Here is a 144,179-nt window from a genome sequence, read left to right as displayed (position 1 = left end):
GTCCTTACCATGCACATGAAATTTTTAGACATTGCATTAAAGTGATAACCACCCCCCTTCCCAATCAAAACACACACAAAGAAACCCATAGACAACATGATAAAGAAAAAGTTGTTAGGATTTTAAGCTGCATTATTGGAAAGCACTTACCAATAGGATGATCATTATAAGAAAAAAACACAACATAATTTTGAATTTTGGGTAGCTTTTGACTATGGGGGGGTGGACTAATATTCAGCATCAGAATGGTATTAATGAAGAGCTCAAAGTGTTCCGAGGTCGACAAATTTTCATGAAGTCAAAATGAAAAGAGGAGAACTTTTCATGAATCAAATGGTGATGTTCTCTGATTATTAATTTGTTACAAGCTACCGAAATCATTGAATCTGATTGGCTTAGAGCAACATGCTCCATGAAATGTTTCCCAGATGATGGCCAATACTGAAGGAAGGATGCTTTTTGGCAGCAACAGAGTAAGGAAATATAAATCATCATTCAGATTTTTGCTTAAGGAGAGCTCACAGATTACTTGAACTGAGCAGCTCTCATGAAACAAATTTTGCAGACATCAAATACAATTGAACTTTTGCAATTGAAAAATTTGCGGGAGAGATTCCCTATTCATTAGGTCCACTTTGAAATGATTGACTGTCGTGAGCTCGTTGCCATTGGTTTAGTCTTGACACTTTGACCTATTACACCATGTCTAGAGTAAAGACTAGACGCCATAGCAGTCACATTATATGGTGAATCTAGTCTCACTAATTCAGACTCTGCATTATGCGCTATGCAGATTGTGTGAAAACAAAACGTCTGTGTGAGCAGACTAGCTGTTGGTAGTCATGAGGTAGGTCTTTTCATCAAAAGAAACATAGAATAATGTGGGCAGGCATTAGCATACTAAATGCAAGATAGTACATTCGCACTATTTTCACTGTACTGACTGTAGTGCAAGATTACAATGAAAAAGTGCATAGAACTTGTATTAAAATTAGAATGTGAATTTGAATGATTTCCTTTAAAGAGAATATTTATCTCAATGTTTAAACAAAGATATTCAAATGATCTTTTAGGACAAGTTGCTTTTTGTCTGTTAAATGCAGTTTGTGGTGCATGGTGTCTTGATTCATATGCAAAACATATGCCACAATAATGAAGATTTTTAACCTCTATCATTTTCCTCTGAACACTCTAAATTCCAAGGATTTGAAAGAATTCCAAATCGCCTTTGAATAGTGACTCGCAGGATACTTAATATAAAGTCAAACTTTGAGGATTTAAACACAAAACTAATATATTTGATTTCACAAATTTTGAGATTTAACAGTTAAAATAATTATGAAAGAAATCCAATATTTGGCTGATCTCTCTTCACATCTGATCTGATTTTTTCTTCAAATCATTGAAATTGAGGGTGCAAAGCTGTTCAACACAGCCTTGAAAAATAAGTAAACTAACTACATGTTAAAAGAACACAATGATTATACTGCAAACATCTAGCAACCAGCTCCTTATACTTCCTCATGAATGACGAAAGTAAAACAAAAAGTTTCTCAAAAAGCCGCAAACTGAATAGCAAAATAAGAAGAGACATGATTCTAATGTGGTCTGAGGATCATGAAGAATGTTCACTGAATTTCTAACAATTTTATGCTGCTATCTATTCCAATATAGACGAAAGATCAAACAAGCTTGACATTCAAAATTGGATTGTGATGAATTATTGTTCCAAAATCAGACATTCTGTCTGGGTGGGTTTATCTTTTCCATTAATAAAGAGAAGAAAAAAAGGAACATGAATGTTCAGTATTGAGTACATATATAAGGTACAATTGTAAATAAATTTAATAACCATAAAATGTAGAAATATAATTACAGAAAGATAAAAATAAGATAATAAGAAAATCCAACGGAATAGAAAGTAGTCAACAGTTAGGTCACATTATAGGCCTATTTATTCAATGTAATTTTGCCTAATACCAATCATGAAAAAGTCGACATGTATGCCCGTAAGTCTACACACCTGTATTTTCAAACTCCTTTCTAAATAACATGTATGGATTTCCATGTTTGAATAAGCAGTCTTTAAGATTGATAACTTTATGTCAATTGAAAAAAGAAACTGACCTTTTTGGCAGCTCGTTATATTTTCCATGAATTTTTAACATGACTATAAACTTGGAGCACAAATTGCTTCATGGTTGGTAGTGTCAGTATCAGCATACACGTAGGCCTATATTCCTGACTCTTGTAGCCAAAAAAAATGTAAATGATAAAATGCCCCTTGAATTGATTTCTATTTAAAAACAGCACCCACAATTTTTTTCTCAGAAGGTACCTAGGCACTCAAAATGCAGATGCCAGTGACCAATATACTCACTATTGAAACCTTGATAATAATAGGATTCTTTTATATCGTGGGCCTCATTCCCCCAAATATCATCAAATCATACATTGTAGTTTGGTGAACACGATAAAAGAAATTATGTGAATTCGTGAAAAACCTCTTGAGTCTTTGAGAATTCTTCATTTCTTTTTCTAACAATTTAATCCAGCAAACCCTCATCCAAAACTCTACCCCTCTATTTATGTCACTTTAATGTTACTCATGTTGTATAATGAGCAGTCATTATGTGCCTTATCTGACAGCGATGTGTCATCTTGAAGTTGCTTCGGGCATTCCAACTCCTCATTGTATACTTTCCATTGTGTATCTCATGAATGCAATGTTCATTAAGAGTCACAAAGATCTGTTTTAATGTTCTAGGGTAAATAAAGGCTTGCTAGGATAACCCTCCTGGATATTCGCGGATAAAGAGGCCAAAAGCTTCATAATAATGCAGCAGCCACACTCAGTGAGCAAAATCCAGTCCGATGATAGCTATTGCATTATTACCAATGATATACCATCACTCAATTTGACATTGGTTTTGGAAAGTGTGACTGCACCTTATGTATTCTAACTACAGATGCATTAATCGCTTCATTTGAATGAAATCTGATGAAGAGCGACCAGATTGCGGGACGTAATAAGCCCATAAAAGTCTGAAATGTATCAATGAACTTGAGAAAAGAGGATTATCCTCCGAATGTGCTTCAATCAGGCATGAAATGGACATCTGCCAATAGTTATCAACTCTGGAGGGTATGGAGACCAAGTTGACGGTCTTTGAAGTCAATCTCTGAGGTGTTTCACACCTACCTTATACCAAAATTACTTGGAATCATAAAAGTACTTATTCAAGCTAAAAAAAAACAGACAGTTCCTTTTCCCATATTCACGCCATCCTATTAAAAATAGGTTTCATACAGTAATAGTTCTGAGCCACAAACAAGACTATTGTATTCCTAGTCTTGTTACCTCACATTGGTGAGTTATTTTAATTGATATCAACTACCAGTAGGGCTCTCTTTTAATAATGCCGTAAAATCAAGGGTACACAAATTAGAAAAGTGGATTGTCATAAATCTACATTCATTACTTCTATCCAAACGAAGGGAAATGGTATGAATAAAACGAGATACGGGAGTAAACATTAAAAAACACCTAACCCAAATAATAGCATATAGCTTTGCTACAGACGTCAGATTGAAACCGAAGACATTAAAAGATGGGAGTTGCTGCTACCCTGTTTGGCGTTTAACAATTAAAGGGATATAGTCTTATTGATCTGGTGCTGCACAGCGGCTGCCAGGCATCATATCATGTCTATTTCGACCAATAAAATATGATCTTCATTTTCATGTTAAGTATGAGTGGTTGGGATAAATGTACAAACATAATCCTTCGTTACATGATTATCATCATCCGATAGTAAAGAGATATATGATATAAAATTAAGAGAAATTTTAAGTGAAACAATATCATGAGATGCTAGAGAGGCTAAGGGGGGGGGGGGGATGGGGAGAATGCCAGGCAGGAAGAAAGAGGTTTATGTTCTTTTGGTCTAATGCCAATTCGTCCAAATACCAAATACTATCCTTTGGTCTACCATCAATTTCGTCCACTATCCATATGGTGTAATTGCCATTTCGTCTAATAACCAGATTATCCGTCGACTAGCCATTTAGTCCATATACCATTTGGTCTAATTGGATTAAGTGTTAATTGGGCAAAATTATCAAAAATGAAATGTGTATAAAGACCAAATGGTTATGAGACGAAATGGTCATAGACGAACTGGTTATTAGACAAATTGATGATTGGACCAAATGGTTATTGGACCAAATGGTTGTCAGATGAAATGTTGATGGACGGAATGGCATTGGACTAAATGAAGGTAGACCATGTGGTGAGTGGACGAGTTGGCAGTGGACAAATCGGCAATTTTTCAATTATTTAAAAAAGAGAGGGCAACGGCTGAGACAATGAGGGAGAATGGACCTTTCATTTGATAACTTATGTAAATAGGAAACTATTGTTTGCCAATCGTGAGAAATAGCCCACAATGGGTTATTGGAAATCTTTCCATATTATGATTTTCTTTCCTTCAAGACATTGCCATTCTCCTTTATTTTTCCCAGTCTCAAGTGGTATGTGCTCTACGGGCTGGAGCCACGGTTACCATGGCAACAGCATGTGTTGTCAGAATGAGGTAGAAGGGAATTCAGATGAAATCAAGAATGACAAGTGAAAAAGAATGAAGAAAAATGGAGAGAAAATAAAGGGGAAAGCAATGGCAAAGCTGAACATAGAAAAAAATATCTTTAATATTTTTTTAATTTATTATTTTTAGCTCAATGCCAATAGCACAGACAGATCGGCTGACATGGCACCCGTTGCAGAAAACTTTTGCCATAAAAAGACTCAGGCAAATAGACAAAAACTTTGGAAACAAAATCATGCCATTGAAAATCACACATTAAAAAAATTGCCAGTTTTATATGGCAAAAGTTTTAATATGCAATGGAACCCAGGAGCTAGTAACATCATATTTCGATGGAAACACCACAAGTGTATTTATTTTTTTATTTTTCATGCATCATTATGACTTGACTGCAACTATATAATGCATGCTTTGTGTATAATCTTTATACAATGCTGATTGAAAATTCTATTCTCAAATTGAGATATCTTGTCAAATTTGGTCATTAGCATTTCAATGATACATTGAAATTCTAAACGGAGAACTACAGGACATCCTCCATTGTTTTCTACAGATTTAAAATTGAGATGAGGGTTCCCACAAGGCTCACCTCTTTCTTGCTCACGAACCCGAAAGTTCAAGCCCATTTATCCTGTATCCCCTCTAATGTAATAGTGCATTCCGGTAAAAACTGCAGCTGTCTCGCCGAAAATTCATGAGCCACAACGATAATCTATTTTGGTCAGACAAGCAGCATCATCGATAGGTAGCACCATCTCTGAATCATGCGGGAATACTACATCACTGAAGATTTAAATGGCGCCAATTTGCAGATCGGGCCAATTTGCAGATCGGGCAGTTTTGAGAGAAAAGAGAAATAATTGTCCAATGCAACAACTCAACAAGGACATGAAGAATGGATGCTCTTTCAGGGAGCTTTTCTCAAAGCAAATAGTTAGCCATTACCACTCACTATTTTGTTCTGAGCCAATCAGAAACCAGGGTTTCAGTAGCTTAAAACACTTGTTGTGAAAACCACTGACTATCTGTTCATGAAATGCTTGCCGGGGCAGCAATGGCGCCAACTTTGCAGTTCTGCTATGGTGATGTATCTACTTTGAGATGAAATGGACATTTGCCCGTTGACATGGACAATTTGAGGGTGGGGGGGGGGGGCTAACATGTTTTTGACAGGGACGAATGTGATGAGGAAGGAAGGAATGGCAGACTCAAGGCAGACGAATCAGAAAAAAAAGAGAGATCAAAATAGATTAACCAGAGAATGACTCTATAAACATGGCAGGACAAACAGTATAAGATCTCAATTACTCAACTTGACCTACAGAATATCCATGTGTACAATAAAATTCTGTAGAAATTTGCTTTACTACCAATACAACTTCACCAGGTAGCCTACCGTATATACTTCTGGGGCTCATCTTACAAAAAGTTGTGATTGATCCGATCAATCGCAACTATGGACAGCCAGCAACGTCAACATATAAAATGCATGTTCAAAAATTCTCTAGATATGAATGTATATATCCATAAATTCATTGATTTCTTGACAATTTGGTGTGATCTCCTTTGTTTACAAAGGACATTTTGCAAATATCATGTAGAAAAAAATTATAACACTGATGGATTTCCATGGAGTTACGATTGATTGGATCAATCGCAACTCTTTGTAAGACGAGGCCCAAAAATGCAAATTTGCTCTACACTTATTTCCCTCTTTCACTTTCTGCTCTTTTGGTAATTTATTTTTAAGTACCTTTACCCATATACACATGTACATGTATGCTTTCTTATAAAAAATTCATATAGGAGCTGGCAGCTATGTACTGGCTCTCTAACACAGCAGTTAAGGCTCTGTCTAATTACATTATAAATCTTTGTATTAGTTTACAGGTTGCTGTCTTTTTTACCCCGAGTGAAAAGTGAAATTGGAACTTTGATCTTAATGCCTTTAAAAAATTATTTTTTTGCATGAAATATCAACACTGCCAGTTATAACATGTTGAAAAATGTAAGAACAGTTACAAACTTACAAATACATGTATGCATCTATCCATACTTGGACTTTACAAAACTGAGCTGTCTTCACAACTTGTTTGTCTTTCAGTTTTATAATGCATGGTAGATCACATCTCGAACTCAATGATATACATGTACCTCTGAATGCACCCTAACAAGTTCAAACCAATTATACCAATTTAGTATATGATTGGATTCAAGTCTCCCAGGGAAACAAGGAGAAATTGGAAGACAAATCTCAGACATGATCAAGAGGGATCTCACTGTAGCAGATAATATAATGGGATTAGGTTGAATGAAAATTAGTTTTGTGTTCATTTTCTGTTGGGATGGTGTGATGTGCAAACCCTTCACTCGCGTTAAGGGTCTGAATGGGCAGCCTATTAATGCCTTGTGTAGTGAGTTAAGGCCTTCTCGCTCAGGCAAGTTTTGTATGTGCTAGTCTTTACTTGGAGACTCACTTGTTAATCAAAGTTTCAATCAGGGTCTGTGCCTGCAGACTATAGTAATGATGGTGGCGGTGATGGTGGAGGTGGTGATGATGATGATGGTGATGGTAATGGTGATGATGATGGTGGTGGTGGTGATGATGATGGTGGTGGTGGTGATGATGATGGTGGTGGTGGTGGAGGTGCTGATGGTGGTGGTGATGATGGTGGTGGTGGTGGTGCTGATGGTGGTGGTGGTGGAGGTGGTGATGGTGGTGGTGGTGGTGGTGGTGGTGGAGGTGGTGATGGTGGTGGTGGTGGTGGTGATGGTGGTTATGGTGGTGGTGGTGATGGTGGTGGTAGCGGTGGTGATAGTAGTGGTGTTGTTTGGGAAGAAGAGGAAGGAGGGAGGTGACTTGAGAGGTAAGAAGTGCAGTATATGAGAGAGAGAGACAGGAGCATCGAGCGTGTTGGTGGGGGCACTGTTGTTGGAGGGGTATTGCTTGTGAGAGGAGAGGTGGGGTTCAACATGCACCACAGATAAGCCACTTCCATAATTTGTTTTCAAGTTTTGTGGAGTTTGGTATCAATTGTCATTGATATTTCTAACCTTCATGCTGCAATTCCATAAAGTACATCCTTGTGAAAAAAATACAGGTCAAATTGCTATTACTTCTTTTAAAGAGTTGAACCAAGGAACCTATGTACCATGAAAAAGTATAACAATTAGGGGAGAAAATCATAAAATATATACAAAATATTTAAAACATCCTGAAATCTATATCATTTCAATGAAACTCCAACAATGATGATTGTAGAAACCTGATCGTATCATCTCGTATTACACTGATGTTTATTGTCTGTTGCACACCTTACGGGTTGCACTTAAACTTTTCTGCTGGTAAAAAGATTGTTGACATGACACGTATTGCAGTCATGATACTCATATAGCGTTCTGCAGACATTGAACAAACAAAAAAAATCCAAATTTAAAGTGGAAAATGCCAAACTAGCAATGATGATAACTACGAACATAATATAGGCCAGCTGAAAAAATTTGTAGGATGAGCTATTATAATGAAGAAAACTAATGAAAAGTATTATTTTTTTGTATGAAATTGGTTAAAAGGGGGAAATATCTCAATACTTCAAGGTTATTGCTATTATCCAAAAAATGAGCTGATTTGCTTTTTCTTTTTTCATTTAACTTTGTTTTTATGAGCATTGTTCGAATGAATTGTACCAACTGCATTGCACTGAGCAAAACACAGCATACATGTAGCCAGGTACCCATGAAAGAGCAGATGGACAGATAGTGGTGAATGTACCGTAGATCATGCAAAAGAATGTCAAAGCAGGGATTTGAATCCTGTGCCTGCTTGTTCAATACGGTGTGAAAGGTATCCACTGGACCAAAATGATTTCCTCAGATTAAACTGCTGCCCTGCTTTTGAAAATTTAAAGCAGAACTCAAAATTCCCCCAAAATGTGCCACAAAAATATTATATTTATTCCTGTTATAATGCATGGAATATATGTTGGAAACTCAAAGATAAAATTGATGTGTGCTTGTAACTTCCTGATATCCAGTCACTAACTTTGTAAAATAATGCTCAAAAAGTAATTTTGTCATAAAAAAATAAAAACATCACCCAAAAGAGGGCGCTAGATATCTAAGGTTTGAATAGTGTTAATTCCTCAGAGAATCATCAGTTGAAAAAAAGCTTTTCAAAAGCTACTCCGCTTTTGTTAGATTGGCATATTAGATGATACTTGCTTTGTTTCTCTCTCATTCTCTCCTTTATCAAACGCTTTTCAAGCATGGAATATGCTGAAAAACTTCACAATAAATTCTTTGTAACTTTGTTTGAATTTTCTGATATTTAAATATTTGTAAGTGATTTGCATGAAAATGAAAAAATATCCTCAAGAGAGGGAGCTAGATAGGCCCAACTACAAAGATGTGCAAAATTGGCCAAATTCACTGTTTTGGGCTGTTGACTAGCAGTTTTTAAAAAAGAGCTACAAAACAACTACAAAAAGGCTATAAAAAATTGAGAGAAAACAGCTACTAAAACTCTAAAAGGAGAGAAATGGCAAGTTGCTCACTGTATGAGAATCTAATATTCTAGTTTTCTTAAAGTATCAGCAGATGCAAAAAGCTTTGCATTGACTATCAATAGATTGTCATGTTTAAATGCCCTGTATCATTGAAGCTTTAACTGGGCAGTATGTTGTGACTTGGGTAAATCTTGACTTATGTGATTTATTCAAACTAAAGGTCATGATGGCAATTCTCTTGGATAAAGAGTATTATCATGAAATAGCTTCATGGTATATATTGACCAGTTGAGGTGTACCTTTAATGACATGGTGACTAAGATTGGCATCCGTTTGTCTTTCCTGGAGTGCTAGACTCACCTGGGACAATTCACCTCAAATAGGAAAACCATCTTAAAGATCACAATACCATGTTATCAAGATGACATACTATTAACTGGTCAATATAACCAGTAAATAGTGAAGTTATACCATGAAGCTATTTAATGACATTAATATTTATCATAGAGAATGGCCATCATGATCTTTAGTTTGAATTAATCATGTAAATCAAGATTTACCCAAGTCACAACAGACTGTTGATGTATAATGAAATAATACTGGATCTAAAAAATATAGTTTGGGTAGACTGGATTTAATATAGGTCTCTCACATTGAAGGTACAGTCAAAAATTTAATGGCATATTCATTATCTATATTCTCACTTGTTGAAGATATGAATTTAAAATTCAAAGTTATAGTTGTTGGGATGTTGCCTTATTAGGAAATTACAGTAAATCAGAGCCAAGATATGAAATTTTCTTTTACCAGGATACAGACTGAATGAGAGGGATCCTATAGGTGTTGGATATGTACATTAATCTATTTAGAGATTGAATATAATGAGCAGAAAACATACTCTTAATTGTATAAATTTGATGAAAAGTTTACAGAGTATAGATGTGTACTGACTGATTATTTCTTTTAAAGTATAATAAAAGACAGTCTGAAATTGAGGTTAATTTCCTTATAAGACGATTTCAGAGTTTCTCCTGCTTTCCTTTTGTAAAAAAGGGGGAAATCAAACCATAACAACGGTTTCCTGTCTTGTACACATGTGATTGAAAGTGATAATGAAAACAATTTTCTTATTTCTTTTTCTGGTTACGACTCCTGCTTTATTCCAATAAAAAACAGATCAGTACCGGAAGTGACACTTAAAACTTGATACCTATGTATGAAGAACTTAAATAAGCTTTATGATCATAAAAGGCTAGGAATTTATTTTAAGGTCGATGATGTAACCTGTACAATTATGTATGCTGCATGTTCACGTTAAACATCATCATCATAAGGTGGTTTCAGATCGCCTCGAAGTTCGTCAGTTCCAGGTATTTTGCTAATGTGAAAGCAAACTATGCGTAATTTCCCCGAAAGAAAATACCCGCTAAATAGTAGGTACTTGGCGAAATTACGAGAACTTTCGCGGGGATTTTTCCAAGGTCGCAGGTATTTTGGAAATGTGAAAGCAATTAACGGGAACTTTTAGCCCAGCGTGTCGTTGGGCGCAGCGGCGTGGGTGGCTGCTGGGCTAGTGATTTTGAATCTCGCGCCTTGCCTGCTTATCAGACCATACTGCGCATGCTTGTAACTTTGGGAACTTATCCCGAAAGGGTATGTTTCGGGGCGGTGTGAATGCAGGAATAATTTATGGGTATTTTTTAGTCTAAAAAAGTTCTCGTAATTTAACGGGATTCTTGTGATCGAGGCGGTTTGAAACCACCTATTATGATTCATTTACTTGAGACTGAGAGGGTGTTATTTTTTATTCAAATACAAATCATCCATTAGATATTGATCAACAAAATATATGAATATTAATATTCTGAACAGGTCCCTATCAATCAAAATGAAAAATATGTTTGAGGTTGTGTGTATGAGCAAAGAAAATTGAAGCATAAATGCCCGGGGGGGGAGCACTCAGTATATAATGCATAGTGGGTATGTGCCGCGGAGGGGACCCCCATTTTCACACTCAAATTTCCGTTCCAAGGCATAGCATTTTTGCCTTGTTGAGAAAAAGAACAAAGAAAGCCACTCCAAGGCATAGCATTTTCTTCTTATGGAGAAAAAAAGAGAGAAATCCGCTCCAAAGCTTCGCATATTTGCGTTACGCCGCTCCGATCGCATTGAATGAGCTGCAATTTTGGTGAAAAGCGGCCGCAGAGCTCACCCAGAGGAGGCCGCGCTAGCTGCATCATGCACGCATGACCGTTCCATAGGGATGCATACGCACTCACGCTGGCGATTCGTTCCAAGGACCCCCGTTTTCACAAACATTTGTCGTTCTGAAGCCCGTTCCAAGGAACCTTCTTTTTACAATAAGCCCGCTCCAAGGCCCCCGTTTTTTGTCTCGCCCGCTGCACACCCCCACCACTTTTTTGGTCGAGTGCCCCCCCCCCCCCCCGCATATATGATGTTTGACATGAAAATCAAAATATTGGTTAAAATGAACCTAAATTTGGGTTGAATTTACATTTTTTTTTCTTACATAGATGCATATTCACCATCACATTTCACATTTTATCATTATCAAAGTGCATGACTATTGGGGAAAATGATATTTCATCACAACTGATTGAGACAGAATTTGCATGAATAAAGCTGTCAATGATTGTCAAAATGTGACAGTTTGGCACATTACTCAGCTCAATAGCTCCTACTGAGATGCCAACATCCATAAGAAATTGTTGAACAAGAGCAGCTGATTTTCATGCAGGCTGATCAGCGAAAGCTCCTTGAGATTAGATGGGAGTTGTGTTGGTCTAGCCCCCCCCCCCCCCCTCTAATAGCTATTACGGTTTATTTTCTGGCTTTATATTTGGGTTCTATGGTACAATTCATATGTACTGGCTTAAGTTCAACATGAGATAATCATTCATACGGCAACATTGTTTTCAACTGATCAAGAGTGAACTTGGAAGTCAACTTCTTCGTTATATTAACAGGTAACGGTATATAACCTGGGTTGATAGTGACAAAAGCAACTTTTCTAGTGGAATTTCTTTAGGGCTTCATGATTATAACATAATCAATGTTGACAATGAGACCTTGCGGTTAAGATTTTTAAGATTTTTTATAAGTAAGTGTTGAAAGTCCCATTATCTTGAACTTGACATCACCAAACTTGTCTGGAGGCTTTGTGGTCTGGTGGTTAAATGACTCTCTTCTTTCAAACAGAGGTACATACATGGGTTGGAATCCCAACCAAGGTGTGTTTTCCTTCAGCAAGAAATTTACTCACATTGCGCTGCACTCGACCCAGGTGTAGTGAATGGGTACCAGGCAGGACTAATTCCTTTAATGCATCAAGCATTTTGGCAGCTGGCGCTAAAGCTGGGTAATATATAGTGCACCATTGATTAGGCAAGTAGATAATTGGCACCTCGTAAATGTGATCGACTTAATTATTATCAACATAATAAGTACTATTTTCATGAGGTGACCATGACATCTATCATGACATTTGAGAACCAAAATGCCATTAATTATGAATTATAACATCATTTTGATTGTGAACAGTTACATGTATAATGACACTGTGCCAATCAAGTGAATCATAGTCCCGGGGGGGGCACTCGACCAAAAAAGTGATGGGGGTATGCCGCGGGCGAGACAAAAAACGGGGGCCTTGGAGCAGGCTTATTGTAAAAAGGAGGGTCCTCGGAACGGGCTTCGGAACGACAAATGTTTGTGAAAACGGGGGTCCTTGGAACGGATCGCCTGCGTGTGAGTGCGTATGCATCCCTATGGAACGGTCATGCGTGCATGATTGCGGATAGCGCGGCCTCCGCCGGTGGAGCTCTGCGGCCGCTTTTCACCAAAATGCAGCTCATTCAATACGAACGGAGCGGCGTAACGAAAATATGCGATGCTTTGGAGCGGATTTCTCTCTTCTTTTTTCTCGATAAGAAGAAAATGCTATGCCTTGGAGCGGCTTTCTTTGTTCTTTTTCTCAACAAGGCAAAAATGATATGCCTTGGAACGGAAATTTGAGTGTAAAAATGGGGGTCCCCTCCGCGGCACATACCCACTATGCATTATATACTGAGTGCCCCCCCCCCCCGGATCATAGTGTGCAGAGCCTTTTAAACAGAAAGTCACATAAGCCCTTCTGCAATCCAAATGTGACATTTATACAATATATAGGCCACATTCAGGCACAGGTGGTCTGTTCAAAATTTTATGTCACTTTTAAATCATGTCTGCAATAATATTGATTATTATTCCACTTCCAACATTTTGACCTAATACTATTTGAATCAAAGCATTGAGAGTTCATTTCTAGATCATATCTCCTGAACAATACTGTATACAATCATCCACAAAGATGCTTTCACACCAATTCAATAAAAAATGTGCATATGTATGTATGTATCAAATATTTTGCAACACCATATCTATGAAAAGCCAACCAGGACAATAATCGTCTGTGAACAGACATACGTGCATGCTTTCCACATGTAATTTGCACGAGTCTGCATTTTTTCACAATCGATGTACAGTATTTTCAAATTTGGCTTTCCATATTGAGATGGCTTCAGCTGGAGTTAGACACTTTCAAAAAGTTCTAGTAATTTGTGGGTATAATATTGAATGGTTGGGTGTGAATAATCCTATCTATGATCAAATGACCTGGCCACATCCAAAGTGCATTGCAATAAATCCTCCAAAGTATGCAAACATACTTCTAGAAAATATGAGACAAAGATAGGATCATCCTATCATAGTTTACTACTAAAATCAGTGGACTTTAGCCTTAGGCATCCCCTAGAGAGTCTACCCATAAACAAAAATTCACACAACTCTGTGGGAACATATACTGCACCAAGTTCAACAGATGTTATCAAGTTACATTTCATGCATATCTATCTATTATTTTAAACAGAAAGAAACACGGCTGACTGCATGATATGGTTTATATTTGTTTTTCCTCTACAGCTACAAGGAATTATGTAGCAAAAATTTGCTTATCTGAAAATTAATGTTTCCTCCACAAAATCTTACTATCATTTCCTGGTTAAACTTTAATAATGTTCATGTCCAGACTCAGGATTACATTAACAAAACTAACAACGATCCATGAATATCAATTGATTTCATTGCATGAAATGGCATTGACTAAACTTCGATGAGAAATTGGGTGTTGCTTAATTTGTTTCACAGTTATTTTTCCTGTTGGAATACCCAGAGAACATTTGCTGATCATTTTAAGAGGTGGGGCAGGATGTGTAAATGATATCTGAATCGATTCCAAAAACACTTTGCACATTTCCCGCCAAATTTCACTGAGCTGCACAATGTGCATTACTCAATGTTATACTGGAAATTTAATTGGGGAATACCCGTGATAGATTGCCACTATAATATTAGTACAAGTGACCCCATTCACACCTACAGGTACATTAAAGGTATTGTTTAACTTTGTGAGCAGCCGATTTAAAAAATTCTCAAACCAAGATGAAACATGTGTACAAGTGCATGTATTAGAACTAATAAACCCTGAAAACAACCATTATTGAGAATGAAAAGCTAAAACTACAAGGCAAACCCCGATTTTGTAAATAGGCATCTTATAGACGCCTAAATAGTACACATAAGTGTATGGGATGAAATTAAGATGGTGTTTCCGGTCACTTTATATTTCAACTTTTGAAGCACTAAATAATTTTTTTCGAGCACAATTTTTTCTGGGCTTCATTTTTGTAACATATCACAGACAGTCAGACACAGGTGACAAGTGTGACCTTCTAGCTCAGATTTTTTAAAAGTCAAACCAATTTTAACCAATCACTTTAAACATGAACAGTACACAGACTGAAGCACTGAGCTGATGCAATGATCACTGCTGAAGCATAGATGGGATAGTGCAAAGAAAAGAATCTATGAACTGTCTAGTGATAGTATAGTCTGTATTACAGGGGTGGATTCTTTGAATATAAATGGGAATTGACAAGTCAGCAATAAATGGTTTATCAATTCATCGTGCATTTCTGCATCTTTCTAACTGTATATCATATCCTCATCTTTTTCACTGTATTATTGTATACCCATATCCCATCTGTAAAACCATAGCTACATGAAGGAGCATGCACTGTCATGAAGATGACATTACCCTGGTGGTGTTATTGTAAGTAACCAGGGAATTGTATCCATGTTATGTTCAAAACAACATCTTCAGTTGTCATTCCATACTACTCTTTGATGCTTACTCAGAACTCCAGGGCTCTGTAACACAAAGATTGTAATCAATCGCTAAATGCCAATGATCAGCCAATCAAGATCATTGTTGTATATGCAATTTGCTTAAAACGCTGACCAGGATCCAATCAGTGTGACTCTTTCATACCTGTAATTCATTGTAAACCTTTATGTCACAGAGGCTATGTAATCATAATACATTTTTCACTTGGACTGATGCCATTCCAAACCAGCTAGTCTTTTACAGTGTCATATATTTTGCATTCTCTTCTTTTCGTTTAATCTTGCATTTCATATCCACTCTCTTCATTTCATTTCTTACAAAATTGTATACATTTGACTGTATTGTCAGAGATGAAGAACGGTCAATCATGTTGACAAAAAAAAACACCAAGGAGCTTCAAGAAGCCCCTTGACAAAAACCTTCCACGGAAGGTGTCAGCTCTGAATCCCCTTTCTCTCCATGCCATCTGCGTTCAAACGAGATGTGTGCCTAGCTCTGGCAGCATAACAGTCCGGCTATTTTGCATTTGTCACAAGTAACATCTGAACAAAACTGACAGCCAGAACCGTACAATGCTTCTATTTGTCAGGCCCTCTTATGAAAACAAATTTGTTTTTCCATAATTTCAGCCTTTTCTTCCTCTTCCTCCGCAATTGTATTCAGAGCAAAGCCCAAGTGGTCATTGTGCATTTGGAACTGAAGCACAAAAGAGAGCGTTTCAGACAAATTTGCCATTTTTTTGTCAGTTCAAAATGTTTGACTGAGACTAAATGGAAACAGAATTGGTCACCTGGATATATTCTACACTAAAGGGATATTAAATTATGATGGACATCCAAGGAGCAAAAAGATGCATTCAAAAGTGTGGAAATCTCCCTAATCGTAATATACTATCTATAAAATTAATCACTTTCATTTACTTGCAAATATAGTGACTATATGTGATCGGAAAGCTAAATGACCACATAATGAGTAAGCCTGCATAACTGCTCTCTTTCAGTCAATATTTAGAGAAGAGAATGGTCTTCCTAGACTGTTTATTAAAGGAATGGTAACAAAAAACACTTAATACTAGAATATATTTCAATGCCTTTTAAAGGGCCGAAAACCAAGTTCAAAATTAGAAAAGCAGAGAAGTACATATAACTTCACAAAGAGTTGATGCCCATCCGATTTTAAACACATCCTTTTTCCAGAAGATTTACCACACCTGCACTGGATGAATGCACATGACCTGAGGGTAAAAACATTTTCTATTGATTGCTGAAATTAAAAAAAAAAAAAACTTTGGAAATATATGCTCCCCTGATTGTTATCCCATAGCAAGTGGCCAGTGAGGTCAAATCGCTTCAAGCTAGCCTCCCTCGTCCCACCTCCTTCTACTCCCTTTTACAGATATCCCCCTGCCCAATAATGCCCCCCCCCCTGTACGAAATCACACGGTAGTCTATAACAGGGGCGCCAAGTTTGATTGGAATGATCAAGTTTTATACAATCTACCTCCAATAACAATTCAATTATTCAATAATATTCAATAATTAAAATCAATTTGTACTGATCTTTCATGTTGTTCATATTTTGCAGGGCCTCCTAGTATAACACTATTGTAACTACTGATGGGCTACCCTGTTAAATGAAAAGATAAATAAAAATATAAGAAAATAAAATGTTTGTTATGCTTTTTGTTGTTGTTATTCAGCATATCTAAACTTCTAAAGCATCAGTAAAATGTGATTCCCCTTAATATACCTGTAAGTTACGACCCTATATTCTGCTTATTAGAGGTTCTACTTCTACCCAAATAATTCACAGCCAGCCTCCCCTTATATACCTTGCCTACAGTTCTATACACATCACCTACATACATAAAGGCGTTACTTTTTTCTTCCTATTTTGATCCCATAATCACCATGTACAGTAATTTACTCATGAAATGAAATTTACCTTTCCTCCAAACAATTTCATTAAAAGTGTTCATGATTCATACACTCTAGATGTCAAGGATTTAAAATAAATCCAGAGTGGCTGTAAATAGTGACCCGCAGAATTTTTAATTTATTTCAAATCTTAAGAATTAACTTTTAAATCTCACAAGATTGGAATTCAAATCTTTTAGATTTATATTCAAATCCACAAGGTTTAAATCTTAATCTGATATTCAGCTGGTCACTATTCTGGTCATTGTTTTAAATCCTTGACATTTTCAGCGTATCGATTTTAAATAGACCATTCCTCCGTAAGGTTTCATAAAATGATATAAAATAAAGGCCCTTCAGTCTTGCGCAGTAAAGAACCCTGTATAGATTTAATGTATATAGATTTGTTAAATGGCAAACGCGCACAATCAAACATTCGGAAATAAAATTGAGCCCATTCTCCCTATATCAAAAAGAAATTATTTAGACAACAAACTCCAAATCAATTCAAGTTAGCCTGATTTGCTCCTGTCCTTTCTTCCCCTCCCGCCTGCCAGGTATGAATCGACTTTTCAAAATGGGAACTAATTTTGATACTTCCTGGGTGTACAGTCGACATTGTCAAGTTGAATTGGTTCATTTGAAGCTTACAAGAGGTGGTCTCCTGCTTGGGTTTTGTTCCACATGCCTGTAAGTCATTCCAATTTTAATCTGTTGACCTTCCATTTAGGCTCTACTTACAACTACTTAACAGGCTTTCCAGAGGTTTTTACAGGACAAAAGGGCCACGGCAGATTTTCGGTGGTGATATCATTACATAGCGACTACATTCAAAATGAGGAAATCATTTGTCAGTTCTTGTGATTTTGTTATTCCTAGTATAAAGTGCTTGTGAATTTGATTTCGATTTTGAGCCGGAATGGAGCTGGAGCAGGGCTAACATATTTTTCAGTCTAAGCCCCTTGGTAATCCTGATAACAGCAGAAAAAATTGGCCCCATCAGATGAACGTTCAGAAACACCATCAAAATTCAAATTAATGATGGAATGAAGTTAAAGGTCAAGTCCACCTCAGAAAAATGTTGATTTGAATCAATAGAGAAAAATCAGACAAGCACAATGCTGAAAATTTCATCAAAATCGGATGTAAAATAAGAAAGTTACGACATTTCAAAGTTTCGCTTATTTTTAACAAAATAGTTATATGAACGAGCCAGTTACATCCAAATGAGTCGATGATGTCACTCACTCACTATTTCTTTTGTTTTTTATTGTTTGAATTATAAAATATTTCAATTTTTACGAATTTGATGATTAGGACCTCCTTGCCTGAAGCACAAAATGTTAAAATAATGGAATTCCACGTGTTCAGGGAGGAATGAAACTTCATTTCACATGACAATGACGAGAAAGGAACAATATTTCTTTTTTTTATATAATAAAATACAAAAGAAATAATGAGTGAGTGATGTCATCAACTCTCTCATTTGGATGTAACTGGCTCGTTCATATAACAACTTTGTTTAAAATAAGCGAAACTTTAAAATGCCATAACTTTCTTATTTTACATCCGATTTTGATGAGATTTTCAGTGTTATGCTTGTTGATTTTTCCTCTTTTTATTAAAATCAAGTTTTTGTTGGGGTGGACTTGTTCTTTAAAATATAGTTACATGTATGGTTACATCTAACTCACCCAAACCCCTCCACCCTCAGTCAAATAAGAATAGCATTAACTAATTCTTTAATTCTATTTTTCCTACTTATTAATATTTATCAAATGACTGACTATGCCATTAATTCACTCCTTTCGTTCATCCTTTCAGTCATTCAGACCTGTCATTACATTTGCAAAAGTATTCAAGGCCCTATAAAATATGCATTATTTTCTTTTTGAATATGCAATTTACATTTTAAATTAGAAAATGCATTGTTTTTTGGTCATCCATCAAAGTATGCAACAACAACAACAGCATCAAAATAAAGGGCGACAAACAAGTTAAATATCTATTAATTGTATCAAGTTTCTGTCAACAAATCAGGAATATTCTCTGGGTCTACTTTGTAATTTTATCTACACCATGACCTGGGAGATAATAAGTACTATTCAATCCCAATTTCACACCAACAGTGCAAGTCAGGAACAGCTTGATTTCACATTGATCACTTCTAATCAGAAAAACAAACAAGTCTTCCTGGCAAGATGTTCAGAAAAGGGGTCTTTGACAAAAAAAGGGTGATGGGGGAGGGAATAGATGGTTGAGCGTGACGGCTAACAAGCCAGGATCACACACGTTCACGTTCACACCTCTCATTCAATTCGTTTTTCCACCTCGCTTGTTCTATCATCGCCTGACAACATGCATTCCGCGCCGCGTGGATCTGAGGCTTTACAGCTCAAAGCCTTTTTGATTCCCGAAGCAACATAACACCTTCTCAAGTGGCTCTGCTAGTCCGTGACTGCCGTTCCCTGTTAATTCTATATCGAAGGTGTGATGTTTTCAGTTTTCATATATCGCCGCCATGGTACCTGGAAATTCATTATTGTAGGCAAAGCACTGGTACCCACAGATGAAATTTCAGAGTGCTACTTTCAAATTCAACTACATGTAGAGATTTTGTTTTTTAAAACAGCTTTGGTATAACATAAGTATTTTATCAAAACAAATATAGGTAATTACTATCATAATTTGAAGTACAGACGGAATTCCTCATTTACATGTATGCACTTTTTCTTTCTTTCTTCCTTTCTCTCTCAGCCCTTCATGTTTGTCTTACCAAGTACATTCTCCTATGTGCATATTCAACCAATGTTCCACCTCTCTCTCCCTCTCTCTCCTCCTCCTCTTCGTTTCATCCTCTCTAATTCTTTTACTATCATGCCTTCATTTCTTTCTGCAATAGCTATTCTAAACTGGTACAGGAAAAGGATGTGACTGAGGTCCCGTTCTGTACATGTCTCTCTAGTTGTTTTCTCTCGTGAAAGCAATTAAGCCTATAATTGTTTCAGACAATTCAGTTTGTAATCAAACAATATCATTTCAGACTGTTGATTAACTTTATCATTAAGTTTTAAACAAGTGGAATGCCTCTGGGGGTCTCACCTGCATCATGCGATTGATATAGCAGCAGTGCTGACTTTGAAAACTACTATAACTCGCACAAGATGTTTAGTGACTTGGTTACTTTTATGTCCACGTTTCATGAACTAGACCAATTTACTTACAGAGATACATGATGGTAATTCAACAAATACCCCCAACATGGCCAAAGTTCATTGACCTTACATGACCTTTGACCTTGACCATGTGACCTGAAATGCGCGCAGTATGTTTAGTGATACTTGATTAATCTTATGTCCAATTTTTATGAACTAGACCAATATAATTTCAAAATAATGGTAATTCAACAAATACCCCCAATTTGGCCTTAAAAGTTCATTGATCCGAAATGACCTTGGACCTATAATCATGTGACCTGAAACTTGCACAGGATGTTCAGAGATACTTGATTACTATTACTTGATTACTATTATGTCCAACTTTCATGAATCAGATCCATAAACTTTCAAAGTTATGATGGTAATTCAACAATTCAACCCCCAATTTGGCCAAGGGTGACTTCAGAAGTTCAGTTTATAAACAGCAAAAACTCTAGTGTTTATTGGTGTAAATGTAGAGGACCACACCAGTCATTTTAATCCAGTGTAAAACTTTTTTGTGTTTATAGTGTGTTATTACAACCCATTTGGTGTTAACAACAACAACACCTTTGACTGTTTCTTTAACACTCTTTGGTGTTATGCTCAATCTCTATAGTGTAATTTTAACAGCTCAGAGTGGGGTACTCTACATGTGGGAACACCAACTGGTGTCAGATTTAACACACCAGTATAGAAGGTGTAGATGGTCTTTGTGATAATCCACTCTGGTTGTATGATAATTTGATTTCATTGTACACGTCACAAGGAAGATCATGTAAGGACTTCTGAATTCTTGGCTTTCTCTGGTAGGAACCTTTTCTTCGGTTCAGCTGGAGGCCAACCTGATTTATTTTCTACTCCAGAGAATACGCAAGGCATTCCTCACTTTAATATGAAAATGGATTTCCTTTGGTACAGCTAGTGCCTACATTTAGGCCTTACTGCATGAAATTGTAAATATAAGTTAAACCCATAATGGTCTGTCAATTTTGGATTCTGCATCAATATCTCCCAATATTTTGTGTAATAATATTTGCTATTGTCCCACCTATGTCAATAAAATTGAGTTATTTTAGTACTGATATTTTTAAGCATCTTCTATGTTCATGGAAATGTAAACCCTGCTTGTGTCTGAGTACATCAAATTATTAGGTTTTTTTGCATTTATAGCTTGAAATGGCCATAATACAATTCAAACCTGTAACTTATCAATGTCTCTATTCAATGCATCAACCCATTAGCTTTTATTTTTGTTCCCATTAGCATCAAACTATTTCCTTCACACTCAATATTATTAAAATGTATAAATATTTCATTCCCAACCTTTTCTATGATAAGGCTTCAACAAAAGACACAGATTTTACATTACACGCTCCAAAATGAAAATCTAAAATATTTTGTGCATCTATCTCTAACTTCTTAACATAAAGGTCATGTACAGGGTATCGCAAAGATTACAGAAATGTCTTGATTAAACTTCATTCAATTTGATACAATCTTACAGAGTTCATAGAGGCATCTATTGTGCTTGTGTTATTGTAATCATGTCTTGTTTTCTGGGGCAAGGGATTGGGCTTGGGTGCAATCTGGGCCAATCTCGGCCAAACAATGGTCGGCATCCTCTGCCGTTCTGAGATCATACCACCGTTAACCCACTGACAACTGCATTATCAAATTCCAATAATGTATGGATGGCCTTGCATCCTGATTCATATTTACTTTTAAGTTCTATATGTAGGTTAATAAAGTCCATAATTTTCGTTTTACTAAAGTGCATTCTTTTAACTAATACATCAAGCACAACAACCTCTTCATCAAATTTAAAGGGATTGATTAGCTTTGTGGAGGTTTGCAAAAATTGAGTATAGATAGCGCTTGGACATGTATGGGTGTCATTGCATTTGGATTGGTTGCTGAGTACGATGTGATTTCATATCAAGCTTGCATCGGTTTGTGATCATTTGCTGAAATACTTTTCAGGCCCTACTCAGCGAGCAATTGTTTTTTACCAAAATGATTGGTTGCTGAGTACAAAGAAATGTTTTCATTGTCTTGGTCTAGTGGTTCCAACTCTCCCCTTTCAAACAGAGGGTCGCCGGTTCGAATCCTAGCCATGACGTGATTTCCTTCGGCAAGAAATTTATCCACACTGTGCTGCACTGGACCCAGGTGAGGTGAATGGGTACTCGGTAGCAAGAAATTCCTCAAATGCTTGAGGGGCCGATCAAGGTAGCCGTGCTAAAGCCAGGGTATACGTAATAGTAACATTATCATGTTAATCAGGGCCCGCTGGTAGAACAGTTTTCAGAACTGAAGTGGCTTCCCTGAGTAAAATATGACGTAATTAATATCATTATTATTATCATGATTTCATCGGTCGCCGGGTACGGTCTCTGCAACTGTATCTTGATAATGTGAAAGCAGTATTATGATCATTACCAATATAATTTTCATAATTTTTTTAATAATGTGACCAAATTTCTATCACGAGTATACTCAAGAATAACAGGAAGCCATAACATATAAAGCTCTACATAAAGCATGAAAAAGCATGAAATGAGAAGCTGTCAGGCAAGCAAAAGCATGAAGGCTTGCATGTCTGTATACATTACATGGCTACACTTTTCTTATAAAAAAAAAGCTTATATAAATCCATCAGTCAAAAGCAATGCATGGGCTGTACAAAACCACAAAATTGATGAGGGATAAAAACATCAGCAAGGAGCTATATAGCAGCTCACTTACAGCATGAACCTACATCAAGCTGGAGGGGTTTCCATGGCGACTTGGATCATTTTCCATCATCATTCATGAAAGGAATGGAATACTGAGGGGGAGGGATAGCATGTTTTTTTATTGATGGCCATTTCCAAACTGTATTATGTCCAACTGACCAGAAGATTCCATGTTGAGGAAGCCAGATTCCATAACATTGTCAGAGCACAAAACCCTGCAAATATTGATTTACAAATATAAATCAGTACACAAAAAAAATAATAAAGTCACATAAAAATAGTAGAAATCATACATTTCTGTATAATGACTTTGCTAAAAAGAAAGCTTAAACTATCACAAAGTAATGGATATAAATAATTCATCTACTTTCAACAGAATAATTTAGTTTCACTGGGGGTAAAAGTAGAAGGTCGACACTGAAAATTGATGACAAAGTAAATTAAATCAAATTTATTGCAAACAGTGAGTATAGAATGTTTCACACCACAATAAATCTAATGGTGTCATTTGCAGAGTTTTGTAATTTTCTTATGATCAAAACCAAAGAAACCCATTAAAAATGAAAGAGAAAATGTGAGTCCACATCACCACTTAAAATGTGTCTATTTTTCTCTTGTTCTGTTCTGAAAGTAGAAATATGAGGACGAGGAGTCAGGTTGTAGATATTTAAGACTCCAATTTTTCCAAAAAAAACTTTCACTTCTGAAAGCAATAAAATCATATCATAAGCAACAGAGACAGATCTGATTTTGAAAGACCTTTTAAAAACATTATTGAAATCAGTTTCCATGATTGTACTAATTATAATTTTCACTGTAAGATAAAGATATTGGGGGCTTAACTCAAAAATGCAGAAAAAGCTCTTATTTTTATACCATTTTCAATACTAGAGAAGAACAAGGAGTGCATTTTCAACACTTTTTTTCTCGCCAAAAGTTACAGAATCCATTTCTAAAATCTTAAATCTACCCTGTATTTCATATACTGCAGAGTCTATCTTTCAAACTACCGGTAATCAGAGAATTTATCTGCTATTATCTACACACCATACAACCACGATATCTGGCATCATCACACACTGTAGAAATTTGAAAACTGAAGTACCACAACTATGTATTTAAAGGACAAGTCCACCCAAACAAAAACTTAATTTGAATAAAAAGAGAAAATTTCTACAAGCATAACACTGAAAATTTCATCAAAATCGGATGTAAAATAAGTTATGACATTTTAAATTTTCACTTCAATTCACAAAACTGTTATATGCACATCTCGGTCGGTATGCAAATGAGGAACGGATGACATCACTCACTCACTATTTCTTTTGTATTTTATTATATGAAATATTTTTATTTTCTTGTCATTGTCATGTGAAATGAAGTTTCATTCCTCCCTGAACACGTGGAATTCCATTATTTTGACATTTTGTGCTTCAGGCAAGGAGGTCCCAATCATCAAATTCGTAAAAATTGAAATATTGTGTAATTCAAACTATAAAAAACAAAAGAAATAGCGAGAGAGAGATATCATCGACTCTCTCATTTGGATGTAACTGGCTCATTCACATAACTATTTTGTTGAAAATAAGCGAAACTTTGAAATGTCATAACTTTCTTATTTTACATCCGATTTTGATGAAATTTTCAGCATTGTGCTTGTCTGATTTTTCTCTACTGATTCAAATCAACATTTTTCTGAGGTGGACTTGACCTTTAAATGTAACTAGAGATTAAAATACATATTTGTCCCAAAAGTATCCATGGATCTCAATATGGACCAAGATTTGATTAATTGTAGATATATTAATAAAATTCAAACATTCATTGTGATTTCATTCAACATTTACAGAGCAATATGGGGGCAATAGAATGTACAAAAAACTTTAAACAGTAAAAGGGGAATAATGTTTTCCTGTTTCTGCCCTATGCTCAATAAATGTTGGTATTGGCCTAATAGAATAATATGAGACAGAATTTAAGGTATAGTTCTCAATACTCAGGGGCTATATTTTTATACAATTTTGGAAATAAACCGCCCATTTTTGTATTCTTGTGTATAATTTTGAGCCGCCACGTGGGGTGACTCATAACGCTCTGTACTGTATGCCATGTGTGCATAATAAAGTGACAAACTGGGCAGGAACTTGATATTTGACTAGAAAATCAGCTATTTGATGAGAAAATTTGCAAGAGAGACAACGAGGCGACCGCATCTCTGACACCAAATAATCAGGTGGGATGGTAGACAGAGAGGATTCCATAAGCCAATCTAATGCTATCGTTGTCACCTCAACAATCTATGCCAATGTTGGAATTGGCTTATTTGTGTTGGGCCTTATCACGGTAAGATGTGAACTCTAGAGGAAGAGAATTGCTATATAATACAAGTCTGCAGAACAGCAAGGCTGACTTTTAAAGGAGACAAACTGAGTACTGGGGTCCATTGCAGAAAGAGTTGCGTTTAAACACAAGTCAAACAATCAATCGCAAGTCCCAAATGCGCGCTGTTGATTGTTTGAAAATCAAGTTGTGCATGATTTTTAGAGTTGCGATTGATTCCAACTCTTTCTACAACGGTTCCCTGATTTCACAAATAGATTGTGGTGGGAGCAACCTGGGCCCTGTCTCACAAAAAGAGTTCCGATTGATCCAATCAATTCTAACTCTATGGAAATTCATCAGTGTATTATTTTTTCTACAGGATATCTGCACAATGTCCTTTGTAAACAATGAGACACGCAGTGAATTTTCAAGAAAACAATGAATGCATCATACTGTACATGTAGTTAGAAAATATTTTGAACGAACTGCATAATAATAGATGTTGATGTGGATGGCCATCCCTAGTTGTGATTGATCGGAATAATACCAACTCTTTGTAAGACAAGGCCCAGATGGACACGTGTTTTAAATTTTTACCTCTTTTTGTCTTGATTGTAAGGAGCGGTTTATTTTTCTATTGGGGCAGGTTAGTTTGGGAAAGATACAGTATGTTGTTTTTTTTAACCTTTAACGGTAATTTTTTCAACTAATGGCGATTCAACTATTAATCTACATGTATTTTAATATCACATAATTGATGATTTGAAGAATTTTAATAAAACAATTCCAGATTTTCTGCACATTGAAAGTGACTCGCCAAACACAATAGATTTAGATTGAAATCTTGAAAAATAAATATGAAACTTAACTGTTCACATTAAGATTAAGAAATATATCTTGAAAATTCATATCAAATTTCAGATTTTGAATGGTCACACTGCCGTCCATATGGTTTCATCGCAAATCCATGTAATTTAGTGTTTATTTTACTACAGGATCCGGACCAGTGACGAGTTCTGTATTATATTCTATCCATATAAAAAAAATCAGAACTAAGTGTGTTAAAGTCACTGAGATCAGACCTCATCAACATGTATTCATAAATCGAGTATCTCTTTAAGCTCTAATTTGGTCAGTTTGGAAGCAGCATGTCTCCCATTAGGGCCATTAGTGAACTCAGTGTACTTAATGCGTTGGAAAGAATGCTCACTAATTTACAAAGTATGGATATAGTTATTTTTAGTGTAAAGGCACTTGCACTGTGGAAGAATAGAGCATTTCTTTCTATGGGAGATTAAAATACATAAAGTAAATTGTCTGCATCTCTTTCTCTTCCAAAACTAATATTTTATTTTATGATGTTTGTATTCATTGTTATTGCTGGTGCTAATGTCATTATTGCTGGTAGCATTGTTGATGTACATATTAAAGGGGAATGAAACCTTTGGAATAAGTAGGCTTGTGTCGAAACAGAAAACTCATGTCACATGTGAACAACTTTCCCTTTGATGGACTACAAAATGCCCTCCTATAAAGAAAATAAAGATCTACTGATAGATGTGATAAAAGAGGCCATTTAAGTGAAATATATACTGAAGTATTAATGGGGAGAGTTGTTCACAAGTGACATCACACATCTTTGTTGCATTGCCAATTTGAGGATCTCCATAGCATTAGTGATCGCAATATTCAAATGCTCATAACTTTCTCATTATTTGTCCACTTTTTCTCAAACTTTCGTTCATCTGTTTCTTTGACTTTTCTGTTTGCACACAAGCTTTCTTGTTTTAAGGGTACCATTCTCCTTTAACAATGTCTACAGACAATTCATATTAACAACACCATCCAAAAGAAACCATTGATTGTGATAAATTGGGAATTTGATGATGAAGTAATCCAGGATATTGCAGGAAATCATAAGACTATCATTTATATTCAATTACATATCACATGTTCAAATTATCTCAATTTGAAAGAGAAAGTTGCCACATGGGTGGAGAAGGATATATGTAATGTTTTGAGGTTGTCATTTGATTTTAGCTTCATAAATTGTTTGCCAATATTATATTTTTTTATTGGTTTGATTGCTTTCTGAAACAACATTCATTTTGAAAAAAAAAATGTAATGACTGAAAGAAAATACAGAAGGGTGGAGCAGGATGAATGATTCAAAGGAATGATATCATTTGTTTCACAATTTGTTTTTGTTTCGATTGTATTCAGTTTCAACTAAATGTGTCTGGTCTGACTCATAAACACTTAAAGCTTTACAACTGATAAAAAGGTTGACATCTATCGACTGAATAATTCAATTTGTAAAAAAATTAAACTGTACAATCATAAAGGAATGTGACACATAAACCCTTGAAACTTTCTCAAATTTTATCAATATGAAAGAAAAATTCAGGTAACATTTTGAAATGAATTTTTGATACAGCTTCACAGATTTGGTTAACTTTGTGAAGGTTTCAGGAAAAAAATAATTTCATAACTTACTATTTAAATTTTAAAATAGAAATATTTTCAACTTTACCTGGATGCACTATTTTTCTTGATGTATTTGTGACAAGCTGCATGTTTAATACCCCTTTCATAAACACAATTATGTAGCTAATAGCAGCATAATTTGGTCGTAAAATTAGAGGAGGACCAGAGTTATCCGCATCATTTTGATGCTGCTATTATCCGCATTATAGCAGCATCGGGACAAGATTTTGAGTTTATGAACGCATTTCCAAATAATGCAGATAATTGCCATGGTGCGGTCGGTGCCAGGTAAAAATGGCAGAGGTAATAATGGCAGAGGTAAAAATGGCAGAGGTAAAAATGGCAGAGGTAATAATGGCAGAGGTAAAAATGGCAGAGGTAAAAATGGCAAAGGTAAAAATGGCAGAGGTAAAAATGGCAGAGGTAAAAATGGCAGAGGTAAAAATGGCAGAGGTAAAAATGGCAGAGGTAAAATGGCACAGGTAAAAATGGCAGAGGTAAAAATGGCAGAGGTAAAATTGGCAGAGGTAAAAATGGCAGAGGTAATAATGGCAGAGGTAAAAATGGCAGAGGTAAAAATGGCAAAGGTAAAAATGGCAGAGGTAAAAATGGCAGAGGTAAAAATGGCAGAGGTAAAATTGGCAGAGGTAAAAATGGCAGAGGTAAAATGGCAGAGGTAAAAATGGCAGAGGTAAAAATGGCAGAGGTAAAATTGGCAGAGGTAAAAATGGCAGAGGTAAAGATGATTAAAATAGGCTACATTATGATTATCATCCATGACCGGACTCTTGTCGACGAAATGGGCTATAAAAACTTATTAAACTGATTAAGATCTATACTCTGTCATTTATATGACTAAACTCAAGCATTTTCTTGCCAAAATGATTTCAATTAGTGACTGCATGATGAAAGGATCTTAAGCTCGTAAGCAGAACAAGGCTTTACATACAAACCCAACGATTTTTAAAATGTAAACACCAATGTGTGCAGCCACTAACCCACTGAAACGAACAAGTTCGGGTCTACGTCGAACTACTTTCATAATTTAAACTGGATAAAAAAAATAACTGAACATTCTGTAGTAAAGGTATTTTTGTTAATTTCCATATCATGATGGATCATGATGAATAGATCCACCAGTGATGTCACTGGCGGATCCATGGGGCACAGCTGGCCCGTGCGCCCACCTTGAGAGGTACAATTAAAATCTTAGCAAATATGCTAACTCAAGTGAGCCCCCTTTTTAAAGCGAGACCCTTTTCTGCTTGCTATTTATTTTGTTTACGAGTTAGTAGGCGGAAAACTTTTTTGCATGTCATTTTTCAGGAAAATGTGCCCTCCCCCTTGGAAAATCCTGGATCTGCCCCTGATTAATGTGATACGTTAAATGTAATTGATACAATTATTGTTCAGTCTTTATAGAGCAATACCTCAATGCAGCTAGTCCAAGTGGATGCCAGGTTCCCAAACGGTTTGACGTCATATATGGGAAGCTGCCCATGACATTTTATGCACTAAAAAGGGGTTCATAATTGCTTTAAAAATATTTCAGGAGCGTCAGTGAAATGATTTGTCTCTTGATATATACTGAAGATGAAAAAAAAAAACATTTGGATTTTTCTAGAAAATTACATTTCATTAATATTTTCTATACACCAAATATGGGAAAGCTGCTCGCAAATGACGTTACCATTGAAATATAAAAGTATAGCTTTTTAAATCTTTGATTTCTTAAAACCCTCACCATTATCATTTTATTTTTTTCTGCTATTCTACAATGACTTTTAACCGAGGTTGAACTTCCCCTGTAATGAATTCAGTACAATTGCGATCAACAGTGTGCTTCAAATTTGAATACTAATACAGCGATTTGACATGAGAGGGCCGTCCATGAGAGTCCAGAAAAAAATAAGATATTCTAGCCAAAAGATTATCAATTTGGTGCAGATGATCTATCTATGATTTTAAGAATGTCACCCTTTCCATTATTTTTATTTTCTTAGAACATTTCCTAGTTAATCTATGTAGGGCTTACATGCGGGGGCTTTTTGATTTTTTTTCATGGGGGTTGAAGACTCTTTTTACCTATATTATTATGACCTCTGCAATTTTTACCTCTGCCATTTTTACCTCTGCCATTTTTACCTCTGCCATTTTTACCTTTGCCATTTTTACCTTTGCCATTTTTACCTCTGCCATTTTTACCTCTGCCATTTTTACCTCTGCCATTATTACCTCTGCCATTTTTACCTTTGCCATTTTTACCTCTGCCATTTTTACCTCTGCCATTTTTACCTCTGCCATTATTACCTTTGCCATTTTTACCTCTGCCATTTTTACCTCTGCCATTTTTACCTCTGCCATTATTACCTCTGCCATTTTTACCTTTGCCATTTTTACCTCTGCCATTTTTACCTCTGCCATTATTACCATTATTTTCCAACACAACTGCATCGGAGGGGGCGTGTCCAGTTGTCATGACGATTATCCGCCTTTTTCAGGACGGGCGCTCGTAAAAATTATGCGGCTTATTTTCGGAGTTTGTGAACGATATTTTTATTGAATTATCCGCATTACTCTTAGGCGGCTAATTGGAGGATAGCTTTATGAAAAGGGTTTAAGATCACATTGTAAAGGTATTACCATGGAGCTCCGTAGTAGCTCCATGGTAATACCAAGAAGTTACCTAACATTCAGCTTTATGTTTTCACTATTATGAGTTTAAACTTTGTTTCACAGACACTGTTTTTTTGGTGAAAACATAGGTCTATGCAAAAGGGCAACCTTCCAGTCACTTCACAATGGCTTGGACTGAACTGTGAATAGGATAAAAATATACTTCAAATTGAACAAAAAAGGTCAAGTGATTTGCAGTACTTCCTGGTAAAATAAGATAAAGAGGGTGTTTTGCCAACAACAAAAAGTTGATTTGATGCTAAATGGTCCATTACATTACCAGTTGGGACTTTTGTCACATGGTTCCAATGTCAAAGCACATGTGAACTTTGTACTTGGGATTTAATAAGCTAGCTTCCTATGTACCGTAGTAAATTCAATGTTTGTACCATAATAGCTCTATGTTTGTACCCAACCATACATGTAAAGAATGTAGATCCACATCTGTCATCGATTTACCCTGACTTTCATACAATCATTACCATTACCACGCATTTTACAAGTAAATATATTAGTAAGAAGTTGAAGTAAATTAATAATATCAAGTAGTTGGATACTATAACTGTACATCGAGGAGTCGCTCTGGTTTTGCAAGAACTACAAGTGCATGGCAGCATTTTCGCAATCAACAAAAATTAATCTTCATTGAAATGGGATTCAAAACACTAAACTACACGTAGCAATTCAGTTACAATGATTGAGCATTACATCTAGCCAGATCATTCACAGTGTCTTTCCTATATTCCAGGATTCCAGGAAAGCAATGCCACAAACTCTACATACAAACTGCTTTCAGTGGGGAACAATAAATACATTTTATGATAAAGCAATCTTTGATTTTGCTATCAGGTGGATGCATTAATACAGATCAATGATAAATGATGCCTCTCCATTTACAAGTAAACTGCTTTGTTGGGACCAACCAGAGGGTATTGTTCACTAAAGTGAAACGAGATTATACCAGGATCTATCTGTAAATCAAGGCTGTATAGCAATGTCTAAAGTAGCTTACCAGTACATGAGGTGAATGGAGCCAACTCATCTTGTCCCCCTTCAGACTTTACAATTGTATTGTATAGCAATTGGCACATTAAAGGGGTACTCAGTCAGGGCTGAAAATATTTTTGTCTTTAATAAATAAAAAAGAGTAAAATTTACTTTATAGCAACATGCTAAAAATTTCCATCAAAATCTAATCGCAAATTTATTGAATTTTAAAGTTTATCATTTGTGAAAAAAGTTATATACATGTACACCTCATCATGAATATTCATTAGGTGGGCTGATGATGTCACATCCCCACTTTTCTTTCTTAAGTTATAACATTACATGAACTACTATTCTTTCATTTTTCTTCATACATGGAAATGTCTGAATGTTATATCTCCCTTAAGGTAATGAAATAAGTTGCAGCAATCTAATTCACTATCAGTTGTAATTTTAATTTTTTTGTTCTTGAAGGAAAAAATTGGAATAAACTTTAATAATTTCATATAATATAATAAAAAGAACAAGTGAGGATTTGACATAATCATAATAATAATATAGGGTATTTATATTGCGCTCATAAGCACCTTGTTAGGTGCTCAAGGCGCTCCTATATTACCCGGCTAAGCTAGGCGTTCATAGCGCACACAGCTTTTTAAGGAATTATTTCCTACCGCTACCCATTTACCTCACCTGGGTTGAGTGCAGCACATTGTGAATCAGTTTCTTGCTGAAGGAAATTACGCCATGGCTGGGATTCCAACCCACGACCCTCTGTTTCAAAGTCCGAAGACTAATCCACTGGGCCACAACGCTCCACATCATCACTTTGCTCATTGAATATTCATGAAGAAATGGCTAGAACTGTTTTACCATTTGTTATCCGATTTTGATCAAATTTCAAGCATTTTGCTCTGTGAATTTTTCTATATTTTAATATTCTATATGAATACCTCAAAGGACAAGTCCACCCCAACAAAAACTTGATTTGAATAAAAAGAGAAAAATTCAACAAGCATAACACTGAAAATTTCATCAAAATCGGATGTAAAATAAAAAAAGAGAGTTATGGCATTTTAAATTTTCGCTTCATTTCACAAAACATTTTGTATGAAAGGTACAAAACAACATGCAATTTCACCACAATCAAAATGTTATGGTTGCAAAATTAATGAATCATAATAATGAAGGGGTGTTGTATAAAAATGATTTTGCACTGGTCTAAAAAGGACAGAAGTGTTTGTCTGTGTACTGATGTGACTCCCATCATCGTGTTCTGCACTGGCGCTTTTATGGCAGAAAGCAATCTGCTCGAGTTTTCAAAAATCCTTTCACTGCCATGTACAGTAGTTGTAATGTACGCCTATTATATTTGGTTGTGTACTATGTTTTATTCCACTATTTTTTCATTTCAATTTTAGATTTCATGTTTCAAGGCTGCCATATCTTCAACCTACAATCACAGTTTGATATGATAAAAAAAATGAATTTTGTTTACTATTTGTAGTTTTTTTTTAAGTACTTAAGTGCACCATGTGTAGTATACACATGCATGCATATAGGCCTATTAGTAATTCATTTTTACACATTTTTTTGGTAATTCTGGAAAAATCTTATCATGAAAGCTAAGGCATGAGGGAGGGGGTGTGGTGGGGGAGTATTAAAAAGCCCCAAAATAGTTGTTAGAAAAAAAATCAGCAAAGTCCATACTTTTGGTAAACCTGAGTCAACCTGACTGAACCTGCATATAATGTGGGCTGGAGTCTATAGACAAGACAAGTTAAACAAAATCATTCAGTCTCCAGTATACTTTATGCAGACGGGATGATTTTAAACTACATAACAAACATACATGTAACTGAAAGTCAGAAACATAATGAATATTGATCTGAAGAACATAATCCCATTAAAGCGCTCACCAATGCAGCTGCACGCATAGATTGTAATAAATGAAACCTTCATGCTCCACTCTGTACAGTACAAATGTTGCAAACAGGTAGAAGCACTTCATTTCATAACAACTTCACTCAATGGGCTACCAACTAGAAACCAACTTGAGAATTTGAAGACAAGGGATTTTACACCCAAGTTTTCAAAATTTCAAAAATTTTCAAGACTTTCCTATGAGAAAAAGAAATTCTGTGATTTATATGCCGATAAAACCTGCTTTAAAGTGCGAACACATGAAAATTCCTTTTTTGTAGTCCTCACTCACAAATTTTTAAATACATCATAAAAGATTTCCCATGAATTTCCATTTTAAGGAATCTTCAAACCATCACTTTCTTTAGCTAAATGGGAAATGTGATTTCCTGGTTTTCTCTACAATACAATCCCTGACTTTATTTGGCCTACTCTGTAAACTGGAATAAAAGAATCAAGGCTACTGCAATGAAATGAAATTGTAAAGTTCGGATACCTACTGTATACATTACACAGTAACAGGTAACTTATTCAATCAATATCAGCATTCAAAAAGTGGTCATCTCACTCCTCATAACTATCAACCGTCCATTTTTATAATTAAAATTGGCACTGGCAATCTAAAGATTGCTTGAGGCTGACGGAGAGTCAAATTAATTTTAGCGCGGACAGAAAACTGACCTTTACCATGAGTCTGTATCATGGCATCATCCCACCTGATTATGTGAATAATTCAACCATTACACGGCCACTCAATCAAGCTTATTATTCTCGGCCAGAGTGGTTTTACATTCTTGATCAATTTGAATGGATAAAGGTTGTATCCAACTTTTTGAAATTTCTTACCGGGATTCCTTGCTTATCACTGGGAGTGGGAACTTAGGATAGGCTAAATTTAGTTCCCCATATTCTGCAGTCAGAACATGTACTTACTGTTGTGCATTGTTTACTTTATTTGGGATATATAATGTCTGCCCTTCATCTAATGCACATTATTCAGATTTAGTGAATTACCAATAATATTTTATATATAACTTTCATGAAAATGCAGATAATGCTGTGATCAGGTTTTAGCGGCCTTTGCGTTTTGACAGATTTCATTTCCAGGACCATTGTCTTTTTCATTACAACTGCATTTCAGTCCTCTTTGCATTAACTCATATATACAGGTGTAGTTTAATTGTATAAAGGCCTATATGATGAATTTTCAAAATAGAATATGAAAGTCATTATTTCTTTGAATCAGTTGATTCTGAACATCATCTTGTATTGTCTTGCATTGCATGAAATGAAAATGAAAATATGCTAAATCACAAATCAAAACTGAAAAGACTATAAACCCTTTAAAAAAATTAAGTGTTTTCTGTCCAGTCTGCATTGAGTACAGGATTAGTTAAATACATTGTACAGCTAACCAAATATACAAACATGTAGCTTCCCTGTTTTTATTAGAAAGGGATGTTTCATTATTTTCGTTAGCTACAAAAATAAATCAATATAAATGCCAGAACCCATATTTTGATGATACATTCAAGGCAAAAAGCCAGAAATATTTCCTCCAACCTCCCTGATTAAAAAAACAAACTGGGGTGATATCATTGCCCCTTTCAGACTACGTAAATCTGTTTTATATCTGGCCTGTGTTTCCATCTTTCTTCTGGTCTAAATATCATTTACATAACATGTATCTTGGAATAGAAGAAGAAATGAATCTGATATGAAGATACATGTAGGCGTACACAGTAAAAAAAAATTATACAAATCTGTTTACTATATGAACAGTAATTGTTTAAACAGTTAAAACAACTGTTCGAATCTTAAGCAACAAAGTTTAATTTTCAATATCTAATTGTCAATAAATTAAACATGATTGTTTAAATGGTTTAACAAATACTGTAAGGTTCATATAGTAAACAGCGTTGTATAAAATCTTAAACAGCGTTTTTACTGTGTAGGCCTTTAATACACAAAAATAACTTTCACAGCATTTGGCAGCTATTGTGTGAAAGTAGGCTTAAATACATACCAGTAGGCCTACAACAATCCTCCTTTTACAACAGGGTGAGCACATTGTACAGCAGGGGAATATCAATGGATTCACCTCCTTATAGCATGCTAAATTTGATAAGAATAGTCTCATGCTACAAAGCATAGCAAAAGATATATAATCTCGTACAGGCCTACATACAGTACATGAAGGCTTGTGAGCAGTTCATAATGTAGCAACATGCAGTTGAGTTCGTCTGAACAGGTTGTTGTAGTTGCTATAGCAACATCCTCACAGTGGTGAAGGGGCCTCCACGTGAATCACAAGATCGCACTAAAAATGCCCCCCTCCCAATTAGCACCACTTCCAACAGAGGGTTGACTGCATTATTAGTCAGTAAAATGAAATATGGACAGGTCTGCTGGGAGATTAAAAGGCTGGTTACACGGGGATAGACATTCTAGGCGGTGCTGCACCATACCGAACTTGCTCAATCTTGAGATTTTAGCCCGATCGGCCCTCTTCGCGATTAATCTCGAGATTCAAGAAACCCCGTCTCCACCATCGCAAGAAGAGTGATTCCTGCTTGAGCGAGGCATCGATGCATTATGGTCTGACGCCGTGAATAAATAATCCCTTGTGCGTCTGCAACTACGAATTAGCGCAATAATTCGTAAAATAGCGTGCTATTTTGCACATAATCCCAAGTTGACTTGGGATTGAATCTCGAGATTAATCCGACGAACTAGCGCGATAATTGTGTCTCCATTGCAAATAATCTTGAGATTGTTCAGGTCGGGATAATTTGCCAGATCAGAAATAGCGCGCTAATTTGAAAACTGGGGATGGTGCAGACCTGACCACTGTGACTATCTACAAAATAGAATCACATCCAATGTCTAGAGAGTGTTTGATCCACATTTTGTTGTCAACAAGTTGTCAGCTCTGATGACATTCCTTGATTTTGATTGGCTGAGAAATGCAGGTGTGTGGCTGGCACTATGGTAATTATCAGATAAAAACATACTTTGTCGATCAGAGTCCTTTCATGTAATGCGTCCCTGACAAATAAATTTTTTTTAAATGGACCATTTAATTTCACTGATCCATTTATTTTCATTCAAGAAGTTTTATCAGTTCATTTTACTTTGAGAAAACTTGCAAATATTGAACCCATGGATTGAAATGTAATAATCACTGTTTGTTTTTTTATCAGAGTCATCCAAGCAAGGTACTTGTAGCAAAGTGAACATCCTCTTTTGTTTTATAATGGAACATGATTTTTGATGAGAGGTGCCTTGTCCATTTTGGAGACTATTTTATGAATATTGTCAGCATTGACAAGTTTTTGTTGCGCGATGGTCACCATGGATACTATCTGCACCTGTGTTTCACAGCCAATCAAAACCAAGGAAACTTGTCAGGTCTTGAAAGTCACAAGCATTGATGAAACACCCCCCCCCCCACTCCCCCCCCCCATTGATTGCCCTGTTTCTCTTCTTAATTACCCCTCCTGACTTTTTAGTGAGGATTGATTTATGGACTTCAAAAGTCCAAAGAATATTCTTTGATTTTGAACTTTCAAACTCCAGCACTGCTCAGGAGTGAGACACTGTACCTTCCACTTATATCAAGGAAAATAACATGAGGGGCTTTGGATAAATTTGCCACCAATTGCCCCTAAAAGCCCTCCAAAACTACACAGAAACCCCAGAATTTTCCACAAGGTCCAATTAAACTGTAAAATACTATAGCAAAATTGAACTTGCAAGCTAGAAAGATCAAATGACTTCCAAAGTCCATAAAAAGAAGTCACTTTGGCGTTGAATATATCTCCCAGTATATTGAACTGCCGCCTTAAACCCGTACTGTATCAAGGAAAAGTAAATTCTGGCTACAGATAAATTTGCACCCCAATGGACCTTTAAATCCCTACAAAGAATAGCCACTGAATTATTATCCATGTAGGGTATCATTCAAACTCTAAATAAATGTAGGAAGTTCGAATTGGTGAACTAAAGAGATGACCAAAGTTATTTTTTTCTGGTACCTATGCAATGAGATTATTCCTTCATAAAACCAGATCATGTGTCTGAGGTGAACCCTATTTTGATCATGATAGTGTCTTTGTTGCAGGAAGTCTGCGACTCCGACAAGACAACAAGCATCCTTCAACCTATTACACACTGCACTCTCACAAGATGACATCATACATTGTCACCATGGCAACAGAATCAAACAGTTCAGGAGTCACGGCCGTTCGTCCCTTGTTCCTTGGAAAGTCTGAGAGCGCTGCTCAGCCTGAAATATGAATTCAATTTGGAATAATTCCATCTATCAACTGGTAGAGTAGATGTACTGTATGCATTGTTGCAAAGTTCTAGGATTATGCCTTTTTCATATTTCTCCTGGTTCTAAGGAGCTTTCAGCTAGAAGCTAAAACAAAACTACCCCCCCCCCTTACGAAATATCTATACCTTCATTCAACCAGGGAAGTGTGATTCAACCATCTTCTGCACAGCAAACACAGGATTTTATATTTGCAAGCCTACATGCACTACAGATACACAGACACATATCTTGGGTGATAAAATATAAGAATCTGAAACAAAATATGCTGGTAGTGGTATAAATGGACAGGCCCTGTTGTGTTGACGATACACCTACATTGGTACCAGTCATCAGCCAGCATGCCTTTATTACTCCCCTTCCCCTTTCACACTTGCTCATTCTCCTCCCCTCCTCCCAATTACATGTACATGTAAGTCCCAAACCTTCCTTGGTTTCCCCACCCCCCCCCCAAAAAAAAAAAGTTGCCCTCTCGTCTGCCCATACTGCCTTAAAATGTATTGTCTGAAAAAAGGATAACATAACCTGAAGAACATTACATAATAAACAATGAAATTCATCACTGCTCCCCCCCCCTGAAAAAAAATTGTACGAAGAAACAAAATCTATGGTAACACCTTTGGCCAGATTTCCCAATTATATGCAGCAGACACTCTACACATACGTCATTGTATGGTAGAGATATGGATGATAGTTTAGGGGTGCACTCTGTGTGGAGCACCATGATTCTAATACTGTCAAACCATTTTAACCAACTACAAAGAAATCAGCTTAAATCTGTTTTTGTTTTATCTCAAAAAACACTTTCATTATCAAATTAAAATGACTTGGAAAATTGTTCAACTATCTAATCTTGACTGACACGTTGTTATCAGGCCAGTGTCTATTTTTCATAAATTCAAAAGGAAAACCACTAATTAGTTTACAGCTTTAACCTTGGCTTTTAGTATCCCCCGCAAAACCCAAATCTAAGTGAATTAAGCCATGGCATGCCACATTCATTCAACGTTTTATGAAACAATATTAATTTGCACAGTATTCATTAGTTTCAATATTGATCCGATTATTTATCATCTATTTTTTATTACTACTGGTTTTACCACCACTCTAAGTCTCAACAAGATAACTCCTTGGTCTCAAAGAGATCATATGCAGTTGAAAAATTATGAATGAAAAAGTGGACATCATTAAAAACTTTGCATGTATTCCTGCCTTTCTCACAGTTTTCTTTATATATCACTCTATATCTCTTTCTCTCTTCTATCTGTCCATTTCCCTTCCATAGATCTCTTTCATTTATTTTTGCACATGTTTTTCTCTCAAGATTTCCATCAGTGACAAATGGTTCCCTCACCTTCTTTGCTCTCTCTCTCTCTCTCTCTAGTTTATCATGATCAAGAATTCTAGAATCATGTTACTCTCCTGTTAGATCAGATTAACCCGTCACTCACGAAATTACAATTTCAAATATCACCAGAGTTCTCATGTAATATATGAAATCAAATACTTCTTGGGGGGCCTTGGTTAAAGTAGGAGGGCAAACTTCAACTATATTGATGATATGCTGGTATGGAGGAACGTATAGTTTTCCTTCCATCATTTAAAACTCCTGAGGATAAAAAAAATAACAGAAAATAAGCCTACAGTGGAGTAGTCCTACACAGTGTACATACAGGAATAATGAACCTATTCCTAGTATAAGGGCTAGTATCATGTAATTACGCAATTTGCCATGTTTTGATATCTAGACAAATAATGTGAAGCATATTTTTTACAGAACTATGCTGTATTCGAATTTAAAAAGTGAAGTCACTTCCTGACATTGCGCAGCTTTTATAGGTTTGACAATGTGATTTGTAACTTCTTTTCTTCAGGAGTGAACTTTGAAAAAAAAATCAGGGGATTTTCATATAGATCTATTTTTTTAAGAATGATGAATAAACATCATTCCTGAGTATGTAAGGTAATCATTTCAACATTAGTCACTGGAGTGACTGGTCTTCAAATACTGCTCTTCTTTTTGTAATCTGACGTTTTGTACTATTAAATGATGTCACTGACATTTTTTTATGTACAAATGTCAAAAATGAACTTGATAAACTTTAGCTTGAGAGCTTCAGCCCGAAGAACATGGTGTTGAGGACTTGTGGGCTCATTGAAGAATGAACTATATAAACTTTTTTTCTGCTTTTACAATGCACTTCTTGATACAACAAACAGTATGTAACGCTTTAAGTTTTGTTTGAAGAAACCTTCAAAGTAATCTCCATTTTACATAAGTCCTGACACTATGCATACACCCTTCCTATGGGAAATGGCATAAGCTGTTGTTTCCCCTTAGCCCCAACACGATTACATAACATGTGAATCCATATTGTATGTAAGCTCAACAATACTTGCTCAAAGATGAAAACAGAGATGTGCACTGTTAAAAATAACCTCACAAAAGTTGTATATTGTACTTTATTGTACATTCTCAGGAATCCTGAAATCAGGAGTTGACTATTAAAAAAGTAAAATAGTAATTCATGCACTGAGCAACGTAGGCCTATTACTGTACCCAAATAGATGTTGGCTCAGAAGGCCTGTGTCTTTAGAAGCCAATAAAAACAGATTGATAAACTGACAACATTCAGGTAAATACTTCACAGATATGGACCTAATGTAGTTTCTCAAAAGCAAAAGAAGGAAACTTTTGATTTTCGGATTACATAGAGATTTAAAAGTCTATTTTGCAGTAGGTTGAACAGTTTGCTATTTCTACATTATTTGAGGTCTCCATGATCCCTGATAACATGGGTCAAATAAATACAAAGGTATGGGCAGAAAATAGGTTTATCCCTTGCTAATTATGTTTGCACGAGATTCAATTCTGTTTTGTCTGTACACTCAACAAGGTTTTCACTCCTGTCCCTCCTAGGCATACCACATAAACACAAGCGATTCCATTACTTAAAGGTCAAGTCCACCCCAGAAAAATGTTGATTTGAAAAAATAGAGAAAAATCAAACTGGCATAACGCTGAAAATTTCATCAAAATCGGATGTAAAATAAGAGAGTTATGACATTTTAAAGTTTTGATTATTTTTTCACAAAGCAGTGATATGCACAACTCAGTGACATGCAAATGAAACATATCATGATGTCCCTCACTCACTATTTCTTTTGTTTTGTATTGTTTAAATTATACAATATTTCATTTTTACAGATTTGACATCGAGGACCAAGTTGACTGAACCATGCTAATTCCACATATTCAGGGAGGAATTAATCATTGTTTGCCTTGACAATGAGGAGAAAATAAGAATATTTCATATCATTTTCATATAATGAAATACAAAAGAAATAGTGAGTGGACGATGTCATCAGTCTCATTTGCATATGCCTACTGACCAGGATGTATAAAATATAACTACTGTTGTGTGACATTATTAAGCGAAACTTTATAATGTCATTTTTATTTTACATCCGATTTTGATGAAATTTTCAATTTCAGTGTTATGTTTGTTGGATTTTTCTCTTTTCATTCAAATCAACTTTTTGTTGGGGTGGACTTGTCCTTTAAGTCTGCCATGTTGAACTTTCCTGTTTTCAATATCCCACTCTCCGCTCTTGACGGAGTGTCTTAATATTTCTCTCATACAACCATCCTTCCCTCCCCTTCCCATCTCTCTCCCTATCCCCCTCTCTCTACATCTCCCAATTCAATCCAACATTATCCGCATACAAAACAGTGAAAGCACCCATAAACTCAATGTACTCTTATTCAAATATTATGTCAGTTGCAGAAGTTCATTCACTTGCGAATACAGTATACAAGCACCTGCTCAAACACACATTCTGCACAGCTTGTAAAATAACAGAGTCCATACAAATTGGAATCGTACAAATGTGCGAGTATACAAATTTCATAAAAACGAGTCTATAGTACATTATAATGGAAAGTGCATTTCATAATCTCAAGTCCTTTATAAACCTTAACATTTACACTTTTTAAAAGCCTCAGCAGCATGAGGTGTAAAGGTGATGAAATGTTCATTTTATAACAATTTGGCTTGAAACATAATGAATGATGGAAAACCAGAACATTAAAACCTAATTAAATATAAATACAAATTGGATAATAGATTTAATACAATACTTCATGTGGTTTAGTAGTAAATTAAAGCTATACACATGTACTGTAATCTAGAAGATAAAAAGGGTATTAGGTAAAATAGGTAGCCTGCACTTTTTGAAAAAGGACTACACTACTGTTGGCACAGAATGTGTCCTTTTAATATTCAAATCGGTCTTCTTTACTGCATGGAATAGCATTTCAACTTTTATATCCATATCTCAATGGAGAAAGGAGTGGCAGCCTAGTAGCCTGCATTTTGCACAAAATAGGCTTTTGATAATCTTTCAAGCAGAGTGTGTGGTGTAGAATAATTCTGAGTACACTGTAATTCAGATATTTCAAAAAGGACAAAAAAGTAAGACTCCTAAAAACATATCTTGGTATGTTCAAGTGACTTCATTAATATTTTCAAATTGATGAAATTAAGTGCATCTATTCAAAAACAAAGGGAATAAGAATATAAAATTCATATAGGTTTGTTTATGGTCAGTTAATAGGCAAATTATACCAAAGCCTTATTGCAAGCAATGGTTTGCTCATAATAATTCTTTGGGTGTTACAGTTACACTAAACTTTTATGAATGCATGATCAATCAAAATCAACACACATCATGTTAATTAGGAACTGAAAAACAGTGAAAATTGTGTCTTCTGGATAATACGCAGTGTTTAATATACACTTTGTGAGAAGAAACAATGCAGTTTAGCTTGGATAAATTTACACAATATTTAATACATTCTATAATCTATATCCTTTTTAAAAAGTTCATATCTGCTGACATGTATTCATGGATTTACAATGTATATTTGATCTTACTTGTAAACGTGATTCATTGTGCAAAACGTTTGTTTTTGTTATGCAAAAGTGAACATGAAATTTTTTGTACCTACATTTATGTAAAGGAATAGAATTTTCAGTATTAGTTTTAATTTCAAGTCTCCCCAAATATTACCGGTACTTGAGTTTTTAACCCCCGACATATATGTATTATAAAAAAAATCCTACCTGGTAATACTGTGAGGTTTGTCGCTGATTGGAAGACACCTAGCAACGTTACCTGACACCAATAAATGCCGTTGTCTGCCAGGGTAGTCCCATTAATAGTCAAAGCATAATCACTAGTCATATCAAACCTAGGATCACTGGGAGGCATTTTTCTGTTTGACAAAGAAAGGGAAGAAAATGATCTTCATTGCTGACCCTATCAAAATACCCTTATTTCCTCAAATGTAGGGCGCATTTGAATGAAGCCTTCAAAAATCGAGTGCATGCCAAGTATGAACAAATATTCAAGATATTATATACATGTATTTGTAATGATAATGTAGTAAGTGATTAAGTAATAACAACAATAACAACAATTACAATAATAATAATAATAACAGTAATAATAAGTTTTTAATACTAATAATCATGGTAATAATAATAATAATGATAACAACAATGATGATGATGATGATACCAAAATAATGGTAATTAACAAATAATATTTATAATAGAAATGATGATGATGGTGATGATGATGATATATGATAATACCAAAATAATGATAACTAACAAATAAAGTAGCCTCCTCCATTTCCAACCTGATATGTAATAAAAAAATTTTGTACAGGGATACTTTAAATATATTTTGTTATATGCCAAAATGTACAAAACAAACTGTAGGCCTAATTGTTGAAAATGGAAATAAACAAAATGAAAAAAGGAATCTAATTTTTCACCTACAATTTCTTTTTCATTTTTTCTTTTATTTTTTTTTTTGGGGGGGGGGGTTGCGAGGGATATGTATGTACAACCTATGTTATGAAGGGACAGCAAAAAATAAAATACTTGTTCATTTTCAGGATTACCACAGCAATGAATGGGAATTAAGGACTACTTTTTTTCTAGGACTCTTAAGCATTTGGGGACAAAACTGCTCAAGACCCCATGTATTTTTCCCCCATGATAACGGGCACAGAAATGGAATTGTCTAAGATTGAAACTTTAACAATAACATTCAGATACTTTTCAAGACCTACCTTCCTTTGAATAATCTGATAAGATCATCTGCACTATTCGCATCTTCCCCTCTTTTCCATTCCAATCCAACAAGTTCTGCTGAACGGTCAAATTGGCAACTTATCGTAGCTGTTTCACCTTCTGTAACAGACACTGTGGGTGGGGTCTGGACTTGTCCCTGGCATGTTATCAATTTAATCACTGCAGTGCAAGCCAAGATATAGATTGCAATATTTATTATTAGAAAATATTTCAGAAACTAGGTCTAGTATTTTGCATCAATTACATCAATTAATTATTGATGCAAAAATTAAATGCATCATGATTATCCCCCCCCCCCCCTTCTGCCTTTTGATGTATTCAATGTCTGTCAATGCCTTTCTCTCCCCCCCCCCACGTCATGTCCAACCCCCCCCCCCCCAAAAAAAAAAAAAAAAAAAAAAAAAAAAATCAGACATCGGCAAGTCGATGATTGGGACCGGCCTGTGCAGGGCCGGGCAATGGCCTCCCGATCGTGGCCTGTTGTGCACGTGCATGCTGCTGTGAATAACTCTTCATTAACTAACACAATATACCACATATCGGACCGAGCTGGAGATACTGGCATAAATTGGGAGTTTTTGAGCATCAAAATATTCGATGGATCTCAACGTTTCGCACACAAAATAGTCCAATTACTACCTTACTTTAATTATTACCTGAAAATAATAATGAGACGATAAACGCAACGTGTACCGTTGCAATAAGCTCCATTATATCCAATTACAGATGTCCAAGCAGAGAGAAATTTTGTTTACGTCTGCACAATAATGGTCAAACACGATCAATTGTTTAATTCCAACTTTTTGGAAAGTCGCCGCGCCGAAAAAAAGCTCGCAGCTGTACTCGAGCGGGCGCTATTGCAAAAACGCACATCGAGTTTGATTGAAGCTCTTTTGGGGCTCTTTTAATTGTGAGTGGGTATTTCATCTATGAGTACCCAAAATGAAAATCCCCGTCGAGTTGTCTCATTTTATTTAAAATAATAATCAACTCAAATAATTACGTGCGTACTTAATAATGGGAAATGTCCATGATCCATATCAATATTAATCTAATTACGAACCCATTGTTCTTTATTTATGGAGGAAGATGAAGATGAAATATATTTTCGAATTCTAGTACAGTAAAACCTGTCTACAGTGACCACCTTAGGGAAACATGAAATATGGCCTTTATAGACAGGTAGCTGGTATATAAAGGTTCTTCTTATACACATAAATTGCCTACATATTGGAAAATGCTATGAGGTGAAAAATCAACACATGATTACTTGTTTATCCCAGTATGTCTTCCTTAAAAATAATTGCCTTAAACTGTTATAATTCCTCCTAGAAAATGACTTAAAGCAAACATGCAAAAACTATCACTGCAAGTCTTAGAAGAGTCATGATTTTTCAAAACTAACATTATATATTAATATATTTTCTTTGTAATTGAATATTTATTAATAATTAAATTAAAGATGATTAGTTTTCATTCCTCACTCAGTGCATTTATTCCTGTCTTTCTCTTTATCATTGCTTATGACTGAGCATTTGCGGCGATCCCGAAGGACGGGTGATGTGCCCCCCCCCCCTTCGATTTCCATTTCATTTTCTGTAGTAGGCTACTATGTAAATAGTAGTTCCCAGTAAATTTGAAGTAAAACAAGAGAAATTACTTTCCATATTCATTTTTGTAAATTTTCTTTTTAATTAGGCTTTAAAATTAAGTTATTTTTGTGGAAAACAGGATTTCTTCAGCCGGAGAGATTGTGCCAAATGCCTGAATAATCAACTTGATATTACGTTCATACCCTATTCATACAGGCCTAAATATGGTGTAATATCCGTCTTGCCCTTTTTTTAATCCTCACTGAGACATTCTAGAGGTACACCATAACCTGTCTTATATCACATCGGGATGAACTAATCATGAAAGTGTATGGGAAACGTTGACTTTACCATTTGGGGACTGATTTGTTGTGTCTACATTATCACCACTGGCCATGAAGGAACGTGTGCGGGCGTATGATTAGGTCAGTTAGTAGTGGTTGAGTAATTTCCACAAAATAAAGATTAATGCACAGAGAATGGAGCAAATTGGTTCAAGGACTTTCCCTCATTATCATCATCATTATTATTATTAGTAGTAGTAGTAGTAGTAGTAGTAGTAGTAGTAGTAGTAGTAGTAGAAGTAGTAGTAGTAGTAGTAGTAGTAGTAGTAGTAGTAGTAGTAGTAGTAGTAGTAGTAGTAGTAGTAGTAGTAGTAGTAGTAGTAGTAGTAGTAGTAGTAGTAGCATCAGCAGCAGCAGCAGCAGCAGCAGTAGTAGTAGTAGTAGTAGTAGTAGTAGTAGTAGTAGTAGTAGTAGTAGTAGTAGTAGTAGTAGTAGTAGTAGCAGTAGCAGTAGCAGAAGTATAGTAGTGGTATTATTATAGTAGTAGTAGTGGCAGTATAGTAGTAGTAGAAGTAAGAGTAATTGTAATATTTGTAATCATTATTACTATTATCATCATCATGATAATGGTTGACGCTTATACAATACTGATTGCGGAGTTCAACTTATGTTCTTTATACTGAACAAGAAATCTGATTGAAATCATAATTTGAAAATGGAAATGCACATGGTTATTACTAATAATCTTGAAAAAGAACATAATAGAGGAGGTAAAACTAAATAACACATATATTGAATGCCATGATAACGTGATTGCCAATCGACCGATGCAATTGACTTTGGTTTGTCTATGAAGACAAAGTACGTTGTAAGACGCAAGCTTGAGCGCAAGAGCAGACGACACAAAACGCCCTCTAAAAACGACATCGCTCTTCGATCGTCGTCTGCTTCTTTGTGCCTCACACGCATTTCATGATCAGTGACGAATGACACTCTCGGACGGCACTGACGTAAATTCTTGGGAAACAACGACTTGACTTTCTAATCAGGTACTTGTGTGGGTGAGAGAATGATCTCAAGTCTGCCTGAAAGTGTTTCTCCACCCGCGCCTTTTCGGTAAGAAAAACACTCATTCACAACCACGTCTGTAGCCGACGTCTTCAAGCTCCGTTCAAAAGGATTAAAAGGAGTCATACTTTCAACGTAGAAATCATTCAAAATCGTTTATTGACGTTTGCTGTCTTTTCACGCAACTGGAAATTAGTTTCAGATCTTCTCTCCATTCATTGAGAATATGACAATGTCTTGCTGACTATCAAAGCGTAATGTGGATTATCTATTTATTTATTCATCTCGAGTACAATTTGACAACATTTTAGACACTGGAAATTTTGATTTTCACGGTCCTGATAAAGAGAGTGGATTCCAAATGTTGTTATTGTTATGGTAGAAGTAAGTGAGCTGGAATTTAATCAACATCAGACTGACTATTTCACGAGGTTAATGTCATATTCTCTTTAAATCTTGGATTCGTTTCTGTCAATATTGTTTAGCAGTGACTTCATTTCACAATAATGGCGGCCGTTGCATGCAATAGCCTCGCGGGGCAACTAGCCCTTAGCTATTCTCAACCTCTTCTGAAATCGCCCTACTATCCGGATATCTACACTGTCAAGGAGGAGATAGATACTAACTCTAACCATGTAGCAAAGAAAAACGATGTGTTTAAGCAAAAAAGTGCATCACTTCACCGCGGCACCGTTCGCTTTGTTCAGCTAGCCTCCTCGGATTTATCGACAACCAGCGACCTGTCGAACTCGAAGGACTCGGGGATCGGGTCGAGCGACGACAACAACAGTCAGGGTGAGACACCGATCACCAGGGACGACCACCGACCCGAGAACGATGCGGAGGATGATGAGGAGCGTGTCAAGTTCATGGAGACGGCGCGGGAATTTACGAATGCCAATGTCGAGGAGATGACGTGGAAGGAGAGAGGGAATAGAATGGACAACTGCTTAGGTTGGCTACGAGAAGAAATTGTAAGTTTATTCATGTATTGGTTCATCAATTCACTTTTAGGCATATGAAGGAAACATAATATTTCAACAAAAGGATACTTTTCTCGGGGATCAAATATAATCTTCAGCTTGAAAGTCACATTATTAGAAAATTGTGTTCTTTCTAGTTTTTTGTGCGCTAGCTATTGCCATCAATGTTAGGCCTATATATTCTTTTGTTAATGTATTACTAAATACTTATCTTTCATCCTTGAATTTTAAATTTCTCCAATATTTCATTTGACTGATGTCAGTTGTTCTATTCCCCATGAACATATATATGAATCACTCGGAACGACATTCCATTTTCAAACCCGAGGCACCGTGAGTGTCAACACCCCCCCCCCCCCCTCCCCTCCTGTGTCTTATAACGTGGACCTTTTATTTACCGTTAACAACATACGAATTCCCTGAAGACTGATACTCACTGCCCATTTGTTTCATTTTAATTACATGACCAAAATCGAAACGCTTTCTGTAAACAAATAATACAGCAAAAGCAATCTCCATATATCATGCCTATCAGTTTCGGTGTATGACCTGAAGTCAAATATTTTCCGTAATCCAATTCTTAAAGAGAAGACAAATTGATCTGCTAATTCATCTAGGCTGCCTACTTACACGACTTAACTTCCTATTTTGTACTTTGTAAGGTTCAAAATGCTCATGTTCTAGAGCTATCAACTATGGTAATGCCTGAATAAAAGTTGAGCAGGCGATAATTGCACACTTTTAATTGTGCGGTTCAAGGCTGAACCCTTAAAAGTTCAAGTTGGGGCCCCGGGGGGTTCTTGTATTGTACCAGCCTTAAAGTGTAAACTTTGAAATTTTTTTCTTGACAAAACGTGCGAGTGAAACCCAGCTCTATACGTATACACACAAGGCTCGGTCATACCATTAACGTTTGTGTGTGGCCGTGTTCATATGAGTTTTCACAACCAACCGCAGTGCAGAACGCTTTCGAGAACATAGAAAGTATATTGTCAAATATCCTTCATGACAAGAAATACCAAAAGGTCTTTGTCGAAAATTCGCGAATAAAAACAGACGTTTTGTCCTGCATGGGCCAAGGACAATCAACACTTTTGCAATTTTTCGTCAGTTCTGAAGCTTAGGAGAAGACTGCTGTTCCGGTTTACCAATAAATTTTCGACAAAGACTACTCGGTTGTTCATTGTCATAAAGGGCATTTAACAATATATTTTCTATTTTTTTTAAATTTTTTAAAAGTGTTATGCGTCTCGGTGCGAAAACTTTATACGTACCGACACAATTCTCATGTTTCAGCCACACCAATAAAATTGACTCCAAATTAACCGATCGATGATAGGGCCAATGTAATTGATATGTCAATGGAAATATTTTTTCATTATATAAATATGAATAATTAGTCGATCTCAAGCCGGTTTAACCGATGTAAATGGGACGTAATAAAAGCAGAGAATATCGCATGTATTTGCAACATTCATGTTTAACTATAATTTGAGGGAAACAAATTTCCTCGGCTCCATATGCAGAGTATAGAAATCCGTCGACCGTAGTAAATATGCCAACACAGTTTTAATAAAACTCAGTGTGATTCTCTTTTTTTTAATAGTTTTTATTGGGTTTTCGTGATTTTGTTTAACAAATCACAAATAAACAATACAATTAATAAAAAAAAACAATAGAAAATAGAATGTGAACACACATTATTAGTTTACATTGAAAAATACAGCATATCAGCATAATAGGTGATTAACAAGTAGTAAAAACAGTCACTTTGTTTGGTATTTCAAGTGTGACATCACCGGGCCATCTAAAATGATAATAAGCAAGCGAAATCATTACCAGTTTAGAGTGAAAATGAAATGTAAAGTGCATAGCTTGGCCCCTGGTATAAACATGACACAGGCATGACAGTAGAACCATATTCTTAAAAAATATCTCCATTTGCATGATTTTTGCTCGAGATGTCTAATTTGGCTGATAATAAAAATATTTACAGGCTCTTCTCCGGGGAGCATCAAATACATTGCCTTTAAAAGAACCATATTACCGTCGTCTAAGGACTCGAACCAATATGATTATTTTGTGGGCATTATATTTGATGTTCCCTCAAGGCCAGTGAATATTTTATTATTATACAGCAAGCTTAAGAAAAATGCTTGAAAAAATTAATATTAGATAAACCGTTACTTATCTGGGCTTAAGATTTCTTCCCTAAACCACACCCCAAAAGACACCTGCCCTTAACTTGATTACAAAGTCTTTAACTCTTTACCCAAGGTCTTTAACTCTTTACCCAAGGTTGCTCAAACATACTGAGGCCTTTCCATTTTACTTCCACCCGGCGTTTCTCGTGTTTCCTATTGAAGATCTTGGTTTCATTCCAAAGGAGTTCTTAGTAATTCCATTTTCCTCATGTTCTTTATTAGAAAGCTTGCCAAAGTTTAAGAAGAACATAGAATGCCGAGGGTGATGTGATCATTCGACGGGTATGAATCACATGGGATGGGGCGCATGCGTGAGGAGAGTCAGGATTGCTTAACATTCATCACAATTCCCCTTTTCTGCCTTTAACATGTTTGATTATTTAAAGGGGGGATGTTAAGTTTATTATACTTCCCTTTCAGAAGTGTTAGGTATGACGATAAAGTATTGCCCAAAATGCGCGCCACTTCATTTCACTATGTAATTTCAGATCCAACATTATTTTGTTTATCAAAAAAGTTATCAACTTTCAAATTTGGTGATAGCTTATAATTTTCTTTATTTCCATTTTACAACCCTGAAAGAAACCCTCTCTCATAATATTTTTTAGTTGCCCCAGTCATTTTTGTCATGAAGGACCAAAAGGCTCAGTTGTACTTCACACGGAGGCAAAAATAAAACAAAAAGTGTATTTCATCCATATTTTTCGAAACCTTCGTTTATCTAATTACACAGTTAAGAAAATCCCTCATTGCACGTGATGGTAGTGTGACTAATACCGTTATGTTGCCATTCTTAGAAAACAATTGGAACAGATGCTTACATGCAAATTGCTGGCAACAGATTTTCCTCACGCAACATTCACGGTGTTTGTTGTTTGCTTTTACTTTATAAAGTATAAAATAATAAATTTTCAGATGGAAAATGAAAAGGGGAAATTTGTATTTTCTGGATTTTTGTTTGTGGGGTGGGGGTAGGGTATGTTTGACTAATTTGGCTGATCTTTCTCTGTATCTTCTGTGTTTGTTTGGTTTTTGTTTTTATTGCTTCTGTGTTTAAATTTCTGTCCTTTCTTTCTACTCCCATAAAATGCGATTTAATATTTCGTAAAATTTTGTAGTCACATTAGGAATTAAAAAGAAAAATGCACGCGTCTTTACTTCAAGTCGATTTTTCATACGCACTATCCATTTTTTCTGACCAATTTTTTGTATTAAATGATGGCATAAAATAAAAGAAATATTACAAATTTTCAGACTATTTGCAGGGTGACGTCATTACGTTCAATGAGTCGCATAAAGAATTGGTAAAGACAGGTAAGCATGAATAAATAAAATGAAAATTTGAAGACATATAGAAAGGAAAAGGGGTTATGTAACTATAACTATACATTCTTATACATTATATAATTCAAATAAATAATTGAAAAGAAAATTGTGAAACTTGGTTTCTATTTCCCACAACCTTTTGAACTTTCTGAAGTTTGCACCGGCAGAGCAGTAGACTGCAAATCGCCAGCGTGCTGCTCACGTGTGGGTTAGAGTTTCGCTCTAAAACATTCTACTGATGTTTTGTTTTTTATATAAGGATTCAAGTCATTCCAATCTCTGATCGTTCTTGGAAAGAATGAGTTTTTGTAAGTTTCTGTTCGGGCAAATGGCACTTCTATGCGAGTACCACTATTCTTCCATGTCACTGAATATGAGCATTTGGTAACACATTTATCTGATATTTCAGAAAGCAACACATGGGGAGCGTTTCATCAACATTTATGTCCGACAAGTTGTCAGATCTGACAACTTTCCCCGATTCTGATTGGCTGAGACGTACTGTTGCTATGGTAATTGTCGGATAAAACAGGACTTGTCCGATAAAATCCTTTCATGAAACGCTCCCCTGTTGTTCGTCCATGGACCAAATGCACTTGAAACAGCCTTTTTTGTCATTAACCTTTCCCCTTTAAATTTGCGATCAACATGGTCATCGGATAGGAAATAAATAAATAAATCGAAATAACGCATATCGTATACAGGTTTCACATTGCACAATGACAATGCCATTTAAGATTTTTTATAAAATGCTGTTTTCCTTTTAAGTTATTGTTTTACAGTTTGAACAATATCTGTATCGTTCAGTCAGCAAAATACCAGGGTTGGCACATCACGCTAACTTGAATATGCTTGATCTATTCAAAATTAAATACCAAAGAATAAGATTTGTTGTTTAAGATGTTAAAGCATTTTGTCTAAATTGCTCAACAACTATAATAATACTAATAAAATAACTACATGTACACCAGCGTTTTTACCGAGTATATGGTTTGATCAGGGGTGGATCCAGGATTTCCAGGGGGGGGCATTTTTCCTAGAACAATTTGACAAGCAAAGAAACAAACAAACCCAAAAAAAAGTCCTCTCTTGTATGGACGACATATTCCCATTAAAAATATTTGATGTTCCTCTCAAGGAGGGGAGGGGCACTTGAGTATGAACGACATATTTACATTAATAATATTGATGATGACTCTGAAGTGGGGGGGGGGGGCACTGGCCAGATGTGCCCCCCCCCCCTGAATTCACCACTGGGTAATGCTGCAGTCATATCAACTGAACTGATCAAAGCTATTAAAGCTATTTGAATGAAAATCTATCGGTAAGGAGTCAGTTTCATTGGTCTGAATATTGCAGAAACTCCTCATCCATATTCATATTCACTTCTTTATTCTCCAGTGCAACCTGTATCCCCCTTCCTGACACCTCTCCCTTCCTCCATCTCCCCCAACCCCCCACCCCCGTCTTATTCTCTCTCTCCCCTCTCTTTTTTTATTCGTTTATACATAATATGTTTAACACGTTAACTCTCCATAGGCTCTCTTCATGGTAAATCTATAAGGCCAACCCATTATTTCTCATCTCTCTAGCTGCCTGTTTTCACATCATTCTTTTTAGTAAAGCCAGGTCATTTTGTATTCTTTGACTATCTTCTCATTTGTTTTTATGCAAAAAAGCAACAACAAAAAACGAGATAGTTTGCCAGTTCAGACGCAGACAACTCAATAACAAAATCAATTCAGCCTTCTGAATGATTCACTGATTTGCGACTAATCCTTTTTAATGTGCATAACAACATGGCATCGCTCGTGGTGATTTCTATTTTAATCATCGGAGAAAGAATATTTTCTACAGAGATGAAGGTCATTGGCAAAACATCTATAAAAAAACAGAGATGACCGTAAGTTGTGGCATTACGAGGTATACCATAATCAAATTATTTCAACAACTTTTATCACGCGCCGAGTGAGACTTGGCTTGATTATCGACAACTCCTGAAAACATCGCAAATGAATGCGATTTCAGAAAATGAAATTCTCTGGAGATAGGAAAGAAAATCTTAGCCTTCCTCTTTATGTACACCTTCTGACCATATGATTATCTTAAAGGGGGTGCTGATGTAAATAAGGAAAGCAAAAAAAAAAGTTTTACTATAAAATGAATGTTATGTCGGTCCCGATAAGTCTGAAAAGCAAACAAAAAAGGGGGTCACTATTAATGACGGTTATTCCGGTCCCGAGAAATTTGACAAGCAAAAAAGGGGGTTTCAGTACTAAATGTAGGTCATTTTAGTTACATTTCTCAATTGTTAACACTTAACAGATTTCTAGGGGGTACTGCCATTGGAGAATGATTTTCAACGCACCATGGAAAATCTTGGGGTTGCTTCTGCACCCCAGCACCTCCGCTTCCCAGGGCAATGCTTATGCTTATGAGAATCAGGGCACTAAAAATTTTATTTGTTTCAAGAAATTTCGAAATTTGTATATGGCATCATTGACAATATTGGTGTGAAGCCTGTTCGTTTGTGGATTGAATTCGGGATATTTATTCTGTTTATCGGGTTGATTGCAATTCAAATGGCTTGATAGATGGCATTTTGATAAGAAAACAATTCTAGCTTAAATTAGGTTTAATTCATTACCAACGGCGTTCTGCGGGTCACGTGAATTTATACCATAGCAGTTATGTTCTTGTATCATAAAAATATACTGCGCTTGATCAAACAAAGAATAAGAAAATCATGCGAGTTTCATTTGTTCTAACTGTATTGTGATATAGAAATGATAATACATCTCGTAGTGATTGATTGCTTATTCTGTGCAAAATGTGATTTGTTCATATTACGTTTCCAAGTATATTTATCTGTCAATTTTGAAAATAATTAGGGCCTTCTTATACATGATTTGATTCCATTATCGGTATCTCCTACATGTCTTGGAAGCATGGGTTACACTTCGTAATTCCGAAGGTTCTTTATTCCGAAAGTTCGTAATTCCTAAACACGTAAATTGCCTATACCTTGATGTTCGTTAATCCGAAAACGTAAAAGGGTTCATTAATCCGAACATTTGTGGCGCTATTCCGAAGGTTCGATAATCCGAAAAATGAAATAAGGTTCGATGTACTGAAGGTTCGTTAATCCGAAAACGAAATAAGGTTCGTTGTTCTGTAGGTTCGTTAACCGAAAACGAAATAAGGTTCCTTGTTCCGAAGGTTCGTAAGTCCGAAAACGAAATAAGGTTCGTTAATCATTTAGTTTTCGGTCTAACGAACCTTCGGAATTACGAACCTCATTTCGTTTTCGGACTAACGAACCTTCGGAATAACGAACCTTCAGAAATACGAACCTTCGGAAATACGAACCTTCTGAATATCCGAACCTTCGGAATGACGAAGCTTCGAAATTACGAATGTATGCGGGAAGCATGACTTCCTTAACTCTCTAAATTTGTGTATGTGCTATCACGGTAACTTCCAAAGGCAATACTTTTTTTTCAAGCTGATGTTTCTACTTCAGATAATGTAAATATAAATTGTTTATCCTTGCGTTCAAATCGTGGTCTATTCCTTTCCTTAATATTATCTTATTTCTTTCGTAGTACTTTTAAATGCATTCGAATTTCGAAGATGATGATTACAATATTAATAGTGCTATACTAACAATAATAATGGTATTATTAACTGACGTGATAAATTCAGATTATAATGATGATAAGTATAATGTTCATGATTGTGATGATGATGTAGACAATGATGAGGATTATCATAATAATAATGATAACAATATTAATAACAGTAAGGAAGAAAAGATAATAAAAACAAACTTCAAAAAAATCAAACGTAAAATAAACACTCGCAAACACTCATTATCATCCGGAGTCATGCGAGAGTTACACCATTTTCGAGAGATTTCAAATTGATGTTTCCGCTCTTACTCAGCTCATTAATAATAATTAAGCACTCCTTATACTTTCTTCTCTAACCCAACTCCAACGCTGATTAATTCTATAGGATTATAACGGAGACTTTTTTATGGATGGTGTATATTCGAAGCCGTCTTTGGAATTTCTCACAAGTTTATACAATAATAATTTACATAATGATTTGTATCTGATAACCTCTCAACATTTTGAACAACTAAACTAAACATTACTAAATTCTCCTTTCTTTCTGTACGTATGGTGAGACCATTCCCTCGCATAGGCCTTCGTAACGATCCTGAACACCCACACCCGCGCGCACTCGACCCCACACCCCTTACAAGCACACACACACACGTGCGTTGTGTAAATACATGTCATATACATAGATCATGTAGGCCCTGCGATTAAAAATAAAGTCAAAACACCATTTGAATAGCGTGTTGTAAAAATGCTTTGAGTCCTCGACAACGAATTCATTTTGAATGTTAAAGTAATTAAATGGCATTTATAGATATGTCTTTAGAGTTTGTTACTTCATGTTAGTTACCCGTCTTTTGGGGAAGAACATGACGAATTTATACTCTCCCACAGTCGTCTCAGCAGTCTATTTTTGGTTACGAAATTAGATTAGCCTTTGGGCACCATGACAACAGTGCTAACCATTCAGTTATTTTCGGCTTATGTCACTTGTTGTTATTGATATCCTCACAGCGATGAGTTTTCCCTTTGTTTTATGTCACGGGATTGATCTTAATGACCTAATTTACATTTACGATTAAAGCATGAATTCAATAGAATATATATACAGCAGCTGTGGTAAGTGCCATGTTTGACTTTGCATTAATCAATGTTCCCTAGACACCCAGAGCTATCCAGTTATTCTCTCTTTTTTTATTGTAATGAATATTCATATATATTTAAGAAATCATTATAGATTATTGTGAACATATACCAAAGTGTTATACTGATGAATCGTTTATTCCACTTAAAACAACTCTCAGCTATAAGTGGACGATTAGCCAGACGTAGAAAGATTATTCCTCTCTACCCCTCCGAGAATACGCACACGTGAGCAAGCGAGGCAACCGAGTAACTAATATTATTTCATAAATGTCATGAATGTAGTGATCGGATTTCAGAAAGCTCCATGGAAAATTTGTGTTCCGAACACTTCACCCCCTTGCATGCAGCTTCAGAGGGCCGTTATTTTTCTCAACCAAACGAAAGGGTATTTTATCTTTTCTAGATTGTTCATCCTCGCGGCACCCGACTTTATAATTTTGACAATCTTGAATACCCGTTTAACATCAAATTGTAGAGTTAGTATCATATTACACATCATGTGCTTTAATTTTATCTGATAAAGAATTCAAACTTTTGAACTGAATGATTTAGACTTTCCCAAACGGGGAGCACGCCTTTAAGGGCATAATAATGAGAAACTTGTAGTTTCGCCTTGACCTTAATCATGAAGGTGCATTGTGTGATGACCTGGAAGACTTCCGATGGTTTTAAATTAACATCATCAACCTTGGTACGTCCCGTCGAACTATACATGTACTTGTAGAAAAACCTTAGGGGTCGCTCGAAATCATGTGCTGGGAACTATACTTCCTTTGAATGACGCCTCTTCAGTTTTCATATTGTACAGTTTTATATTTGCTCATTCATGTGAACTGAATATATATTTTCCTTTGATTGTTCATCGGGAACTACTATAGCATCAAAGGTGCAAGCCCACTTTTCTTGAATTCAGAAGGAGGTAAAGGCAGAAAGTCAATTTCATTTGCACAATATACTAGATAACATTGTATCAGTACTCCCGAATTGCTACAGAAATGTTAAAGTTAAACGCTTTTTTGTTGTTTTGCATAACATGTTTGACCTCATAATGAAGTTTACTCTTTTCTCCTAAGAAAGTTACCTTATCACATTCTTAGCTTACAAAGCAATCTATGAGACTGCTTGAAACCAAAATCATGGTTGAGAAACACAAATTAAAATGGTTTAACGCGCAAGATGGATAAGTAAATATAATCATGGATGCCTCCATGGGTTCTTCAATGCAATCCGAGAATACAGTGAGTAATGGGTGGGGACTAAGCTTTAGTTTGGTTGACTTAAAAGTGGATTTGGCGCCATTTGAAAATGCCCGATTGAGATGTGTCTTTATGATCGAGCACGTTGATTATTGCACACCTGAGCTCTTGAGGAATACTGAGAATCCCGAACCGACCAAGATCACTCTTTTCCCCCGTCAAGACACACCAATGAGCCATGACGCAAGATGTAGGGTGTAAGTGTTAAGACGTCGAAATTGACATGGTTAATCAGGCTAGTCAACGCGTGAGGGTATTCCCCTGCCTTAATGGCACATCATCAAGGATCTCAAGATAACTTTATGAAGGACAACATAAACCAAAATGTAGTTTTCTTGATCATTAATTGGGTGATAATGTGATCCACGCTGGCATCACGTTGAGTTGCATGTGGGGTCTACTAGTACTAAACAAGGAAACTCTAAATATCTTCGAAATTGGAGGAGATTTAATAAAATCGTGGTTGAAATTTCAGCTGTAAGAAATCTATGAAAGAACCCGGTAAGGATCGTAAAACAATGATCCTTACTGCAACCTACTTTGATACACATCTACTAAAGAAATGTTGTAATTTGACGAAATAAGATTGTTTAATTATTATTACCAAATATCTATCAATCAGCATGCTTACGTCGGGAAGAACCATATTAAGGCATTACCACGCACGTCTATGAATTATTGAACAGTTAAACGTGATGATAAGGAATAAAACATGTCGAGCGTTTATAGATCGGCATTTTGGCCACTCATTTTCAGAATGCATACTTACTTAATCCGTTTCTGTTGGACCACTATTGAGAACATGCCTTATACTTTCTTGTTGGATAAAAGTCAAGTTCACAGAGATATCATGACAAGTTGAAGAGGATCAGATATCCGGGTAGGAAGGATCCGATTATTAGTCTAAGGATTTGGTTTCCGAGGGTCGGTTATGGTATATTATACCAGGAAGTATCTATCCAAATAGGAATATATGCCTTTACAACGACTAACAGATCAGAGGTCATGAAGGGATGTGCAGAAAAGGGTTATTATTTTTTCTCCTGCTTGAAGAGGTGAATTGCTGGTTACTTTCACATAAATTCTATATGATGTCGAGATAATGGCAAGGGACTGACATCTTTAGGTCCCCTCCTCCTTTGGACCAGGCAGATCTTCACCAAGACTTGAATTGACTTGGTTTCGAACCTGAAATGCCGGATAACCAGACCAGTGTTTGTTTTATTTTCTTTCTGAGTTGAGGAACACGAGTCTAGAACAGTTCAGAGATATCATAGAATGAAAAGAAAGAGGTGCGATAGCTCAGTCGGTAGAGCGAGGGACTCGTATTCCGGTGACCCGGGTTCGATTCCTACTTGGTGCGCTAGTGCCCTTTGGTAAGGCAAAAATCCTCAGTATCAGGTCCTTCGGAGAGGACCTTAAGCCGTCGGTTCCCTGGTTGCTTGCTTACAAGCATTCATGCTTTCTTAGCAATCAGGTGAAATATCACCACCAATTACAATCACATTCACAAAAGAAATGGTAGTACAACGCGATATTATGATAACTTGAAGTACATTGCGCTATCAAAACTTCTTCTGTTTTTTTTATCAAATCAAATCATTCATTTCCACAATAATATAAAAACATTACAAATATGTACAAAATAGGAAACAGACGTGAACCGAGTTGTTTAGAAATAATACAAAGAAATGTTCATTATTGTGGGGGAGCAAAGAAGACAGAATAAGTGCTATCAAAATATAAATTTCTGAACAATATGTAGCATGTGAATATGGCTCTCATTCATAACTTTCAAAATAATAGTTAAGAAAAATGAACACATAAGAAATCAAATAGTATTCATTCCTACTCCTGTCAATTCAGTTCACCCATCCTCTTACTTTGTCTTGTCTACATCATGGCACACAATCTACCCCAAATTATCAACAACAAAAAGATAATGTGGGTGAATACGTCATTCCGACTATTTTTAAAAGGACATGCTATTATAAATGTTGACACAATATTATTGGTACCCCGTTCCTGCTCGCAATTAATCCCAGGTGCTAATATAAACGATATATTTCCGTTTATAGAATTTCGATTTCGACCACAATGCAAAATATAATTCTTAAAATATAATTTGGCATGTTTTCCCTTCCCCTTTGCTTCAGGACGCCTCCTTTCCTATTATTCGTATACACGTTCAACCAGTATACGAGGTCTGATTTTATAAATCAGTGTTTTTTTTTCTTTTTTAGTCTCCACTCTTCAGCTGTCAATTCTATCGTTTGTCTTGGCTGACCTTTCAGGAAATGTGATATTAGTTTAAACATATTAAGCAATATATGACAAAATAATTTGATCACGATCCGGGGTTCTTTTTTTCTCTCTCCCAATTCCTGATTGTATCTTAACAATGATGCTTTCCGTTGTGTGGTGAACGAAATCATTTTTTTTCCAGTCATGACCTATCAGCATCTTGACCCGCTTTCCTGCCCCCTCGATCAGGATGACGTTCTCTTTGCGTTCCCTGTCACATCTGATCATCGGGCGCTTATCATCGGCTCCTTACCTGCCGGGTCTGGTCAGTTGAGATGAGATTCGATGAGATAAAAGTTCACTTATGAGATCCCTTTATAGCTTGGCCTTTCCGTATTACTTGGCGACAACTTCCTTGATGCTCCTAAAGCCTGAGAGATGACTGCAATACTGGCTATGTCCCATCAAGAGTTCGATAGCAGATCAGAAACCATAGCAGCAGTGTGACCGTTGCCATACTTCATAAAAACTGTCTGTGACGAGCTATGGTGCATGGCTATGAGACACTGACCAAAATATTGGTTCAGTCAGTGGACATTTCTCAAAGGACTCTTGAATTAGTATATTATCATGTTAATTACAGCTTTTACGATACCGAAACCAGACCGCGCATCAGGTCGTTTGATAAACTGCGCACAACCAAAGAAAACGTTTATAGAGTAATACCTCTGTCACATTTGCTCTAATGCGCGCCGTTGGGCAAATGTGACCGCGGGGGCCGTACGGCGAGTCGAAAACAGCCGTTTTATTCACTTTAATTCAAACCTTGTAAATGTAGCTATTACAAGAAAAAATGTCAAAACGGCTGTTTTAGACTCGACGTACGGCGGCCGTAGAGCAAATGTGACCGAGGTATAAGGAAGCTAGCTTCAAGAATTTTTTTTAGTGGTAATGAAAGTGAACTCACTTTCAAATGTCACATACATTAGCCTAACAAACTTATTCCTATCCTATTCCATTCTTGATGTGGTATGAATTATGGTTATGTCACTTCTTAATATTTAGTTGTATGGGGGATAGACTTCGATCTGATTCTCTTCATAAGTGTGACGGCTATTCAAAGGTGACTGCCGTGGCATGGTTGGACAGCTTGCCAATCACGTCAATCATTTTAGTTGGGCAGGTGTATTGCTTGTTATAGACTTCCCTTACATCCGTACGCATTGGACAGTACTGGGGTCTGGGAAGGGAGCAACTGATTTCAAAGAATTTTACCAGGTAATTTGGCTCAATGATCCTTTGACGAGCTTCAGGGGTGTCACATCAGTGAAAAGTATGACGGGAATGAAAATTGTTTTTCATTGCTGATGGCTGTATTCAACATTGATCCCTCATATCCTTTTCTACTACACCACCTTACTATTTCTAGCGTGTCTCCTAATACTATACTACCACCACCACCACTACTACCATCAACACTAATCAAACACTATTACTACTAATACAACAACAACTACTACTATTATTATTATTACTACTACTTCTTCTACTACTAGTACTACTACTACTACTACTACTACTGCTACTACTTCTGCTGCTACTACTACCACTACTACTACTACCACTACTACTACTACTTCTACTACTACTACTACTACTACTACTACTACTACTACTACTACTACTACTACTACACTACTGCTTCTTCTACTACTACTACTACTGATAATAATAATAATACTATTACTGTAATACTACTTCAACTCGATCCTTCTGCTGCTGGTGGTTCTACTGCTACCACTCATACTACAACTACTGTCATACATCTGCTGCAGCGGCAGCTGCTATACTATATGCATACCATTGTTTCTTTCTGCAACTATATGTAGTTGTTTAACTGCAGAAACAATGGTATGCCGATATACAAGAACAAATATTTATTTGTGCAAACTTGAAATAACACTTTGTCATTTTCGGTTATCAGTTTGTAGATCTGTATGCATTTCCCATAAAACGAGTGTGACACTGGAAATAGCACATTTTCAATCATTAATACTGTATTAATATCATCCTTAACTAATTACTTTATTTGTGCACGTACACCAATCGTTTTTTTTTTTTTTCAAATAGTACAAAGATCATTTTTATCATATTCCAAAGGTCCTCATGCTCTCTGTTGACATAAAAGAAAACTAAAACAACGTGTTCTTTCACAGAATGTACTACTAAATAGCCTCATAATAATTAATACAATGTCAGGTTTTCTTTTTAAATATTAGTCACTTACGTTTTTATACTGGATTAAGGAAAAAAGTGGTCATTCTGTTTTTAATTTAAATTTGTAAGATGGTCAAATGTTCTTCGAAATGAATCCATGCTTATGCTGATAACTATTAAGTCACCAAACGCCATCACGAACTTCCAATGTTATCAGTAATTGTTATAAAAACCACCACTGGATCAAATGTGTCCATTGACCTGTGTCCCGTAACACAAAATTTAGCGATTAATCGTACGCTTGATTTCCACGATTGATTGTAGATTGTAGTCAATGGGATTAATCGTAGAAGAATGTTCTACGAACATTGCTAAGCTTTGTGTTACGGGCCCCTGGTCTTGCAGCCTAGACTCTGGAGTCGTCAAAATGATGTTTAGCTGGGCTTTGATTGATCATGAGAATATGGATTTGCTGTCATTTCATTTACATACAGGGCAATATTCACATTCCATTGAACATCCTTCAATATTCCACTTGATTAGAGTCTTTGAAAAAAAAATCCAAGTACTTTTCTAAGGACGTATCATCTTAATATGGCATTGAACCTTCAGAAGCACTGTCACACGCGGAAATGTCACTCCACGGAATAAAAGTAGACCTCTCAAGTTTACCTTTGGAGAATGAACTCGACCTTTTCTGAGTAGTAGAGGAGAATTGTGAACTTGTCAATATGTTTCCGTTACAGAGGTTTGGTGGGAAATGACAGCTAATCTAAACAAAATAAAGGACGGTAAAGAAAGCCTTCTTTTCCAGAAAGAATATGTTTTGTTTGCAGTTTCCGCATCCCACTTTCCAACATGACGTTTCCAACCTTGCATTTATAAATGCACAAGCCACTTGACATGCTTGAGAATTTACTATTGATTATAATGCTATGCTGTTATTACTGGTTTATTAGCACGATTAGAGTATGAAATCTGTGCGTAAATAATAAAACCATAAACGTGAATTCGTCATTTTCTACAAAGAAAAGAGAAAAATTAAATGATATGTGATGTTGATTATGATGTTCCAATGTATCCGAATGAATCGGAGGAAAAACCAGCTACTTAATTCGATGAACTGTGAGCTTTTGCTGGATATCAATGTGAAGATGTTAGATGGATTATTTCATTCTAAACAGTCAGCTGTATTATTGTCTTTCACACATTATTCTCATTTTGTATTTTTCAGACCAAAATGAAGAAACAAGATCAGAGTCTGATGCGGCAATTCATGGAACTTCGTTCGACCATTCACCAGCTCAAGCAGTCAAGTACCCAGCAAAGTCTAAGAGCAACTTATCTACGCAACCAAGCATCGTGCGCGAATCTTGGGGCATCCGACCAATCAGCGCGCAGTAACACAACTTCCCGCCAATCAAATTCGCACATGCGGAGCAATCTCCGCCCCCTCGGCGCAGCCAGCCAGTCATCGACGAGTGGCAACCTGTCATCCATGCAGTTTCATTCACGCGGGAATCTCAATCACATGCACTCCGCCATGGACGCGAGTCCAAAAATGGCACAGAGCCTTGCGCATCTGGAGGACACAAGTTTCGACATGGACAGTTACTTCGGCGATGTCGATTTTGAGCACGATTCTTTTTACGACGATGACGACTCCGATGCTTTTATCGATCAACCGGATGGTATGTCACCCGGTCACATCTCTGTGCTATCGGATCAGCCATACATGCCGCAGTACCGTACACGGACTGTTTCATTGGTGACCCCGCATTACATAGGTCGTCCATGCGCGTCCGGCTACCTTGCAAGGTCGAGATATATGTCATTTTCAAACGCCAAAGGAAGAGTGGAAAGCGAGAGAGCAATTTTAGAATGAAACATGGAAATGTGCTCATAAAAAGACTTGTAAATATTTGATAATGATGTATTAGCTTTATGATCGTTATGATGAATAACGGAGAAGCAATAGAGTTAGCATTATTTCAGCTCATTAATTATGTAGGTGAAATATTTTCTTGAGAATTTTATGGCTTAGGCTTAATTACAGAATGTATTGCAATTCTTGTTTAAACAAGAATTATTTCACACATTCATTATCAGTCCGTTAATGTAAAAGCCTCCCATAAAAATAAAGATAAATATTCAAAAGACGCCATTGATATACAATGTTTGAATGTCTTTGGTTGTTATAAGATGCAAAAACTCGTTGACTTTTTATACGGATCCAATGTTTACGTAAAAACTGAAATATAGCACAAGCCTCCCAAGAACCATGAGTCTTTTCCTTGCTTGAGCATGCTTGGGTTCTGCTGTCATATACCAGGAATAATTTAATATCCAACTATCTCTTTGTCAGTCCGTGCAATTGAAGAACTTTGGCCTTTTGGTATTCGAATGAAAAACAATATCCACAATTTCGGAAAAAATGTGGTGTTTTATTTTTTAACATTAATATTCTTGACATACTTGCACGTTATGCTTTAGATTTCATTTTAATGTATACTGCCAATGGAAATGAATCTATAGATATCCTCTTAAGTTATATAGAATAGGAATCAGTGTATATGTATCTACGTATACTATATTGATACTGGTTTTAACGGGTATTTGAACACAGTGGCTGTTACATTATCTTGACCTACTATGATCATCCTCCAATTTGCATGTTCTGGGGAGCATTTCATCAACATTTTTTGTCCGAAAAGTTGTCGGATCTGACAATTTTCCATGTTTCTGCTTGGCTGACAGATACCGTTACAATAGTGACTTTCAGATAAAACAAGACTTGTCGGATAAAATGTCCGACTTTTATGAAACGTTTATCAGGACTGTTGACTCATCTTTGTCGTCTGAATGAATGAGAGTTTGATGAAACAGTATCAAGGTATTTCAAATAAATTTATTTATTTCCAAGGAATTGAATGATTTATATAGACGCATACGAACCATTAGAATGAAATATATATTGTTCAATAAAAATGCCTTATATGCTTGAAGATCATTCATTGGAGTATTTCTATTTTGTCTTGAATCTATGTGGGGAGTTTGCTTTTTATATAATCCTGACAATACGAATGGGCGACATTGGTACAAGAAGACCGATGTCACGTGATTAATCCCAAAATGCTCAATGAAATTTGGCCTAATTATTATTATTTTTTATTATTATTTATTTGGCCATAAAAACATACAAAAATTGTACAATGCAATTACATAAATACAATTTGAAATTGAATAATTAAATATAGATAAAGTAGAAATGAAAAAGAAAAGAGTAAGAAAACGGTTTTTCCGTGGGCCATGATCTATTGATCATCTAAGATCAGCACAGCAGCAGTAGTGACCATCGTTTGAGGGACGAGTCATTTGATATACAAATAACCACTTTGAGTTATGTTAACTGAAACCCTCACAAAGACAAACTCTGAGTGAATAAGGAGTTATAGTGGAATAATGTTATCTACAAGGAAACAGTTTCTCATATGTCAGTACTTTTGAAGGTAGGAGTTGCCCTCGGTTTTGGGAGAACTAAGGAAGCTACCCAAGAGGTTCCAGGTGACATGTGACAGACTTAGGTTTCCTATGTGAACCACTGCCCTGGTGATTTCTACAGTAAATTGCTTCGGTGTGCCCTTGCTGAGAAAATGTAAGGCCTCGCAGCTTTCACTATCTAATGTAAGACCATGAAACACGATTTATACTCAATCTTACTTTGCATATTCGATAAAACTATATCAACAAATAATGACTGACTTTATTTGTGTGTGTGTGTGTGCTGTTGTGTGTATGTGTGTTTCGCAACTTTGGATTCCTACGACACGTTCGTCGGTGCTCTTAGATAGTGGACATGGGGTCCCGAAAAAGGGAAAAGCACAGGGAAAAACATCATTTTCTAAATATGTCAAAATCTATCCAAAAGATGTGGGGGAAACACATGCACATAATTATGGCAATGGCGTACATATTTCAGTTATGCCCTAACATGCCTAAGAACTCTACTTATGATTTCAGAAATTTATCATTGATCATTTGTAAGATTATATTTTTAAACATGACAAGGAGTAACTTTGTGGCCATTATTTAAATGTAAATGGCGAGTTTTATCTGACAATACGCTTTATATCTGTCAATATCCGAAAATGACTGCAGAAACTGGAAAATCACAAAATAGGTTCCTGATATTTTGTCAGAAAAGGAGAAAGAGAGAGAGACGATCTAGAGACAGATTAACAAGATTAAGGGTTAGAGATGTGAGTGATTTTGAAAGAATGAAATGTAATTCATTTATGAATTATACGAGACAAAATTATATCAATTATTTTCCCTTCATTTTCCTTCGATGAACTTTATTTGCTCCGAAATACTAATTACTAATAAAAAGTTTACTATAAAGGGGCGTGAAGGGAGGAAATGTGAGAGAAATCGGAGAGAGACTATAAAATTCAAAATACATGACCTAATAATAAAATCTGTATAGTTATGTTGAACTATTTATAAATATAAACAAGGATTATGACTTTAAATCTATTATCATTCACAGGACACGACGTAAGCGGAGCCATGGCTTAAATTGGTCATTAGCCAACAAAGGGACTGAATCTAATTCTATTTGTGGACACATACCATGCGAAAATCATTAAATTGTTGTGATGTGGATTTAATGAGGCTTGGAAGGGAATGGGTTGATTTTTTTTCTGAGAGGGCACGTCATTAGCCGTTTGCCAGATAGCATTCTGTTTACAATATTAGAGCAGCGTAAAAACGATTACTGTGTACCTGTTTTGTACATGCTACGCCAAAATTAAGTTGTCCATCAATCATAAATGACCCCTTACCCTTTTTTCACCTCGCTCCCCCCCCCCCTCCACCTCTTTTTATCAACTTTTTTTTCATTATTTTCTCCTCTATATCTTATCAACCCCACGCTCCAAATTAAAACACTCACTCAAACATCCACATTCGCTATTTAATATTCTGATTTTACTCAGCCGCTATACACAGCACCTGCACCTGCAATGTACCCACTTGACCAGTAAATATCAATCAAAGTCACGTATCTTTTTATGAGGCCGCCATCAATTCAAGCCTAACCGCTCACGATGGCGGTCTCCTGCGTTCATTTATTACATTGTATATATATATATATATATATATATGTTTACATTTATAAAAGATTAATTGATACTCACATCCTTATTTGTATATATTATGTAAAGTGAATACATTGTTTATATTGTGAATTATTTTGTATATTGTAATTGTAAATATTTTTGTATTGTGTTTTTGAACGCAGAAAGAAATGCAAGCAAAAAAACAAACAATATCTCTCTATCACTTTCCTAACAATATATTTCCCCTTATATAATTGCAGTACAGATTTAGGCACTCTTCGTCCACCCATGCACTGAGCGCTTTCCCCCACACTACATTTCACTCATTGATAGCGTCACCCAAAAATTTATCATACCCCTCCTCGACTGTAGTATTTTGCTATATATAATATCTTTTCCCAGCTTATTACCGAAAAGCAATGAAACTACGTTTGGCCTAGTTTTGTAGAGACGCCCAAAATCTTATACTTTTGTAAAGAACAATGGGAGAAATAACATCGGTTGTCATCATTTATCATCATAAATTCTATCGGCGACTTCCCACCACTGGTCGCACATAATAGCACGAAAATTGTCACGCTAACGCACACGCACGCGTCCACCCGACGCACACACCCACGCTCAGCAGCTCATATACACACACACACACACGTACACACAGCATCACGTATGAGTGCGGGGTGGATTCCAGGTAAATTAACGTGTGTCCACCTGGACATGTTTATTCACTTTCTTTACATTCTTCAGATTCTCAATAAAAATATAATTAGGTCTACAGACCGAGATGGAGAGATGGATCAATTCATATTTTGTTAAAGGGAAGGAAGAATTTGTCTTACTTTAAGAAGAAGAGAGAGAAAAAGTATGTGCACATGCTCTATGTCCTCTCTTTAATACAACGCATTACGGGTTATTATTTGATCGTGTAAATGGAGAGGGAAATGAATATTTGACACATCCTCTTTTAAATATGACATGCTTTATCATTTCAAAACGCATACAGTGAGTATAAGCGTTGGGTCGTAATGAAAGTGCAACATTTCGATTCATGTCAGCTTCTGAAAGATTGTTGTGAAAATGAAAATAACACTGAACTTATGCACTTTATTATCATCTTGTAACATAATGAAGTCCATTTAAAAAAAGAACACTAATTGAGTGACGTAGACTTTGATCACAATGCATGCAATGTCCGATCCTTGAGATTGATATTTGATTCGAAAGGAAAGGAAACAACGACTAAAATAAATTACTCTCTATATATCTTGCTGTTATTTGGCTTGTTTTGCATTGGGATGAAAATAGGTTTTCTTTCTCTCTCTCTCTCTCTCTCTCTCTCTCTCTTTCTTTCTCTACCTCATTCGACCGATATTTAGTCCTTGGCCATATTCTGCATAGGCCTATGATGATTTACGATCTTTCTTTTGGAAAATGATACTGATGTTATTATTTCTGAGAAGAATTGTGATGAAACCATTCGAACAATAACGATTTAAGCTTTATTCAGTTTATGAAATAATCAGAGGGTCCAAGGTTGATATTAATTTGTGTAATTATAGTGGTCTATTTTCTATTTTGTTCTTACTCACTTCCCCATTCTTTTGATTTTACTAAAGTCTATCAAAAGAAAATTTGATACGTTCATATGAGATAAAAACCCCCTTCAGGGCGCCCCTTAGAAGATATGCGATGCAAAAGTAAACACTTGAAAAAAAGGGGGAAAAGCCAAGACTAGACACATTTAGACATGTATAGTGTGATTGTAGAATCAATTTCTTATCGGAGAATCGCATGAACTCTTTTAGTAAAAAACGTTTTTCACCAAAGTGGAATTTAATCTACTTCGAATGAAAAAAAGAAGTATTCTCTCACGGGTGTAATGAAATAAAACACTTCATGTTTCTGACCTGAACAATCATTTATGAATCAGAGTTTTAATATAAATTTTGTGAAAAGTAAGCATTTCTTAATATCATGTAACTCTCTTATTTTACAGCTATTTTTTGGTGTTGTGATTGTTATCAATGTTAGTTGAATACCTTTTTAATCATTCTCTATTATCAAGAGAGTATAAAAAGTAATAATAATTCATAAAAGTCATAAAAATCGAATCTAAACTTAGAAAGTTTTAAAATTACATTATTTTTTTTCAAAAACAGATATGCAGTCATTACTTATAGTGATTCGTATGTTCGTGGAGCCTTTCTAATTCATGGGAATCCATTCTTGAAAAGGATAATGTTACCTTCGCAATTATCAACTTGCAATCATGTCAATAAAGTAAAATTTTGCATGATCCACCCCCCCCCCCCCCCGTCACCGATATCAATTTGCGAGCAGTAGCTTCACAATCAACCCACAAAGGGAGTCCTGGTCATTACTGAACTAAATAAACGTTTTGTTTCTACACACAGATGGCATGCAAATAGCTATAATTAGTCTATTATTGTCATAAAATGTCTATTCTCGAAGCGCCTTTATTGATACTCGAGACAGTGCAGTTGATAATTAACTATGTTATTGTCCGTGTATAAACGTTTAAATAATAGAAAGCAAGGGCCCGTTGCATGAAGCTGATCGTAAGTTATGAGCGACTTTAAGAACGACTGGTGAACCTTTCGTACGCGCTTAAAGGTATTGTTTAACTTTGTGAGCAGCCGATTTAAAAAATTCTCAAACCAAGATGAAACACGTGTACAAGTGCATGTATTAGAACTAATAAACCCTGAAAACAACCATTATTGAGAATGAAAAGCTAAAACTACAAGGCAAACCCTGATTTTGTAAAGGCATCTTATAGACGCCTAAATAGTACACATAAGTGTATGGGATGAAATTAAGATGGTGTTTCCGGTCACTTTATATTTCAATTTTTGAAGCACTAAATAATTATTTTCGAACGCAATTTTTTCTGGGCTTCATTTTTGTAACATATCACAGACACAGGTGACAAGTGTGACCTTCTAGCTCGGATTTTTTAAAAGTCAAACCAATGTTAACCAATCACTTTAACCATCGCCAATCAGCTTTACACTGTCACAGGGCCCCATGGGAGACCAACACTTTATTGAATGGGCTTCCCTGTTTTTAAATAAATAGATAGATAGATAAATAAATAAATGAATAAATAAATAAATAAATGAATAAATAAATAAATGAAATAAATTCAAAAAATATTTTGGTGTACACCATTAATCACAAGAAATGATCAACAGTCGTTCTTAAAGTCGCTCTTAACTTACGAACAGCTTTATGAAACGGCCCCTGGATATATGATATAAAGGGTATATGTCCTCTGAACAAATGCATGTGATGAAAATGATTACTGCTTCAATAGTCTGCATATGAAAACTCAATGCACCTATATTTTAAGAGAACTTTTAAAAACCTTTTAAACACAGGGCCTACATTTCTGACGGTTCATGGGAGAGGGGTGGAACGAGGGACACAAACATCTGAGCAGTTTCAATGAAACCATTCTCTAATAATTCGCTCACAACCTTTTAGTAGCGTCAGGGATGAGCCCCGTTTTTTCTTATTATTTATTAATTTTTTGCTCATTACCCGCACCAATTAAGTCCACCTCTGACTGTAACATATACCGTGTTTACAAAGTGACACGGTCAGGTATTCGGCACGCGAGCAGTGCTCAACACGGCAATGTAGCCGCCAATGTATAGTCGCAAATAACTGAAACAAAAAAAAAGGCGAGTTCGACACGGCTCGCGGATCCCAGTGATTGCGTTTACACAGCATAAATTGCTGTGTTGAGCACAGCTCGCGTGTCGACCCACTCCCAGCCAAGTCACTGTGTAAACACTTTGATAGTCACACAATGGCTCTGACGCCGATCCATGTAGGGTGTTAACTGAGGTCCCATTTAACAATTTAAAGAATGACAAAGGCATCCTTTATTATCATAATAAGAAACATCCTATATCATGGGACGTTCACACAATGGAATTGAACGTTGGATCGCGATTAAAATTTCGAGAAAAAAATTACCGTTCACATAACAGCTAAAAATCGTGAGAAATCACAAGGGAGATCCGTCCGGAAATTACATGATCGGAGACTGACCTCGATAATAGCTGGACAACATGTGCCCAGGCGTATTATGCGCCTGGCATCGTTCGATTCAAGTTTCACGAGCAAACGCACCCGCATCCACCCTCTGCATGCACACACACACACAGCTTACAGCAAATTAATCGGAAGATAGACCACGAAACGAATCGCGATCACGATCGCGAAGTCTTGAAATTTTCCTATCCACACAAGCAAAAAAAAATGCATTGTGGTACACAAATCGATTTTCAAATTCCACTGTATGTGTGAACGCGACTGGTGCTGTCTCAGGTATCTCCGTCACTCGATTCATCCTTTGATCTTTCAGCGCGCCACAAAATTACCAGAAATCACTTTTGATTGACCTAAATGATACTGCTCGTTAAATCGTTATGTGGTAATTATAGGGGTGTGCTGGAAATCGGCTCCGATGAGTAATTTCTCTGCTAAACAAAGACTTTTCCAGGTAATTATGATCAGTCTATGCATTTAGGGGTTATTACACTTCGAGTGATGAAATTGGTTATTACATTCTCGGAAGGAGTGCATCATCCAGTCAGATTGCTGGGTTTACACCAGTCTAGATCTAGTAGTTATTTGTTTGGAAAACCCTACACAGCCTCTCTGTTCTTGCTCATTTCACCTTCTCCTGCTAAGGAGAGGAAGGTGAAAAGAGAGAGGACTGATATTGTGTGAGGGAGTGTAGAGATTTCCAAACAAGTAACTACCATGACTACGAATGTTCAGATCTATACTAGGTTTCCATTGACTCAGGCTAATTTGCACCTCTGATCCCTCTGTTTGTGACATACAGCGTTTTAGTTTTACATAAGTTTACTCTTGGCAAAGAGAGAATGAGGGAGAGAGAGAGAAAGATGGAAAGGTAGAAAGAGGCAGATAGATGGATAGCTAGATAGAGAGGTGTTAAAGAGGGGAGCTGACAGGCCAACTGGCTTACCTAATGAGAAAGCGAAAGCGGGGTTATATAGCCGCATCTTTTAATTGTTCTACAAAAAAAGAAAGACAATAAATTGAACAGAAAAAACAATGGCACTGACATCAATTTCACAAATTGCAAGAACCCACTACAAAACCTATTAAAAGACACAAACATTCACAATGACATACATTTACCTTGAAAAATCCCCACTCCTAGATATAAATAAACATGGATTAATTATCAATCCGCAAAGGAATTAAAAAGGCTTAAATATGACATTCCTTCATTTCCGTTTTGTGTGAAATGATTATGACTATTAAGCAAACGTACTTTCATTTTATAATGAGAATCATCGCCTTAAGCATGTTCAGGCATTCTGCAGTGTTGTTTACTCGTAAGCGCATTTTAGATTATTATTTTCATTTTATTTATATCATATTATAAGTAATTCATTTATTAATTGAAATGATTATACATCACTTTAGCCATTCATTTAATATGGCCACTTTTGTAAATTCTGTATGATTTTCTTTTACATTACAAGAGTAATTTCATCTGAAATGAAAATATTTTGGTCAATATCACCAAAGATTGCATAGCATGTTTAGGGATGATGCTATTTTCTCTTTGTTCTCCAGTATCATTAGTATGATCACCTACCTTTCTTCAATCAGAAATAAAAGAATCTTACCATGCAATGTACAATCAGCTTTCAAAGAATAATAACATAATTATGCACTTTTATATCTAATAACTAAATAACTACCCGGTCAACTAAATGACAGTAACCATGGTTGTGGATCAATTTCTTACTTAGAAATCATTCGATCTTAGCCTCGTCAGGGCATAATAGAAATTAAAAATCCGTTTATCAAAGATGGAATATGCCTTCTCAATAGAAGAAATCAAGAAGAAAAATATAGATACGAACGACATGATTTAGAATGTCTTGACCTGGTTAATAACCAATTTCTATTATGCATTTTCAAAGCAACTTATCAAGAACAATTATATACTTCTGAAATATTGATAAAGTATAACTAAACACAGCTTGGTCTGTCAATATTGTCCTCTGTGTCTTTAAGGGATACTCCGGGCTATAGATGTTTATAAATAAATATAAAGTAAAATTTACAAAGCAAATTGCTGAAAATTTCATCAAAATCGGATTAAAAAAAAAAGTAATTGAATTTTAAAGATTTGCATTGTTCCTGTAAAACAGTTCTATGCATGTCTTTAAGGTTGGCTGATGTTGTCACATCTTTACACTTTCCCTTTTTTATGTTATTACATGGAATAATAATTGTTTAACTTTTTCATAAATGTGTTAATGATGTGTGCTGTTATGATGAAATGAATTGCAGCAATAAATAACTCGTGCTCTTCATCAGTTGTCAATCCAATTGTTTTAGTTATTGGTACAAAATTTTGAATAACCCTAATTTCATATATATATATAAAGACAGAAGAACAAGAGGGGATATGACATCATCAGCCTACCTAATGAATATTCATTAAGACATATGCCTGGAACTATTTCACCTAAATAATGCAAATCTTTGACATTCAATAAATTTGTTATTTGTTATCCTATTTTGATCCCGTTTTCAGCATTTTGCTTTGTGAATTTTACTCTCTTCATTGAGATATAAATATCTTCAGCTTGGATTATCCCTTTAAGCCTATTTGTGTCATTTTGGAAATTATACGACAATGTTTGATACTATATAGAACAAAGTACCATCGGGCTAAAAAAATAAGTGCCCACTTAAGACAGATTTAAGAGAGCACAGAAATGAAAAGCTATATATCTTTCAAACATTCATTGTGTCTCTTTAGCTGGCATAGTCAGTGCGTTTAAATGGAAATATTAAACATGAATAGTCTGGGTGTCGCCTTTAAAGCATACAGGCCGGATATGAATGGACAGAAATATTTCAAACTACTGGGGGATATAGTCACAGACAGGGTGGGACTATAAACTAAAACAGCGATGATAATACTGCACATTAGTGGTTTTACATGCATGATAATGGTCAACGAGATATTGACCGATGGAGAGAATGAAATCGAAAATGAGAGAAGACTAAATGTATAAGTAGGCTAGAGGTCTGAAGGAAGAAAGGAAAGAGGAAGGAATATAATGGAAAAAACGTAAAGAGTGAGTGTGTGGGTTCGTGAGAGCTTGTTTTTTGTGTGTGGAGGTGCCGTGAAGGTACCATGGCTGAGTGGTCTACGACTCCTGACTGTACTTGGCATGTCCGGGGTACGATCCCCGGACGCAGCACTGAGCAAGGCATTTAACTGACAATGTTGTTTAATCCGGCATTCAAATAGCTGGAAATGCTTTAGCATTTTTGGTAACTCGGTGTGCACTCAGCAAGAAAAGTGTGTGTGGTCTGTATGGGACTGCATGGGGCACGGGATAGGGAGAATATGATCATAATAAACGATCGATGAAAACAACTCCACCATCCCAGATATAAATGGGGCAAGGTAAAATGAAATTAATTGTCAAAGATCACAGACATGTACGAAAAGATAGGGTTTAAAAATATACATATTTTGTACATAGAAAAGACCCCTCCCTCATCCTTGTTTCATTCTCTTAACTTCCGAAAGAGATATTACTCATACAGCAGCTGTACAAATGGGTACACATGATATTCATGGTGTATTTGCATTTGCTTTCACCTACATAAACGGAAGAGTAAGTTATTATTGGCAATAGTGGATAGGAGCAGGAAAAGTGCATGGACTTATCAATTGATATGTTATCATTCCTGAGATGAAATGTTTATTTACATTTGTATATTTAAGACAAATTAATTAAATCCATCCAAAGTCAACCACGGTTCATATCGTTGCATATCTCTTTCCGTTATCGGAAAAATAACCTTTGCACTTAACTTTTCGAAAAGAGCCCTGCAAACATTTAAAATAACTGAATATCAAATAGAGCTACGGTATTCACACAAGCAAAAGCACCCTCACCTATTCTACATGCATACACACACACAAATCCTCACAAACATGCGCGCGCACACACACCCACCCTCCTCTACCGAATTTCGAAATCACTCTCGTCCATACCCCCACAAATGTTCATAGAATACTAGTAAAAAAAAACATGTAAAGAACATTAAAACAGAAGAGCGCAGAATACGTGTGTGGAAGGGGGGTTCGGGAAGGGGCTCCTTAATTTATACAAGCATAGGAAATATTCAAAGGTATACCATAATGATCAAGAGATGTAGCCTTAATCATTGCACTTCCGGAGGGAGTTACATTTCAGACTTGTACTGAGTGACGTCGTCTTGGCAGCATATCAAAATAAAATATGATATAACATAACCAAAGCACAGCCGAAGGATTCTATGAAGGAGTTAAAGATTTGTCGACGGAACGATAACTCTACATAACATAAAAAGGGCGGGGCCAGGTTACCTTTTTCAATTCCAATTTTGTTTCACAGCGGTATAAGCTAACACAGACATGTTTAGTAAAATGGTTTGTAAGTGCATTCTCATAGAGATTGCTTTAACAATTTTAATTTGTTATAGCGATAACATATGCTAATAAAAAAGTGGTTCAGCTATATATAGCCGTTTAATCGCTTAATCCCCGTTTCCATAATAGAATACAATTCGTTGAAATCTTAAGCTTGAGAACAACTGAATATTTGATATCTATCTTAATCAAAATAATACTTCTTGATAATGAAGTATTATTTTGATATTATGAGCAAAATGTATTTCAACATTACGTTTTTTATTGAATGTTCTGGGGGCCGTTTCATAAAGCTGTTCTTAAGTTAAGAGCGACTTTAAGAACAACTGGTGAACCCTTCTTACATGCACTAAACAATCGCCAATTCAATATACCATTTACCACAATAAGGATCACCAGTCGTTCTTAAAGTCGCTCTTCACTTACGAACAGCTTTATGAAACACCCACCAGATAGTGCGAATAACAATTATCGTGATACACGCTTTCAATTTGGACTTTCTATCATAAACAATGTAATAAAAATAGATAGTAATCCATGTACGTGTATTCGCCTTTGCGTTTACAATAACAATATCTCTTTTGTGTAATTAAAGTCAGGTTAAGAATCCATAACCAATTACGAAATTACGCATTCGTTTGTCAAGGAATCATTGGTTTGAAAACGATATGAAATAATAGACTGCCCCGACACTGTACATGTGCAAATTAATCACATTATTAAAACAGTTCCTGCTTCCAAGAATTGAATTTCGGAGAAACACTATTTTTTTCTTCAGAGTGCAGACAATCATATTATCTGCTGGGGGCTACCAGCATTCTACTTCTTAAGTATGTCAATGTTTTGCCTTATCAAACCGTGCTAATTACTTCGCATAATGTTCCTCATTATATCTTATTAGGGTGACAGTCGACAAACCGGGTATCAGACAGCAATAAAAAACAATATCCGGCCAAGTTTCTATATATACACACAGACCACAGACACAGCGTGTGTAAGGAAATAGGACTTAATGCCCTGTAACCGACATGCATTTACTGACATGTCATCGTATTATCATTTTAGTAAACGATTCTTTATTTTACGAAAATATCGAACATTTATTAAACAGATAAACGAATGAATGAATGAGAAAATAGATAAATAAATAAACAAATAGATAAGTAAATAAGTAATTAAATAAATAAATGAATGAATCAATAAATAAAAAATATAAATGATTAAAAAATTCATACTGTTATTCTTGAAAACCCTATAGATAAAAATGAATTAATAAAAGATTTCAAAAAGATAATTTTTGCATAATGTTATTCTTGTACACCCTATCCCAATAATTATAAACCCATTCACGACTGTTCTGTTCTGTTTTTGGAGTAGTATACATGACGGTCTAAAACCCTTGCATCTCAAAACATTTTGAGGGCAGAAACTCTATTTTCAGTTAGAGTTATGACATGATGCCAACTCATTATGCCTCAAATAGGATTTCTACAGTTTTCAGACAATCTGATGTTGCCGCTATTACCATAATTCTAGTATTCGTTTTTATCCTGATTCGACGATATAACTTAACACTGACTATATTAGCTCCTGTGACATTTTAACAGTGAATACAAAATATAAAAGAAGAAAGAAAGAAAGAAAGAAGGAAGGAAGGAGAATAATCTGGAAGAAGAGTATAAAAAGGAATGTCTGGGCCGCTTAATTCTACAATACCCCGTTCCCCATTTTATCAAAATAAATCCCCTATTAGCATCTTCGGGTACCGTCCCTGATAAGAGATCTACTGAAGATTTAAACGATGCCTCTGTCACTGGTTAAACAAATTGCAGGTTTAACGATAGCCTTTATATAGGGTCTTTGTTTTTTCTTCAACTTTTCATTTCATTTTCATATCGCCAAATTTAGAACCATTCTTAATCTAATTTTGTATGAACTAGAAGGTTGCCATTCTTTAAAACTCGCTACTTCCTGGCATTGTAAATATGTCTATGGCTATGACCATTGATGAATATACAAATAGCGAATAGGCATGAGTGCGATGGTGCGAGATTTCGCATGAGGTGAAAGAAAGATGCTCTATTCAACGAGGCGTTAGCCGAGTTGAATAGAGCGTTTCTTTCTTTCACCGAATGCGAAATCTCGCACCATTGCACGAATAAGAATATTCGCTATTAGTGTTGTACAACGCCTCGGAATCTAGCGAAAATATGAAAAAAAACCCAGAGTTTTTCCCTCCAGTAATCTATGAAAAGGGAGCAAAAATATTGAAAGCAAAAAGCAAAATCCCACAAGGCGGGCCCACAAGCGCACATGATCTTGGACAGCATTGCGCATTTAGCCAGCGGGCTGTACGCGCATTGTCACCTTACTAGTATTCAATGAAATCGCATTGTGACGTCACCTCCTAAAGCCGTGCAATGGTACATTTTGGATGGTACGTCTTGTGTGTGCAACGGTACGAATGTGTGACATTCAGCCTCCCATTTGATCGCGTACAACAAGCTAAGTAGGCGTTGTACAATACGTACTCTTAGCTTAAGGGTGCATTTCACCAACTTTGGCACTATCTTACCAAGCAATGGCAAGGAAGATGGCAACAAAGAGTTACGATTGATCCGATCAACCTCAAGTATATGGAAATCCATCAGTGTCATATTTTTTCTGTAGGAAATTTGCACTGACAATGTCCTTTGAAAACAAAAAAAGCATATAATTGTCAAGAAAACAGTGAATGTATGAATATACATAATATCTATAAAACAAATTGAACAACCTGTATTTTAGATGTTGACGTTGCTGGCTTTCCATAGTTGTGGTTGATTGGATCAATCATAACTCTTTGTAAGACGGGGCCCTGTTGTGACTATTTCACTTTCATTATGATTGTACATTAGGTGTTAGATACGGTAAGAGAATGGAGGAATTGTACTGGTTGGCATCCAATTTTATTTTCTATTATGTGTTGTATTTTGTTGCAGCTGAATTATTATCACGACTCATGATCATCTAGTTTGTGGTCGTCGTCATCATCATCACCTTCATCATCACCACCAACAACACCATCATGATAAGCAGTAGCATCACAAACACTTAAGTAAAAAAAATGCTTCAAGTGACATGTTTTAATATATGAACTGATCGGGTATGTGAATGTTTAATATTTAACACGTTCAAACAGCACTGTCCAATTTCTAATGTGGGTTGCCTACTAAATTTTGAATGTTGTCGCTTGTATACTCCATACTCCACTTCGTCTAATTTCGGTTTTATCCCCTAATTAGTTCGTCCGTGTGGCAAGCCGTTTTAGCATTTAATCCTATTTCTTGATATCAAGAAATGAATTTTTTATATCAAGCATTCGATTTCTTGATATCAAGAATTACCATTGCTTAACTACACAAAACCATTTCTTGATATCAAGAAATGCATTCTTGATATCAAGAAATGGGATTAAATGCTAAAACGGCTTGCCATACGTCCGCAACCACCTCCAAGTCGCCTGCCCAACATTTGCTCTCATTGCCACTAATCCAATTTACTAGCTTGTCTAATTTCCAGTTATAGACTTTACTTCACAATTCATAGTATGCACTTTGTCTGTCACCACTTAGTCTAATAGACCGAGTGGAAATTAGACCTACTGGATGTTATCTGAAAAGGATATATCCATTTCAGATAACACCAGTATTATATATTATACCTATCATGCCTGTGATCGTAGTTTGTACCAAAAGGCAATTAGACCAATTTGGGTCTAACCCATGCAATATTAGACTACGTATGTGAAAGGTAACTAGACCAATTACTCGCAGATCCGGGGAGCGTTTCATCAATATTTTCATCCGACAAGTTGTCAGATCTGACATCTTTTCTTGATTCTGATTGGCTGAGAGGCACTGTTCCTATGGTAACTGTCTGATAATCTGGTACTTGTCGGATAAAATGTCCGACAAGTCCTTTCATGAAACGCCCCCCCAGGTAAACGAAAACTATATAGGCCATATCAACCCTAAGTTTACCATGTTGTATAAAATTTATGCTTGTTTCTACTATCTTAACCACCTCTTAACCACCATCATATTCATCATCGCTGTCATCCTTGTTGTCATCGTCTGAGTAAAATTCATGAAGCAAAATGCTGAAAATTCCATCAAAATCGGATAACAAATAACGGGGTTATCGTATTTTAAAGTTTAGCATTATTTTGTGAAAATAATTATTTGCAATCATGAATATTCCTTAGATGGGTTGGGGATGTCACATCCCCATTCTCCTTTTTCTCATGTTATTGAAATCATAATTGTTTCATTTTTCATACATACGTTAATATTATGTTTTTCCTCTATAATGAAATAAGTTACAGCATTGAATATCTAAAGCACCTAATCAGTTGTTTTAATCATTTTTTTTCAGTTTTTGGTAGAAAAAAATGAGAATAAACCTAATTTCAAATAATAAAATACAAAAGAATAAGTGAGGATATGACAGTCATCATCTATTTGCTCATTAAACATTCATAAGGACATGCCTAAAACTGTTTCGCCGGAATAATGCAAATCTTTAATATGCCATAAGTTTGTTATTTGTTGTTCAATTTTGATCAAATTTTCAGTGTTTTGTTTGTCTGATTTTTCTTCATCTCTTGAAATCATAATATTTTCAATCCGGAGCATCCCTTTGACTGACACAAGTTTTACCCGGATGTATAATAATTAAAAGAATGCAAATTCCCGTAATAATTATGCTGGTATTATCATGTTCGAGATATTCGCTCTAAAAGTTAAAATGTCTGATACTAGCACTTTCTGTCTTAATAGGATATGAACTTAGAATATAGACCAACTTGTCCTTCACATCCCTCTTCCTCCTCCTTCTTCTCGGGAATTGCGTTAACCGTGACGAAAAAGGTGATTGCCGCATTGGGCGTTGACCTCAACAGTACTGTGCTGCTGCCAAAATCATCATCATCATAATCATCACCAAAATTATCATTATTATAATCATTTTTTATTATCATTATTATTATTACTTATATAATTGTTATTTTCATTATCATTATTTTTATTATCATTATTATTATTATTGTTATTGTTATAATTATCACCATTATTACTATTATTGTTGCTATTATTATTATTATCATTATTATTATCATTATTAGGACTATTATTATTATTATTATCATTATTATTATAATTGTTAGTAGTAGTTCTAGTAGTAGTAGTAGTAGTAGTAGTAGTAGTAGTAGTAGTAGTAGTAGTAGTAGTAGTAGTAGTAGTAGTAGTAGTAGTAGTAGTAGAAGTTGTATCATTATAATCATTATTATTATTATTATTTGTTTGATGTGACCTGTGCCTGGGAAGCGACAAGCGAATTGAATCACTGTGACCCTCGTATCTCTCCTCTCGATTCCAAATTGGGGGAGTGCAGGTAGGCCATTATATATACATCTGGGTTTCACCGGCATCATCAACATCCCCATCATCGTCATCATCGTCATCAGTATCATCATCATCATCAACATCATCATCATCGTCGTCGTCATCATCAATATCATCACCAGCATCATCATCATCATCGTCATCATCAGTATCATCATCAGTATCATCATCAACATCAACATCATCATCATCATCAGCAGCATCATCAGCATCATCAGCAGCATCATCATCGTCGTCGTCATCATCAGTATCATCATCAGTATCATCATCAACATCATCATCATCATCATCATCATCAGTATCATCATCAGCATCATCATCAGTATCATCATCAGTATCATCATCAGCATCATCGTCAGCATCATCATCATCATCAGCATCATCATCAGTATCACCATCAGCATCATCATCAGTATCATCATCAGTATCATCATCAGCATCATCGTCAGTATCATCATCAGTATCATCATCAACATCAACATCATCATCAGTATCATCATCATCGTCATCATCAGCATCATCAGCAGCATCATCATCATTGTCATCATCAGTATCATCATCAGTATCATCATCAACATCATCATCGTCGTCGTCATCATCAGTATCATCATCAACATCATCATCAGCATCATCATCATCAGTATCATCATCAGCATCATCATCAGTATCATCATCATCATCATCATTAGCATCATCAGCAGCATCATCAGCAGCAGCAGCAACAGCATCATCATCAATCCAGATTAATACTTGGAATTATACATACATATGTATACTCAACAATGTAGAACTAAACTTTTCTTTAAGTTGTCACATTAACATCAATAAGGAAAAGTCTTTTGCTCGAGGCATCGGACATTGCCATCAGAAGACAAAGTATGACTGTTCTTCGGTCATTAAGGTCCTCAGACAGAGGTCGAACAATCACCCGTGGTAAGCCACAGGATTGGCAAATGGTGATTATCAAGTCATTAATTAAGGAGAAAGGACGGAGTAATGAACTCACGTTTAACGTCATCAGTGGTCATTTTGGCAGAGGGTCAAGCAGATTTCGAGCTAGCAATGTTACGCAACAATCAAAGCAGTGGAGGAGTAAGCCGATATTCTATTTAGCAGATACAACATTATGGCAGATGGGGCAAAAGCCCCATCCCAAATCTACGTGATCACAGTCCAGTATTAGTAATGTAGATTTGATATTGTCCATATTTCAATGATGTTTGACTTCTTGAAAAAAATTTTTTTAATATAATGATTTATTTTTTTTTCTCACAGCTGCATGAGATGGAATCCTGAGAAAATAAAGTAGAATGAATTATTAATGGATCGATGATAATACAAATTGTGTAAATTATATTATCAAATTCCAATGAAATATACACAATATCATGTAATCATGACATGCAGCTCAGGGTCAAATATTGACAGGGCCAAAAGATGATCATGTTTTCTTCAAAATAAAGAAAAGAAAATATATATCATCAATCCGATCACCCAACCTTCTTTAAATTAATGGGGGGGGGGGGTCTTTGTACGCACCCATTTAATCCCATTACCAAAGTTCGGACTTTTCTCAATGACATTTATCGACCTGATTATACCTCGGTCATCACTTGTTTAAACCGCTTAATCACCTTACAGAAATATGAAACCAAAATGACAATGCGAGTTAATTGGAAGAAAAGCAATCCGCGTCTATCAGCTTACACTAACAATTAAACCATGGTCGCAGAGTTCTGTCTCTAATCAAATTTCCTTTTGTTGCAAGCGAGTGGGGCGAAGTGGGTGTTAGCTTCAAGGGGCGGACTGCAACACTCTGGAACAAGTCAAGTAATTAATTAAGGATGTCTTCACACGTCATCCTCAACACACGGACTGAATGAACAAAAACGATTGGGTATGACGGGAAATTATAATAAAACGGAAGCTGCATGTTGAAGGAAATGGGTAACTCCTTCCATAGATCTTAAAAATAAATATAGGACTGATAAACAATCGTTGGTGAATAATTATGTATCTGACCAAAGAAGAGATTGACCAATTTGATGGTCATTATTACATTTTTTTTTTGGGGGGGGGCGGGTATAATTCACCAACATATGGAGGGGCATCAACTAAAAGGGCACGGGAGGGGGCACACGGCATGACTTGTTTTCGGGTAGTGGTGTGGAATCGGGTTCAATGGAATGTTCATTCCGATTCGAATATATTATGGAATCTGACACTATATAGACAATGAAAGACTCACCAGATTCAGTTTTCTATTACGATAAGTCGATGAGAGAGAAAAGAGGAAATAAGTGTTCTCTGCCTCCAAACTGTCTGTGTAATCCAAAAATAATGCTTTCTTTCATTCTCCTTTTAGCTAAATGACAAAGGGGAAGGGAATAATTGTTTTCAGAGGGGTATAGGTAAGAAATGACAGAGAAAGAGAGACATGTTGATTATAGAGAAACTATAAAGGAATATGCAAAGACTGAGTGGAGACTGTCTCTGAGGGCGTTAACCCAGCTTTTGATATTGGATTGAAGCTTCTTATAAAAGTCAGAAATATTGCTTTGTAGCATTGATGAATTAATCTTGAAAGGCTGAAGGACAGATTAAGCATATAATTCAGGTCCTGGATGACAATGACCCGAGTCTAGTTTGCATTAGAGCAGACGACTTGTAATACATGAAGCGACACACATATAAGTGTATATTTGACATGAAGACCTTTTCTTTTAGTCCACCACCGGTACCCCCTTCCCAATTGCCATACACTGGTTCCAATTAGGTGGTTTAAATGATCCGCTAGGGTCATTAATTACTTCCTTAAAGGGCGGTGCTACATGAGGCAGGCTTGACCACCCTTATAGTTTCGGTAAGTACACAGCAAAAACTGTGGTGTACCGGTGTACATAGAGGACTACACCACTAGTTTTACACCGGTGTTAAATTGGTGGTGTTAGTTTTACACCCATAGGTATTATTACAACACCTTTAGTTGCATGTTACATTTACACTCTTTGGTGTTATGTTCAATCTCTAGGGTGTAATTTTAACACCTCAGGGTGTGGTCCTTTATTAACACCAACTGGTGTCAGTTTTAACACCACAGTTTTTACAGTGTAGTAAAAAAAATCAGGAAAGAAGAAGAAATTGGGTACAAGGGAAGAAATGAAATACATTAAAAAACATTTTAGAAAAGGTATCTGGTAGTGTGAATCTATATACCTGTTATTTCATAATTGAGAGGGGAAAAATAGCGACACATTTCAAGTCGTCTTGCTTTAAAGCTCCCCCATCTTTTGTACAAATACAATGGCACCACCCCTGCAGCTTTCATAGGAAAAGACGTGATGAAAAAAACAACATTTAAAAAATGAAAAAAATGAGGGGTATAGACCAAATGGGGGCTTTTATCAAAGAGTTGTCCAACAAGGATTATGTTTATTCAATATACGGGTTAAAATGGAAACGTCCTAACACTTGATCGAGGGTGTAAATGCGTACACCTCAGACATTACAACCCCCAACATCCCCATCACACCCTTTAACCCGAATATCATTCGTTGGTTTGGGAGGATGGCAATCATTTTCTTTTGATTATTTTCTTTCGGACTGGTGAGCCCTGGAGAGGAAGACCTCAATTTCAAGGGTAGTATGAGTCACGGGCTAGCTCTTCCTCTCCCAATACTCAGCATCTTCCTTGTTTAACGGAGGGTTCCAGTTTCTACTTGTTATTCAATTAGACTGGCCTTCTATTTGCTGAGAGACGGTCCAGGGGTGCAGGGGCGGAGCGAGGAGTTCAAATAAGAGTGGGCACATTCAGAAAGTGGTCCGATTTTTCATATGTCAAATAAGTCGAAATCTATTTTAAAAATGACAGCACTGCAAATCAGCAATAAAGATTCACACTCCCCAAGGTGACAGAATCGCCTTTTTTTTCAGATAGAGAGTGCAGGGGAGCAGGGGCGGAGCACGGAGTTCAAAAGAGTGGGCACACTCAGTGGTCCAAATTTCTATTTTACTTTTGACATTTCCAGATCTTCGAAAAAAAAGAAAGGAGGCAGTATTGCAAAAAGATTCTCACTCCCTAAGGCGATAGAATCGCCCCTTCCTAAAATAAAGGAAGGGTGGGGGGGCATTATAGGCACATTGTACACTTTAGGGTATTACATTACATGTATGAACCCAGTCATACCAAGGAGCTTTAAACACAAGTCATTGGTCATACATGTAATTTTTCTTACAATACAAAGCATTTTCAAATTGCAGGGTGCAGTTGTAGGGTGCAATTTGAAAAAAAAGGGGAATAGTCTTCAATTTTTTTTACTGGGTCAAATGTCAATGATAAACTTGCCCACATGTCACATTTCATGCAGTGAAAAGTATTCATTGAATTGTCCCAACGACTACTTATTCAATTAGACTAGTTTATATCTGCAGGTATTTGAGGGGTGAAACTACAGAAAGGTGACAGACTCTCGGCCCTTGTTGGCTCGTGTTTTCTTGTCACTTATTAATCTCAAGACTTGAGAGAGGCAATACTAGTGATAATTTGTGTTTCAAAAAATTTGTACTCATCCAAAAGAGATTTCTGGAAAAGTTTCAAATGAAGAAAGAAAAAACTTTTTTGGGGAGTTGCAAATTTCCATTAAGTCATGCAATAAATCACAACAAAACAACATGTAAATACTATTGTTCAGTTTTTCCTAAAATAAAACACAATTTAATTCAAAATGACAGTAGGATTTCAAACGGAAATAAAATTACACAAATACGCAATATGGGATTCTGTCACTTTATTGAATATGCAGTGCTTTCATCTGAAATTGAGCATTAAAATTAGTGATCACAAAGCGAATCACTTCTATCTAAAATAAAAAAAAGAAATCCAGATACCATCATTATTTTTCATGGGGGTGGGGGTCTGACAAATGAGGTAATACACATGTCTATGTTTTGAAACTCAACTTTTAAACAGATACATTTAAGTACGAGTGACATCTTCATGTTTCATATTGTGTTTATTATGGATGAATGGTGTGAACATGTGGTTGTGTATGTAGTTAGTCAGATCATACTTTTATTCTCCATTATAATCTTCTATAAGTATGACCATAACACTGCATTTGAATATTTGTTTTAAAAAAAAATCATCCAATTCTTTCATTTTTTGTTTCATAGACTTATTCTCCTCTATCACTTCTTAGAATGGTTTAAATCTTGAAAATGTATCAAATTCATGTACACGTTAATCTGGTATGTTTGACTGCCAGTTCAATGTCAGATTAGATTTAGTAACACATTCACTACAGTACAAATATTTTGTTTTGAAATGGACACATACATTGTACATGCAGATGAATACAACACTGGAAATATCTGAGGAAAATCAAACAATGGTCATTAAACACATTTAGAAATCATGGCACATAATGTGCATCCTGAATTAGATAATAATGAAAAAATATTTTGTTGGCAATAGCCACAACCATACAGGAAAATGAACGAGGAAATTAAGGGTAAATCAAAGTACCCCCTCTGTAGTTGAAAAGGTAAATGCTACATGATTACTTGGTGAACAACTAAGAATTGCAAACTTTGACAGTTGCAGAAAATATTATATTCTATTCACATTTATAGTAGGAAAACATGAATAGCCTTTCCCATCTCACTTGAATCACAAGCTAAACTCTTAACAGTTTGAAGGGTCAAGGACTAAACTGTTTGAAATTTATTTCCTTTTGGTTTTTCAGTTTGTAATAAATTTTGGAAATGTTTGTATCCAGTGTATGTAAACTGAAATTAAGACAATAAAACCCACTTGAAAATAATAATTTCCTTAAATAATATTTCTTTTTTTAAAATTTAATGATCCTAGCAACAATGAAATCTCGAAGTACAAGCACTATTAACACCACATCAGAAATCACATAAAAATAAGAAAAAATAAACTACATTCATTTAAAAATACCTGTATTGAAAATGTTACATTCATCAGATTTCTTCAAGGTAAATGAGACAATTCTTTTTCAAAACAATAAAGCATCATCCCATTTGACTTTTCTGCGTTAAATAAAATTCATTCTTTCACACACATTTCTCTCTTACTTAAGTGTAGGTTGCAAGTATTGTTAGCAAAAAATAAATCCATGCCCTTACATGTATTCTTTAGCAACATGTGGCATTGAGTAGCTAGACTTGTCATCATTTGTATAATACCAATTATTTTTTAATAACATACATTTGCATACAAGGTCAGATAAAATGAAAGAATATTTGAGTATCTGTATGTATAAACAAAAAAGCAATGACAAAAAATGACATGAAAAATGACATCTGCCAGCAGACTGCACTTCCCAACATCTAAATTTACATCAGTGAAAATAAAGACAACAGTTAATATTTACAAGGCAAAAAATATTATAAAAATAAGTTAAAAATGAATGATTTTTCTTCACTCTGCTAGTGCATCTGCCTGCAGATGAGACCTTCCAACTTTTCCAATGGAATCTTAGGAACACTGTTGCTTCATTGATGGGAATGGGAATATTTCCAGAAGTATAATCATATCAAGAATTTAGAGGTCAAGTCTACCCAAGAAAAATGTTGATTTGAATCAAGAGAGAAAAATCAAACAAGCATAATGCTAAAAATTTCATCAAAATTGGATGTAAAATAAGAAAGTTATGTTTGAAGTTTCGCTTATTTTCAGTTCTATTCATAACTCAGTGGCATGCAAATGAGAGAGTCAATGTCAATCAGTGACCATTTCTTTTGTTTTTATTGTTTACATCATACAATATTTCATTTTTTACCAATTTGGCATTAAGGACCAACTTAACTGAACTATAGAATGTTATAACAATGGTAATACCACATGTTCATGGAGGAATAAAAAATTTGTTTCATAGGAAAATGAGGAGAAAATTAGAATGTTTCATATTTCATATTATAAAATACAAAAGAAATAGTGAGTAAGTCATCAGTTCCCTCATTTACATACTGACCAGGATGTGCATTTAACCTTTTTTTAAATAAGCAAAACTTTAATATGTCATAATTTTGTTACTTTACAATTACATCCAATTTTGATGAAATTTTCAGTGTTATGCCGGTTGAATTTTTCTCTTTTTCTTCACATCAACTTTCTGTTGGGGTGGACTTAACCTTTAAGATGATATGAGTCTTACAAGAATAACAACTTGGAATGATCAAAATTTTGATTCCCCCCCTGGAGAGAAATGTAGGGAGGTGTCAAGGAGGTTAAAGATCAATTGTCTCAATTCATGCAACCTTATTCTATCATCTAGAACAAAGAGGGGCGTCAATTTAAATGCAAGTAGGGTTCCTTATCCTTCTGTACGTGATAAGAGTATAAGTTATTCAATTATTAAGGTACCGGCTCTCTTATTTTATTTCACTTTCTTTTTGTGTGGTATTGGAATATATACTGGTACATGTTGTACAGAGGTATCACAAATTTAGTATGGTATCTGTTTTTCATCCCAATGCTATATTTCTCTTTCAGTTATGGACGACTATAAAGTATCCTTCAACATCATTAAGATCATACATATTGAGCATGCCTACCATTTCCTAACGGAGAACGAACTCGAGTTGAAATTTCTAAGAATATCAAAATATTAATATTTTCCATAAGCTGCAGAATCCTCAAAGTCTCTCGATTCCATATTCTTCTTTTTAGGCAGAGTATCAATCAGCTTTTCAGTTTGAAAAATATTGAAGGCATAGTAATGGCAAGTGAAAAAACCTTGTTTCATAGGCAAATGGGATCATTTTGTTCCTTGTCCATTTTGGGGCTTTCGACCATAGAAGCATCACTGCAGTATTCACTTTCTCACATCTTCGCATTTGATGAGGTGGGACAGAAGATGGCACGCTTAAAAGTTTTCAGTTTGTTATTAATCCAATGCTATACTTCATCTTCCTCTCCATCAACGGCTGTTAACTCTTTAACCTTTTCATCACCTGTCATGCCATCTTTGTGAACAGGGTCATCATCGCGATCAAAAACCTCATCGTCATCCTCCTCATCATCGACATGGTCATTGTCGGCATCGTGATCAGTGTCTCTATCATCATTATTTTGTGATGTATCTTCTTGGCGTTCAGGTGTGCTTTCCGTAGTTGACTCAATCCTTTGCATCAGGGTCTAGAGGGATGCAAATCAAATGAATAAAACCAGAGATTTGGAGATAATACTTTTTATTATCATTATTATTATGATTATTATTATCTAGGGTGTTTTAAAGTAAACCAAAATCCAAGAGAATCAATCTTATTGAAAAATGTAAAATGAGAGGAACAATTTAAAACAAGTTTCATTAAAAATCGGTTATGAAATAAGTAAACATGGACGTTTAAAAAGTCTGTTGTACTTTCTATGGGGACCCTCAAATAGCCAAACGTGCTTCAAAATGGCTGATTCTATGGACAACGCTCCATTTGTTTTGTACACAAATTTTCAGATTTTCCCCCTTTATTTTAAATATTTCACAATATCTCCTCCTGACCTCGACATATGAGGTGTGAATTATATTTTCCCATGACTTATGTTGTGCTCAGGAGGCAAGATGCAATTTGAAAGATTTATGAAGAAAATCTGAAAATATGCGTACAAAACAAATGGAAGGTTTCCACAAAATCACCCAATTTGAAGCACATTTGCCAATTTGAGGATCCCCATAGAAAATACAACAAGAGTTTTCAAACTTCCAAACCTATTTTGATAAAACAAGTTTTAGATTGCTCCTCTCATTTTATTCTTTCTGGCAAGTTTCTTTAATGATTACAGGATGCGCCAATTATGTAAACCTGTCTACATTAGCAACCTTTTCCATTTCCCCCGGGTGGTTTAAAAGACAGCTTCGACTGTAGCCATTTTGTTTGTGTCAGGCAATATCAAACTGACCAAGTACTGACTATGAACTCTGGTGTATGGATCTGTCTAAGCAGCCAAACACTGAGAAGAAAGAAATGACCTACTCACCTCAACAACATCAGCAAGGTATTCAGCTTGATCAGCCATAACCTGAAGCTTGCTATTCTCCTCCTTCAGTTCCTGGTTCTCAATAAACAGCTAAAGGATAAATAGAAGAATCAGAAAGTGAATTGGAATAGCGGGATCGTGATGACATTTGGCTGCCAATGTAAATCGAATGTACCCTCATTGGCATTGTTCCCATACACCCAGGGGGAGGGGGGCTTAAGCCCATTTTTAGGCAAAAAAGAAAAGAAAAAAAAATCAATTTCAGGAGCAACTTTTGACAACCTATTTCCTTAATCTGGATAAGCATTACCATTGCAGTAAAGTTTTCACTTCATTGTGGCTTTTGCAATGATAGTTTTAATGAAATAATTCAATTTGATTGGCTCGTCAAACTCGTCATAAAAATTATGAATTTATTGCTATAATAATAAGACTTCATCAAAAAGGACCAAGATGTCCCAGGAAAAGCGCAAGAATGGATTTCTAAGACCTTTGAATAAAAAAAGACAAAAGGACCAAGATGTCTAAAGAAAAGCAAAAGATTTCTAAAGACCTTGTATTTAAAAAGAATTGTACCATGTTCTCAACTAGACAATGCAAAAGAAAAAAGAAATATGTCAAGGAAAAGCACATAAAATCCATCATTCTGCTTAATAATCAAGTTGGCTACCTTTTCATTCTCTTGTAGTGTTTCTTCCAGTGCGACCCTCCTCTCTTCAGCCAGTTCCTCCCAGTACTTCCCTGTGGGTTCGGCCTCAGTCATCATGTCTATCGTCTCCTGCTCAGCTGATGGCTGCAGTTGAGATGGTGGTGAACAAAGGGAAGGAGAGGGGGCAGGTTATAATTTTTTTTCTACGTTGTATTATTTTTTAAAGTGATACAAATTAGTTTTAAAGACAAACAACTATTCAAGATTTACGCTAAGTTTCAGCACCCTTGGATGCTTTATTGTATTAATAATAAGACATTGCGAACTTGCAACAATAACAAAAACACAGATAAATAAATAAATGAATGAATAAATGTATAGGGTGAGGCATGAGACAGGTGCAGAGACGGAGACAGAGGTGAATTATTGTAGAAAAAAAAAACCCACATATAATCAAAGTAAAATCATTTCAATCCTCTGACTCATTTCTGTAAATTCCTACAGGTTGAATTCTGAGTAATCTCTAAAGGATCACAGACATTGATCCAGACATTGATCTATGTTGTTTTTTACCATGGTTGTGAGATCTACTTTTTAATTTTTTTTTCAAATTTCTCCTTCACTTGCTTTAATTATAAATCCGAAATCCAGTTCCCATAATGCTGAAATTTGTTCAAATCACTTTGTTGTTGGGGGGGTGGACTTGGCTATTATTAATTTTATATAGTACACTAGCCTTGAGTTTACACTGCAGTACAACTCACAGTTTGAGAGGATGATGAAGATGATGAGCTAGATCCATCCTCGAAGATGGTAAAGTTCTTTCCAACATCTGGACGGAAAAATTTCTTCGGCTGACTCTTTCCATCACATGCAAACTTCCGTTTGGGGGTCTTGTTCACCTGTAAGGATCATCAATGATTCAATAATACCCGTAGATTAATGTAAATGTAATTATGCTTCATTTTGACAGACGTGTATCAATATAAATTGATATATTACAGCTGTTTTTTCAACCTATATGTTTTTTTCAGAATTTTACAATACTGAAATTATTTTCAACCCACCTGATTGGTGAGTCTAATGACTCCATCTGATCCTACTAGTTGTGACTGATCACCAGCAACAGGCTGGAGCAGCTGCAAGGACTTTCTCCTTGAGGGCGAGCTCTGTAAGAAAAAAAACTAGAATTTAATTCGTCATGCGGACGAATTAGGTGGTCTGTCATGATTTTTCATTCAGAGTCGGCTAATGTATAAAATGAATAATTTAGATATGATTGATAATCTTCATTCTAGACATCCTAAGAATAAATTTTGACCATTGCTCAATGTGATTATTAATGTTTCCCATAGACTTTACACGCAAGAAATTTTGAGAATTACAATTCCAATATTGCAAGTTAAAAACGGGCATGATCCCGGCATCTGATCAAAAAGTGGAGGGCACATTACCGAAAGCCCAGAATCTCAGCTATAACATATTAAAAGCTCCGGCAAAACTGACAAGAAGAAATGGAGATATGGCTCACGAAATAGAGGAATGTCGAATCTAGTTTTGAGAAAAAGTCATGTCCCATAGAGATTACACACAAAATACATGTGATATGAAAAAAACAATTATAATCTGTTTTATCTTGCTAAATTTTAACTGTCATACCTTTTAATTACCATAAAGGATCATGTAAGAGGTGGCAAAAAGAAAAAAAAATGAAAAAAAAATCATCTTTTCTACCCCAGGAATCGAACCTCCGCCCTCGAGAAAGCAAGTCAAATGCGTTATCCATTGAGCCACGATATTCCCCATAGAGATTACACGTAAGCAATTTTGAGAATTACAATTCCAATTTTGCAAGTGAAATACGGGCATGATCCCGGCATCTGATCAAATAATGGAGGGCACATTCCGATAGCCCAGAATCTCAGCTACAACATGTTAAAAGCTCAAGGAAAGCTGACAAGAAAAAATGGAGATATGGCTCACGAAATAGAGGAATGTCGAATCTAGTTTTGGGAAAAAGTCATGTCCCATAGAGATTACACGCAAAATGAGGAAAAATGACATGCCTCTTTTCATCGCTGTTTTACGCAATGATGCGTTTCTCAAAACGAATATTCATGTTAACTGAGGAGAAAGAGTACATTATAAACTACAACATATGGAAATCTGGGCGAAAAATGATCTATATTCGAGAAGTTACAGCCAAATTTGCATAAATTTGATGACGTCATTTTTGAAAAAAGTGAAATTTTTAGTTTGGGCGCCTATTTGATGACGTAACGATATAATTTAGGGACAATGGTGACATGAAATCAAATCTACAACTAATACTCTATCGATATATGAAAAAAAATTGGGGGTCAAAGGACTTTTTAAAGAGCTACAGTGAATTTACAATAGGCATGTTTTTGCCCATATATGGCCTATAGTGAGAGCTCGCGCGCACACGTGCTGCAAACTTTAATGAATGTTAATTTCTATATTAATGGTTGTAGAAGGTTGATCAAGGTATCAAATTGCTCAGAATTTTATTAGCAATGCAATGATATTAAAAAAAACGGTTTTTATGCGTTGCGTTAAGGTGTAACGCGCGGAAACGCGCGCGCATATGTGCGCGCGCGCAAATTTTTGAAATTCTTAAAATGACCTGAAACGTACCAAAAAAAAATTTATAGGTCATTTGGACGATTTTTTTACCTTTGACGCGCGCGTACGCGCGCATCATGACCTCTACATGACCTTTGATGACATTGACAGTTGACCCTTGACATGAAGTTAATGTCATGTAAATATTGTTAATTTTTGATAATTGATAATGAAGATATGATCAAATGAAGAATTTTACAAAATGGCGCGTAGATGACGTCATCATGACCACATGACCTTGAAAAGCTTATTTTGCCGTCTCTATGATAGATTCTATATATGACGAAAAAATCAGCAAAATTGATTAAGCCAATTTCGAGAAAAGTTGGCGACAAACATAGGTGCCAAGAATAAAGAAAGAAATAAAGAAAGAAAATTCTGACGAAAACAATAGGTGATCTGTCATAGACAGACCACCTAAATAGGAAGTATATAATATGGAAATGGCAAATGAATGATCTACATGATATGTATTTGACTTCATTTAAAATGCAAAGGCACTGCATTAATAAAATGAGTGCATGGCTATGGGACTTCTAATCCAAATGATGAAGCAGATTTTTGGGGTGATTGTATCATGTTGGGCCATTCGAAGAGCAATCCTTAGCTGTTTTTTGTTTCAATTAATTATTTTCTCTCTCGTTAACTGAAAAGCATTTTGCATGCCGATACAACTCCTACATTGTACATGTAGATTCCACATTGAGCCTTCAGAAAGGTTCCCAGCTATTTGTTACTACATAAAATACCATGCCCCACATGGCATTGGCAGTACAATTACATACGCAAATGACCGTACAAGAATGGTTGAATATCGTCACTTGAATTACGTGTATTCAAATCGACCTAAAAAAATTTGGGATGCATTTAGATAGAAACCATGTTTATAGACCATTCATACAGTAAATCCCAATCACAAGGAAAAAATTTTTTTTTCTAAGATGTCAAAAAACTCTTTTGATTGTTGATATTAATGTTTATTGATGACCTGATAAAGACTCTCAAAGAAAAAGAACTAGGCTTTGAAATTTTCTGGGGAGGTATACAGGTATAATCGTTCTTGCGGATGATGTAGCCCTACTTGCCTCCTCTGCTGATGAGCTACAAGAGATGCTTTCGGTCACCCATGAGTACACCAAGAGGTGACAAAACTCCATCAACCCCTCTAAAAGTGCTGTTGTTATCTTCAGTGAGAAGTACACCCCTTGTGACAAAAGGCAGCAATCTCCATAGATGCTGGCTGAGGGTCAGTCCATCAATAAGGTGTTACAACATCCCCACCTAGGTATCACCAAGTCTTCAATGCAGTTCGACCCTACCATAGACATCATTGCAAGAGGACTTAAGATCTTTTACTACCTCCATGGTATTGGACATATACATCAGGCCTATCTCCAAACTTCTGTGCTAAGCTGTGGACTGTATTCTGGGTCCCCAGGATGTTAAATGGCACCTTTTTCTTCTCCTTCACATCCCACCGCCCTAAACCAGTTATTCAAGAATATTTTGGGAATCCCACAGCATGCAGCGAATGAATCAGTGTTCCTTCTCACCTCACGTCATAAATAGAACTGGATAGCCTCCTCATCACAGGTCAGCAAAATGTAACATCATTACTTGAAGACCGCTTTGAGAAGAGGGCACTTGTACATGCGTCTATCACTGTGTACCTCTTGTGAAATCCTGGAACCTCCTTCTTTCCAAGTATAACTTACCAACTGAACACCCGACCCCATATCACAAATGGAAAGCCATGTGTAGGAAGTCTATCCAGTCAAAAGTGCTGCAGGGTACTACCGGTGCCATAGCATCTAAGACATCGCTATCCTTTTGGAAAGATATTGAGTCTCCTACCATCTTCTCTGCTATTTCCAGAAGGATTAGCTCCTCATCTCTTTAAGGCACAGAATATCAGAGCTCTGCTTCTCACCCAAACATACCCCACCCAGAAGCTCTCAAAAATTGGCAAACCCCAAACTGCCTCCTATGCAAAAATGGTGATGAAGACACCCTTCAATTTATCTCCTCTTGTAGCCATCTACATACATCATCAGCGAGTCATCTTTACATCAAATGCCAACAAGATGCTGCCTGATTTGTGAATGAGTGTCAGTCTCCACATAGATGATCCCCTAGCATTTGCCTTGCTAATTCTCCTCCCAAACCAAGACCTCCCTGCAAACACTGTGTGAAATCTTTTATGACACTTGCTTTCAACTTCTTGCTGAATATCCATATTTTCAGGTTATCTACACTTTAGTCCTACATATAACTGTTAGTCCTCTCTGCTGAATACATTTACCTGCTCTGACTGACCATTATACTACATGTACTGGATCTCTCTGCTGATCTCCGAGGCTAACAAGAAGAAGAAAAGAATTAATGGGAAGACAATAGAAATAGACAATCTTACCGAGCTGTCTGAGAACTTCTTTGCCTTTCGAACAGCTTTCCTGCCATTTGAAGTGGCCATGGGAGTCAATGTGGATGCGCACTTCTCAGAGTTCATGATTCACCTGAAAATATCCAGTTGAAAAAAAACAATACTCAAATTGGAAAAAAAAATTAAAGGAAATCTTGACACTAAAATATAATTAATGGATGTCAGCATATATGAAAATGTACAAATTGTTTGTTATGTCACAAGTTGGGCACACAGTGGCAGTCTAATGTTACTAATAGTTTGTTAAATTTTATTCCTGATTTTATTTACATCAATATTATTTTCAACAAATAGACTCACCTAGGCTAGGGCTAGGCCATGTGCTAGATTCTAACGTTAGTCGACTAGGCAATGGCACTAGATTTTTCAAAGTAGACGTGTCCAAAAAGTCAATAGGTGAGTTGGCCTCAAATTTTCCTTCTGTATTTTGAGTGAATAATATAGTTTAACCTAGTGACATCTTCACATTTTCTGGCAGCCAAGTTGATTATAGAGCTTGATATGACATGTTTCCACAGCTCCTCTCAGAGGCTCACACTTTTCTAGGTCAGCAGAAACTTAAGACTTTAAAATGCCTATTTTTAGCCTCCAGCCCACACAGTATAGCATATAGGGATGGACCAATATGCATACTTGATTTTATGGAGCATTTAAGCCTTATTTTTCACTATTTAGGAAATTTTCTGGTAAGATTTGAGCAATGTCTGTGATAACAATGCTAATAAAGAATATTAAGCGTATGCTTTTTAGTAGAAATGCTGGTTTTTTTTGGTCCTACCTAGTCTATACTCCTAACGTTAGAGTTGACTAACACTAGATCATGCTGTCAGCCAAGTTGATTATAGAGCTTGATATGACATGTTTCCACAGCTCCTCTCAGAGGCTCACACTTTTCTAGGTCAACAGAAACTTAAGACTTTAAAATGCCTATTTTTAGCCACCAGCCCACACAGTAGTGCATATAGGGATGGACAAATATGCATACTTGATTTTATGGAGCATTTAAGCCTTATTTTTCACTATTTAGGAAATTTTGAAGTAAGATTTGAGCAATGTCTGTGATAACAATGCTAATAAAGAATATATTAAGCGTATGCTTTTTAGTAGAAATGCTGGTTTTTTTTGTCCTACCTAGTCTAGTCTATAAGTAGAGTTGACTAACACTAGATCATGCTGTCGGGCATGTTTACAAATAGTCAATGTGTGAGTTGGCCAAAAATGTCCTTGCATTTTTTTAGTGGTTTGTTTTAGCTACGTTTAGCGGAATCTTCACACTTTCTGGCAGAGCTCAAATCGTAATTTAAAAAAATATACAACGGCTGAAACATACTGTGTCTGAATACCAAGATTAATCTCGAGCCCATCGCAGCGGGGATGACGTCACTCACCGCTGTTCGTATACGCTCAAAAGAAACTTGCTCGATCGGCCGAGTCAGATTCACAAACACCTCACAACACTCAAAATTGAAGTTCATTTCCGCTGGCTCTTTACGAACCAAATTCAATTCAAGATTCATAAAATGTTCTCAAATATTCAATTTCATAACTGACCGAGTTTAGATAAGATCTGATGATTATGAGAAGGCAATTTCAAGCAAAGAAAAATTAATAACTAAATATTAGGTCCTTCCATCCCACTATGTCTATGGTAAGTAAAACTCTGTGTTGTTCATTTCCGATATACTAGTAGGTGTACGAAGCAATCACAGGAATTTTTGACCAATCAAATTCAGCGGAATAAAGAAAGAAACTGACTCTGTTTTATCAAGCAAATTCAAATGCAACTCAACTTCTCAAGCACTCGGCTGAAGTGCCGAGCGGAGCGAACTGTGTGTTACTTTTAGACATGCGCTCGCCATTCGCTGCAAAAGTGCAATGTAAAAATCTACGTCCAGCGCTCTGTCTGCATGATTGCTCGCAGGAGTTAAGTGCCTAACTAATATAGATCTAGGGCCCAGTGCCGCGGTAAACTAAAATGAGCCAAACAATTTGAGGGGCGAAATATGACCAAAGAAAGATGTAGGTCTCATTAAATCTTTGGGGTAAAAGTAAAAGAATTGCGAGCGAGCAAAAATGTTGACATTTTCTCTTTTCTGATTAGAATAGATCCAAAAAATTTGAGATAAATCGGGTCAAAGATAGAGTCAAGGTTTTGACATAATGTTCGGAAAAATATCATCTTGATCTTGACTTTGGAAATGATATTTTCCCGCAAAACTTCTCACTTCCAAAATTGTCTTGGAAAATACTTAGTTTAGCCTTTAGGCACTATACTATAGCAAAACTTCCGGGACGACGGGAACAGTGGAAGTACTACCCCGTATATAGGTCCATCAGGGGATTTACTTAATGTGCAAATCGAATTACTGTATCACGGGATTGTGATATCCCAATTGGAGATGTGTGCATAAGAATTGCATGCGCCGGTGATGTGGGTAGGCCTACCGCCGGTAATAACTTTTAAAAGACCGAGGCTTTTGCAGTTTTGGACTGAAGCCTAAGAAAATTAAAAAAGAATTTATAAAATATTCTCAAAATTGGATACTGAATTACTCTCACATAGAAATACACCTTAGGTATCCTTCAACTTGTTTCCTGGTCCAATTCTACAGTGTGTGATGTTGATAAAGCCAAATACCGGCGTACCTTCTCTGAAGAATGACTAAGTTCGTCTCAAGCAAAATTCAAGAATCGCGGGATATATGCAAATTAGTAAAGCACCCTTTTAACCAATAGAAATGAAACACTCATTTTCATTGGACAAAAAATGAGGTCTCTTTTACAACTTCAAATAGTATGATTGGCAAATATCATGATTGTTTGAGGATGTATTTTCTATTTTTTAAGGAAAAATAATTAATTTTTATCTTACGATTCCTTAAAATCTCAATATGCATTTGAAATTCTCTTAATTTGCTAAATTCCCCGTTAAGTGTACTCTTTTTCTGACCAATAGAAAATGAGATCACGGAATACAATCTGACGTATGCGGTACGTGGATGTAGTTATTTGTTACAGAGTCTGAGCCCGCATTGAAGACGACGTCGCCTTGTGGAAAGCCGGTAAAATACCATTCTGTAATTTCTGGTCTTTAGTTTCACACATCATATTTGCGTATGCATTGTATAAAGGAATCACTGAGCTGGAAAGATACAACTTTATTTTGTTTCTTAATAGTAAGCCGCGGTTTTGGGACCAATTCATTGCCTATCTGTCTGCACAGGAAAGATTGCCAGCGGAACTCCGAAGTCGATTCCCCGGCTGTGCCCCGGTTGAATTCATGACACATCCGGTGCGAGTTGGCAGGTTCTGGGCGCTGGCCCTGGCCTGGCCTGGCCTGGGATATGGGGCTGGGCAGTCATGGCAGTAGAGGCGCACGGCCAAGGGAGACTCTCTCCAATATGGGTGACAATCTCCCATATTGGAAAGTTGCTTTGCAAAAGAGCAAAAGAATCAACACGGTTACACCAACAAAAGTAAAACAAAACTCAGTCAAGACAAAAGCATAATTTTTTTCCACCCAAAAATATTTGCCTCAGTCAGACTCAGAGGCTCAGGCTCAGACACTGTCTGACTTATACTAGACGTAGACAGCTGGCAGCCGTCTGTTTCGAGGAGTTTTTTAACATTTTTTTTAAATTTCTCCTTGCACACAGACGGCTTGCTATCGTGCAGCCAGGCATAAGGCCAAGTTAAGGGGACTTGCAATGCAAAATCCCCCCGTCGGGGCTCTTCAATTTTTGTCTTTAATTAATGAAAATTTTGAAAATTAACACGACCAAAATGCAAATTAATATTCCCTGTTGGCATTAATTGCCAAAAACGGGCAAACTCAAGTTAAAAGGAACAAAAACGGTGACTTACCTCAGCTGTCGTGCAAATTCACTTCCCCGTTTTATCCGATCTTAAAGAGAAATTCCAGTAGTTGCAGTTAACACTGATTTCATGAGAAAGTCTGTAAAACAAGGCTTAATTGTCAGAAAATCATCGAGAATCTAGATTTGGAACAGTCACATAAGCTGAACTTTGTGAAATCTTGAAATCTACGCTGAAAAACGTTCACACTGAAGATCACCAACACAGATAGGCACACGTGGGACAGTGTATAATTATTGCTGGAATAAAGACCCGACGGAAGTGACCGAATCCGCGCTTATTTTGCTTATTTCTCAGGAATAACACAATTTCTTCCAGAATCCTTTGGCACTTTTTTTTTATTCATACAGACACTTGGGTGGTCATTATATTAGATTCTGTAAAAAGTCATTTTGAGTTCGTTACCAAAACTGGAATTTATCTTTAAGTACATAAACATATGGCCATTGATGATTGAGTCCCCTGTACAGATCGCGCTAGAACTTCGGTCTCTGTATTTGGTGAGTGAAGCCAACAGAGTTCAGCTGAACAACCAACATAACAGAGACCGAAGCTTTTGGTCTATGTCTGACCAGCTGACTCTGGAGTCTGAGCAGTAGAGGCGCACGGCCGATATTGGAGACTGTCTCCCATGAGAGAGATTATCTCCAATATCAGATACTTTCATAAAGAATTTTGGTATCCAATTTCAGAAACAGTCTCCAGTTTTGGAGACCAATTTTCTTTGTTTACATTTGCTTAAAAAGGATTACCTTGGCGGCAAATAAAAATGTGATAAGCATATTCCTCATGAAATATTACCCCTTTTCACCGTCTACTTTTGTTTTTATAAGGATTTTTGTTGTCTTCCACACACAAAACAATTGGGCTTCTGACCTCGGTGGGACAAAAGTTTGGGTGGAAAAAATCATACTTTTGTTGGTGTTTCTTTTGTTCTTTTGCAAAGCAAGTCTCCAATATGGGAGATTGTCTCCCTTATTGGAGAGAGTCTCCCATATTGGCCGTGCGCCTCTACTGCTGAGCTGAGAGGTGAGAACTCGAGAACTTGTTTTGTGTATGGATAACAATTGAAAAATCCTACCAAAACTAAAGCGATTTAACTTTAAGCAGATGGTGATTTTTTTTAAGTAGATGGTGAAAAATTGTATTTTTTCATGAGGAATCTGCTTATCACATTTTCCTTTCCCGTCAAGGTAATTCTTTTGCTTTTGCAGCAAATGTAAACAAACTAAACCAAAGAAAATTGGGCTCCCAAATTGGAGAGTGAAGACTGAATCCCAAATTCTTTACAAAAGTCTCTGATTTTGAGTCTTTTATAGAGATAATCTCCCACATAGGAGATGGTCTCCTAATATTGGATGTGCACCTCTAGTACTACTAGTAGTAATGCTGGGGCATGTTGGAATAATTGAGTGACATGCATGCATGCGTCCGCAGGTACACTGCTTCTGGGTAATTCCACAAAATTTGCAGTACGTCCACGTCTGACCCCTATTAATATGTGGGACCTTCATGAACGTGATGACAATTTGATGAAGTTTTCTGTCTGCCTGCGTCAGTGTCTCTGACTGATTTTTTGTTGAGACAGTGTCAGTTGCTCAATCTGGAAATGTTCTCAAAGGCAAAGACTTGGCAAGTCACTTGGCCAGTTTAATGAAGTAGATCTAGGCCTAGTAGGATAAGCATTGTGATTTGTCTTTGGATTACACTAAAAATATGAATTCAATAGTTGCAGTAATCTTCTGTTTTGTTCTCTATAATATTTCGTAATATTTTGTACTAAAAATTGATGTAACTTCACTTGTAAATTTTTCCAAATGACTTTCTAAAGTTGATCGTCCGGACACGCAACAACTGGGTAGACTAGATCTAGTAAGACTTGAACGGGGGGGGGGGGGTCTGACATACAAAAAAATTGATTGGTCATATCCCCACACTGTCGGTACTCGGTAGAGATGCTGGTCCAAATATTGGGACTGTCCCAGAAAGCAAGGATATACTCATCATAAACCAAGAGAAATCATGTCTCGATAAATTGAGATTGTCCTTGTTTCTGTGGACAGTTTCTTATCGTTTAAATACCCCTGTGGGACATGAGTTAGGCTGCAATTTATAGGGGAAGGAGTGCTAAAAATAGATTCAGTGACCTCGATTCCCCCCCAGTCAGGACTATATTCGATTTTCCACTAAGGAAAAATTAGTGTGGAAACGTTGATGGCTCACTTATGCCCATAGAGGGATTTCGATCGGCATTTTCACAGCCGTTTTCTCAAATGCGAAACATTCTACGATCTCGCATTGGCGTAACTCCCGTGTGCCTGGTGTGTATGAGTATGAGAGTACATTGTGTACCCGTCTGCCCGTACCGTCTTGTATACACATAAGATTATCCGCTTCTCTTTCCCTCTCACGCCCTCTCTCTCCCTCTCTTCTGTATCCTCTCTTCCAGCCCATGGAGAAATCACATGGGTAGCCTAGCTTAGCTCAGCATAGCATTTGTAAAATAAGCGCTATATACTATGATTATTAAAGTACAGGAGTTCTTGTATCCTACCTTAAAATGAAATCCATTGCTAACCTGCCATTAGAACAGCGATACTTCACAGAAAATTATGTTATTCCAAATTAGAGTATTCCACGCTTGTCCATCATGAGTCAATCACTGAGAAATGCATTTCTTTGTTCCAACAAATAACAAATGGCACATTTTTCTTTGATCGTCCCAGTTTGGGACCAATCGCTTCCACAGTCATTGGTGATAAACCCAAAAAATAATATATGTATGGTTAATGAAAGTTAATCTCTCCATATAGCCCCTGTTCATGAAAGCACACACAGCAAATATGGCACAAGAACACCAACCGAAGAGATGTTGGCGGGAGTTTTATACTCTGGCATATCTGGGGTCTGTTGCATAAAACTCCAACCTGCCAACTGATTTTCAGGTTGGAATCCCCAAATTCTGATTGGAGCCCAGCCTCCATAATATTACCAGTTGCTCTCAGAGTACTGCCAAACTAATAAGCAGCTGATTCGACCCGAAAAAAAAAACTAAATTGCAGTGTATGTAACAGACCCTTCTCTTATCCGTAGATTGGTAGTCTTACCGTTGAAACATCTTATCGTATTTTTGCCAATTATTTGAGTCGTCACAAAATAAATATTTTTCACCAATTCTCCTCTCACACTCCAATGATACAGCAATTGTCTTTTGTATCATTTTCATTACGAATGCCTTAATGATATCTATTTAAAGAACGGGAAAGGGGACGGGAAGATAGTAAGGCACAGTGCAAGGTATTACTAAAGAATTCGAATGAAAGACTATTCCGAAAAGACAAAGCATCAGTGTTCATGGTGTTATGCAATGCCAGCATACCAAGCTTGCATGTGAATAGCGCGTGCTCGCAGTCAATGCATATTGCATGCTACGCATACGTCGATCGTGTGCTGGCTGTATGTGTTAATATGGGTTGACAGTCCGAACTTACGACTGTCCTTCCGAGACTAGTGTACGAACAACCGTTGAGGATTTCTTAGCCAAAATTCAAACTTGTTGTTTCGACGCGAATTTCGCCCAATGTACAGGTTGGTTTATTCTGAAAAATTCTGAACCGCTAGTTCATTTATTCATCTTCCAACACAGGGAACTAGAAAATAAACCAACCTGTACATAGCGCGAAATAATTTTTTGTTTCATCGAATGTCAAAACCGGAGGTCGGTTTCCCATAGCTATAGCACAGCGGCCAAAGTATTGCGCAATGTTGCATAACAGGTTGAACCTCGAAACTAACGTTTTCGCATTAACATTCTCGTTAGTGGTATATCGAATATGGTCCTGACTGCCAGTTTACCATCTATTTTTTATGACTTGCCATCTTCCAATAATCTTGTTATGAAAGCTGATAGGGCCTATGTTTTCATTGACTAGAACACTTTGATGTCAGCACTTGACAGATTAAGGTCCATGTACTTTCCTAGATTTCTTGTGTAGAGAAATCTTTGATCTGAAAACTGGAACAGATCCTGTAAATCCCCTGGGACGATCCCAATTTTCTGACCAGTGCCTCTACTGACTGCCTGGGCCAGGGCAGGCAGTGGCAGTAGAGCCGTCTGTCAAACTCCAATAATCAAGTGATAAACTCATTTTTGATTTAAGGATAAGTCCACTCCAACAAAAAGCTGATATGAATAGAAATAGAAAATTCAAACAATTATATAACACTGAAAGTGTCATCAAAATCGGATGTAAAATAAGAAAGTTATGATAAAGTTTTGCTTAATTTCACAAAACAGTTATATGCACATCCTGTTCATTATGCATAGGAGGGGACTGATTATATCGCCCATTCACTATTTCTTTTGTATTTTATTATATGAAATATTTTTATTTTCTCGTCATTGTCATGTGTAATGAAGTTTCATTCCCCCCTGACCATGTGTAATTCCATTATTTTAACATTTTGTGGTTCAGGCAAGGAGGTCCTAATTGTCAGATTCATAAAAAGTGAAATATTGTATAATTCAAACAATAAAAACCAAAAGAAATAGTGACATCTTTGACTCTCTCATTTGCATATCACTGAGTCGTGAAAAATAAGCGAAACTTTAAATTATAACTTTCGTATTACATCTGATTTGATGAAGTTTTCACCGTTATTCATGTTTAATTTTTCTTTAATTATTTAAATCAACTTTTTTGGGGTGGACTTTACCTTTCTTTTCTGGGGTGGACTTTACCTTTAAGTTAATTCAAGCCTAGAGTCGAGATCTAGTGCCAATCAGATATTTACATGCACAGATCAGTTGGCTTTAGAAAATTCTAATTGCTTGAGTTGATCCTTGCCCAAAAAATTAGAAAGCTGACTAGGGGCCTGTTGCAAAAAGAGTTGCTATCGATCGCATCTCTAAAAATCATTCGTAACTTGATTTGGCCTTGCGGTTGATTTTTTGACATGCGATTAAACGCAACTCTTTTTGCAATGGACCCTAGATCTTATTTGTCATGAAAATATGTCAAAATAATCCTTAACACCTAAATCAGACATAGACCTAGGGCTAGGCCTAATGAAAATTACTTCAAATTGACAGAAATTCTATCATATGTGCCAAAATTGCATATGTCACACTCATGTGAGCATGCACAGTATACTTTTTTTAATAAAGCGTGTGGAATTTAGAAAAAAAAAAGATTTACAAGACATCACAAAACACAATATGATTGTCTGTTTCAGACTACATGTATAGATCTAGGATTCATTATTTCATTACACATATGTACATGTATGTTCTTTCTCTTTATTTTTGTCTTTTGAAAAGAAATACAGGCTGTCCTTGGTCTTGTTTCCTGTTTGCCACAGAGTCTGACAATCACATCATAACTGTCCTAAACTGCCGAAGCACTGTTCGTTAAAGTCTGTGTAGAGAGAAAACTACTCTGGACCAAAATTAAAACGTTAATTGAAATCATAATAACATTGTTATATTGATTGGTAAGAACAATGATGAATTCTTCCTCGCTTGCCACCCAACCACAGCACTTGAATTCCTCCGTCATGAATGCAAGTGTAAAGCAAGAGAACACTGCTGGAGATGCCGAGTCAATGTTCTACCGCGATGCATCCATCAGGCGCGTTGATGCCGACACAGAAGGTGTGAAGGTAGAAGAAAGGTTAGAAATTGACGTGGATGACAAAGGAACAGTACATATAAAGAAGGAGCAGGAGGTGGAGAAGAAAGGAGGAGGGGAGGATGGAATCGGCAATGAACCGAGTGTAGACATTTACATCAATAACGTTGTGTGTGCTTTTAGTGTGAGATGCCATCTCAATCTTAGGAGGATAGGACAGTCTGGCGCCAATGTGGAGTACCGGAGAGAATACGGGGTGAGATTTTCTCATGTTTTTTTTTAGTGTTGAATTTTAAAGGAGAAACCTTATAGCTTTTAGCTTTGCTTCTATCAGCATCTGATAGCTATTCTGCTATTGGCAGCTATTCTGGTATCAGCTTCTGATAGCTATTCTGTTATTACATATTATGTAGCATCTGGTTGCTACGGTACATGTATTCTACTATCAGCATCTGATGCTATTGTACCATCAGCATCTGATAGCTACTCTGTTATCAGCAGCTATTCTGCTATCCAGATCTGATAGTTATTTTGCTATCAGCATCCGATAACTCTTCAGCTATCAGCATCTGATAGTTTAGACTATGTTATCAGCATCTGATAGCTATTCTGCTATCACCATTCAATAGCTATTCCAGGGTGCTGCATAACTTTTTATATCCGCTTGCCCTGTCGGGCAAATAAATTTCTAAATAATTTGAATATACTTGCCCCAAAATCTATTTCACTTGCCCCAAAAAATCCTTGAAAAAAGTTTTACCTCTTCAAAAAAATACATTACGGTTTTAGAAACCATTGACCTTTCTTTTCTCTCTTTTGACATGAATTGATGAACCTTGTTCTTTCTTTTTACAAAGTAATTTTATCATGCCCGCCATGACCAGATTTAGGGTCGGTATATCATATCGACCCTACTTTTGGTAATTCTACTGTGAGAACTTTGCTTGCCTAATTCGAGCAAGTAGTTTTGGTCTTTACTTCAAAACACTTGCCTAATTTTAACTTTTACTTGCCCCGGGCAATTGGGCAAGTGCTTATGTAGCACTCTGCTATTCTGCCATCAGCATCTGGTAACTCTTTTGTTTGATACTTTCCTAAATATTGAGACTGTATATGTTTACATTCTTGAAATTCTTTTTATTTTCTGCAGAAAGTGAACATGAGGTTTCGCAATCCCCCAGCCACTGCTACCATCTGGTCATCAGGTAAAATCACCATCACAGGCAATGATAGGTATGTATGGACTCTTCCCAGGTAATTTTTTTTTTGGGGGGGGGCCTACTTGTCCAATCCTACTGGCTGGATCTGCAACACTGGAAAAGCTTTAACCCTAAAAAGACTGGGGGGGGGGGCTGATTCAGCCCCCCCCCTCAACATTTTTCGCGATAAATCCGCCGCGCGAAATTTTTTGACCGCGTTGCTCGCTGACTTTTTACTTTCAAGTCTCGCGCAACTTTTGAGACCAAAATTGTGACCCCCGGGTACGCGGTTCCAAAATTACGCAACATTTCGTAAGTGCATGCAGACCCAACATTACTAAAAAACGTGAATTTGTGTACAAATCCAATGCAAATAGTGTTCTTAGCCAATATTCACAAATGCATCATTATTTTTCCTTTTACTGCTTAAAATCAATTAATTTATCTTTTTTATGGTCAAAATAAAGTCCCCAACAATTTCCATTGAAAAAACAATAAAAAACAAAAAGTCGAAAAACAAAGAAATACATAAGAAATTTAGAAAACAATAGAATACATAAGAAAATAAATGTGATTTTGAAATTTTTTTATAATCAATTTGATCAGATGCCTATCTAGAGTATGTGAAACAAAAATTAGCATTTCAGGGGCATTATTTTATTAATTAGAGCAAACTTATGATTTTACGCATAAATTAGCATAATTAATGAGACATGAGATTTTTTGCAGAATTTGATGTTATAGTTTTGTAGATAATGCCATGGGTAACGCGTGTGCCAATTTTCGTCACGATCGCGCGATCGACGGCCGAGATCATGTCCCCCCAAGTCTTCTTAGGCGTCGAAATAGACCAGTCTATTTAGGGTTAACATTGCAGTGAATGGAAATTTTCTAGAGCTTTTGAGCATGTCACCCGAAATCATCCTGAGCGCCCATGTAATGTTTTGCACCCCCTCCCCCCTCATCTTCCCTTCATTTAAAAAAAGTTCACCCTGATGTAAATTTGGTATCAAAAGCAATCCCTTATGTATCGTCTCCTGACAGAATGCAATGCAGACGTTGCATCACTGAGCAATAACAAATTGTCTACCAGAATGAGAAAGAATATTGAATATGATTGTTTTTTTTTGCATACAAATTCCTAGGGTAGTGTCCGACTTAGACCTGCAATTGTATGTTATTTCAGTAAATGTAGGTAGGTCGATGGAGTGACATAGAGAATTGAGTCATGAAATATATATATGAATTGTTTTTGTTTTGTTTTTTTGTTCTAGCGAAGAGCATGCAAAGAAGACTGCAAGAAAGTGTGCCAGGGCACTGCAGAAAATGGGTTTCAATGTAAGTCAAACTGTCAAATTGCTCGAATTTTTTTGTAAACTTCATGGTGTTCAGCATTTTTTAAAAATAAAATCAGAAATATTGGCAGTTAATGCCAGTCATGTCAGCAATGATGTGGTTTAATTTATAGTAATAATACCAAGTAAACTCTACAAGTCATTGTCATTCACCTGGCTTCAGAAAGCTGGATATTTAGACTAGCAATAGGCTGAAATGTTGCACCAAGCCCATAGCCTGAAATACACGGCTTCAAAGGTTGACGATTACAATCTGTCTTATATGACACATAAAAAAGTACCGGTATATAAAATGTAAAAATATGCAACATACATGAAAGGGGGGTTGAAACCATTTAAATTGAATCGATGCATCCCTTGATATCTGTTTCTGGTACAAGGTGAGTTTTGATGCCCCAAGTACATATCTGAAAGACCAGAGCCTCCTGAAAAAAGCCTTTTAATCGATCATAAAATTGATATACAATTGATTGTATTCAATGTTATGTGCAATCAGTTATACAAATACATTATACGATCAATCGCAAAGCTGCGTGTTTGTGGTCCCAAATTTCCTGTATATACAGCCTCTGTGCTATAGAAAGGTAAATGATTGCATTGTGTTACACCTATGTATATCTTTCATTTGCAGGTACGGTTTTCAAGGTATAAGGTTGTGAATGTATTAGGGACCTGCTCACTGCCGTTTGCTATACGTATCAGGGACTTCTCCCAAAGGCATCCAAGTAGTGCAAGGTGAGTTCCCATTGTTTCATTAAAGTCTATCTGGCTTCCTCAGTTTTGGGCTATCTATTTAAATAAAAATAAAATAAAAAGGGAAAATGTACAAATAACTGCAAAAGTATTCTGATTTCATGTATTCTATTATCTCTGGCAGAGAAATTCAATCTTTTTTTTCCTGTCATTGACATCCCAAAATTGTTGTCACAATTAAAGCCCTGATAAACGCAAGAGAAAATCATAATTAAATTTTGATTATAAGGAGCATTTTTTAAGGCTTTATTTTTTTACCACATATCACAGACACAGGCAAAAGTTGGGATATTACAGCTCAGATTTTGAAAAGTAATAAATGCATTGGCTAACATCAATTTGACTTCTTTTAGAAATGTGAGCTGCAAGGTCCTTCTTGTTCCCTGTGTCTGTGATTTGTTATAAAAATCCCCACAAAACTTGTGCCTTGAAATCATTATTTAGTGCTTTAAAGGGAAAATATAAAGTGACCTGAAATACCATCTTCAGACATCTACATGTAGTAAATGATTATTTTTCAGCCACAGATTTATTGGATCATGTCTGCACAAATTTGGATTTTTTATCTAATCGTGGGTGTTTATTAATCCATCTCAAGACAACATGAATTATTGAAGTTCATTACTTTTCAAAATAAGACCTTTGTAATGTTAGCCTATGCCTTTAACCAATGCCTTATAATCTCATTTGGATCATTCTGATTTGAATTCAGCTATGAGCCTGAGTTACATCCAGCTGTCACCTACAAGATGTACAATCCCAGGGCAACGCTGAAGATCTTCTCAACAGGAAGCATCACAGTCACAGGTAAGCTGTAGTGCTCTTTTCTGCTTCCATATTTTCAGGCCAAAATAAGGCCTTTTTTGCATTCAGTCTATTTGCCAGTTGGCCTACACCTATTTCATCTACTATCCACTTGGTCGAAAACCATTTTTAATTCCAGTGAGCTGTTCATGAATCAAGGTTTCATTTGACGAATTAAAAAATATCAAGTTATCCAGTGGTTATTTGACCAACTGGGCAGTAGCCTTTTGACAAGACCTCGCGACTTGGCTATATTCCTTGTCATGTAGTGGATGACATGAGACGAGAGGGCCTACAAAAAGAATTGGCGCGACCAGGGTGAGCGTGAGATCGTGCGACTTAAGGCCACCGCACACCTTACGACCAGACCGGTCGCCGACTGACTTGCGACTGGGTGAGGGGAGAGGTGACGTCACAGCGCTTGTCAGCTTCACAGTCGCAGACCGGTCAGAGACAAGTCGCAAGGAAAATCGGAAGGATTTGACATGTTGAATCCTTATGACTGGATCGCAAGCTCAATCCAACCTTCAGCCAATCAGACAGCAGAGTTGCATAACGCGTATTATGATAAACAACGCGCATACGCAGTAGTAAGCGCAATTTCTCAGATGATACGCCAAAAAGCAAAAGCGCATGCGTGAGTCGCAGATCGGATCGCAAAGTGTGCGGTGTCGAGGCTTATGACTGCCTTGCGACTCATCTCCCCTCACCCTTAACGCCCTGTGACTGGGCTTGAACATTTAGTCCTCGCATTCACTCGGCCTTTCGCAAAACAATCTTTTTCCAGTTGGTAGGCATTTGATATAACTATCATAACAGACACAGCCTTTTTTAAAGGTTAATCAGGCATTAGATAAATATTCACCACTGAATGACACGTGCTGTATAGGCTAAAACAACAACAAAATTGTTCTACCTTTAACTGGGTACTGTATTGAACCAAGTGTAATGTAGATCAAATGGCAATTGAGCATTGAACTTATTGAACCAAGCCATCATATGGCTTTATTTGATAGTAGGCTATCTGAGAAAAAAGCCAGAAGTGCTCTCTTACCAAGTGAATATAGAACTTGGATTTTATCCAGTAAATGAAGCTCTGAAAGTTGTCATGTCTTTCATTGCAATTATTTACATACACTTATGTATTTTATTTTGTTTTGCTTTGCCCCCCCCCCCTCATTTTTTGACAACAGCACCAGCAGTAGACAACATCAGCAAAGCAATAGAACACATATACCCTTTGGTTGAGGTTCATAAGACGCCCCTCAGTGAGGCAACTATACAGAAGAGACTCGCCAGAAAACGCAAACGAGAAGGATATGTCGAGGATGACGAAGAGAACACTGATGACGAGTATGCCGACGAGGACGCATTAGACGACGAGGAGGACAGCGACGAGTATTCATCGGACGATAGTAGCTGAGAGAGTGTGAGTGGATGATCGGGGGCTGCTGTCCACGTGGAGGTTGAAGAAAGAGGTTTTATGTTCTCGTTGCTGCTTTCAAAACTGCATCAGGTTTTCAGTGCAAGAGCCTGAAGGCCAGCGTATGATTTGGCAGTGTGGAGAAAATGTTGTGGTCCTATGTCGAACATAGTTCATGTATGCTTTGAATTATCAGGGAGACCTTTCATCAGCTTTTTGTCATCTGACAACGTTTCTGGGTTGAGATTGGCCAAGAAGTATATGTGTCTAATTGCTTCTATTTTAAATGTCGATTAGTGAAAGCTTCCATGAAATAGTGTCCTGACTGCATGGCTGGCATCTTTATCCAGAAGATGCAGGGATTCAGTTTTTTTAATTAAGAGGGGAGCCAATAAAACAGTTCTCCTAAATGTTTTAAGGGGAGTGGTAGGGGATCACTGACTGACACTCTTGTTTTACATTCAGATTAAGTAATATCAGAATAGAGATTATACAGGGAATTAAAAATGTTGTACAAACTAAATGTGAATTATGTTGCCTGATTTGTAGGTTTTCTGCTTTTATCATATCGTATGTCACAAAAAAATGTATTTCGCTAAGGTGAGTGATAAATCGCTCTACCTGAAATGGATTAAGGCGAGAAGTAGCAAGCGATCGCTCTCACTCCCCTTAAAACTGAGTCCCTGAAGATGAGGGATCCTTATTACTCGTCTTGACGTTCATTTCTTCACCAAGTCATGGGTCCAAATTCACATTGAATTATGCAAATTTCTTGTGTGGATTACACATAATTCAGCAATCATATTTATAGTGTCCAATGATTGTATGCATGGTTCTATCATAGGGTGGTATAGTTCATGCCTTTTACCATGGTTTTAGTCCACTGTTAATGTAAATTAATTTAGATAAGCAGTGGACTGATGATCTAAACATCAGTGGATTTATTAAGGCCAGAACCTTTATAGCAACAAACATAAATTAAGCTGAAAGTTCACACCTTGGACCTTCTATTGACATGCATAATTGAGCGTAATTTATCCATGACTTCGAAGCACGCATTTAAAACCACCTGTGTGAATTTGGGCCTTAGAGTTTTTAATATATGCTAGCGAACCAAATCACTTCATCTGCCACTTAAGACAAAATATATTTTCAAGGCAGGGTTTGATTTTTAAAGTTCTAATTTAGAAACAAAAATCTTGTCGATATGTGTTTTGCAGAATCAGCATAAACATAATTAGGCATTGTGTAATAATTTTGAGTCATAAGCTTTGGTAAAAAGTGGGTCCAGGAACAAATTAAATTTGAATTCCTATTTAAATGCTGTACGTATTAAAATTTCATAATTTGGAGTCGTCTGCCAGAGACATGAAATAATTTGGGATCTGTTCAGTTTTGATGTTTTACAGAGCAACTGGAAAATTGTGATGCTGATAGCGAAGACAGAAGGCTAAGTTTCCAGATAATTGTTTATATATGTGTTTGTAAATGGATAAATTGATATGAAAGAGCTTTATGTGTGTTAAGTATATGTACCAAGTGCCTTTATTTATTATATCCTTTACATGGCGAGAGTTGCAAATTGATTTGTAATGGACTTTTTGATTCTTGCATCTACATGTATATAGTGGACTGATAAAGACATGGCTTTGTTTGAAACGATTTCATTCGGACTCTTTTTCTGTCTGAATAAAACATCCTTTTATTGGTGGTTTGGGATTATCCAAAGTCTTATTCTTTCCAATGAAGCCAGATTGAATAGAAAATAGAACCCAGCGTAATAATATGCAGTTGCTCAGAGGCGATGAACCCCATCACAAAATGCACTACTTTTTTCATTGTAGACAGCAGCACAAAAATGGTCAGCGAACAAAAAAAACCCCAAACAGTATCGAATATGATATTATATGTTTAATGGTTTGGCACCAAAATATCTACAAGACCTTGTCACGCCTTATGCACCAGCTAGAAGCCTGAGATCATCACACCAGCAACTTCTTAAGACTCCCAAGACACGTGTAGCATATGGTGCACGAGCTTTCTCTGCCTCAGCACCTCTCTGGAATAATTTGCCATTAAATTTAAGAATTATACAATTTCTGGAGACCTTTAAATCCAAACTGAAATCTTATCTTTTCTAACAGTATTAGTTATTGGCACTTTGACACTCTTCCAAACTTTCTCATTCTTTCTTTTCTTGTGCGCCTCGGAATAGAATATTTCTAGATAGATGGCGCTATATAAATGCCTATTATTATTATTATATCACTTGACTGCACAATGAAAAACATGGAAGAACTTGAACACGTTAAATACATGTATGTTCATTTTTTGATGGGGTTCACTAACCTTTAAGTACCATTGTATATTGGTTGATAATCTTACAAGCCAAACCAGGTTGAAGACAATGTTTAACATTACAAAAATCCTGTTAAAGAAATGGAATCGAATTTGGATGGTGTCTCTGGTCAATCATACATTTTCAGTTTCGATTTTTAGGCGACTTCTTTTTTTTCAGGGATTTATTTTTACAACGAATCACCGTCACATTCTACATGTACTTCTACCTTTAAGTTTGACAAGGATTGTTTGACTGAAAAAAAGCAAAACATTATTGTAAAAAAATGAAAGGACATTTTTTATATGACTTTGCAATCAGAGGTAGGAAGTATGGTATGAGGTGTGAAATACTTTGAATTTAATAATAAAAGGGGAAAAGGGATATTTTGTGTCCGAGTATCAACTCCTTAAATTGCTCATTATTGGTTGTATTTGCAAATATTCATTTAAAATGAAACAGCTCTTTGATTGCTATGCTTATTTATAGCACCAGACACATATATTTTTTATGGATATTTATTTTGTTGCACCTTGGGTTGAACATGATTATTTTTTCATATTTTCTATGTGTATCATATAAAAAGTGTTCTCCCAAAAATGCCATGTACATGAATTTGATAATTTTTTCCTTATTTATTGTTTGACATTTGATGTGTTTAAAGTTTTGATACTAAACAACAATATCAGATTTCTGGTGTTTTGATCATTCATGGTGAATGAAAATGTCTATTCGTTTTTACTCAATTGGAATTGAGGAAAAATCCTTTGGTAATGACTGGATTGTGTTTCAGAGTAAAAGGGATGCTCCGAGCTGGAAATTATATGGTTAACAGATAAAGAAAAATCAGACAATTTTTTTTAAGATTTGCATTATTCCCGTGAAACAGTTCTAGGCGTGTGTACATGAATATTCAACGAGCAAATTGATTATGTCATCACTTGTTCTTTTGTATTTGAGTATCTGAAAAAAGGTTTATTCAAATTTTTTTCTACCAAGGACTGAAATTTGATTGATAACTGTTTTAGTGCATTAGATATTCATTGCTGCAACCTATTTCATTATAAAGGAGACCTATTATTCACACATATTAAAAATTAAACAATTTCTTGTAATAACATTAAGAAATGGAAAGTGGGGATGTGACATCAGCCCTCCTAATGAATATTCATGATGATTTACATACAGGTATATACATGTAACTATTTTCACAAAATATTGCTGAACTTTGAAATTCAATAGCTTCATTACTCATCCTATTTTTATGAAATTTGCAATGTTTGAAGGTGAACCATACATGTACTAAGAAAAAAAACCAAGGTAATATCAAATCAGATGTCAGTTTATTTGGTCCAAATTCACAAAGGTGGTTTTGAAAACCCACGGTTGAATCCATGGTTTATGCAGATTTCCTGTGTAAATAGCACTTAATTTAGTACGTACATTGTATTGGACGCGCGTATAAAAACTGTCCAATGCTGATGTGCCCTTTTGTCACAGTGTGCCAAATTGACTTCTGTTACCATGGTTAGATACGCTATTTCATTAAAAAGTCCACTGTTTGAAGAGTGGACTTATGAATAAAAAAGTGTAGATAACCATGGCAACAGCGTCAGTTTGGCGCACTGTGACAAAAGCGCACATCAGCATTGGACAGTTTTTTACACGCGCCTGATACGCACTAAAAATCAAGCGTAATTTATACAGGAAAACTTCATAAACCATGGATTCAACCTTGGGTTTTCAAAACCACCTTTGTGAATTTAGGCCTACATGTGTATGTTTCTAAGTTGCTATTTTTTTCTTCCATAAAGAAGATGGTTTCATGAATTCAAGTAATTTAGTGGTGTTGAGTCCAACTTTGGTTTGTGTTTTTTGCAAATTTAAATTACATGAATTTACGAACCATTATAATTGCTCATGAAATTATTTACTTTCTATTTTTTTGTATTGCTTAACTTCTTGCCTGTTTTTTTGTTATTTTCTTTGTGGACTTTTTAAATTTGTGTAATAAATAATACTTTCTTGCATTGGGGGGCTACTAGTGAATATCTGCATACCATGAACAGTGATTTTCCTTCAAGAAATATGAAACCTTTGGATCAAGATAGTTTGTGTGAAAACAGAAAAATCATAGAAACAGATCAACAAAAGTTTGAAAAAAATCTGACAAATAATGAGAAAGTTATAAGCATTTGAATATTGTAATCACTAATGCTGTTGAGATCCTCCAATTGGCAATGCAACAAAGATGCGTGATGTCACTTGTGAACAACTTTCCTAGTACTTTTGTATTGTTTATATTTCACTTAAATTGCCTCTTTTGTCACATCTATCAGTAGATCATGTATTCTTTCTATAGGAGGGCATGTAATACAGTTTTCAAAGAAAACATGGATAAAGAGTTTTATAAGAAAGAGCAAAAGATACATTTTGGGAGTATTATATAGTCTATCAAAGGGAACGTTGTTCACATGTGACATCACACATCTTTGTCACATTGCCAATAGGAGGATATCTATAGCATTTAGTAATCGCAATAATCAAAGCTCATAACTTTCTCATCATTTGTTTGATTTTTCTCAAATTTTCTTTGTTCTTATTCTTTGATTTTTCTCTTTCCACACAAGTGCACGTATTCCAAATGTTTAAGTTCCCTTTAATATGGAATGGATAAAAACGGCTCTCTTTTCGAGCTGGATGTTAAGAACTAGCAAATTGAGTTAACTTCCCTTTATTTGCATGGGTAAACAGTGTTCTTTGCATATATTCAAATCTTATTTATACACATTTTAGGCAATTTCATACATACATCATGTAGCACCATTAACAAAAACACCCATTCTCAATCTTTGCTTGAAATGAATGTCGTTTTAAACATGCTTTAGCATTACATCTTTTAAAAGAATGTTGATATGGTGTGTCAATTTCAAATTCAATTTTATATGTGATAACCAAAATGATTTGTGTGTGAACTTTAATATCTTGAGATGAAAATACTTTTTGATTTTCAAGTTGATTTTTTTTCTTCTACATTGTATCTACATTGTACTTTGTATATGAATAAGATCATAACTTCTATCGGCTGACCACATCAGAATAACGTCTCTGAGCGCTTACAGACATTTTTATCTACAATGTGGCCCCGTCTTATAAAGATTTGTGATTGATCTGATCAATTGCAACAATGGAAAGCAAAGCAATGTCAACATCTATAATACATGTTTGTTCCAAATATTTTCTAGGAATGATGTACATTTGCACATTCACTGTTTTCTTGACAATTCAGTGTGCTTCTCTTTGTTTCCAAAGGACATTGAGCAGATTTCCTGAAGAAATATTGATGGATTTCCCTATACTGGAGATTGATCGCATCAATCGTAACTCTTTGAAAGGTGGGGCCCAGGTACATGTATGACTTATGTGCCATTGATTTTACGTGAATGGCAGATACATTTAAGGCAGTTCCATTTAATCAGAGGAATCTCTACTCTGCAAATAGAGTAGTGAATATTAGAGAAATAGTTCAAAATGAAATGAATTGCTTTTTTTTTAGTTCAAACTAAATTTGAAAATTAATTCAGGCCCATTTGTGAACCATGCTCTGTAGGCTTCTCAGGACGGCACAGTTGGAGAGGTACTCTGTATTTTGTTTTATACCTTGACCATTTTTATTTGTTTTTAGTATCAGTTTTGTACTGTTCATGTATATGATTGGATTTTCATGTTCACATGATCGATGTGTGAAGGCACAGATGAAGTGCATACCTCTTTTTTTATGTCAGATTTTTTTTTCCTTTCCAGCTAGAGTACAATACACAGGTGTAAAGTACTTTTAATGAAGATTTTGGAAAAAAAATGAAATTATTGTGTACTGTTATGTTCAAGCAGAGTTTGTACAGTACATATATGTGCATGTACCTTTTGGGGAGACAACTCCATGAATGTAGAGTGGTATTTGTATGTCAAAGACAGCAATAAATATTCAAGTGAGAATTGTTGATTTGTGATATTGGAGTATCTTGAGTCTTGTTCTGACATTCCATTTTATACAGAGAGAATGGGAGAGGGGGAGGGGAAAGGGAAAGAGGTCATATAAATATTCAGTACAAGTACATGTATGTGCCCCCCCATAAACACAATACACACACACAATTTACCGAGGTTGACTGAATTAATTGCAGATAATTGAGCATTTTCTTCATGCGATCCAACAAAGAGTGTTAAGTTTATACCACATACATGTAAGTGAACAGAGAGGGATAGAGGGGGAGGTAGAGAAGAGAAAGGCAGACCATCAACGTAACCTTTTTTGGGGGGGGGTGGGGTAGGGAAACTGTTATGTATTATATTGTACCAGAACATATTCTAGCATTCAGGAGATAAAGAATACAGGAAAATAATAATTTCATCTTTCACAGCACAAGAAATTGGTTTATTCATAAAGGGTAGCACCTAATATGAATGGCTTCCACCAGCTCTCTTCAAATAAATACATTGTACATCTGCATATCAGACAAATACATTAACTTGAAATATGCATTGGTAATACAGATCAGATTGAAAAAAAAACAGTGCTACTGAATTATTCCAACTCACAGATTTGATGAAAGATCTGGGGAGCGTTTCATGAAAGGACTTGTCAGATGTTTTGTCCGACAAGTACTGTTTTATCCGACAGTTGCTATGGTAAAAATGCCTCTCTGCCAATCATAATCAAGGAAAGTTGTCAGACCTCACAACTTGTCGGACGATAATATTCATGAAACGCTCCCCTGAAAAATCATTCAAATGCACTTCACATATTACAAGTAATGGGGAACAGAGATTACTTTCCAAGTATGTATTGATGTTTGAGCAAAATAATTTTTTAAAACAAAAATCAACCTTCTAATATAGTTTTTTCTCTCTTGATGAGAAAAGTCATCTTATTAAAGAAATATTTTTAAGGTTCATATTTCTTGTGTCCTTTCAAACACAAAAGATACTTGTTAACAGCAAACATACATGTATCACCACTACAAATTAACAAAGGATGGGATCAATGATCACAGCATCAAATAATTATTTTTTAACTTTAAAACCATTAAAAAGAATGAAAAATTAACAAAATGAAGAACTGAATAATATTTTTTTAAGTTAACTTTAAAACCATTAATAAGAATTAAAAAAAAATAACAAAATGAACTGAATACCCACATCTGTTTAAAAATGAGTGAAACTACCATAAATACCTTGCCCAATTATAAATACATTAAAATATTATATTTTTAGACTTTTATACATATATACATATATATTTAAAATACTTGAAATAAAAAAAAAACGGGCTAAAATAGTTAAAATGTTGGTTGTTAATATAGAATTCAGGACGGCATTAAGGAGAACGTACTATACATAATAAATAGTTTAAGGGTAAAGTATCTACTATTCTAATTACATGGGCAGCAAAGTTTGACAATATACAATGCGTCCCACAAAAAAGAAACCTGTCTTCAGAATTAAATTTCACAATTATCAAACATGTTTTTACTATGAATTTGATACCGATAAGAGTGGAATCTCATCTTTAATTTGAGACCAACAGCTTAGCAAATCATACACGCATGGCAGGTTATGAACAATAAATATTTAGGCCTATCAGAAACGATTTGTGCAGAAACTCATGTAAGAATCTGAATCCACTCCAATTTCAGGGATCAGTGAGAGAAACTTAAGAAAAAATACAAAAGAAATGCTAATGAGTCAATCGTCGAATAAGCACTGTTGTCGTATCACGACCCCACCTTGTCTAATTTTTCTGCGCAACCTGATTTTTACATTAACATTTCAAACTCATCTTGCTCATTAATACGTGAAGTGTTCATCACATATTAGATATCGAAATGAAGAGGAATAACTGAATTGTATGATGATGTATTATGATTAATTTTCATTTAAAGAAAAAAGATGTGGCAATCTCAGTTTCCTTTTTTCAGGGACGCACTGTTTAATAGCCCTGTGCCAGTTTTAAATGATAAATATTGAAAATCCTATTTGAATAAATCACATAATCTGAAAATATCATAAATTGGCATGTACCAGATGAACAGCTTTTTTTTCTGCGACTGATAAAGACATTTAAAAAAAATTATTTTTCAATACATGCTCTTGTGATACCATCATTACATTGGCAAGAATTTTTGAAAGGTACTGGGTAATAAAAAGTAACAATATAGAATAATGTAGAATACTTCTTGATCAATAAACATTCATACATTTACAAGTATTTTTTTACAATAAATCTCTCCATTCCCAAAATCTACCACTTGTGTATAATGATAAGCCTGTACTGTTTTTAGAAGCCATAACTATACAGTGATAATCAAATGTTTCAACTTCATGCATAAAATGCAAAAAATAATTCATTTATCCAAAATTTTGTTTAAAGTCCTAAAAGTGCATTCAAGTAATAAATGAGAACTTCAATTCATTATCAGATGCGCATCATTATGATAACACATGTAAATTATGATAAAGAGTGCAAATTATTTCAGGGATGAGAGACTTTCTAATAAATACAAAACGTAAGCTTCACATCATAACTGCAATACATTAGTGATTACATTAATCATTTCTTGAAGTTTCCCTCCAAAAAGTACATATTCAGCTGTTAAGATGAACAAAAAAAAATCCTCATTTCTTCCAATGTTTTATTACAAAGTTACCACTAGTATTTTCATGATGACTAACTAAAACAGAAAGAAAAGAATGATATCCTGATATTCACATATTAAATACCAAACCATCAAATATTCCATTCCTCGTCAGCTCATGAAAATAAAACAACCAATTTTCTTTAAATGGGTATCATTGCTAACTGGCCTACATTCACTTTGTCTACTTTCCTTTCGGTCTCATCTCACATGGACTTAATATCCTATTTCATCTACGGTGGTAACCGTTTTTTCTAGCTGCTTTTTTATAGCCAAAGTACAATTTTCTCGAATTTCTAGTTAGGCTAATCCCATTTTGTCTAAATATCCACCAGGGGCAGCCTTACAAGGAGCTGTGATTGATCAGATCAATTGCAACTATGGAAAGCCAGCAAAATCAACATATAAAATGCATGTTTGTTCAAAAGATTTTCTAGATATGAATGTATATCCATGAATCCATTGATTTCTTGACAATTTGGTATGTTCTCCTTTGTTTACAAAGGACATTTTGCAAATTTCCTGTAGAAAAAATTATGGCACTGATGGATTTCCATAGAGTTACGATTGATCGGATCAATCGTAACTCTTTGTAAGACGGGGCCCTGGTCTTACCACTTAGTCTATGATGGTCGGACCAACTGGTAATTAGACCAAGCGATATTACAGACTAAGGGGATTTAGCTATGATGATCTGAGAATTAGATCATCTGTTTCTAGACCAAGTGAGAACACAAATCTTGGTCGATCCACATGAAAAAAAAAGCCCCTCACATTCAAAGTAGAACAAACAAATTTATAATGATTCTAGATACCCAGATCCATGGATTTTAAAAGCAAATCTAACCAGTATGCAATCAAGAATCGGCCATCATGATTGGCATAATGCATGCTTGATTTTACAGTAAAACCTGTCTGGTCTGACCACTTTAATACGGGAAATACATTATGTGACCTTACTACAGGTGCCTGATTTAAACGGGTTATTATACACATAACGGACCTCCATAGGAATCAGTTTAGTGGTCACTGTAGGCAGGTGGCTGATATAGAAGGTAGCTGCAAACGACACGTTTGACTAATATGAGAAACGGGCCCCATCTTACAAAGAGTTGTGATTGATCTGATCAAACTCAACTACGGAAAGCCAGCAGTGCCCACATCTAAAAATACATGTTTGTTAAAAAAATTCTAGATATAATTAATTTTCATAAATTTATTGATTTAAAGTGATGATTGATTGGATCAATCGTAACTCTTTCTAAGACAGGGCCATGTTGTTCTGTAAACATGGTAATTTTGTTACTGTGGACAAATACCCCAATATCATCAATAAAATAGAACACTGTTGGAATGATGGAATGCAGGTGATAGTACAAACATATTTCCCTCACATTAAAAAGGTAAGCAAGATACCAAACGAGTACTTATAACCTACAGCAGTATATAACTACAATACAATGTAGTTTAATATGTAAAAGAAAATGGAAAGAATGGTAGTATAATTGATTAGTTTCCAACTTTGGTATTACAGAAAGATATACATGTATTTCAAATTGTGTGTATTTCCATGTGAATATTCATAGTGTTCATTAAAAGGCATTCTACAGTACTGATAAGTCGAACATGAAGGGTTAGATTATTGATAGGGTAAAATTAGTAAAACTACATAAAATACCTGTACATGTATCATCAGCCCAAGACAAAACTCCAATATCAAGCCAATCTTGACATATTTTAGAGATATATATAAATGAAACTTTCTTTCCGTGAGGTTATAACGTTTACCATGATTGCTATTTTTTTTTCATAAATAGAAAACAATATTCCATTTGAATAGAGGCATCATTAAAAATGATATTCATAATTTTGTAGAAAAGTATCCCACCAATGGACAAAGCTCTAAGGTTAGAGATTGTTTATGCTCTAACATATAGTATGTCTTTGGTGGAAGATGTCAATCGGGGCACCCCGAGATGAGTCTCGGGCAGATTTCAAATCGGGTGTAAACGTACAAGCCTACCTGACCTCTCCTGAGCAAACCTATCTCGGACCACCTCGCGATGTGTTCCGAGATAGGTCTCGGGCACCCGGAGATTGCTTTGGATTTGGTATAAACACAAACTTGCCCGAGACTGGTTCGAGACAGGTTCATATGATGCGCTACATGTGGAACGATTATCCAAACAACAAACACAGCGCGCTCTGCCAAACCTATCTCGGACAGCTTTGGTATCAGTGTAAATGCACAGAAAGCTGTCTCGGGTCGCCCCAAGACTCGTTACGATTTTTGTGTAATAGGGGGTCAAAAGTTTAGGTCAACGTTTTGGAAACAAGTCTGAGACTAGTCTCAGGTAGGAAATCCAGTGCAACAGGGGTATTAGAGCTTTGTCCATTGGTCAGATACTTTTCCAGCTAGTCATCCATGGAACAAAATGATGAAAATGTTTGAAGAAAGAGTACTGAGCTAGAAGTCTACCCAGAAGCCTATTTTCTTCACCGGGATGGGCGTTTTCTGAGGCTGCTTCCGGTTTAACAACTCGTTCAGTTCAACCACTTGGTAAGAAACATTAGAATCTCTCTGAAAAAAGAAACACAGAAAGAGAAAAGTGAATATCAGATACGATCACCAGGCTTGAAAACATGTGAAAGGCTTCAGAAGAATGATTCCACAAATTATTCAATAAGAGATAAAACCTTTGTGTCACAAGGCTTCTAAACTCTTCAGGGGTGCCTATAAACATGGCTGCAGTACCATAAATGCTGAAGAGGAAAACTCATCTTTGGAATTTTACATTGTAAAGTGTTTCAATGAAAAATAAAACCTGGGGCCCGTAACACAAAGCTTGGCATTTGATCGTAGAACAAATTTTCATGATTGATTTCATTGCCTACAATGATCAATCGTTATGCTTTATGTTTAAGAGCACTGGAATTGTTGTTTCATTATGTCTACATCAAAATTACATCTATATACTACAAACAAATTATCCATATTTTGAAGCTTTATAATTCTTATTTTGAATCAGATAATACATGAACATATTTCTGCACATGTGAATAAAGATTATGTGAAAAATAGTTTGGCCTGGGATATCTGAATGCCAAAGACAGAATTATTGTTCCACAAAATTTAATTTCCTGACTTTCATATGATACTTTGATCTCTAGAAATGAGGCATGAATTTATCAAACTCTGTTTTTGTAACACCATGCTTGCATTTTACTGATTTCTGAAACAAATTTGTCAAAACTGCCTTTCCTTCCAAGCAACAAAGGGACAAGACAAAAGACTTTATGCATTGCCAATCGCCAACATTTTGGAGTAGAGAGTTTTGGGGATCTGGCTGCTTTGGACAAGATGCCAAACCTTGATTTTCTGCACTTTTAATAATCAATATAGATCTGCACTGTATTCACTCCAGATATATTTGATATATTTTACGTGGTTACGGTTTAAAACAGAAAGTCAAGAATTTCAGTTATTTGCATAATTCTCCTCATTTTGACACAGAATAATTTAATCATCCACTGTAAATAACTACATCCTGCTCTGTGTCAAGAATACTTACCCGTCCTGAACTGAAAGAGTTTGATTTCTTGATTGCGTTGTTCACCTTGGATTTAATGTAGGGAGGTTCTCGGATACTGCCGATCGAGAGACTCCTGAAGGAGAAAACAGAAACAGAAAGATTTGTCACAAACTTTGGAACAAAGGGGTCAACCGATGGCTGCATAGGGAGGAAAATTAATGACATACACCCCAAAGCCGAGAGCAATCTCTTCCCTTGCAGGTTTCCAAAGACTGAATCCCACAAATTTTGATGACAACAAGAGCATGTCACAAACCAAATAATAAAGTGATTTTCAGCAACTACTTGATATAAGCTACTGAAATCCTTGCACCTGACTGGCTCAGAACATAATTATCAGTTGAAAATCATTATTTGTTTCATGAGCTCCACTGATGCCTTGATATCTGTAAATAACATTTTGTACACAACAAACCCCATTTTTCTTTTCTTTTTTTTAATTTCACTTCACAAAGTACTCAAGTCATGTAGCTTTGAAAGTATTACAGCTTTTCATATGAAGCACAAAGTGTAAATGAATCATTTCAGAGAGATCCAGCATACAGGGATACGGGACAGTGATTTCCCCAAATAAGGAAAATTGTCTTTTCCATTTCTGAAGAAACTTATTTCCCACTTGATCTAATAAATACCCCTTTCATAAACCCATCCTCCAATTAGCCGCCTAAGAGTAATGCGGATAATTCAATAAAAATTGCGTTCACAAACTCCGAAAATAATCCGCACTATTTTTATGAGCGCCCGTCCTGAAAAAGGCGGATAATCGTCATGACAACTGCACACGCCCCCTCCGATGCGGTTGTGTTGGAAAAGGGTGACCTTGTGACCGCACCATGGCAATTATCCGCATTATTTGGAAATGCGTTCATCTGGTCCCGATACCGCTATTATGCGGATAATTGCAGCATCGAAATAATGCGGATAACTCTGGTCCTCCTCCGATTTTACGACCAAATTATGCTGCTATTAGCCGCATAATTGGGTTTATGAAAGGGGTATTTGATGGATATTCTGTTTTGTCGTAGAAAATGCACACAGCAAAAACACTAATTCCGTTTTGCAAGGGTAAATTCAATAATTTTTTACATGAACAAAATAAGATGTTGATTTACCAAAAAACATTAATCCACCCCCATTACATACTTTATGAAACTTACCCTGTACAAGCGTTTAATACATTTATGACTGTCAGCAATATATATTTTTAATACTTTTATTTTTGCTAACTATATCAAGTGACCTTGCGAAGATTTATGGGGAGAAAGAGTGTGAATGGTATGACTGATAGAAGGAAAGAATGTTAAATGAACCTACCAACAGAGCTGGGCTGTGATAGGGCTAGAAGTTGCTGCTTCATGGATTGAAAACTGCACTCAATGGCACACAACAGAAGGAATGATAGAACAAACAAATTAGTATTAAATACCACACGGAATGTACATAACAATTATGTGTCCAGCCACCCAGAACCACCAATAAGTCGCCAGGGAAGTTTCTCTGTTAATAGCTGAAATAGTAAAATTGGTCTTCAAAAGGCCCACAAAAAAGAAGCTTATCTGAAGAATTATATCTTATTCGTTATATACTCTAAAAATGTCATGTATTAAAGATGATTCAAAGAAAACAAGACACAAGCGTTTGTGGACTGCTTGGAAGTTTCATTGAAACTGCACAGAGTGCACAATTCATGCTTGAGTAAACCCAAAGTTGAAGCGTTGTTTTCTCCTTATTTTTTGAAGCTCCTGCTTTGTTTCTTTTGCATTCCATCAAGTGTTTGAGTGAGTTATTGTTGATCAAATTTGACAAACTATGTATTATTTTATAGCTAAGGATGTGCTTTTTCAAACTTAATATAAATCTCCAAAATTCATATTGGGCAACTTATTGTTGGTTAGGGGTGGCAGCAGGTCACATATATGAAAGGGATGGAATATCAGCTATGAATGTATGTGACACAAAGTGATACAGAACAGAAATCAATGATTCGTGGCAACTCTCAATTACTCACACAACATAAGAGGAACATGCTCATTTAATTGAAGCCTGCATTTTTTTGCAAATATAAACATTCTGGTTTCCTTCAAATTTTGAATTCACTACCAGAAAACAATGAAATACTATATGAAATTCATTAAAGATGTTGCTATAAAGGTAACAATCAAAATGTCTAAAAAATATAATAATTGTGTCCAGGATTTTTTTTTCTTTTCTTTTTGCATAGAACCATTTCAGCAATCATGAAATGGGACAAAAAAATTTTGTCCATGAAACAAAATGAATAACTATATGAAATTCATTATAGCTGTTGCTAACAATCAAAATTGTCTAAAATACAATTGTTGTAATATTTGTGTCCTGGATTTTTTTTATCTTCGTATAGAACCATTTTAGCAATCATGAAATGGGACAAAAATTTACGTCCAGAATCTATCTATAATTTTAAATTTATAAACATATAAATCAGATAAAAACTAAACCCAAAAGAACATGAACAAACACTTTTAAACAGACTTTCCCCAAAGAAAACTTTACAAGCAAATACCACTGCAACAAACTTTGTTTAGATTTTTTCTTCTCCAACGAAGTGCAACAAACAAAACATATACATTTTATTTCAGTGCATAAAGGACATCTTAATGTCCCACTAAATTCACAATCTCATCACAAACGAATTAATAGGGTGAAAGGTTTTGAAGATGAGTCATGGGGTCAACAATGCCAAATGATACAGAATCACAAATAAATGAATACGTCATATTTGACATAAAATCAATTAATGACAATTGCACAAAAGACTTTACAGAACAAATATGGATTTAAAAGACAACAGCACGGAGGTTTAGAAAAAAACACAACTTACCTCTTTGGTGTGTTGGCTCTCTGGCGTTCAACGTTAGATGCAAAATGAGAAGTATGTTCTGACATTGGATGCAAATCATCTGGGGAAAAAAAAGGAGCAAAAAGTTTCAGAATCAATTCATTTTTAGAAGAGCCAAAAGAAAACGCTAACATCACATTTATTAACATCACATTCTCTTTTCAGCCCCGGTGAGTGGTTCATGAAAACTTTTGTGTGACAAATTGTCAAATCGGCAAACTTTCCTTGATTTTTATTGGCCGAGACGCAATGTTATTATGGTAAATGCAGAATTGTCTGATCACACGTCTGACAAATACTATCATGAAATGTTCCCCTGAATTCACAGTTTAGATGCTATTTACTACTACTGGTATTCCTACCAGTATCATATTTCTGTAACAAACACCAAGTTTCTGGAACAGTTGCAGCTCTGCATATGTCATAAAACCATTGACATGGTGGGTGTTTCATAAAGCTGTTAGTAAGTTAAGAGCAACTTTAAGAACGACTGGTGAACCTTTCTTGTGGTAAATGGTATATTCATTGGCAATGGTTTAGCGCATAAGAAAGGTTCACCAGTCGTTTTCAAACAGCTTTATGAAATGCCCCCCTGTTTTCTGAAGTCAAGATTAACTCTGTGCTTAAATTATGGTTAGTCAAAGATGTCAACAGTTTTGTTTACATTGTATGTGTCTAAAGGTTACTTAGGTCTTTCCTCATTCATTAATGGTGAAAACACATGCCTTATTCATCGTTCCCAGACATTTATGAATGATTTGGATGTAAAATAAGGTGGTATTAATATTAAACCTCTACTGTTAAAGATTTGTGTCACAATCTGTTTTGAATTGTTGAACCACAACTTTGGACTAGAATCTAAATTAAACCCGAGTTCAAAATACATGTAAGGGCCAATGACTGCATGTACTTACTAGGGGTGGGATCTGACAGGCTACTGGTAATTGACCTCTGCCTTGTCCTTTCCTGTCTACGATTCATCAATCTCTCTGGGTCGCTGTCCGACGTCTCACTGTGCTTGCCTCCCTTGGTCAGGGCCCGGTGGGAATTCTTCTGGGACTTACGGCTAGGACTGTGAGAGATGCTACGTCGCTTCGGTCCATTCCCCTTCTTCCTTCTCTTTTTAGCCTTGTCGGCAGAGTCTTGGTGACTGGGAGCACAGATAGAGGACAGGAAACAAAGGCTTTTGAAGTTTATGCTTAATTGAGAACCAAGGTCCATACGAATTTGGTCTTATTGCTGGTTAGTCTACATTACAATCAATATATTACTCACTTAGTCTAATTCTGGTGACTGGGAGCCCAGATAGAGGATGGGAAACAAAGGCTTTTATTTTATGCTTCATTGAGAACCAAGGTCCATACGAATTTGGTCTTATTGCTGATTGGTCTACATTACAGTCCTATTCCCCACCTAGTCTAATTCTCATTTTGTCTTATGTCCAGATGGGCGTTACACGAAATGACTTTATCAACAATACATTTTGCATTCTGTCAAATGAAAATTTGATGAATAAACAGTTCATTTATTTGAATAGACTAAGGGATTTTAAACCAAGCGGATATTAGACGTATGGTATAGCCTAACTAGAAATAAAATGAAATGATAAATTGCAACTGGACTGAATGGCAAGTAGACAAATTAATTGAATGAGACCAAATGGCAAGTAAACAAAGCATGTGTAGACCAAGTGGTGCTCTACAGAGTCAAGATAATTAGTATGAAACCTCAATTACTTTCAAATCAATATCTTATATCAATGTTACTCTCTAATACCCACCTTTATTCATAATGATAATAGTATTCAACATTTATATGGCACTTAATATGTTTCTAAGCGCTGCATATTACCTCGGCTATACTGAGCACGGTTACCCTGATCGGGCGCATCGAGCATTCAAGGAATTCCTTCCTACCGAGTACTAGTACTACACCTGGGTGGAGAGTGGCAAATTCAGATAAGCGCCTTGCCAAAAGACGCAAGTGCTGCAGTGGAATTTCAACCTGGGACCTTGTGGTTCAAAGACTAAAGGCTTTTCCACTGAGCCACAACACCTCTACATTCATGAAGCTCAGACTCCATCAAGCCTTTTATAGATGACCAGTCATGGTTGTATATGAACTAGGATTAGACAATGTGGAATGAGACCAAATGGCAAGTAGACAAATTTGGGTCCCTTTTCATAAAGACTAGGCTTGTTATCATATCATATGCACAAATTCTATAACAAATTTGCAATCAGCCAATCAAGATGAACGATTTCAGTAGCTTTTAACTGTTAATACAAATTTGTTATTATCACAAGTTTTATGCTACAGGCACCAGGTGTAGACCAAGTGCCAATTTACTAAGTCATTCTCAATTACTTTCCAATCAATATCTAAAGGCCAGGTAGGCGTTTCATAAAGCTGTTCGTAAGTTAAGAGCGACTTTAAGAACGATTGGTGATCCTTTCTTGTGGTAAATGTTATATTCATTGGCGATGGTTTAGCGCATAAGAAAGGATCACCAGTCGCTCTTGACTTACGAACAGCTTTATGACACAGTCCCTTGGTCCCATTGGCCAACGGACACAAAACATCTTCATAACAGATATAGCGGACAAGCAACATTTCGGATTAGCTCAATCTGATTTCATCTGCGCCAGACAATGGACAAACAATGAAATCACAGTGGACGGATACTCGATGGATATAGAGCGTATGAAACATGGATGCAAAGATAACACAACGGATACATAACAATTTCAAATGGATGGCAAGATTCTTTTCCGTATTACATCCTTTCTGCATCCGAAAGTGCAGTGGGGTCAAGCCTTTAAATTACTCCACCCCTTTAATACTCACCTTTCTTCATGCAAGCAAAGACTCCCTAAAGCCTTGAGGTCGCTCTTCTCCCCCTCTACATGGATGTTGCCATGATGTTGTATAGGTTGTGATGATGATGCCCCAAGGTCTATTGTCATGTGATGCCTCGGGAACAAAGACTGGTGACTCTTTGGTGACAGGGCAGATGGTGCCTATAATATAATGATAGTAATAATAATTAAAAAAAAATAATGATGATAAAAATAATAATAATAAGAATAATAACAGTAATAATAATAACAATAATAATAATAATCATCATCATCAGCAGCATAATAATAATCATAATCATAATAATAATACTGAACGATAATTATAATTGCCTACAGGTCTACATTGGTACTTAACACTTTATCAGAAGTCTCTAATTACTGTACAGAGCAGCTGATACATGCATTGCATTTCAAGGAATAAAGTCTGCCAGGTACCCATTTGCATCACCTGGGTTGAGTGCAGCACATTGTAGATTAATATCTTGCTGAACAAAAAAAAAACCCCATGGCTGGCATAAGAACCCACAACCTTCTGTTTCAGAGTCCAGAGACTGATTCACTTAATAATAACAAAAAATAAATCAATCAACAAAATAAAATTCTGAGAAAATTAAGCATGTATGACAAATGCTCCACACCAAATCCAGGGCAATTTGCAAAAGAAAAGACTAATGTCTTTGACAGTAGTCTACATGTACACACTCAACTTAACACTCTCTGCCAGAACAAAATAAAACATGGTCTTATGAACACCATTATTCTTTATTGATCACTCTATTGTTATGGATCTCAGAGAGTGCAAAGTCGAGTTGTACTGTCAAAGAATAATTACTGCCACTGTAGAATTCAGTAGATGAACATATTTTGCAGAATTTTGCAATAAGGGAACAAGGGAAAAAATTAACTGAAATTTTGTTGCAACATTCTTTATAAAATAAAGACAACACTGATCACTTATCAATAATTTTGGATAGTGAAGTTGCTATTAAACTCAATCTCATTTGAAACAACAATTCCATTCTCAGATGGCAATTTAGACTCATGCAAAACTAAATATGACAATGATACATTGTACGTACACTGTACCTTTATCATCTCTCAGGAAGATCTTACTTCAATTGTTCAATTATTAAGCAATTTGAGAGAAGACACCCCTGCCACCAAGTGGGATGATCTTACCGTGGGAGGAAACTCCAAATTGACTGTATGTACAGCATCAGATGTAGCGGGTGATAGCATTGTGCTCTGTAGGTGAGTGCAACATCAGACAAGCAGCGGAGGGACAGACACAGTGTAAAAATGGCAAATTTGCAAGTTAAAGGTTAATAATGACAGGCATATGTATTAAATATGGCAATGTGGAGGGTTAGTTGCGCATAGGGACATGCTATGCTATGTGTGATGCGCTATACAAGAATTGAGCATTATTATTATTATTATTATTTAGTTACATGTATTAATTGACTCAAAACACCAAGCAAAAATATCTGAATCTTTAATCTGACATATTGCATATCTGAAATATTAATTCCATGAAATCTGTGACTGTGGTTTAAATGTATCCTATTTGAAAAACTTGACTTGTCAAACATAAAACCTTACTACAAAGCAACATTTATCCTGACTCACATTTCCATTCAAAGAAAATAGAAATAAAAAACAAATGATCACAACTCAAGCCTTAAAGTTAAGGATATCTCTTCTCAGGGACTCTATATCAGGAATGTTGAGTGAATTGGGTCACAAAAAGCTCAAATACCATTTGAAAAGAAAAAAATAAAAAATCTATCCTTTTATTATGTAAATTATTTTCTTAACTTGGGAAATCTAGTGACTGAAAATAACGTTTATGGCAAAGAAGTAGTTTGACATCCCAGGCAAAGTATAGTGTATGATCCAAAGAGGGTATGTATTTGGCAGACAAATTCAAACAGAGACAACTTATTAGATGTATTTCCTTTTAAAATAAACAAAGTTTAATGCCTGTATAATATTCTTGACAACATCCACAAAGTCTTTACATTTCTAATAAATGCATTATTTCTTTTTTCAAAGTTAAATGTTAGTTTTTGCCATTTTCTATCTCTAGACATTGTTTCTTCTTGACAGATACTGCATCTACTAAAGAATAGGGCTGCACACTATGGTGACAACATTGAAATTAAAGGACGATACCAGGTTGTTGGTGCAACATCCCTCATGAAATAGTAACTGATGATGATTTGAATATACATTATAAACAAGCCCAGTTCAGCAGGGCATATACATGTAACTAAGACTGCCTAAAGTTTCCTCACCCAAATAAGCAAAGTTATGACTAAGGGTCATAAAATTGTGTCTAATCTATTAAACCAACTTTCCCCCTTCCCAAAGAATATTGTCTGTATGCTAGCTGTTGAAGAATATATGCAAACATTTTGTGACAATTATTCATGGGAGATTACATGTATGTGTGGACTATATATTGTCATATAGCCACTAAAGATAATCCCAAAACCCCAAAATGCAATATTGTACAATTCTCTTCAAGGGGAAGTTCATCCTGACAAAAAGATTATTTTTAAAATAGCAGAAAAAATAATAAAAATATTAGTGGTGGCTTGAGGGAAGTCCGTCAAAGATTAAGAAAGTTATTAGAATTTTAAGTTTTTTAATGAGTGATGTCATATATGAGCAGCTGCCCCATATCTTATGTAATGTAAAATGTATAAATTTCAATTTTGATGATTCCTGATGACTAAAAACTTTCTTCTTTCAGGGGCGATGTGAAATAATTTGTCTGTTGAAATACCGAAGGAACAATATGACCCATCTTCAATTTTTCAAGAAAATTACATTTCATTGATTTTATCAATTCACAATAGACATGAAGCTGCTTGTTTATGACATCACAAATAAAAAAATTGAATTTCTAATAACTTTGTAAATCTTTGGTGGGTTTTCTTCAAACCTTCACCCATATTTCTTTTCTGCTATTTTCACAATAAACTTTTTGTCAAGGTGAACTTCCCCTTTAATGAATTCAATATACAAACACTGTTACAGATTCAATACAAAAAAATGTATGGCATGCAAACTCAAAATTGCTATAAACGCTGCATTCTCGATTAGTGTGATTGCGAATATAAAGTGTTAGTATATGTAGGTTAATATTGATGCTTGGCTCTGACAACATCCACCACAATGCTTGTAAACACTAGGCTCGAATTCACAAAGGTAGTTTTTAATCCGTACTTTGAAGCCATTCCCCAGCAGAATTCATGCATTCATCACGCTTCATTCAGCATATATTAAGAAAGCATCCAATATATGAATACGCACTTTTATCATAGCATGCTGAGTTGATGCTTGCTACTATTGTTACTAAGAGTATTTAACAAGCAAGCTGTTGTTCAAGTCAATAAACATAAAAAAGAACTCTTTAATTTATAAGAGAAGGCTCATTGGTTCTGTAACCAAACAGCTTATAACAACTTACATTTAGAGCAGTGTGGTAAAAGCATGCATTCATCAGATGCTTTCTCAATATAAGTGCTGAAGTAATAGATGAAATCTGCATACCGTAAACAAAAGTTTTCAACTTACAGATTAACTTACAGTTCCACTTACCCCATGGTTCTTGACATACATAGCTGTTCTCTGCTGAGCAACCGATGCTGTTGAGAACCCAGATGACTCCTCCTTGCCGAGTTCTTTGGACCCCTCCAGCGCATTGATCATGACAGAGTTCAACAGTTCTGTAACAACAGAGGGCAGCGTGCTCGACGCAAGGTGGCCTCCGTGGCGGGTGAACGCACCCAAATTGTTGGTCGACTTTGACAGCAGGGTCCGCGGCGAGAGCTGGCTGCTCGATTCCTTCTGCCCAGCGGACTCGCCCGCATTCTTCCCCAGCACCGAGTCGGACTTGATCTTCTTCTGCGCCCACGTCGGCCCCGCCCTGTGGGATCGGGTGGTGGAAGGGGGCGTCTGTTTGTGGTGGGTCAGGGGGAGGGGGATGGTGTAGTTTTTGCCCCCTGACGGTAGGGTGGAAGCCACACCCATGGTTGTGGTGGTGGCTGTAGAGGCAGCAGAGGATGCGGAGGATGTAGAAAGACCGGTCCCTTGAAGGGTCGCCAGGTGTTTTCTTCTTTCCATCGATGCTCTTGTTTCTGTGCAACAATGAATCAAACCAATGCAGTCATTCCCCAATGTATTTTTTTTTTTCATTTTGCCAGATAAATACTAATTATATTCAAATTGTCAAAAGTCATTTTGTTACTTTGTCAAAGATTATTTAATGAAGTAATAAAGTGTAAATCGCTGATATATACAACCTGCCAAAATGAACAAGAACATTTCAGTATTTTCAAAGCTGAAAATCAGTATTTTGGCGAGGAAATCAGTATTTTCACAGAAATACCATATGACAACACATAAAAAAGAAACTTGAGAAATCAGTATTTTGCATGAAACCATCAGTATTCTTCTCATTTTTCAATACTAAACACGGAAAATTTGAACTACTTGGCAGCTCTGAACAACCCCCCCCACAATCAGACCGTTACATTATGTATTTGGTTCTTACCTCTTACTGGTCCGAGTGGTTTGGAATGTATATTTCTCTTTGGGCTGTTGCTTGTATTTGGTTGTGCATTGGAATTGCCTGCCACATTGCTGCTGCCTGCAATGTTGCCGCCGGTGTTGCCAGACTGGAGGAGACCCGTTCTGGTGTTAGGCTTTGGAGGAGTCATTACCGTTGCAACAAGACTGAAATATATCACAGAGAAATGCTTTAAAATATTTGTATTTTGAGTGAAAAAATATTGATATAATACCACATCAATATAGAGCATAGAATTACATATATAATTCAATCTATTTTTAAATAATCAACTAAATGGCAAAGAAAATATATGATTGCACATAGATGTACATGTTCAGTATGCATGCAATTATATAAAATAATCACATATAAAATAATCAAAACATTTTTTTAAAGTCCGAATCCAATTTCTCTTCAATTTTACTTCATTGCACAACATATTCAAACAATGATAATTTGCGAACATCAAATATCTTCATGTAAAACATGTAGCGTGGAGATAAATCATTTCAAGAAGATCCAGATATAGGAGGTTGAATGTATGCTTTATAGACCTCATAACAACCAATTTCTCCCAAATTTACGCATCTGGTCATGTTGCTTAAAGTCAGCATACATGTAAGTCTGATAACAATTTCACAGCAAATATAACTAAAACCTTCTCTTGGAAGTTCTTCAGGGTAGGGAGTTCTTTTATTCTACTTTTAGTAAGCCGAGACATCATACCTGGATGTTTTGGAAGCAACCCTCGACATTTTCTTTGGCAGTGAGGGAGCCCCGCGCATGCTCCGCAAGTAGCGTTGAACCCATGCCCTTACACCGTGAACGCTTCCATTCTCTGTACCTGCTAACCGAGACCAAGGGTTTGTATCATTGATGTCTAGCGCAGCAATGGCCGTTGCTCTGCCAACCTGAATATCGTAAAAGGAAACAAAATGATAAGAAAGAAAGAACAAGAACAGGATAACAGAAACTCAAATATTTTTCTAAAGTGGTCTTGACCTGCCAAGTCCCAAGAAAACTAGGACAATCGACAGCAACTTGGTTTTGTTTAATTAAAGAGGATGCTCAGGAGTTCTTTTTTTACATGAAATGAGACAAGTTTTCTTGAAGACAAAATAGCACACATGCATGCTAGTATCGTTCACAAAGGTCTTTCCCCCAGAGTTTTGTCCTATGTTTTTCAACGCTTGTAAGAAAAGAATACCTATAAACTTACCCCGAAAGCCAAACCTGTACGTATGATCTGGGCCCTGTCTTACAAAGAGTTGCAATTGATCCAATCAACCTTAACTATATGGAAATCAATAATTTTTTTCTTCAGAAAATGAGCACAATGTCCTTTGTAAACAAAGAGGGGCATACTGAATCGCCAAGAATATATATAATATATGAAAATACTTCATATCTAGAAAACATTTTTAATCTACATGCATTTCAATGTAGATGATGTTGGCTTTCCATAGTTATGGTTGATCGGGGGGTACGTTGCAGAAAGAGTTTTATTTAAATGCGAGCCCCAAATGCGGGCTGTTGATTGGTAGAAAATCAAGTTGCACATGATTTTTAGAGTTGCTATTGATTGCAACTCTTTCTGCAACGGGCCGCGGATCAATCATAACTCTTTGTAAGATGGGGACCTGAAATTGCAAGGTTCGAATCTGTAACCTTACCTAAGAAATGACATTCAAGCCAAAAAAAGTTAATTCAGTGACATAACATTTACATGTACCTCTTCATAATGCTGTGGTCCATATTTTGGTGGGTACCCTGCCAGCGGAGGTGGCGTGGCCCTTCCATCGTCATTGGAAGCAGGGGCAAGTGAGTTCACAAATCGCCCAGAATTGTAGTTACACTCTAAAGTGTAGCTGCATATAAAAAGAAAGAGCAGGGAGCATATTTTCACTTACAATTTTACTAAGAGCCAATGAAATGCAAGTATTTCAGTAGTTTGTATCAAATAGTCAGTGAAAATCAATATTTGTTTAATTAAATAATCAAAGTTTGGAATCTTTACGCTTAAATCGTAATGATGTAGAAAAGACTGCTTTTCCAGGCATTGTTGTAACCTCAAGCAGATTCTGTGATAATCCCAATGTCATCTACCCATTTGTCTTTGTAATTTTTTTTTCCTTATTCATGATTTCCTGCCTTCGATTTTTTAACCAGTTTATTTACTTTTCATTACATTCCATTTCTCTCTTACTTTGAAATATCAGAGAATAAGAATTCAGGTTGATTATCTCTGCAGTTTCTCAGCGTGCATGTTGTTGTCAACAATACAAGGAATGGATGGTGGCCATTCAGAAAGTCTAATAAATAATCATGATTCCCCCCATACACACACATACCTCACTCCAAGAAACTATCCAATAAAGGTGAACAATAAAGTATCTGCTGACATGGTTTATCAAACGAATAAATTCAAGAAATGCATAGTTCATTCAAGGTACCTGTGAATGATTCCTGTTGCTTTGTAGATTCCAACTCGGCCACTCCCCTCCTTCGACATGCCATCCCTTCTGTCCTTTGTGTACATGTTCTTCTCTGTGAAGTTACAACCGTCAAAATCAAAGTGCGCGGAGTTCATCGCGATCAGCTTGGGGAAGAGAAGGTTCTCGGTCTGCCTGTCCTCGTCCTCGTGGAAGTTGCCGTAGATGAAGCAGCCTCTCTTTGAGGCGTGGCCATGGAGATCCACATAGAATGCCACACCACTTTCTTCCGATGGGATCGATATGGGATCAGTGTCACCACAGGGAATCGCTTTTTGTGCATTGTTATTAGATTGATTGCTGGGTAGAGGAGTTTGTGCTTTCATGCCGATGTCACTTTCGACGTCGGAGTCGTACACAGATGCGTCATCCCTCGGAACCCCTTTGTTAGCAAGGGAGGTACTGTTTGGCAAGAACATAAGATCACTACTTGGTTCTGATGCATCAATGTATGAGTTTAATCCCTCTTCAGTGGGAAAATGTCTATTCGCTTCACTATTGGACAGAAGAGGTGAACTTCTGTTTTTGCCACCACGGTGCACAACGAGAATTGCATTAGTCCCTTCGCCTTTCTTCTCGATGATGAACTGATCTTTGCCAAGTTCTGCCCTTACCTCTGTCCCACAATCCCCATTTCCAGGCTCCTGTGTCCGTTCATTCAACCCCACCCCATGACTATCAGGGACTTCCCCGCTGTCAGGGGGATTCCCCGAACCCGGTGTCGGGTCAACCGATGACCTCATCACTCTGGAATGCACATGATGATGCAGAACAACGCTCTTGGCAGCGAAGATAGACGGATGGAGATCAGGGTCTGGGTTCAGATAGACCCGGTTGAGGTTGACACCACGTTGGTCGGTACGGTAGTAGCCTCGCTGCACACCATCGGGGTTGAGGAGAGGGATGAGCTTGAAGACAAACTGCTTCCGGAGTTGGATGGCCCTTTCGTCCTTCGAGCGTAGGATGAAATCAAAGAATCCATTGAAGACAAAACTTGCTGGAGTCTCGCCCGGATGGACACGGCTACTCAAGAAATATACCTGCAATGAAAAGTGGAAGCAAAAACGCTCTGTCAGATTATTTTCATTGCTTTTTGTATTGAATGAAATTAATCTGATTACTACTTATCATTTTATCTCAATCCAAGAGAGCAGAGCTAATATCATTGATTAATTCAAATTGATAATTTGACATTATTACATTTTCTTGAAAATAGGAAGAGTCATGAATCAACTAAAAAAAGCATAAAGCTATCAAGACCTTGTATCCCAAAAGCAATTAATATAGAGGAAAGCTCCTAAAATTTACATGTAGTATCGGTAAAGTAACAATGGTGGCAACCCTGTATTGTTTGAGAATTATCTCCTCATTCCTGTAGAGACCTCTTTCTAGATCCCTCCCCCTCCCCCCCAAAAAAAAAGATGTTGTCATGTATGTCATAATTCTAATAGAGCCTTTTCTGAGCTTTCCTCAAATTCTTAATGCTTGAGATAAAATGTTTAAGCAGCCCAATGATGATAAACAAATTGTGAAGCTAAAAGAATTTTGACTTTACCCGCTTTCCTTTGAATTTCCGAGCCCTCTCTACAGACGTATCAGGGAAGAGTCTATGAAGTCTTGGTTCTCTCTCATTGGTTATTCCATGGCAAGATGAGATAGTTATGAGGTCAACTCGTAGCTTGTCTAAGGAGTGACATAGCAGCTCACGGTGATAGTAGATTGCACTGTTTGGGCTGGAGAAAGATTGAAGTAGATATGAATTTATAGATATAAAAAAAAATACACAAAAAAACGAAGTGCGCACCTAGTTACCAAGAATGCATATAGCATTTCTATTCATCTGAATGTATACAGGACAAAAGAGCCCTATCCAGTAAACATTTTTCTCACGGGCATAGGTGTCGTCGCCGGGGATCAAACCCTAAACTTTCAAATGTCAGCCAGGCGCCTTAGACCACTCGGCCACGGCACCCTGCCCTATGAATTCATACATCAATTCAAATACATATCACTAAAATATACATGTAGTTGTGATGCCAGTGGCATCAGCATGAAATATTGGTAGCTTGATCAAAAGTGACTTCTACAGGATTTCTCAACATAGATTCTCGGGCTAATACGGCAATGCAAAAAATGTACATTCAACTGCAATCAAGCATAAGTCAGACTATCAAGCACATATTATCATTGTGGCAAGAAACATTGCAATTTGACGCAGATCAAACCTAATTTGTGTTTCATCAAAACACTTATGCTTCATCTTAGGATTTTCACTTGGTATAATTGAAAATATGTTTCTTGCTAGACCCCATGACTAACTACAGTTACTATAGTAATACATTGAATAGTGCATAGTGTATGTAACATAAAGCTTGGCGAGTGATAGTGGGTTTGATTTCAACGACTGATTATACATATTAATCAGTGCAATCATTTCGAGAAATCAGGCCCATCATCAATTAATCTTTTGTTATCTTTTGCATTTAATCAGGACTTATTTTTAATCTTGGGACTTTCACTTTGTATAATTGAAAATATGTTTTGTGATATGCAAAATAATTCTACAGTAATTCATTGAGCAGTGCCCTGTAACATAAAGCTTAGCGATTGATAGCGGGGCTGCATGATTTCTTTGACTGATCATACACATTAATCAGTGCAATCATTTCGAGAAATCAGGCCCATCATCAATTAATCTTTTGTTATTGGGCCATGATGAACAACTGACCAGCCTGAATCATATTTCCTGCTGCTAAATTTATTGTCCAGTTCAGTGAGCTTCTCCTGGTACTCCGTGTAGGAGAACGGGTAACAGAACGCAAAGTAGACTGTAGAGAAGCGGTACTCAAAGCGATAGGTAAAGGACAGGATGAACTGACCGTCCACGGTCTGCAAAACAAACAAAATAATGCATGTCAATTCTAAACCGACAGGCGGTACGTCATTAAAAATTGAAGATAAAAAAGAAATTCCAGCAAACAATTATTTCATGAGAAAGCCTTTAAATCAATAATTACCACCATATTATCATACATCTAGATCTGGTATACTAAATCAACTTTATGACATCATGAAATCTTAGCCGAAAACTGATAATTCTGAAGATAACACAAAATCAGTAAAGTGTATTAATATTGCTTGATAAAATACCCAACATTAATATGGAATTCCATGCTCATTTTGTTAATTTCTTAGTAATTTACACATTTAATCTGTGCTTATTTTGCTAATTTCTCAGCTATTAAGCATTTTTCCAGAGCCATTTGGCATATTTTTTTTATTTTAAAACACTTGTGTGGTTATTTTATTGGATTTTTTAGATCGTTACCACAACTGTATTTTTCTTTAACGTAATAGCTTTGGTCCGTCTTGGGTCAGATTGGCCGTGTGACTGTAACATAAGGAATCTCAAACTGTAAACCCAGGCCCCCGTCTTACAAAGCGTTACGATTGATCCAATCAATTTTAACTCTATGGAAATCCATCAATGTCATAATTCTTTCTACAGGAAATTCGCGCAATGTACTTTGTAAACCAAGAGAAGCACAATGAATTTTCAAGAAAACAATGAATGCATGAATAAACATCAAAGCTAGAAAATATTTCAAATAAACCTGCATAATAGATGTTGATGTTGCTGGCTGTCTATAGTTACGATTGATCGGATCACAAATCTTTCTAAGATGGGGCCCTGATCAACCAAAAATATATGGCTATCCAACAACGTCCTTTGTATAAAGCAAAGAAAAGCACCCTGAATTTTCAAGAAAACGATAAATGTATGGCTTTGCATCATATCGGGAAAAAATATTTTGGCTGAACAAACATGCATTTTGGATGTTGATGTTGCTGGCTTTCCATAGTTGTGGTTGATCGGATCAACCATATTTCTGGGTTAAGCCCATGAAGTATAGATTATCGGAGAATATCAACTGCCTTTAAAAAGGCACTATTTAAAGAATGGTTCTTACCTCATGAGAGGGCCTGTCCCTGATGCGTTCCCACTTGGGTTTCTGTGGTAGGACCTTGACGACCGGCGCTAACCCTTGGCTATACAGCTTCCCTTGTTTGTTCATGTTCATGATGTTAAACCTGATCAGCTTGTTCATCGGGCATCCCTTCACTGCAAAGTGAAACCAGGTCCTGTGTGGATTTTGGATGGCAAAGAAATTGAAATTTGATTCGTTCACATAGAAATCAAGATGTGCATGGTATATTTGAATTGCTTTATGTTCACCATGTAAGTTGCTAAATCATTTTTATATTTTACTATATATGGGCGTCTTTCCATCAGGACTGGGATGAATACCATTTGCCATTTGTTTATTTTAGCCAGGCTAAATGATCAAATGGCTCGACTATTGAGATCCTGGATTATTAGAAATCCCAAAAGTTGAGCTTACATGATCAACAATCTCTTCCATTTACATTTGTCAAAGTGTATATAAAATTTATCTTGAATTCAATAAAATTTGAATTACAGCTTGAATTACTTATCAGTTTTAAAATGGTTCACAAAATTCAAACATACCGTATATTTTCATGTTCATGAAAAAATCAATACAAAACATGTTGCATTGTGTGCTATTGACTTCTATAACGGAGTCAGCACAGTATGCATACTCATTTGTGTGCAACTTCCTGCATGAACATGCAGTGCAAGTATCACCGAGCATGACAATGTACCCAACAATAACAATGTGCGCGTTATAAACTATATGAATTAAAGATTCCTCTCCAATCCTAGAAGATTGTCAAAGTGTATATAAAATGTATCTTGAATTCAATAAAACTTACCTGTTTCCATTTTCAAACTCAGTTCCTCCGCAGTCTGGATTAGTCCAGAGATTGAATTCGTAGTCTGGGGCAGCGTTGGCATCCCCGACTCGGTGCCCTGTCCCATCTTCATCATCATCAGGACCGACCCGCTCGACCCGCGCCAAGTTGCCAGAGTCAAACTTGGAGGTGAAGAGGAGCCCTGCCAGGCGGCATTCCATAGCTTTGGAATTCTGGCTAAAAAAAAATGATAGATTAAAATTGTGAATTTACATGAACATTGGGCAATTTCTACATGAATATCCTTTAAACTGTAAAAACAGGAAGCAACAAGACAAGGAATGTCATATCAGAGCTAAAGCGAATAAGGGAAGTCATATGCCTCCTTAAATTGCATCACAACAAAAGTGTCGTATTTGTCAAAAACTCTTATGAAAAGGTATATTTTATTGGTTTTGAACAAAATTTAAATAGGTTGCATAATTTCTGATATAAGACAGTAGATTATTCTATATTTTGGGTGCAGTACTAACAAAGGCATAATCACCTAGTGTAATCAAGAGGACAGATATTTTTGCCATGTGCCCTTTAACCCTTTGAACCCTGAATTATTTTGGACGGGTTTGACCCTCAGCCTTAAGGATTTGCAGATATTGAGCTTGTTGGCAAAATGAATGACATTTGAAATAGATGAATAATGATCTCCTTTTTTTTTATTCCAGCCACAGCCATACAAACGACACCTTATTTTGCTGGTACCCGGCCTGGCTCCGCTGATATGGTCTGGCTTCAAGTTCCACTATTGGTGATAGTCTCAAATTTTGTCTCAAAATCAGTCTAGACAAAAGTAAAATTCATAAATCTTACGCATAGTCCTCATACGACTCACCATGTATTATCACAAGAGCCTCCTTGGTAGGGGTAGAACATTTTTTCAATTTTTTATGCTTAACCCATACAAATGAAAGCCATTTTTTAATATTATAAACTGAAGTTATCAATCTCATATAACATTTTTAATAGGTCAACTGGCATATTAAACCCTTGTTTTCGAGTCTTATGACTTGAAGCCGGTATTCCAGCTTTTTTAAGGGTATGCGCGTTCACGGTAAAGCCCTTTTCCAGGGCTTTTCGGGTTGAAAGGGTTTTAAACACAAAGCTTGATGATTCATTGTTCATTTTAATAATTTGTTTTCTAATTGTATGTAATGATCGATGGAATCAAGCATGAAAATCAGTCCTCTGAAGTCCCGTCTTACAAAGAGTTGCAATTGATCCCATCAACCACAACTATGGACGGCCATCAATGTCAATATCTAAAATGATGATTTTTTTTTCTAAATATTTTCTAGATACCGGTATGATGTAAATTCATACTACATTCACTGTTCTCTTGAAGACTCAGTGTGATTCTCTTTGTAATACTACGGAGATTGTGCAAATTTATTGTAGAAAAAATTATGGTATGGATGGATTTCCAATCTTCCACGTAGTTAAAGATTGATTGGATCAAGCGTAACTCTTTGCAAGATGGGACCCTGAGCTACCAACCTGAATAAGAACATTTCAGTGAATTAAAAGCTGGAAAACAGTATATTGGTGAGGAAATTAGTACTTTCAAAGAAATACCATTAGGACAACACATAAAACTTAATTTTCAGAAATCAGTATATTGCGTGAAACCATCAGTATTCTTCTCATTTTTCAGAACCTATTACTGAAAATCTGTACTAGCTGGCAGCTCTGTGCTTTCAGTTAAGATGTTAAAACGAAACTCATAATTTTTCAAGAGAAAATTGCCAACCCAATAATGAACATTAGACAATTTTGCCCAACTGTTGTGAGCTGGAAAGGCATCCTATCGCTTCCTTGCCATCTCCATTAGTTTTCCCTTATCCATTTTTTTTTTAAATCCATATTTTATTGTTTAAATTGACATGAAATAAAATACTCCAAAAATTTGCTTCGCCCAATTGATCGTGGGCCTGGCAGCCACTGTGCAGCACCAGATCGACGAGGCTATATCCCTTATATCATTGAACGCCAAACAGGGTAGCAGCAACTCCCATCTTTTAACGTATCTTGGTCTGACATGCCCAGGGTTTGAACTCCCGACCTCCCGGTTGTGAGACGGACGCTCTACCAACTCACACACCAGTATTTTGTATTCGAGACATCGTCTTACAAGGAATTCATACATTCAGCATAACTTTAAGAAAGTGTTAAATATGAAGGTCTTATTAAGTACATATATGTAACTAGAAAGCTAGGGTAATTCACAATTAATTCATTCAATATCATTGGGATGAAATTGTTTGTTATTTTCTATCTGATAGGTGTTTGAAAACACAGATTTTCAATTAATTTTGAGCTAATTTTAGCTCCCCCACATCAATAATCCTTGCAATCAAATTTGGAACTGACTGCTAATCTGATTTTGACAACAGAAAGCAAAGTAGGCCTATAATCAACCTGTTGTAGTTGACTCTGATCTACCAATCGCAAATTTTCATTAGAAACTGTTTGCAGAACAGTTCATAATAAAAAACCCCTCTAATTGCTATACATTACCTTAGATTACCAAGTATCTTCTAGGAATATGGAGAAGCACAAGCTTTCAGTATAGATGTGATCAATTCAAGGCTTCATCCAAGGTCTCCATCATGGCATCTGTAGACTGTAATAACACAGGTCCAAAACAAAAGACAGGATTTTAAAAATGATAAATTTTGACAATACAAAAATTTGAAATATTGAGATCTAGAGTCTCATCGAAAATACTTTTTTAACAAGGGAAAACCACTCGTAGTACCAAATTACCAATCTAAAGGGGTCAAAACATAAAAGTATTGACCTCATAGGTGACAATGGTTGCATTAATAGAAAGTCAGCTCCTGCGGTAATGCACAAACCCGGTATGCACACAGTCATGGCCACAATACTTGTCGCGGGTGAATCGTCTAGTGATTTTTGTTTGTTCTCTTTTAGTTATGAACTTTATTGAGAAAAACTACTGTAGATCTAGTTATTGTTTATTGCATTTTCGATATCA

General features: G+C 36.1%; 5 protein-coding genes across 11 annotated transcripts; 2 read left to right on the top strand and 3 right to left on the bottom strand.

The window, feature by feature from the left end:
- Window positions 1-42,975: 42,975 nt before the first annotated feature.
- On the bottom strand, window positions 42,976-44,904 carry LOC121431069 (cell adhesion molecule 1-like). Its single transcript, XM_041628542.1, has 3 exons — window positions 44,762-44,904; window positions 44,084-44,264; window positions 42,976-43,216 (listed from the first exon to the last, which is right to left on the bottom strand). Exons 1-3 carry the CDS (start codon window positions 44,814-44,816, stop codon window positions 42,991-42,993), a joined length of 462 nt encoding a protein of 153 aa, XP_041484476.1. The 5' UTR covers window positions 44,817-44,904; the 3' UTR covers window positions 42,976-42,990.
- A 2,044-nt stretch (window positions 44,905-46,948) lies between these two features.
- Window positions 46,949-64,876, top strand: LOC121431182. Its single transcript, XM_041628691.1, has 2 exons — window positions 46,949-48,023; window positions 63,286-64,876. The coding sequence occupies exons 1-2, from the start codon at window positions 47,556-47,558 to the stop codon at window positions 63,934-63,936; spliced, it is 1,119 nt and encodes a 372-aa protein (XP_041484625.1). The 5' UTR covers window positions 46,949-47,555; the 3' UTR covers window positions 63,937-64,876.
- A 23,686-nt stretch (window positions 64,877-88,562) lies between these two features.
- Window positions 88,563-98,573, bottom strand: LOC121430743 (geminin-like). 3 transcript variants are annotated; one of them, XM_041628117.1, is made up of 7 exons: window positions 98,519-98,573; window positions 95,843-95,945; window positions 91,851-91,952; window positions 91,548-91,685; window positions 90,805-90,927; window positions 90,135-90,224; window positions 88,563-89,297 (listed from the first exon to the last, which is right to left on the bottom strand). In XM_041628117.1, the coding sequence occupies exons 2-7, from the start codon at window positions 95,936-95,938 to the stop codon at window positions 89,058-89,060; spliced, it is 789 nt and encodes a 262-aa protein (XP_041484051.1). In that variant the 5' UTR covers window positions 95,939-95,945; window positions 98,519-98,573; the 3' UTR covers window positions 88,563-89,057. The 3 variants fall into 3 exon arrangements, with proteins under 3 accessions (XP_041484051.1, XP_041484049.1, XP_041484050.1); XM_041628115.1 differs by having other exon boundaries at window positions 98,432-98,571; XM_041628116.1 differs by having other exon boundaries at window positions 98,444-98,571.
- A 275-nt stretch (window positions 98,574-98,848) lies between these two features.
- Window positions 98,849-112,632, top strand: LOC121430845 (TATA box-binding protein-like 1). Of its 3 annotated transcripts, none has more exons than XM_041628267.1 (7): window positions 98,849-98,934; window positions 105,069-105,634; window positions 106,529-106,611; window positions 107,852-107,915; window positions 108,564-108,667; window positions 109,398-109,492; window positions 110,683-112,632. In XM_041628267.1, the coding sequence occupies exons 2-7, from the start codon at window positions 105,251-105,253 to the stop codon at window positions 110,910-110,912; spliced, it is 960 nt and encodes a 319-aa protein (XP_041484201.1). In that variant the 5' UTR covers window positions 98,849-98,934; window positions 105,069-105,250; the 3' UTR covers window positions 110,913-112,632. The 3 variants fall into 3 exon arrangements, with proteins under 3 accessions (XP_041484201.1, XP_041484203.1, XP_041484202.1); XM_041628269.1 differs by having other exon boundaries at window positions 98,861-98,934; window positions 105,287-105,634; XM_041628268.1 differs by having other exon boundaries at window positions 98,862-98,934; window positions 105,077-105,634.
- Window positions 112,633-122,275: 9,643 nt separating this feature from the next.
- On the bottom strand, window positions 122,276-143,812 carry LOC121430843 (cytosolic carboxypeptidase-like protein 5). Of its 3 annotated transcripts, none has more exons than XM_041628264.1 (16): window positions 143,699-143,812; window positions 141,149-141,364; window positions 140,323-140,494; window positions 139,080-139,240; window positions 137,907-138,084; window positions 136,313-137,391; window positions 135,592-135,727; window positions 134,586-134,770; window positions 133,842-134,023; window positions 132,887-133,425; window positions 130,457-130,522; window positions 129,264-129,436; window positions 127,331-127,566; window positions 126,399-126,477; window positions 123,518-123,611; window positions 122,276-122,526 (listed from the first exon to the last, which is right to left on the bottom strand). In XM_041628264.1, the coding sequence occupies exons 2-16, from the start codon at window positions 141,346-141,348 to the stop codon at window positions 122,413-122,415; spliced, it is 3,594 nt and encodes a 1,197-aa protein (XP_041484198.1). In that variant the 5' UTR covers window positions 141,349-141,364; window positions 143,699-143,812; the 3' UTR covers window positions 122,276-122,412. The 3 variants fall into 3 exon arrangements, with proteins under 3 accessions (XP_041484198.1, XP_041484199.1, XP_041484200.1); XM_041628265.1 differs by having other exon boundaries at window positions 141,149-141,360; XM_041628266.1 differs by lacking the exon at window positions 130,457-130,522.
- Between the last annotated feature and the right edge of the window lie 367 nt (window positions 143,813-144,179).

Source organism: Lytechinus variegatus, chromosome 17, assembly GCF_018143015.1.
Source record: "Lytechinus variegatus isolate NC3 chromosome 17, Lvar_3.0, whole genome shotgun sequence".
Classification (NCBI taxonomy): domain Eukaryota; kingdom Metazoa; phylum Echinodermata; class Echinoidea; order Temnopleuroida; family Toxopneustidae; genus Lytechinus; species Lytechinus variegatus.
The sequence above is the reverse complement of the archived record's forward strand: the minus strand, read 5'-3'. Positions and strand labels throughout refer to the sequence as shown.

Bases quoted from the DNA above. Each gene is read 5' to 3' on its own strand.
- LOC121431069 (XM_041628542.1), bottom strand. From the start codon at position 44,816: ATGGAGCTTATTGCAACGGTACACGTTGCGTTTATCGTCTCATTATTA. The intron at 44,265-44,761 runs GTAATAATTAAA...CTTGCACTGCAG, and splicing joins CGTCTCATTATTATTTTCAG to TGATTAAATTGATAACATGC. The intron at 43,217-44,083 runs GTAGGTCTTGAA...TTTGTCAAACAG, and splicing joins ATCAGATTATTCAAAGGAAG to AAAAATGCCTCCCAGTGATC.
- LOC121431182 (XM_041628691.1), top strand. From the start codon at position 47,556: ATGGCGGCCGTTGCATGCAATAGCCTCGCGGGGCAACTAGCCCTTAGC. The intron at 48,024-63,285 runs GTAAGTTTATTC...TGTATTTTTCAG, and splicing joins GTTGGCTACGAGAAGAAATT to ACCAAAATGAAGAAACAAGA.
- LOC121430743 (XM_041628117.1), bottom strand. From the start codon at position 95,938: ATGAACTCTGAGAAGTGCGCATCCACATTGACTCCCATGGCCACTTCA. The intron at 91,686-91,850 runs GTGGGTTGAAAA...TGATCCTTACAG, and splicing joins TCATTAGACTCACCAATCAG to GTGAACAAGACCCCCAAACG. The intron at 90,225-90,804 runs GTAGCCAACTTG...TTTATCCTTTAG, and splicing joins CACTACAAGAGAATGAAAAG to CTGTTTATTGAGAACCAGGA.
- LOC121430845 (XM_041628267.1), top strand. From the start codon at position 105,251: ATGATGAATTCTTCCTCGCTTGCCACCCAACCACAGCACTTGAATTCC. The intron at 106,612-107,851 runs GTATGTATGGAC...TTTTTGTTCTAG, and splicing joins ACCATCACAGGCAATGATAG to CGAAGAGCATGCAAAGAAGA. The intron at 108,668-109,397 runs GTGAGTTCCCAT...ATTTGAATTCAG, and splicing joins AGGCATCCAAGTAGTGCAAG to CTATGAGCCTGAGTTACATC.
- LOC121430843 (XM_041628264.1), bottom strand. From the start codon at position 141,348: ATGGAATGCCGCCTGGCAGGGCTCCTCTTCACCTCCAAGTTTGACTCT. The intron at 138,085-139,079 runs GTCAGTTGTTCA...ATCTTTCTCCAG, and splicing joins AGGAAATATGATTCAGGCTG to CCCAAACAGTGCAATCTACT. The intron at 135,728-136,312 runs GTACCTTGAATG...TTTTATATGCAG, and splicing joins GCAACAGGAATCATTCACAG to CTACACTTTAGAGTGTAACT.